General features: G+C 41.4%; 8 protein-coding genes across 12 annotated transcripts; 2 read left to right on the top strand and 6 right to left on the bottom strand.

The window, feature by feature from the left end:
* Nucleotides 1–1,773: 1,773 nt before the first annotated feature.
* On the bottom strand, nt 1,774–16,229 carry fam131c (family with sequence similarity 131 member C). Of its 4 annotated transcripts, XM_044038624.1 has the most exons (8): nt 16,210–16,229; nt 11,801–12,037; nt 11,637–11,685; nt 10,415–10,479; nt 8,495–8,579; nt 4,212–4,451; nt 3,851–3,940; nt 1,774–2,318 (listed from the first exon to the last, which is right to left on the bottom strand). In XM_044038624.1, exons 3-8 carry the CDS (start codon nt 11,641–11,643, stop codon nt 2,047–2,049), a joined length of 759 nt encoding a protein of 252 aa, XP_043894559.1. In that variant the 5' UTR covers nt 11,644–11,685; nt 11,801–12,037; nt 16,210–16,229; the 3' UTR covers nt 1,774–2,046. The 4 variants fall into 4 exon arrangements, with proteins under 4 accessions (XP_043894559.1, XP_043894557.1, XP_043894558.1 ...); XM_044038622.1 differs by lacking the exon at nt 11,637–11,685 and having other exon boundaries at nt 1,774–2,315; XM_044038623.1 differs by lacking the exon at nt 11,637–11,685 and having other exon boundaries at nt 10,415–10,458.
* A 7,596-nt stretch (nt 16,230–23,825) lies between these two features.
* epha2b (eph receptor A2 b) lies at nt 23,826–46,139 on the bottom strand. 2 transcript variants are annotated; one of them, XM_044038599.1, is made up of 17 exons: nt 45,976–46,139; nt 45,240–45,319; nt 43,036–43,684; nt 32,770–32,925; nt 31,938–32,297; nt 31,628–31,758; nt 31,305–31,476; nt 31,103–31,202; nt 30,430–30,485; nt 30,210–30,335; nt 29,359–29,556; nt 29,193–29,254; nt 28,787–28,996; nt 28,535–28,684; nt 28,237–28,430; nt 27,186–27,341; nt 23,826–25,781 (listed from the first exon to the last, which is right to left on the bottom strand). In XM_044038599.1, exons 1-17 carry the CDS (start codon nt 46,058–46,060, stop codon nt 25,673–25,675), a joined length of 2,994 nt encoding a protein of 997 aa, XP_043894534.1. In that variant the 5' UTR covers nt 46,061–46,139; the 3' UTR covers nt 23,826–25,672. The 2 variants fall into 2 exon arrangements, with proteins under 2 accessions (XP_043894534.1, XP_043894535.1); XM_044038600.1 differs by having other exon boundaries at nt 29,371–29,556.
* Nucleotides 46,140–65,589: 19,450 nt separating this feature from the next.
* Nucleotides 65,590–93,868, bottom strand: spen (spen family transcriptional repressor). The gene is made up of 15 exons (XM_044038595.1): nt 93,449–93,868; nt 89,469–89,789; nt 82,749–83,363; nt 79,310–79,467; nt 78,950–79,150; nt 78,703–78,854; nt 78,490–78,615; nt 78,266–78,379; nt 78,066–78,179; nt 77,869–77,969; nt 69,947–77,747; nt 69,458–69,802; nt 69,177–69,371; nt 67,716–67,874; nt 65,590–67,599 (listed from the first exon to the last, which is right to left on the bottom strand). The coding sequence occupies exons 1-15, from the start codon at nt 93,529–93,531 to the stop codon at nt 67,468–67,470; spliced, it is 10,617 nt and encodes a 3,538-aa protein (XP_043894530.1). The 5' UTR covers nt 93,532–93,868; the 3' UTR covers nt 65,590–67,467.
* Nucleotides 93,869–98,006: 4,138 nt separating this feature from the next.
* tmem82 (transmembrane protein 82) lies at nt 98,007–100,932 on the bottom strand. Its single transcript, XM_044038620.1, has 6 exons — nt 100,628–100,932; nt 100,446–100,518; nt 100,159–100,351; nt 99,531–99,945; nt 99,154–99,341; nt 98,007–98,661 (listed from the first exon to the last, which is right to left on the bottom strand). The coding sequence occupies exons 1-6, from the start codon at nt 100,716–100,718 to the stop codon at nt 98,584–98,586; spliced, it is 1,038 nt and encodes a 345-aa protein (XP_043894555.1). The 5' UTR covers nt 100,719–100,932; the 3' UTR covers nt 98,007–98,583.
* A 2,971-nt stretch (nt 100,933–103,903) lies between these two features.
* On the bottom strand, nt 103,904–107,937 carry mad2l2 (mitotic arrest deficient 2 like 2). Its single transcript, XM_044038625.1, has 8 exons — nt 107,623–107,937; nt 107,221–107,339; nt 106,765–106,836; nt 106,583–106,683; nt 106,333–106,427; nt 106,014–106,087; nt 105,471–105,563; nt 103,904–105,127 (listed from the first exon to the last, which is right to left on the bottom strand). Exons 1-8 carry the CDS (start codon nt 107,660–107,662, stop codon nt 105,089–105,091), a joined length of 633 nt encoding a protein of 210 aa, XP_043894560.1. The 5' UTR covers nt 107,663–107,937; the 3' UTR covers nt 103,904–105,088.
* A 1,252-nt stretch (nt 107,938–109,189) lies between these two features.
* slc35e2b (solute carrier family 35 member E2B) lies at nt 109,190–119,144 on the bottom strand. The gene is made up of 9 exons (XM_044038619.1): nt 118,702–119,144; nt 117,422–117,885; nt 116,480–116,615; nt 115,210–115,337; nt 113,541–113,661; nt 113,409–113,462; nt 113,241–113,313; nt 112,254–112,399; nt 109,190–111,265 (listed from the first exon to the last, which is right to left on the bottom strand). Exons 2-9 carry the CDS (start codon nt 117,699–117,701, stop codon nt 111,037–111,039), a joined length of 1,167 nt encoding a protein of 388 aa, XP_043894554.1. The 5' UTR covers nt 117,702–117,885; nt 118,702–119,144; the 3' UTR covers nt 109,190–111,036.
* Nucleotides 119,145–123,579: 4,435 nt separating this feature from the next.
* Nucleotides 123,580–127,291, top strand: LOC122776845 (transcription factor 7-like). Its single transcript, XM_044037592.1, has 7 exons — nt 123,580–123,861; nt 124,125–124,190; nt 125,160–125,218; nt 125,480–125,560; nt 126,206–126,383; nt 126,986–127,093; nt 127,217–127,291. Exons 1-7 carry the CDS (start codon nt 123,580–123,582, stop codon nt 127,289–127,291), a joined length of 849 nt encoding a protein of 282 aa, XP_043893527.1.
* A 735-nt stretch (nt 127,292–128,026) lies between these two features.
* Nucleotides 128,027–136,288, top strand: LOC122776844. The gene is made up of 8 exons (XM_044037591.1): nt 128,027–128,210; nt 129,655–129,751; nt 130,762–130,936; nt 131,720–131,865; nt 132,885–133,061; nt 133,373–133,489; nt 133,592–133,678; nt 136,076–136,288. Exons 1-8 carry the CDS (start codon nt 128,197–128,199, stop codon nt 136,286–136,288), a joined length of 1,026 nt encoding a protein of 341 aa, XP_043893526.1. The 5' UTR covers nt 128,027–128,196.
* The last annotated feature ends 1,796 nt before the right edge of the window (nt 136,289–138,084 follow it).

Genomic DNA, 138,084 nt, shown 5'->3' with positions numbered 1-138,084 from the left:
AAAAGGAGAAAAGATCTGGTCAGCAGCAACTATCAGAGGTCAGAGAATGGACTGACAGACTGCTTCAAAATGACAGTGACTCAAAAAATAACCACGTGTACAGATGTGAGCTACAGCAGCACAAGACCACACTGGATGCCACTCCTGCCACTTAATTATGCATCATGTGTACTTCATAAAGTGGCCAATTAGTGTTTTTTGTGACTTGCAGCTGTGTGACAGTGACTGCTGATGTTCCAGCTTCTAACTGTGTTGTTAACAATAAATTCATCGGGTAATTCTAACCTGAAGTTGGTTTCAGAGCAGCAGCAGCACAGGCCTGAACACCGGAACCTTTAACCTCACATTAAATCTTTGCCGGGGGGGTCTTCACACTTTTAAAGACTTCACTCTAAAATGCTTAACGTTTGAAATTGAGTGATTTCTCACAGGAATATGAGGCTGGAGTTGCCTTGGTAACGAGGATCCCATGTGAGGCAAAATCAAACCTTGATTGCGGTCCAAATTATTGTTAGTGCCTTTCTGGTGGGATTATTAAAACCAAATTAAGTAGTACATCCTAAATAATCACAGAATTATCCTTTAAGAATACTTTTAGTATCATTAACCTGCCAATAATGCTTATTTATCAAAGGTTCTCCATGATTGAAACATAAATGTTTCCTGTGTGCTGCATGATATGTTGGTGGAGACATTTGTTAAACGATGACTTGTGCTATCATGACATCCATGACGGTAAACGGTGTTTTGTTACTGGTTTTCTTGTTGTTTTGAGGCTTCAGATACCGTTTATTGCTGCAGCCTCGTACTTTGTGGGGATGATGATGTTTGTTCGATTTTATGACCCATTTCATTTATTGCACATTCCTGCTCAGGGACTGCAGGCGGAAAACAGCAATTCTGCTGAAACCTGGTTGGACGCATCACTCCTTGTTTTACATAAAGATAATGTTTTATTGAGCACCATCTCTGTCGAAAAATAAATTACACCCACGAGTGTGATCAAACAGTTATTTTGACTTTTATGCGTTTCTCTAAAACTATGAACCTATGCTGTAGACCAACGAGACACAACACTAGAATAACAACCAACTCGTCAGAAGGTAACGGTGTCCAACATGATGCAGTCATTTATCACCTTCTTTTTTTTTTTTAACTGTGCAGCTTTATCTGCTGACAGCACAGCACGTCCATATGTTATTCCTGCAGCGGCACTATAGTTAGATCCCAAATTACTTTTACATTCTGCGTTTGTTTAATCAGTGTGACGGTGGAATTGTTTTCAGTTTTGTTTCACCTTCATCAGATCAACACCAGAGATGCAACAGGGGAATAAACCACAGTTCACTCCACACGTCACCTTATCCTGTAGCTTCACATTGTGTAAACCTGTGCAAAAAAAACAACACGGTGGCAACATTAACACCTTCAAACTACACACACACACACACACACACACACACACACACACACACACACTCTCTCACTCTCTCTCTCACACGCTCATGTCAACATATGTGCAGAAAAATACAGCAAACATACGCACACTGCTCCCTCCTCCGTTTTCCACTCATCTTCTCTCTGCATCCATCGCCCTAAGACAAGAGGAGTGTGAATAATAGCTCATCATGGATGGGATCACGTGGTAAACTTTTTATGTTGTTGTTGTTGTTTGTTTTACAACTCCGTGGAATCCAAATAAAAATGTCTGTCTGTCTGGACTTTTCTGTTCAATCCGTCAACAAGAAGGGATCAAAAGTGTTACGCAGGACATAATAAAATGAGTGTTTTATAAGAAGATATTTACACTGTGATATTCTGACTCTTGTCCACTGAATAACAAAATTCAAATGTAACAGTAAACACATGAACAAAAGTCTCAGCCATGGAGAAAATACTCTTAGAGTCTTTGAATCTGATGGCCAGGCTCTTAAAATCCCTCCAAACATTTAGTTTTTTTTAAATCCGTCACTGCTGGTGTTTCAGCCGCCTCAAGTTGTCTCAGTGAGTTCTTAAATTGGCAGTCAGGTTTGTTCTCCTGCGAATCTAGTTATAAAAAACATCATCCTCAGAGAGCGAGCTGCTGTCCACGTGTCGGACAGTAGCGTCTGCCATCACAGTGCTTCTGTCCACAAAGAGATGATCTTTGTCTTGCTGAGAGGCCGATGTTGGGGAGACAGAGTCCACCAGTGGCACAGGGACCAGGTTGGTCATCCTGCTGTTGCCATAAGTCTGGCTGTGGATGTTGTACAGGTGCTGAGGAATGCCGATGCTGCCACCGTCCAGCAGGAACTGAGACAAGAAGTGGCCATGTGCTGCTGAGGAGAGATAAGAATAATAATAAGAATAATAACAACAACGTCATTCAGATGGTTGCTTCCTGTCAATTGAAGTGTTGAAAAATGATTTGACGCACAAAGAAGCAAACAATGACACCTGGGGTTTCTCAGGTTGTGGAGATTTTCAAAGGTGTCGCTTTTCACACTGGTGTATCACAGAAAACGGTACAGCTGCACTCGATGATGAAATTAAACTGAGACATCTACTACACATCATGTAGCTTTTATATTATATCATATACTGTACTATTAATGTATACAATGCACTCACCAGCCACTTTATTAGGTACAACTTTTAGTTAATGCAAATATCTTATCAGCAAACCATATGACAGCAACACAATACTGGAGTGTTTAAGTTTATATATAGTATATTATACACTAAAGCATGTGTGTGCACGTGTGTGTGTATACATGTCTCTAGTAGGCTGTGAAAACCAATTTTCATGCAAATGTATCTTTGTGACATTCAAACCTCGTGAGGACATTTTTGGATGATTCTCAGAACTTTAAAGAGCTTTTTGAGATTCAAAACTTGGTTTTAAGGTTAGGTTCAGTTGTGATGGTTAAGGTTAGGGTAAGGGGCTAGGGAATGCATTATGTCTATGAGTTCCCACACAAAGACTGCAAAACAGCATGTGTGTGTTCAGATCCTTCAGTGGACACGCCCCCAGTGCTTTAATTTATTTACTACACTGATTTAAATATATACACATTTATATATACATTTATTTCAGTTTATTTTCTCCATGTATTGTCAATAATTTTGGTTGTTGAGACTTTGGACTTCGCTGAGTGATGGAGGACATACCTGTACAGTGGTTGATGTGAAGTTAAGCCTCCTATCTTTTTTTCCTGTGCAGAAACAAATACTGCACTGCAATATTCAATGAACTAAAGTATAAAAAGGTACTTCCACTTAACTGTAAACACAAACTCTTTCTACATTTGAGTAAATTATAATGGTAACATGATTAATTAGCATTCAGCTCAAAGTAGAAACAAAGGCCTTTTGGAAAATAGGTCATCATTTTAAAGACATCCTGCCATGTGGATCGAAACATTGCATGTGTGAATTTGACCTGTTGATTTTTGAAAAGTCATGTCATCGTCAAGGTCAACAGAGTTCATCATCTCGAGACCATGAACATTTGTAAACTACTTAAATGGACTTAATTACATAATCACGTCATTCACATTAACCACAACACACTCAGATGTTTAAGGACGGCTGCCATCTTAAGTGCTCAGCTATTTGATTTCAGGATGCTAAACCATCTCTGGAAGAAAAACTGTGAAAAACTTTCTTGATTGCAATCACAATTAAAGCAAATGGTTTCTAGGTTAAAGAGAGAATTTAGATTAGATTAGATTAGAATAAGTGAAAACTCAAGACAATGACTGCAGGTTTTTAATTAAAAACAAAAAAATAAAAAAATGTGACTCACACACCAGGACAAATTTAGCAATAGAAAAAACAAACCCTGACGACATACAGTACAGTGACCAACCTTGTATGCTGGTGGATGGCTGCTCTAAGTTGTCACCCAGTGACCACATGTTCATGGACGCCTCAGCGAGGGCGAACTGCTCGGCCACACCTGAGAAACAAAAGGCCCATAAAACACATTTGATGGTGCTTTTCTTGGAAGACCTCCTGCTGTTTTTCACCACCATCACAAACAAAAGGAAATTGAATGAGTGCAGTGGATTTGAGTCACTGTGATGTTCTTAAGGGATATTGATTTTTGTCGACGCTCCCTCTGCAGAAGCCAATCGAATGAAAACATTGCTCAGAGGGATTTAAGCACCACTTTATCCCCAGTGACCACATCTTGTTTTTCTTGAATTACATCTGTCCATGTGTCTCACCTGCGGCAAAGCGAGCCTCCTTGATTTCATCCGTCATTTGAGAGTAGAATTGTTCATCCTCCTGCAGCTCGGCGCCCATCCCCCCCCAGCCTCCTCCTCCTTTACCGCCGCCCCAACCGCCCACATGTCCCCCAGCTTCGCCGCCTCCGCCCCAACCCTTCCACTCAATCAGGTGAGCAACTCGCCCCTGGGCCATTGCTGTCGGCTTTGTGATATGCTCCTTTATCGTGGCCACCAGACCTAAATAAAGAGAGGAGAGAGGCGATAAATCTTGATAAAGTGGATCAGATAAAAGGTAGCTCGGCTGAAAAGATGTGGGATCTACATTTAAGGTGCTAGTTGAGAAAGGAGGGAGATAAGTTAAGGAAAAGGTAAAGTGACAGGCTGCAGGAAAGAGTGCACAGTCAAAAGAGGGAGGAAAAAATGCCACAGCAAGGGGCATGGATAATGAAATGGACAAGATTACATAGGGGAGAAGAATCAAAAGATAGTTATACATAAAATTAAATTCTTTGCTGTCTTAATTTGCATAACCTGATAACTTGAAACATGAAAAGAAGCAGTCTGCTGCCTTCACCAGATGTGGAGCTTCACAGAAAACTAGAAAAACAGCATCTGAGATGATTTTTCTGGTGAAAATGTTCATTTTGTATGAAGCCCAGATGTATAAAACTAATTTTAAAATGCAATCACTGACGCAGAGAGACAAGCCTTTGTCGGATTTTGACAAATCAATGTTGGCTCCGTCAGGTTTGATTCACACAGTGGTGTGCCAGCAGTACAGACATAAACAGATCCTGCAGATATCACGTGTCGGAGTCCATCTGTGTGTGTTTGTGTTCATCTTCAACCTCAACTCGTCTCTGTTTCTACATCTTATTTCCCTCCAGTCTCTCTCCATTGTCCCGATCTCAGTTCCTTGATGAAACCGATGACTATTATATCAAAATACAATATATCAAGACATTTTCAACTTGCATGAGGGAATTCAAGGCCTCGGTTCATGTCAGGGCAAAGTGATATGGTCAAATGACAAAATCTAATCTTTCCTAGCAGTTTGTGGTTATTAAAGGCCTAGTAGGTAAGAACTGGTGATGTCTAATCTTGAGTCTGCAGAATGTAACAAATAGAAAAATCTATTATAATAATAATAATATTAATAATATTATATATATATAAATATATATGTATATATATATATACATAATATATATATATATATATATAATATATAATATATAGTGACTTCACAAACAGGGATCAGATCTTCCACTGCTTTTTTGTCCTCCACATGAGGTTCACAGACCCTGGACAGATCATCCATTGCAGGGATAACATATATAGACACTATCACACTCACACCTACAGTCATTTTAAAATGTTCAATTGTCCTTATTCTTCTGCTAACGTTTGCTTCACCTACGTCTGAATGTGCACTCCGACTATGAACAACTTCTCAGCACTGTATTCAGCCTCTGTTGTTCAACATGACTGTGGCCAGTGAGGCATGACCAAAACTACATCCACTATTAGATAAACTATCAGGACCTTTATTTATTTATATTTATTCTGGGACTTTGCCAAGTCAGACCTTGAAACATCAAGGTAATATAATTTATTCATGACTCACAGACTCACTACATCACTGGAGAAAACTACAGTCATTTAGTTTAATCAAAAGATTAGAAAGGTCTTAGGAAATGAAGTTGGAAACCTGGGTGACACTGCAGAATAGGAAGCACGCTAAAAAAGGACAAGGAAGGAAGGTTGAAAAGGCAAAGATTTGAAATGAGAAGAAAAGACCAAGATACAAATATATGAAGGAAAAAGTCAGAAAATGCCAAGCAGTGAGGAGAACAGGGAAACAAGCTTAGAGTGGAGAAAAACAAGGAAAAGAAGTGGGGAGGAAGAATGTTTCAAAGTGAGAAATTGATTCATTTATATACAGGAAGGAAGCGAAGGAAGAGTTAGCAGCCGGCGTTAATTGAAAATGAGAAAAAAATTGTGACGTGTTTTAAATTTTAAATTTAAGCTCAACAGACAGTGTTTTGTCATACATGGCGACACCCACTGCTGTCTCACCTTGGTGATAACTCTGTTCTGAGGCCCTGTTCTCTCTCTGCTTGTTGATGGTGAGGAGGCTGTGTTGCATCTATTTAGATCATATGAAAACAGCAGGAAAATCTCATTTGTTTTTCAACTATTGTCCACATTGCAGCATGAAAGGGACCAAATTAAATTAGGTTGGCATGACACCCCTCACAATAATGTGTTCAATGTATTCTCACAGTGCAGTGGACAAAGCAAGATGTTTCCTTCCTTGATGTTTCCTTCCTTGTTCATAGGTATAGTGCAGCTAATGAACAGTCATCTATTTTAGACCTGCTCCTGAGGAGATGATGCTGTTTGGGATTAGATTTGCATAACCTGAGTGAATGAAATAAAAACAACAACACAGCTACTGGTTTTGAGCTGAAACACACCAAAATACTAAGAGATTTTTTTTACCATTTAGGAGCATGAGAAATGAGAAAATCTCTTTTGTAACTAAGCAGCATCGATATGGAAAGCAATAGAATCAGAAATTGAATCGAATGGAATTGATTTAGGAAATCCATAAACCCAGTCATAGTCAGGTGATCATGAAAGTCAATATAGCCATTGTCTTGGCACCATTGTCTGTTCCTCCAGACATTTCAGTTTGAACTGGTGCTGGACAGATTGACTATGTGACTCACTCAGTGCATACTCAGTCCCACTAAGATTAACAAAACTGTCACGACCCAAACCTCATTTGTTTGGTTCAACACGATTGCATTTGTGCATTTGTGGAATCTTAAAAACATTTCACTTTCCAGGAGCCACTATCAGGATTTAAGCCATTCACAATTCATAAAATCTCATTAGCATTCATTATGTTTCACACAGCATCATACAAGAAGAAATTACTTTGCAATGAGCGCTATATAAATTTGAAATATATACCCAGTGCTGGTCAGTTGGTAACACATAGGCTACAAACGAATTGTATGAAGTGTTCTGTATAGTAGGGATGGGAATCACAGGTGACCTCACTATACGATACGATACACATTGCAAGAATATCACGATACAACGATTCTGCGATAATCAATATACTGCAAAAGAATCATACAGCATAGGGATACATCATGATAACTAACTGAAGAAAACAAAATGTCTATGAAAAGTTAAAAATGCAGGATTTCTGCATAAGGGAAGAACTAATTGGGACCCAATAAATAACAAGTGAACAAACATATTATTTAAATATGATGATAACGTTAAGTTTATATAATCTGATTTCAGCAGTTGGGTTATTAACATCACTTTGTCTTTCAATGTGTCTCTTTGTCTTTGTCTCTACTTGTTAACATTTAAGTCAGAGTTGGGTTAGGCCTGTATTTTTCTAACATATTCATGAGGTTTTCATGGGCTTCATAATTATACTGTCGGGCTAATAAAGGACCTTTCTCTAGGAAAAGTTCAGCAAGGCATACCACATTAACTCAGATAATTAACCTCCAGCAGAGAGATGGAAGCGGTTGAGATGAGGCAGACAGACACAGGATGAGGAAGAGAGGATGGAAAAAAAAAAAGAAAAAAGTAGGAGGCGCTGACATGAAGAGAGGAGGAAGCTGGAGTCAAAGTTTGAGAAGAAAATCAAACAGTAGAAGGAAATGTGTGTGTACCTATCCACTGATGTCTGGGCATGCTTGCTTTGTGTGTGCGTGTGTGAGAGAGTGGAGGCATAAGGGAAATTGCATTACTAACCTCCCATGGTTACTAATTCATAGTCTCTCCTTGCTTTTTCCAGTCTCATATATATATATATATATATATATATATATATATACACACACACACACACACACACACACACACACACACACACACACACACACACACACACACACACACACACACACACACACACACACACACACACACACACACATATACACTCACACATGAGTCATGATGAAACACAACTAAACACAACACACACTAAATGTGTCAGAGTGTGTGTGTGTGTTTGTGTGACACTAACCATGTCACGACCAGTAGACCTCATGGAGACCAAAACCTGGCCCTAATGAGGCTGAACCTTATTTTTGAGGAACTGGTTAGTCATGATCTGGTTACGTTTAGGGATAACACTTTGCTTAGACTGTCCAAATGAATGGACGTCAATGCAGTATCCTAAGAACAGCTGTGCAAACCTGTGTGTGTGTGTGCATGCATGCATGTGTGTCCAGTCTCACCCATCAAAGAGGACGTGGCAAGCTCGCCGATATCGTAGGGGTTGTTTTTATCCAGGACGTTGCCATTGGAGGGATTCTGACCATCCTGTACAATATGATCCACAAGAGGAAAAGTCACTGATCTGAGGTGAACTATCCATATAGCTGGTTGAAACAGACACATTCACTTACCGGCCACTTTATTAGGTACACAGGATAAAATGCTTATTTGTAAATATCTGATCAGCCAATCACATGATAGTAACCTAATGCCTTTAGACATGTGATTACTTCAGAAACTTTACAAACATAACCATTAGTGTTGTGTGTTTACAGAGAATAGTCTAAAAAATAGAACACATACTTGTTGATGCCAAATGGCAAGACTGGCTCTAAATTATAGAAAGTCAATAATAACTCAAATAACCACTTGTCATAACCAGTGTGTGTAGAGTTGCATCTTTGAAGGGGCAACATGTCAAACATTGAAGCAGATCATGGCTTTCATTAGCAGCAGATGATCTCACTGCCCATTTTATTATTTGTCCTGTGTACCTAATTAAGTGGCCAGTAGGTTTACAGCTACATATTTTAATGGTTTTTGACTTGACAAGAAGAATCAAGCAGTTTTGAACCAGAAGCAGAATTATGAGGTTGTGACAATCACACACAAACACACACATCCCTATTTTCTATGGAAAATGGTGATAAGGATGTCTGGCAACATGCACACCCTAATGACCTGCGATAAAAGGAATTATTTTAAACTGTAGTCCGTGTGTTTGAAAGTGTTTAAAATCAAGTGACTGCAGTCAGTATGGAGAGAGAAACAGAACTTCAAATAGATTTCTTGGATTAGTATTGTTGTGTTGGCCTGGGAAATTGAAACCTTGAAGCAATTTTGTCGAGTAAAAGCAAATTGTTGGTAAGAACAGACATACACACCAGTTTAAAATTAACTTTTACAGACAATATAAATCTGCATAAATGTTACTTGAGTGTAAAATGAACAAAGTGAGAAACCAAACATCCTCTCGGTTAAATTAATGTTGTTCCTGTTTTTCACATCAACAAACTATGGTTTCAAAGCCAGGTCGTGCAGTCACCACAAAAACAAAGAGATCCAATTCCTTGGCCTTTGCATTTCTTTACCAAAAAAAAGAGAATAAACAAGAAATGAATAACTTTAACACAATAGTCATTCAGTGTGTTTGAATTAAACCGTCATTACTACACTTGTTTGGCCTATTTTACATGTACTTTCATTTCTAATGCCATAAAAAATGATTCCATGTAAATAAGATAGAGACAGTCCTTTATGTATCTTATAAATAAAGGACTGAATGTACAGTACATAAAGAGTTTCCTTTGACATCCAAGCATTTAATGTTGTTTAAATTGAAATATTCCATTTTCCAGAGGCAGTAATTCTTTGTTTTTATAATGTCGTATTAGCTACCAAATTAAGCTACAGTTAGCTGTCTTTTTTGTATGATTTATTTTTCAATACTTTTCAAATCTGTATCCAGTCACTGAGAGCTTTCACCTCAGACATGGAGCTGAAATGATATTGAGTTTCATTCCTGATGAGAAGACATTTAATGTCACAATGCATGTTGTTTACGTGAGTTGTAACAGCAAATGCTCACTCAAATCACAAATATCTTTCATACTTACAGAACCTCTAATAGTATTGAAAATCAATAGGCCTAATGTTTAGATTTTATTTCTCCAGATGTACCTTTAATTTAAAAAATAATCAACGCGATACACCCTCCATGTTACTCTAGATCACAACACACACCACCAATAGGGACATCAACACACTTTTTTGCTAGAAAGTAGTTCAAGTGCTATTTTCTGGGGAATTATAATGTATAATATTACACATGGTATTTGAGGTAATTGAGCTGAAAAGGCCAATATGGGGCTTTCACCGACCTTGACAGTGGATGTCTGACCCTCCTCAGTCTGGTCCTGCAGTGCTGTCATGGGAAGGTGGAGATCTGTCAGTAATAAACACACAAACCAACACTGTTTTGAGATGAATGTTTGATGTGTGTGGAGGAGGCGGGTCTCATGGTCTTTACAGCCAGACTCCAGTTCTTCATGATGACCATGAGGCAAATTTAAATATGCTATCTCTCACTCCTGGTCTAGACTCTGTCTGTTTGCTTTGTAATTGACAGTGATGAGACTCAAAAATGACAAGAGTAAATAAAGTGTGGGTAAGTGCAATGGAGAATTAACATTATTACAAAGGTCAGCAGACACACACACACACATTTATACAAACACAGGCCTAAGGGGATCCCTCGGGAGGTGTCTCAAGACAATCGGCTGTCGCTATGGAAACTCTACAGCAACAGGAGGCAAGTGATACCCTTCCATTTATTAAAGTCCACACACACACATACATGATGTTATTAGCATATAAAAACCCTGTAATGATCCCTGAGCCACCCGTCTGTTCTACTGGGCTTAAATCTTCACCCTGACTCGCATATAAACATTATCCACATTTTTTTCCACTGCACAAAGCACTGCTGTCAGTGTCCTGCACCTTGTCAATAGGCCCCCACCTCAACAAAAGACTGTTTCCTGGAAAATTATTTTTAGTCTCCATCACAAAAATGTGTGAAAATAACATGTGATCCGGTGTTAAATGTCATGTAGAAAAAGAAGGTGCCACAGAACAATAATGAAATTAGCTAACTTTAATTTCTTTTACTGAGACAGCACAGTTTAGTGCTTTTTTTGTTCTTCATGAACAAGGCCCTGCAGCTAAGCTGTGGTAATTTGATTCCGACAGCTTTTTAAAATGCAAAAAAAAAAAAAAAAACTCTGACAGTTATCAAATTGGCAGGTAGCAAATATGAAAGAAAATGACAATCCAAGTCACTAAGTCATAACATGTTGGGGATGAGATTTAGATGAAACTGTCATATCCTTAAGCTACTGTTGTCCCCTGCTGATCCTCACAATCCCTCTTATCAACCCTCCACCTTCTGAGGCTCGTCTCTGATGCAGTCTCTACGGACTCTCTCAAACAAGTTTTATAGCGACTGCTCTCACGGCAGGATTTGTGTTGTGTTATTCCTTTGTCGCATGCACATGAAAAACACACTTCTTTGGGCTAAAAATGTGACTCAGGTGGTTTTACCCTCCATCTCTGCTGCTGATGATATCTGGAGGATGTCTGTCCGTCCTGCCTACATTCAGTTACAGGATGAGATGATCAAATAACCTTCAATTAGTCACACACACACACACACACGCGCACACACACATATATGGATGCACAAACAGGTGGACTATGACACTGACCTTTGTGACCTTTGCAAAAGCAGGCACCCATGGTCTTGACCGGGAGGTTATCTGTTTACCATGGTGGTTTGGAGATGAGGATGATGATCAGCTGGAGGTATAGAGGGGAGGAAGGAGCGGGAGATAAAAAGAGTAGAGGCAGCGCTGTCAGTCAGCAGAGGAGCAGAGAGAAGTGAGGAGGGGAAAAGTAAGAGTGGATGCCCGATGAGCTGAGGGATGATGCAAAGCCTGACTTCTCTGTATTGGAGGAGAGAGGTGAGAGAGCGACAATGAATAAGTGGGGAGGGGGCAGAGAGAGAGAGAGAGAGGCAGAGAGACAGCAAGTAGGGAGAAAGCAGGACTGTTTACAGACGTTTTTGAATCCCCTCCCCTCCATTTCTTCTGTTCTCCTCCCACTATATTCTTCGTCTCCACACCACTGTACAAAGGGAACCCATTGCCAATAAAGAGCTTAGTGTTGAACCTTTACAATCTATGCAAACAAGAACTTGATCTACAACACATAATAACGTTCACCTGCCATTGCTAGTGTACATTGCTGACCACTATCACTGCGGTGTAAATTAAACACTAATTAAATGCTATCTATCTTTGAATTTTCTGATTTTTACTGAATTTATGCGACAACCCATGGCTCGACATGCATCTTTAGGCGGCTCTGTCTATCCCACAAACACACACTCATATTTCTATGAATTTTAAGACTTGCATTGACTTCCATTTATTTGGACAGCCTACCATAGGCCTTATCCTGAATCTTAACCATAACCAGTTAATGCCTTACCCTACCACAATTCAAATCTTAGTCCTAAACTGAACCTCAGTTCCTAAGAAATGAGGTTCCGCCATATTAGGACTAGGTTTTGGTCTCCACTAGGGCTACTGGTCCTGACAACAGGCAACAAATAGAGAAGAAAGAACACACACACACAGCTATTCTTCAGATTTTGCATTGACTTCCATTCAAACAAAACAGTTCATACCTAACCCTACAATCTTACCCTAATCACAATTTAAGTTTTAATCTTATATGACTAAGTATAACCACAGAGAATAGGAATTAGGTTATGTACGAGGACTACTGGTCCTGACAAGGTCAAGAGTTTCAAAAGGCTCAAAGGAGCAACACACACCTCCTGGGTTAAATACTGGGTTAATATAAATGGCACTTCGCTGATATCACCATCGTCAACATTGGGGAAAATCCTGTTGCCACAGCAACCAAGCTCTCTCTCTCTCTCTCTCTCTCTTTGCTTATGGAGTTTTTATATCAACTAATTGGCACAAGGAAGGAGGCAAAAAAAACACACGGTTTGATGGACAAAGGAAGATGGTGATGGTAAAGTTACCAAAAATACCAGCCACTGATGTTAACTGTACAAGACATCTCTGCTCAGTTAGAACGAGCTGCAGTTCTCTGTTAAATAAGATGTTTCTGACATCAGGACAAAAAAGTTCATATCTAATTTAAACTCAACACACAGAATATTAATACACAGCTACATAAAATATGGGCTGTTAATCATTTACTATTAATCTTAGTGGTTCTTTTCCATTACTATCCAAATAAAGCTTAATAATCAGGTTGCACTGATGAAGGGCTTTCAACCCTGGGAGTACATGCACTCATTCACACACCAGGAGAAAGCCCTCGCAATCAGTGCCAACCATCTTTCTTTTCACTACAAAATGCAAAAGGATTTGATGACTTACAGATGTAAAAAAAGAGGAAAACTTGAAATGACAGACTCCACAACAAAGTTGTTGTATTTAGGGATCCAAAGGTTTGTGAGGATGGTCTCTTGAGGGTGTGGAATTTCTAAGCAGTGACTTCCTTAAAAAACACTGTAAAACAAAAAGAAACCTTAAACAGCACCCTGAACTTTAAAAGGGTCTACACATTGATAGAACCACTGGAAAAAAAAGTCTAACCCTGGTAAACCTTTACTGTTTCAGGATATATAATAACATATGTAACCTAATTTTAAGTTTAACTTGAGGAACTCCTGAAGGAAACGTCAGGTCCCTATAAAGATGTCCTGACACAGGGCAGGACCAGTCTGACCTCTTGTGGCAAAAAAGCAAAACTGCAACAGTATTATTATCATCATATACCTTGCTAATGATATGACCTTCTTTTCCACGTGTGTGTTTTTTCCCAGAGGGCCTTCCTGTGGTCCCATGTTAACACATGTTTCAACCAAAGGATGAAACCTGGACAGTCTGTGCTACACAGAGAAAGTGATTCAGAAAGTGCTCCATCAATAATTCAGCAAAGCACGATTAGGTCTTCACTAATCTCCCATGGGTCGGATCCTGCCTCTCACCTTGCACATTGCAGAAAGGTTGATTCTCTTTCTGTGGAGTGAACCTGATTCTTTCCGCTGTCTCATTACCTGGATTTCCTCTATATTTCTTATCAATGACTGAATCTCTGCTCCGCTTTGAACTTCCATTTAAACAGATAAATCTTGAATTTGATTCGAAGGGTGTTTTCTTCCCCCAGGCGAGCAGGAGGAATAACATCCACATGCACACAGACCCTGACGCTCAGCCACAGTCATTTCTGTGGTACCCGGAGGCAAAGCAGGAGTTGGATGCCTTTCAGTAGTGGATGTTTTTCAAATACTGCCATTTAAATGTACATCAAACAGTGCTTTTGTTTTATGCAGGCACATTATGATGAAATAGTGTGATTGCTTTTATCCTCGATTGGAATTTTTTCCATTTTACTCTTCTTGTTGTTGTGGTCGGAATTAATGAGGGAACTTCCCACCCTGATATGAGCGAAAAATGATGACGGGGGTTTCTTGGAGGTATATTTAAATCTTTAAGGTCAAACTGACAGACCGCCATGCTTTTTATAGACCCACCCTTCTTCACATACACACACACACACACACACACACACATACACAAAACCCCATTTCACACTAAGAGCTGCCCAGTGAAGCCCTCTACTGTTAGCCAATGAAATCTGAGAAAAAAATCAAGTCACAGGTTTTATGTGAAATCTCAGCATGTTTTGGCAGGTTATGAGACTAGGTGCAATGACAAAATTAGGCCTGATGCCACTCTGGTGAAGACTTGTTTGGTAAATGACATAATTCTTGATTCAATAAAATGGGAAAGTGACCACTTCAGAGTGGAAAGAATTGTTGTGATACAGTGATTTAAATTTTCAAACTAAAATTATATATATCATATTCAAGTGTCTTCAAATTGATGCAATAACATTTGTTGAACATTTGTTGTCCAGGGTCTGACCCTGCCTTTCGCCCAATGTCAGCTAAGATTGTGATGTGGAGGATAAAACGGTAGAAGATGGATGGATGCAGATGGAAATACAATGTTACATTTTAAAAGTAAAAAATTGTCTACATTGCTTTGTCTCTTGTTCTTCAAGAGTTGTTGGGATCATGACTGACAGACCCTGATAAGACAAAGGTCTGAACAATTCCAGATCGGTCTCACTGCCGGCATTTTGGCATTTCATCAATGAAAAACCCAGGTGAGATTGATGATTCATTCCACTGCAGTGAGCTTTAGGCCTGGGCTCCGGGTATGTGAGGCTGCTTCACTATCTTGGTTTTAATTTGACAGAACTGAATCATAGCTGACAAAATTTATTTGGTCTGCTTTATCTGCTTTTATTAGTAGGGGAAAAACTTTCTTTAAAAAAAAAAATTATAAAGTTATTGGATTTACTTAAAAAAGGGACACACTAAAGTTAAAACATAAATATTACTATCTGATGCACTGCAGTCCCCTGACTGGTCAAAACAACAAAAAAACAGTGCATCATACAGTAACATTAACATTTAATTTACATACAAATCATACAAACAATAATACACAATAACCAGACAAATTTGCTCAGGTAACAATTTGTTATACTCTTTGATGAAAACCAGCCATCTTTCATTTACATTCACATTTGTATAATATAACCTACACCTGGCATTAATGCACTGTTAAAAGTTAAATAATTTCAGCTCCCTCGGATAACCACTTTATTACTTTATGTAAAATACAATAAATCTATATTGACCATTGAAACATGCTAACAACTTCAGATTTGCATGACGCGGGCGAATCTCTGGTTCTGGTACCAAAGTGGATCACAACAAACATTTCACCATGAAAAAACCAACGTACACCAGAACCGACACCAAACAACTACATTAGAATGTGGTGGAAACTCTCACACCATGATGACCATGTTTTCTTCATGCTAACAAAACAAGCTACCAAGCAGCTAAACGCCTAGAGTCCACAGAGTTTAACATATATATCTTCTCTTCTTTTGACCGACACTCGCTGAACAAACAGCCAAAGTAAAGCAAACACAACATGACACAAAACTAACATGACACGACGATGTACATGAGACATGAGTCATTTCTTACCTCATTGTTTTTCTTTCATTAACTCTACTAACAATTTTAAAAAAAAACACTGTGTTACCTTCAAATTATTCCGGACTGTTTTCACGGTTCCAGGTTAAACTCTTCAGTTACAATTCAGTATAAAAAGCTTCTCAACTGAACTCAAGAACATTTTTAATCGAAGAGTTATCAATATTTATGATAACATACACATTTTGGCACAAATTAAAAATAAAATTAAATAAAAAAGATTAAATAAAATAAAATAAAATAAAATAATATACAATTAAATTAAATTAAATTAAATTAAATTAAATTAAATTAAACAAAAACTCAAACTTTGCCTTTGTTTATTAGATTTACATTTGGTTATGTATTTTAATGTTCAGATTCTAAGTTGTAGATTGTTCCTAAATACATTCACAATAAAAGTGTGAATGTGTAACAAAAAAAAAAAAACACCACCTTATTTGAGTTTAACCTTTATTTTACTGAGATTAGAATCTCTTTTGCAAGTGAGACCTAGTCATTTGCATGTCTTCACGACTGAGTCAATGACTAGTAAGAAGTAAAATCTATCATTTTCTTACACCACTGTTGAAAGTATAGATACCAAAATTATTTATATAGAATTTGCACTCTCCACTCATTTTCAATAAGTTCATGGGACAGGGAAATTGTTAGCTGTTTAAAAGAAATATAGTTTGATTTTCTTAAGTGGATCTTCAACAGATGGACTCATTCTCTGCTTCTGTTCATGTCTTTGACTAAAGTGCTGGTTGCTCCACACAGCTGATTGTAGTGAGATCAGGCACATTGTTAGACAATTGCCTTTTGTTCATAATACACTGATAATACTCACTGACACATAAAAAAATGTTTAAAAAAAATTGTGAATGAATTTAAGACTCAGCAAACAGTCTGCAAGCTTTAAAGGTGTTTGTACTTTCTCCTTGTTTACATCTATAAGCTAAGTGAGACGTTTGCCTCCGAGCTCCAGCTCTGTACTCAATATATAAACATGGGAGTGGTGTTAATCTTTAAAACCAACTTTGGAGAGCTGTATTTCACAAAATTCTGAAAGGCGCCATTGCAAATGAGGTGGGATTTAAGTTCCCTCATTCCTGTGTCATTCGTTGTTTACATTATTTGATCCACATTTTGTAACTTCTCAGTTTCCAGCACCCGTGAAAGTGCACGCCATTAATACACTCTGTGGAAAAGTGTTGGCTGGAGGGCTTCTTCGGACAGAAACATGTTGCCATGATCTTATCTTCAACCTGCAGGCTTTGGTGTGCCTTTCTTTGTTTATTTACTCGAGAGTGATTACAAGATCTACATTTCGCTCTTAGATGTCATTCATAAGTCAGCAGGGACAACGTGTATGGACGTTCTTGTCTTTTGCTGGCTTTCACGTCCGCATGCAGACTCACAAGCCAAGCACAACATGAAGACTGCTGGGAAATACCTTGCTGAAACAAGGGAGGACAGTCTGGACAGTCCAACATGACTAACCATTTGAGGGTGAGCTGAGCAAGTGTGAGGGACATTGTGTGGTTTGTCTGCACATGTGGACGGTGACTGGAAGTCTCACTTTCAATTCCCCCAATAACCAAGCGATCACGATAGTGATGTATTGTGTGTTGGGGCCTCTGTGTGCCAGAACTCCCACTGTGCATGACACCATAATATTAGCTCAAGAATCATATGATAAACTGGATATGTTGAAAACCACTGTCTGCAGATTGACCACTCTCCCCTCCCCTTCCTGCCACTTCTGATCTCATTTTCTGTGTTTTGCCACAAAAGCACCAAAATAGCCGTCTCTTAGCTTTGCGGAAAGCATATTTTGATGACACCAACGCAAATGTCTGCTTCACCCTTCAAAAAGAGGGATGTCAAGCCGGGACTTTTGCTGGCTAATGGGCCTGGCTACTTGGCCGGCAGCAAAGTTGGCCAAGTCTCTCAAGGCTACACCAACAGGAAATTGCAATAATCTTGAGTTGGGCTGAAGTAATTCACTCCCTTCTTTATTTAAGGCTTTGCCAGAGTTTTCAGCAGACCACCTCAGCTGTACTGGAAGAAGAGAACAGGAGTGTGAGGCCTCGGGGCCTGACTGAAACCTCCCCTCCATGTGCTCCCTAATTGGTTTAATGACCGTGATTATCTGCTGGGTGCATGTTGAGCAGGGGACGATTAATGGCCTCTAAAACATATGCAGACAAACGGAAATAAAGAGAGAGGGGGGTGATGTGTGTGTGTGTGTGTGAGCTAAAACAAAGAAAAAGCCATGAAGTTGCAGGGACAGACACATCCTGCTAAGTTTTTGTTTCTTTGTTTCTTCTTCTTCTTTATGGGGACATGTGTAGCAGTTTAAATGTTACAATAATATCTGGGATTTGGTTCTTCTTTTGAGGAAAAGAAAGCTTTTAATGAGGTGTTTTATACGGCACATACACGTACATGGATGTATGCCACCCAAGAGGTAAAAGTGAAACACTTTATTGATGTTCCTGCAAACATCTGCATACATAGCAACCACCGCAGCTTCTGGAAGATAGACAAATTAAACGAAATTAGGCTACTTCTAACACCACATGTGCCTCAGAAGATATATGATATCATACTTTAAATTAATAGAAGATCACATGTGAAAATGTGAAGATTTCTAATTCAACATTTTTGTTCAACCAACAGTTAAAAAAAACAAAGAAGAATAGCAAAGTGAGAGACGGTTTTTATTTTATCACTAAAATTCTTACGATTAAAACGGTAGTGAACCAAAATATAATAATAATGTCCATTTTTATATAATTGTCAAATGACTTCTTACAATGCTGAATAAGACTCACTCCGTGCTTCTCAGTACACCAGTGTTAAGATCTCATGTCAACCGGAGACATTCCAGCGCTGCACACAGGAAGTGATTCGTCTTATGTCAAGTCAAATGGAGACAAAAGCCACGTTGAGTGAAGAGACTGCAGCAAACAAGTTGGAGTGTGAGTGAAAACACAAACTATATACCCTATAGTATATAGTGTAGTATATACACTAAAATGCTGCCTCAGTCAGGTGTCAGGTCTGATAGTTTTGCTTGACAGAGCCTGTTTACAGATGCAGGACCCAGAATAATAACATCAACAACAGAAATCACCAAAAGTGGTTGCATTAATTACTCCTGTTGTGCTATACTTCACTCTGTATTAATATTGTTTGTATCGGCAGCACAGTACGTACAATAAACTCTATTCAGTTAATAATAGGACAGCAGTCACCAGATGGCAGCCCCTGTTTATATGCAGCAACAATGGGACCTTTTGTACTGTATATTATGCTGTAAAGTTTGTTTTTCCTACTGCTGTTGAACTTACATACCTACATTCCTCTAAAACTACATGTTTGTATTTGATTGTCAACAGTGAGTATTACATACTACAACTATTGACACATTTTTATTAGAAATGTCATCATTTTAAGACAGAATAAACTCATTTTTAAACACTTTGTTTTATGCAAATTTGCAAATGTTTCCAGTGACTTATATTGTCCTCTTGTCTTGAGTAACTGCAGCTGCAAAAGAGCACATTCTCTTTCTTGTTATAAAGCCTGTACATATTGTTAAGACTGACATTATATGTGTACAGAACAGGTTTTTAGGGGTAAAAAGCTTAAAATGTGAACCATATGACCTTCATCATGCTGTAGCCTTTAATCCTGTCACCTCGGTTTTGGACCCGAGACTTTAAACAAACATCTTGGGGAAGATTTTAGGTCTGTTGTGGCCAAACAATCAGGTACAGATGTTTTGTTTGAAACAGTTGCTCTAAATGTGGAGCTGGATGATTCACTCTTCTTTGAAAGTGGTCTGAAATGGCTCCTTTGTAACAGCAGTGGTGACATGCATGCTTTTAAAAGACAGACCTGTGAGAATTTTAATGTGTTGAGTGACATCAGGGTTGCCATTAGCAGGAATATGGATTGAATTAGGCTGCCACTGCAAAATATACAGAGGGTCTGCAGAGAGACGAGGCTTGTGTCAACAGGGGCTTGTGTTTCTGCTTTGCTCTCCCCCTCATGTCGCCTCGTGCTGACATCAAACAGATCTCTGCAGTAGTTTGGGGGATGTAAGATGCTGGAAACAATTATTTGCTCCTCACTATCTTATTAAGCAAGTTTATTACAGCATTTAGGTCCTGCAGCTTACTTTGTTTCTACATGGAGTAAACCTGGAGAAGAGCTCTGGCAGCACTCAGGGTGTAATCTTGGATATGAAATCCTTTAGTTGAGAATGTAGAGGAAAATTGAGGGGCTTGAAGGAGACTTAGGGAGAAGAACAATCTGCGAAAAGCCCTGGAGTGCTGCAGGGTAAGAGAAAGAGCAGCGGAAAGACGCAAGAAGACCAATATAGACAGAAATTGGAGGATGTGTTTTCTGGTCAGGAACCCATTGCTAAAATTAGTGAGGATGTAAATTCCTCAGCGTAGCCGGTTTTCAAATCCGCACATGACACTGAGAGTTGCCAGGAGAACATTAAACAAAAAGAAGACATAAAGAAAGAAATGGGAGGGCAGCGGTATAGGGAGAGGTCATACATGAATAGAGCCCTGGTTTTGTTTACTTTGTTCCTTATTTCTTTTTAAACTGACCTTCGCCCTGAGAACAAAGGCAACTAACAAGCCACAAGAAGGAGGAGAGAAGCTCTCGAAGCAAACGGCCCCCGCACAAGAGTCCACAGGGGGAGGCTGGAGGCCTGGACGCCAAGCCTTCAACACAATCACCACACATGATATTGTGGCCTCACAGTAAAGCCCTGGTATGGCTCAAATCTCCAGTTTACCCCCTCCAGCAGCACCACCACCACCACCAGGCCTCCCTCTGCCCCCCCGGTCTCTCTCTGCCTCTGCATGCATCCCTGTCATTTACAGTCCAAAAGACAAGACTCAAACTTGCACACATTCATCCCCCGCAGAGCACAGATAATCTTGTTACAGCCGCCGACGGGGACACAAACCAAATTCCTGCAGCAGTCACTTTGGATGCACTCAGACGTGGATTTGCATAAATTCAAACACTACAATCAGCAGCTCCACTGTGTGGCTCTGCTCCTCTTTTTCCATCATGGATAAAAGAGAGAGGGGAAAAAAAAAGCTCCACCACGCTGTGAAACACTGAAGGAATGGATGGATGGAGATGGAAAATAGTAGAAGGCTCTCTTGGTTTACAGTTGCCACACAAAGCCAGGACTATTTCTAGGGTATCCATTGGTTTAAGAGGCGAGAACACACAGCCAGCTGGAAGTCAAGGACAAAGAGCCATGAGGGAGTTGGTGGCAGGTCCAAGTTCCCATGCTTTGTCCACAGTGTGTGTGTGCACACTTTTCTTGCCGCTTCTCTGTTTACCTGCAGATTAATTCAATACCTAAATATTGACATTCTACCTCCTTGTGTGCTGCTCTTATCTGAGGAATGCATTTACAGCTTTGTCACTTTGCATCAATCAACCAAAGCTGATCGTTTTCAAAAATGCAAGGCGCCAGTGACCTCCTCGCCACCGCGAGGTTAGAGTGAGCCAGATAAGGCAGAGTGGATCATTCCGGATGAAGTACAGAGTGTGTTTGCACGGGCCATGTTTGAATGAAGTCTCTCATTTGTACTGCAAAAAAAAAAAATGTTTATCCTCAGCAGGTGCGAGCTATGAAACCTGAGAATGTAACCGATGCAACGCGCCAACGCAACATTTGCCGCTGACATTTAGCCACTCTGCTTCCTGCCCGCCTGCTGCTACGCTGATGCTGACCTCACATAAAAATATGAGCCCACAGGTCGTTTGTGAAAGCGGCTCATTACAATCTGCGAGACAACATCAGTCTTTTCGGCAAATGCTACAACAACATGTCGACATTTATGGCCGTGCTCAGACTTCGCTCAGACTGCACACGTGTAATTGCAAGTGACCATGTAGGATTTGTGCGTCCAGACACAACCATTCTGCCCCACGTTGGTGACACTCATGCAGGAAAATGGAGATACATCTTTTTTTACTCCTCCTGTCCTGTCAAGTCACGGTGCACAACCTTCGCAGAATTCGGTACTGTAGTCACAGCCAGAGTGAATATTTGCGGCATGTGTGTCAATTTGAAACCCAATTGTATTCCAAGGTTTTTCCAAATGTGGCTTAGGTCTGATTTCCTGTGGGTGGTTTCTTTGTGTTTGCTTGCTTGTTTGTTTTGTTTTGTGGATAAAATCTGGATACTTAAATAAAATTCCGATTTTTAGTTTTCTGGCAGTCTGAACCCTTTAGTAAGCCAGCTGTGACAGGAGCAAAGGTGAACATCAGGTATCACAGTGACAAATATGTAGCGAGTAGATCAGTTTGGGCAAATGGGTCAGGAGACGTCTCTTTCACCCTTAGAGCACATCAGGAGACAACTACTACACATGTAAATGTACAGCAGAGCACTAATGACATCTTACTCTTTGTGTGTTATCATAAGAGCACCATTTAGAAACACTACTTATAAATAATAAGCTGTTTTTGAAATGGGTTTGTCTCCCGTATTCGTGAGACAAGCTTGTTCCAATGATCCTACTTTTCTCAAAGTTTTGAGTCCAGGACTTCGTTTACGTCCCATGTTGCATTCACAGGCTCAAAGGTTGAATAGTCAGTGAGTAACAGGCCGCATGGTAGAGGCACAGTGTATTCCCATCTGAAGACGACTCTCCAGATTCACTTCCAAAGAAAGCCCCTTTCCTCCTGGACTCGCAAAAGTAACTCGACGCATACGTAATGTGACAGGTCTGTTTTCATGGTCGATTGTGCTCGTTATATTTTGAAATGCTGCTGCACACTCTGCATTTGGCACCGCCGACATCGGAGTCCACCGTTTGTCTCCCGTTTCAAACCAGTGGTCACGATTGCTTCTCGACCACAGGTTTATTATTGTAACCATCACATCAAGTGACCTCAATTTGAGTAAATACTAATTCTAACCAAAACACGATTTGGTTTGGCTCAAACCTAACAGAGCTGTCTTTGTGCCTGAACCTGACCACACCTTTCCCACAACACCGTCAGACTACAAGAGACGAAGATATTTGTTTTTAACAGTTAATCTGTGGCCTGTCTTCTTCTGCTCTGAAGGATTTATGCTCATGCAATGCTAAAATGATATGAAGGCACTGAGGATTACAGAGCAGTTGGAGAGCATGAACGCTGAAGCTCGGTATATGATACCATATAGAAGTGACGTCTCTGGCTTGTCATGTCTTATTTTCCTCCTCGTAAGTCCAGTGTTACGGTACATTGCACGCTGCATTGGTCTTTATGACGCAAGTAGAAAAGTTCATGGGAGTGGCACATCTGATATCCGAGGGCGCGAGTAATCAAAGGGCAGATCACAGTGTGAGCTCCATCTAAAAACAACAGAAACATCAAAGCCCGCGTTAGAGATTGCCAATTTAACTTTTATCTCACAGTTTAATATCTGCTCCATTTGATTAGAGACTTGAAAAAAGTATAAATGAATAGTTGGGAGTAGGGAGAGAAGTGTACGGAACAGCACGTACAGTTTGTGCCTGCACTTTGGCTTCCCTCCTGCACGGAAGAATAAACATCCCAACAAAAAAACGACATGTAGCTCAATCATACAAACACATTTAATTCAAGGCTAAATCGCCCCACAAATGCAAGGACAGTAAACACAGGTTTGAATAATTCAGGAACAAAAGAGACATTAAAGCTTTTTTTATTATTATTATTGTCATCATTATTATTATTAAGAATGAGAGAGAGCAAACTTCAGTTATAATCCCAGCTCAGTGTTTCTCAGGATAAATAAATAAAAGTAAAAAATAAATAGACTATTAAATACAGTATAAAACAACAAGAGAAGGGGGAGGAGTTTGCTCTTTGATGAGGGAACTCTCAAAATGTCTGGAAAGTAGGAGACACCACTTTGGAGGAAAGTGATGTTAGCTTTCAAAAGAAAAATCATGGTGGTAATAGGGCAGAAAGTGAAATCATACAAAAATGTACAAAGTGTAATTGCAACCAACAAAACCAGCGTAATAACAAAAGAAAATCCCTTTTTCAAAGATCCATCAGCTGAAACAGAATTACAGACACATTTGAAAATAGAGTTAAAATTCAAGTAAAGGAAGGTGCACATCAGTAACACAATGATTTGCAGTCATCAATGAAGAGAAGATCCACTACATGATCCCCAATATTGGAGACACACTCCTGCTCCCACAAAACAAACATTTCAATGTTTTTAAACTGTCAAAGCTTGTAGTTTAATTTACAGTTTATTTTCATCAGAAACTCAACGGGACTCAAACTGAATGGATATTTCGTTCAGCCTAGTTTCTTCCAAACAAACTGGGACACTGAAATTGCAAACCAAACTATTATTAAGTATGAAATCATTTCAACCACAATGAAACACAGTGATCTTTTTCTTTCTCATGGTGGGGCAAATTTCCCCATCTCCCTCTTCATTACCGGCATGCTACAAACAGATGTACTGCACTCTAATTGAAACTTTCATTTTAATTTAATCTATACAGTTACGTCACTTTGATACCGTTCCTTTAGCTCGGCTAGCTTGCGTGTGGTCACAAATCAGAGACAAACCAAGAAAGACCGTGTGATTCTTGGTCCAAGTGCTACATTTAAGTTTGCAATATTTTTGGCAATCAAACCAAATGTGAAGAGAAATGAAGACGAAAAACTGTACACAAAGAGTACCGCAAAAAAAAACGTTCTAACATGAGTATGAGTTTAGTTTGACTATAGCTTAAATTTCAGCGTGGCACCAGCAGACAAACGCTCTGTCACAGCACCAGGTCAGTTTGTGTTTACACACCTAAGCAGCACCATCTCTTTGGCTCCAGGCCAGCTCAAGCTCATTTTTAGCTCCATCCTCATTGGTCCGACAAGAAAAGGCACCAAGTGCCAATTAAAGGAAGACGCTATGACATCAGCACCAACCACAAACTGAGCCGGGCCTGGATTCCACTGCAGCCATACTAACTATCACGCTTACTGTGCTTCTCTTGTTTGTTTGACACAGGAGGAAACAAGCTCAGGGACGCACTGGAGCTGTTCCTAGAACTGGATTGATTGTTGTTTTTTTATGGAGCCGGAATGCGAAATGAAGAAGAAAAAAAGAAAAACAATAAAAGCACTGGCGCTGAATTGTATCTGTACAGAAGACATGGGTAATAAAAATAGATATCTAAATATACAGAGTCTAATGGAGTCATCTACTGCTGAATGTTTTGCTCCATTCCTGTGTGGATAGAGTGAAGAAATACAATGTACAGTGAGTGAATGTGTTTCAGTCGGCCCCCAAAAGATGGCAGGATATTTCTCCTGGTTTTGGCCGATCCGACGCCGTCCCTGCAGTTTTGCTCCAGCTCAGCTTTGAGTTCAAAGGGCTTCCTGCTTCAGTGCGTGATTATAATGTCCACCGTTGCCAGGATCACACTGCAAACACACTCAGGGTGCTGGTCTGGTCCTTTAAGCCCAAAATGCTGTAGGCAATTCTTTTCAAATGGCCAGGGAGCCTCACCCCGATGTTCTTAATATCCCTGTGAAAGAGAGACATGACAGTGTATAAGTGGAGCTGCACGTGAATCTCAAATTTGGACTCGCTCCAACACTTTTCACGCACATCCTTCCTGCCTCTGAAGCCTTGAGATAATCACAGACTCATCCAATGAGCCGAAATGTTAGCCTCAAGCTCACGCCATTCATGTCTGCCTCGAACAGTTCATTTGGGTGGAGCATCTTTGCAATTAAATGTTAATACTGGGGATTTCAATCTTCACAAGCATACAATGTAAACCTGCAGAAGCTCTGCGACACAGTAAAGACCTAAGCCTTAATTAGAGCCTTAATTACTTAACGAGGATTCTCCCTGTTGGCCATGAATCACTTGTCTGGCAACCAGAGGGTGGGCTGTAAATAACTGCTGGTTTTTCAAGAGTGCTACCAGATGCCCTGCCATGGAAACATGGGGCCATGAAATCACACCATTCCGTACGACAAATACTTCAAAAGAGTCTGTCGTCTGCTTCACAGTCTGCCCATCTTCCCGAGTCTACTGACATACGTTTACCATGGCAGAGCAGGAGGAGGATGGAGGCGGGGGGGTCATGTGGTTAGGAAAAGCTCTGGTGCTCATTATTGCCCCAAAACAACCTTATATCATGTGCTTCAATAAACCTTTTTTCTAAATGGTTGAGCCCATTTGATTAAATCAGCCACTCATAGCTACACTTCTGAGACGATCCAGTTGCCCTAAACTTGCCTTAAGTTCGGGGGCACGTACACTCCGAGTGCACCTCTTCAATCTTTCTACATGTACAAATACGCCGACAGTAGGGCTTCAAATCTCATCCATCTATTTCAATTCCTTAATCTCCTCTATTTGCTCGAGCTCCACGAGTTATTCTCTCCTCCTCCTTCCCTCCTTTAATGTTGAAGAAACCACAGAAGGCCTTTGCCCTAAACAGGCAAAACCCGTGGTTTCTGGGGGCTCAAGCAAAAGTGCTGCCCAGGGCAGCTCGTGTGTGTGAGTGAAAGGAGGGAGGGATGAGAGAAAGAATGAAGAGAGGATAGAAGAATAAGAACTGCAGCGACCACAAGCCACCACCACCAGCCGACCACAAATGAGCCCACTCCTTCTCCTTCCATCTATTGCTTTTTCCATCTCAAAACATTTTTCAAGTTGCAAAGTGAGGGCAGAGATCATATTATGCACAAACTATTCTGCTTGCTGTTTAAAACGCACCATTTTTTGGAAAACAAATACATAAACTATGAGGAGGAAGTTCACAAAAGACTTTTTGTCGGCGGAAAGCAGCATATTTCATGGCGTGCAGTCATTTGACAAGAAAATATCCCTGGTGTTTGCCAAAAAAACACACAGCAACACAAAGTAAACACAGTAGATATCGTGTCACCAAATTCAAAGTCGTCGTCCTACTTACTCGTTCTTCATCTGGAGAATCTGGTCCATGGTCACGATCCCAGCGCAGGTGAAGTTCTCGCTGTACTGGCTCATCTTGATGGACTCGAGCCACTCGGACACTGACCTGAAGGGGGAGCCGTCTGAGCCGCTGGTGCTGGGCAGGCGAATGGAAACGCTGCAAGCAAATATATAAAAAAAAAAAGAGTAGAATCCTAATAGTAGATCAAAATGATAATAATAAACAGGCTTTCCCACAGCAAAGGCGGATAGCTGAGGACTATAATTACTGTGTAGGAAACAAGATGGTGGAAAAAGAAGAACCAGTTGGAGCAGTCAGGGTAAGAGGCGATTAAGACACAAGCGGCAGATCTATTGTCCCTTCTCACCGTTTCTGGCTTTAATGCTCCCTCACAAAACTATGCATTTGTGCTTTTCAGCTTCAAACAAAGGGGTTTTAGTGTTCTTCCAAGAGTTTGCACACATTGCTTTCATTATCCTGGCAGGCAAGGTGTCAGTATGTCTTTTTAATGGTTTAAGTAGACCTTCCTCGAGCCATTCCCCATTTTCCGCCCGAAACCTAGACCTTGATACACCCTGTTCTTTTCCTTTAAGTTAAGGTAAATAGGAGAGCTCTGGCAGAGCTGTTATATGTCAGTTTGAGCAAGTCCAGGTCAAGTCTCCACTGAGTTATTCAGGCTACAGTAAATTTAAGTTGCACGTTAGGTAAGACGAGTCCAAATCAAAATAATTTAATCAAGGCAAGTCAGAATCAAATTTAAACAAGACGAGACCAAGCCGAGTCAGCTTAATCCCAAAGTGTTACATGAGACAAGTGCAAATCAAATTTCAAGCCAGGAGGAGACAAAGAGCCGAGTCTCAGTGTTTTTGCACTATTGTCCAGAGGAGTTAGCACAAGGGAGATTAAAAATGAAATATAGTGTATGTAATACTTGTACTGTGGGGAAACACCTGTTTCCAAGAGCTGGCAGCTGATAGCGGCAGCTACTGTAGACTCAGCACTGTAAAAATATGATCTCAAGCCCTTAGTCTGGTATGTAAATAAATCTCACCGTGGGTCAAAGTCTGCGATTGTCTTCAGGGAGTCCGGGCTCCGCAGCAGCTTGTCCAGCAGACTGACGATGTCTCCAAAACGTGGCCTCTTGGAACGATCCTGAAGCCAACACTGCAGCATCAGCTGGTAAACGGCTGACGGGCAGTCCATAGGTGCTGGCAGCCTGAAAGCCTCGTTGATGGCTTTCATCACCTGTGAGCAGATTATTAAGCGAATAATTCAAAGAAAATCGTCTCTCACTGATAAAAACTTGTCAGTGTTCACTTAAGCAAAACCTCAGAGGAACTAAAACTCACCTCGTGGTTACTCATGTCCCAGTAAGGTCTTTCGCCAAAAGCCATCACCTCCCACATGACGATACCGAAGCTCCACACATCGCTAGCTGAGGTGAACTTCCTGTATGCTATTGCCTCTGGAGCCGTCCAGCGAATGGGTATCTTGCCTCCCTGTTGAATCAACGTTAGTTAGAAACAAAGACGAAAACGAACTCCTGCTCTTTACACCATGGTGTGCCCTCGTGCTTTGAGCGGGGTGTTGGATCTACTCACACTTGTGGTGTAAGTCCCTTCGGGGTCGTCCTCCAGCACCCGAGACAGGCCGAAGTCTGACACTTTACACTCCAGTGTGTTGTTGACGAGGACATTGCGGGCGGCCAAGTCGCGGTGGACGTAGTTCATGTCAGAGAGGTACTTCATTCCTGCAGCAATGCCGCGCATCATGCCCACGAGCTGGAACGAGGAGAACTCGCCGTCGTGGTCCTTATGGGAGAAAACACAAATACAGAATCATGAGAGAGAAGGAACAACATTCCAGTTTGCAGGGACCTCATTTGTATCATCATTGTGTAAAATGATACCTCATTTCCACCAAGTGGTAAAGTGAGTTTTAGTGTTTTGATTGTCAAAAATAGTAAATGCTATCAAAATAATAAATCTATGGTCTAGGTGGACTCACCCTGAGGTATCTGTCCAGCGCTCCATTCTCCATATATTCAGTCACAATCATGGCGTGCTTAACTGTGCACAAACAAAAAACAAATTATCATCCGAGTGAAAAGGCTGCGAGAACAAAAATGTTAGAATGTGATAAAAGAGTAAAAAAAGGGGGGGGGATAACTCACAGAAATCCTTACATTTGGTGACCACCCCCTCTAAGTGAATGATGTTCTGGTGGGAGAACTGGCCCATGATGGAGGCTTCACTCAGAAAATCCTGCCTCTGTTTCTCTGTGTAGCCAGGCTTCAGTGTCTTGATCGCCACCGTCACCTCTTTCCTCCCTGGCACCTTCAGGTTACCACGGTACACCTCTCCAAATTCTCCTGCAGAAAAAAAACCCCACAATGAACATGATATCAGGTGCCTGTGTGTGTTTCTTGTTATGCTTCCAGCTGAGTGATAGGGGGGAAGTTTTGCCTCGGGCTGTCCTGCAGAGGTGTGTTCTCGCTGCGTGTTGAGAGACACAGCCAATGTTGCTTAATTGGTGGATGGCCTGTGGTGTGGGAGCATGGGAATCAGCTGTCACATGAGGATAAAGGAGGTGGGGTCACGTCGTGGGAATTAAGGAGGTGGGTGTGGAAAAACAGAATCCTGGTTCAAAGGGTAAAGGTGGTCACGGCTGAATAATTGAATCATGTTGGAAAGATGTGGGCAGGGCCGAGCAAGGTGCTCTGATATGTGTCCAAAATACTGTTTCTGCAACAATTTCTTTTGTGTAAGTGTTAGTCAACCTGAGCCAAAACACACAGGTACAGCAGCCAAGAGTTGCGACACAACAAAAATGCCTCAACTTGTTTTGTGAGAAATGAGACGGCAGCCAGATAGATGTTAATCTCGCTAGAGTAACCACTGTCAGTCAGCGTCGTAAGCTGTGAAAAAGGGTTCAACATAAACAGCAAAGTTGGGGATTGAAAAATCTGTCAACATCTCACAGTTAAGCCCCACAGCAGATTGTCTCAACAGGTTTGTCACTCACCAACTCCAATGACTTTCTGTTTGGTTATATGGCTGGGGTGGATTTCAGAGGCAAACTTCAGCACAGCTATGTTGGGGTCCTCGTAAGTGTGTGGATCCACGTAGGTCTTCAGAGGCTTCAATTGATCTGAGAGTAAAAGAGGACCGATTGTTTACGGTCATCAAATTAAACAAACAAACAAACAAAAAAAGAATAAAATAAGTGAGTTTTTTTTGTCTACCTGAGCTGGAGAAATAGGTGTCCTCTGGTCCCTGTCTGGCATGGGAGTTTCTTTTCCTAAATAAAGAACAAACACACACATATACATTAATATTCCACTTTCAAACAACAAACAAACTTGTTCCTAAATGATCTTTATTATCTTTAACTTTAACAAAAAAAAAATAGTGAATAGCAACTTTCTAACTATTTTTCTTGTCTTGACAGAACTGCTGTGCGTCCATTCAGAGTGAAGCAGCCCTTTGAGAAAGGCTGAGGATTACAGACTGTTTGCCAAGCTGATCCAACAACCGAAAGACAGACAAGCAGGCGGGACAGACTGTCCACAGGCTGTTAATGCGTACATTCGGGTCACCTTCACAAAGTGCCTGCAGTCTGGTGCAGAAAGAAACGCCTCTTATCGCAGACAATGCACCACAGTTTCCTTTCAAAAGCCTCAACGCTCACTAGAATATAATTAGGTGCATTCGAGACAGCGTCTCCTCCCGCGACTGCCAGGACACAGATACAGATAAAGAGAAAGGTAGCTAAAGGAAGAGAGACAACGAGAGGTGAGGAGAGAGCGAATGCACAGGTCACTTGAAGGCCTCACAAAGGAAGAGCAGAAGAATTAGAGAGGAAGCCAATAAAAGAGGGTGTAAATGGACAGAGAGACAGGGAGAGCGGATACTGACCGTCTGCGAAGGAACAGGACCACGAACACTATGAACAACATGGCTGCTGCTCCAACTGCTGCGATGAAGATGATTGCGGTGTTGTTTTGAGTAAGGTGTCCTAGGAAGGGGAAAAGAAAGAACATAGATGTATATGAGTTAAAGCCCACTCTTGAACAAAGCTACAAGTGGAGCTTTTAGCAGAGTTGTTTCCCCTCTGTACCTTCAGAGGAAGTCTCAAACTGCTCCTCCATGCTGGAGCCTCCAGGGCTGCCATCACTGCCCAGGGCCTGCACCCTAAACAAGTAGGCTGTGCCCGAGGTCAGATCATTGATCTGGACAGAGTTTTTCTCAAATCTGTGCACGACGTAGGTCGTCCCGTCCAGGTTGTCGTCCTGGGAGACGGAGAAAGAAAAACAACAGAGGAATGAATTCATAAGAGTTCCTGCTGAAAATAAAAGCCTCAGTTCTGGCACAGACAGTTGTCATATAGCTTTAAATCAACTCAAATTAACAAACAGCACATGAGTAAAAAGACTGGGGCACCTTCTTGCGATAGGTAATTTCATAGCGGATGGCTCGATGCTGGGCCCGTGGTTGAGGTGATATGTCCCAGGACAGGGACAGACTGGTGGAAGTCCTCTCTACCAGTCGTATAGATGTGATTTTGGGAGGATCTGTGAACAGAGGACAGTGAATGTTTCAGTGTCAATGGGGACCGACAGAGGTGATGCAATGTGTGCACTTCTCAATCCTGCAGCATGATTCTACTTGCTGCCGCTGCCTTTCAGATAACATCTGTCATTACTGCAGCACAGATATTATCACTCCACTGCCTGATATCAGCAGCACTCACCTGTGTAGTGCAGATATGTAGTCAGAGCACTGGTGGAGGGCGGTTTATGAGCCCGCGGCGTTGCCTGACTCGCGAACACCGACACTCCACTGTGTGCCTCCACAGTGAAGGTGTAGTTGAGGTGAGCGTCCAGCTCGCTCACTGAAACCTTGGTGTCAGTCAGGCCCACACTGGCGGGCTCGTAGCGAATTTTTTCTCCACACGGCTGACACGTGGTGCCCTCACAGCGCTGGCATTCAACGCTGTAGGTGATGTCGGTTCGACCACCGGTGTCTTCAGGTGGGCTCCAGGAGAGGAGGAGCTTTCCTGCAGAGAGCTGGGTGGTCGTGGCCATGAGATCTTGTGGGGCAGAGGGAAGACCTGGTGAACACAGATTTGGAAAAGAATGTGAGATAAGGAGAAAAAGCCCAGGCGGCAACACGTCAGGTGTACATTTCCCATATGACACTGAAATTAGAAAAGCTAAAGTGATTGTGAATGTCACACCATCCATCATGAAATCACAACCTTTACACAGTTTAATCTGGGCAGGCAAACAAAAGTCACTTCCTGTGTCACATTCTGATTCACATTAAGAAGCAGGTGTGACATTACTCAATAGTACATGAACGTCATATCAGTCCAATACAGTTGTTTTATATCTTGTAACTCCTAAACTGTAGAAGTTTCGAATCATATCAGATTTTACACTTTTCTTTTTCTGATATCTGAGCTAGTGATTTAGACCTGTACCAATAAAGAGAATTATACTGGCTCATCCCTGCTAATGGCAAGTACTTTCACATATTCTAAATGAACTGTTCTTCTTCTTCTTATCAAGGGGAGTCATCACCTGAGCAGGCTCCAGTAGGGGGATCAGTTGGGGCCCTGTAGAAGCCATCCATGCAGGGACAAAACAGAGCCCCGGTGTTAAGCCTCTGGGTGTTGGCAGGACACGGCTCACACTTGTCACTGACAGCATGAGCTTTGAAGAAGCCAGGCTGACATTCTGCAAACACAAAACATTTATTTACATGACCAGGAGAACAAAGACAACCGTGACTGCAGGCAACATCACATATGACACAGCATATCGCCACTTCATTCTAGCGAGAAAGATCTGTCATGGTGTGAGTGAACTTTTCACCTTTCCAGCAAGGCAACAAGGTTGAGAGGACGTGTTATTGTGTCAAGGCTAAAGGTCAGATTTGGACAAGTGACAGAGATATGGGAGGAAAAACAGAGGCACGGCTCTGCACAGTGTTGACCTTACTCATTAAAACGCTGTCCACTCCAGTGAAGACACAGGAGTGCAGCCCTTAAACAAAAACATGGCCGGCACTCCTACTCTTTACTTCTTCAGCCAACAACGCCTCACTGCTGTTGCTCTCTCACTGTCTCAACAAACAAAACCAGTCGTCCCACATTCCCCTACAGCAGCTTACAGCAGTCTTCAGTGCTGCAAAACGATTGAAATAAAAGCAACGAGAGTCCAAAAGCTCCAACATTTGGAAGTCAAACTCCTTTTACGCGTAGCTTCCGTTCACACTCAACAGTCCATTATATTTTTTTTTTCCGTCACAGACCCACATGTGGACTTTTGAAACTGTATCGCAGAGATAAGATGACACCTAATTTCACACGTCCAGCACGGGTTGACGGAATGCAGGTAGAGGCTCCAGCTGCGTGTAACGGTGGTGAAATATGAACTTAATACAGTGTGAAATTTCTGAGGGGGCACACTATAAAGGAGACTGAAAATGAGACAGCCCAGACCCCCCCAACCCCCCAGCCCAACTCTGCAAGAGCATTCCAGCGGCTGCTGCTCATGTCCTCACACCATTGCACATTCATCCACACGTGTACACACGCAGCCACATGCACATGTATTCACAAAATACACATACATGTATGCAAAGCACAGCCATGGACACATGGGTCTGACATCACAAGACGGATTATGTGCACTGCCTGTCACCTGTTCTCATTTCTCTTCTGAGTGTCACACACACACACACACACACACATATATATTTATCATGTTGTGTAAAGCACTTTGTTTACTATAATTTACATTATTTGTAAATATACTATACAGGAACGACGGAACATGCTCAGAGAACCTTTCGCTAGTTTGAGTCCGACTGAACATGCAATAGTAATTCAACTCCAAAGCCTATTGTCTGGGTGTGTTTGACCAATTTTGAGAAAGTCCAGTTGGTAACATTTCAGTCAGACTAACACAATTCTCTGCCTAACATCACGTAAACATATCGAGTGTGAGATTGGATGATAGCGGCATGACGGTGATCGAGCAACACGGAAAGAGAACATGATAACCAATTTGAACGGTGCTCGCACAGTGAGGGATTGAAGTTGATGCCAGTGACCAGGGAGAAGCAACAACACTGAGTTAAAAGGCAAACACACAGATTTAATACCAAACTCCTGCTGAGACTGCAACGAGAGACTGGGGAGATTTTAGAGGCAGCATCAAGGACATAGATAATTTACTTTGATACTGTCTTGGCCGGTGACTGCATTTCAAATGCAGCTCAGTTGAGTGAAGTTCCTTTAGGAAGCCACAAATGACCACACACAAGACAGAAAACACGCGGCTCCTTCTCCATTTAAGTCGTTTCAAGGGGATTTACTCAACTGACCATGAGGTTCACTTCGACGGCAGTTGGGTTCGTTCTATCATTGTGGTTGACCGTTGTGGCAGAGCTGCTGTGAAGAGTTGTGCATTAACTGAAGAGCATGACAACAATGGTTGAGGGAAACACACTCTGCTTGAAAAGAATTTGTAAGTCTGTCCAATCGCCTTGCATGCTACTCAATCCTCCCCTAACGACAACATCTTCTCTTGGCCAGCTGTTTCACTGACAACTACTGCTACTCATTAACAGATTTGAGGCAGAAGATGGGCGAGGCAGAGCAGCGGAGGTATGAGGGGACAGAAGGTTCAAGAAAGAGAGACTGCAATACTGTATCCTGCTGAGGACTGAAGAAAGGGGGGAGAAAGAAAGGAGACAGGCCAGGGTGAACTCCTCTATTGAGAAGGGGGAACAGCTGCTACCTCCAACCCAGAGCACCCAGATTCATACCCCTACCTCTCCTCCTCGTAATCCCCAAATTCCATCCTCCCCTCCTTTCTCCCCTCCCAGTCCTCTGTAAAAAGGCTCCCAGCTAACCCATTAACATTGCTATTCACCACTGACCAGCAGGCAAGGAGAATGCCATGCCATTCAAGTGCTGAAAGAAAAAAACATACACACACAAGCACTGCAGATAGGAATAACCAAGATGCCACATGGCAACTGAATAGAGGAGGACTAGCCTCTTTTTGGCGTTACAGTGCCGGCTGCAGTGCACCGTGGTCAGGCCTGTGGAGACGATGGCCTTACACTGTGAGCTGCCTCTATAATCAAGAAGCATTCCAGCGCACACCACCCAACAGGAGGCCTGTAGCAGTGCAGCTCCACTGTAGCTTCATTTTCAGACCCACTTCTCTATTGTAAAGGTGAATGGGTTTGTGTACCATGAAAACATGAGTCACTGGGACAGTAAACTGAATTCGATGACTCTCCGCCGAGGTATTTAACAAGGGGATTCTTCGACAAAAGGGCAAAGACCAGTGAAAGGAAAACTTCCTTGTTTTCATGGGCAAAGTGTGGGGGGAATTTGAGTTGTTGCTGGACACAACAGGAAGCAGGAAGCGTGAAGCTGACGCAGCCTTCCTTCCTAAAACAGCCAATCAAAGCATGGAAACATGAAGGAGCGTGACCAACAGAAGAGCCAGCACAGAAACTATCAGAGTCCTGAGACAGAATAATAACCTGAAAGGAAGCTAGAACGTGTTGACTTTATACCCAGGAGGAGGGGGGGGTGGGGGGCATTCTGTGTCAAACTCTTTCCTTCTCATAAACAAAAGTCTCTCAGCAGCCTCTTCTAAGTTGAAACATCTGACAAACTTCGAGCGGCCAGTTGTTCCCTCCCTACTGCCACAAAGCAAGGAACTGTTTGTCATTTGAGAGGCCCCGTGCACCTTGAGTGGCTCCGTGTTTGTTTATTGAGAGTGTGTGCAGGGGCCTGTTACATTCTGGGAGCCTGAGTGGCTCTGGAGACAGAACGCCCAAGGGCCCCCCGGTTTGCCGGCAGGAGTTAAGATGGATGAGATGGCGACAGTGATGAATGTATGGTAGGATGGATGGATGAATGGGTAACATGGTGGCTTGACAACGGCAATCACCCTCAGGACTGGAGGACTAAGTGGTTGGGGGCGCTCCCACAATCCCCACAATCAAGTCCGGCGCTGAGCTTCTAAAAGACAGAAGGGTCATGTCTGCCTCGGGGTAGCTGTGAGTTAAACTGTGCATGGTTTACAGGGAGTCAGTGGCCAAGTAAAACAAACACATGCTCACACTGAGGAGGAGGAAGAGAGAGAAAGAGTTGTAGCAGCAGTCTCAGTAAATTGTCTCAGTGGGAAAGGAGTTTGAATTCATAAATATGACTGCATATATAGTAATAAAACCATCTTGGGAAAATAAATCTATAAGAAATAAAGGCAATATTTTGGAACTTATCAGTGAAAACCCTACATTTATTTGGAGGCAAGCCAGTTTTTTTTTCTTTGTCTGGAGCCTCACCTTCTTCACTTATCCACCCCATCCCCCGAGTTTCTTCCGCGACCTGGTCAAACCCGTAATTGCAATATGTCATGTCATTTTGTTTGTATGCAGGGTGACAACATGTCATTAGCATTTTGGGGGAGTTGGATTGGTGGTGGAACAAAGGGGGTCTGTGATGGGGGAGGTGAACCGGTAACATGAGCCAAGGGTCACTGAGGTAGAGGAGGGGAGGGGTGGAGGAGTCAACAGTAAAGGTGTAGGGACTGATGAAAGTGTGTGCATGTGGGAGCGGGGGGGAGAGTGGGGGCATTAGTCAAAAGGATTAGCTGACCGATGGAGCAGCTGTAAGGGCATTACATCTGTTTTACAATTGCACTCAGGCTTTCATCTGGGTTGTTAACAAACATAATAAATTCCCTGAAACCCCTTCTCCTTTCACTTGGTCTGTCCACTCAGACAGAGCTGGGACACTGAGAGTGAAAGGAGAGTCAAGCAGGCACAAAACATCCTCAACATGTACTAGAGTAATGTGAAATAAAGCAGATGCACTTAAGGGGGGGGGGAAACTTGCCGTCAAAAGTTTCCACAGGCCTCAGCTGGACCACAGTCATGGTCATCCGGTCACGTTTCTCCGTGTTGCCAGTCAAATACAGACAGCCAGGTGGGAAATACAGCACCATTTCACTAGACCACACTGAGCCAACAGGTCACAGACTGGAAGCCAGTCCACTTCCTGGTAAGAGGAAGGGGCCAAAATGGGACCAAATGCACCAATAAATGTAATGACTTATCTTAGCAGGGCAACAGAATGGAAAGTGGCTGAGTGTTGCCGCTCAGCGTAGAGCGACAATAGAAAACCCTGAGCCAACGGGCTGCGGAGTCACCAAGGGATTAGGTGACCTCCGGTTTCCGCTGCATGCTTGTCCTGTTAGCAGTGAAGGGTGGGTGGGTTGGTGGAATGGGCGGTGGAGGCGGCTGACTGACACAGTGGAAGGAAAGTGCTGACCTCACACACCAGCAATACAATACAATGCGCTTAACACTGGCCTGGACCCCCCCACCAACACAACACGCACTCACACATGTAGCCTCCAGACTCAGGAATGTCACCAAGAGGAAATATGTCCCAACTTCCCCACCACAACTAACACTCGTGCTAAACAGCCGAGAACTGCTGAGCCTCAGATATGTGACCAATGGCAAATATTTACCACATTAGGAAGCTGCATTTAAACACACACAGACAATAAACTAATACTTGCTGATGAAGTTGGTCAAACAATCTCAATGAATGGAGCTTTAAATATATTTTGTGTTTAGACTGAAAGTGTATGGACTCTCAAAAACACCATGTGAGGGTTGATATTAACATGTCTCCACCGTTAATGATCCAGATTCCGATTCAGTGTGAGGTGCATCCAAGGTCCATTTCATTCGACAGTGGTTTTCGTGCACTCATGTCAAAGGCTCAACCATTAGACCCATCACACTTTTTAAACCACAACAGCACGATTGCTTACATCGAACAACCATGGGGGCCCTCCACATCTCATCTTTGCTACATTTCCCGTCATCCTACTCGCAATAATTGCCAGTGTTCTGTTCACTAAAACGTGACCCAACATGACGGAGCACGACACTGCAAGAAAGTACATTCAGCGTCCACCCATTATCTAACCAACTCCCTCAAGTTCAGCCTGTTAAGCAGACGTAACCCTGGCACAAGATCAGACAAATCCACAGACTCCAAGTGATCACAGTAGCTTTACAGAGCAAAAAGAAAGGTTATATCCAGCCTGTGCATGTAAGTGAAAATGAGAAATGGAGCACCGTCCAATAAATGAGTTGGTGTTTTATGCCTTAATTTCACATTTCTGAGAGATCACAAGCTCAGGGAACTCAAGCAGAAAATTTCAATGTGGGGATTAACCCTGCCGGAGTGAGATGATTCCATTATGTGAAATCCACCCTAAGCCAACTTAATCAAATCCCTGAGATGCTGAGGTGTGGTGCTATGTTCATGTTTCTTTGTATACTTCTCATCAGATAAGCTAAAATTGCACAAATCCTTGGTCTTAAAGGTTCTGGGGTGATTAGGATGAACCAGCCGACTCCAGGTACAAACACACTTTAGGGTCCATGAAACACTTGAGCTCTGTTTTTGTAACATGAGCGGCAATCGAAATCAATTCAAAAACATTCAGCAGCAAAAAGAAAAATGTAAACCTTACATTTCCTCTTTAAGTGTATATGCATTAACCACTATGTACACAAAGCCAGCTGTTTTTCCTCGTCCCTCTCCATTAAGAACTCTCAGACAGACTGAACGGTTCATATATAGCTTCCATTATAGCTTCCACGTGTACTCATCGGTATCCCTGTATACAGTCTAAATAGATCCACCAGGACCGTGTGAAACGGGATGTTTAACTGTATTAGTATCATATTCATGACCTGTTCCAGAAATACAGCCAAACATTACAACAGCTCTGTGATTTCACAAACAAAAAGAACACGACACGAGAGGGAAAAAAAAATGGTTTGTTTGTACTTGGCACAGCTTGCGCAACAGTGCATGCCTCTTGAGTGAATTGCATTTAGGACTGTAAAATGGTCATGTGAGTTATGTGTTGAGATAAGAAACTATCAAATAAATACTGGACAAGAGGCAGAAAACTAAGGCCGAAAGAGAAGGACTCTTCAGGGACGGAGAGGATGTGGGGGAAGACGAGGGAACGGCAAAGGAGAGAGATTGCACAAAGGCAAAAAAGCAAGCAGAACCAGTAGTTACTTTGCTTGAAAAGCACAAACACACCCAAGTCAATTACTACCCATACAAATCACTCACCACAGTACGCAGTCACACAGCTACAACTTAGTCCCCAACTGTTTGTTACATCAGCTGAGGATGAGTATGGAGACACGGGCAGTGAGGGAAGGAGGGGAGACTGAAAATAGTTTACTGGAACCTCTTTGGCAAAAGGAATAATAACTTTACTGGAACTGAGTGGACAGTTGTTCCACCAAGATGCCATTTTCTCCGAGACTGCCCTCAGCAGTTGAAATATTCCACACTCATGTCTTCTTTTTAAATACAGCCTAGTGGAAACTAATGTGGGATTAAGCTCTGTTTGTTGAGGCTTCAGAGCGACTGATGAGGTGTGGACCTGGACGGTTAAACACAATCCCGAGGACCAGCCAGGGCAGCCAGCAGTCTTTTGTGGGGTGACACACAGAATGCTGTGCTTTTGTGGCAGGGAGGATTATGGGTAAGGAAGGGCGTGATAGGCATTGGAGGAAGACTTTGTCAGTATCAACACTGAGTCACAAGTGGAAACCCACAGCGCGGCTGCCAGACTTAAGAGCCAACAACCTAATTGTAAATACAAAGAGATTTATTTTTTCCAGAATCCAAAAAAAGATTATTAAAATCCCTAAATCCTAATATCACTTGTTTATTACAGTAACTACTTAAGTTACATCCTGTGTTGTTTGGAGGTCTACTGTAAGTTATTTCAGTATTGAATTATTGCATTTAAAATAGTGAATCTATTTATAAAAAATATATAAATATGACGCATTGAGAGAAGTTCAAAATGATCTACACCACAACAAGCTGCTCAAAATGCTGCTTATATGGTAAATAATCAATATCAAATCGTCAAAGTATGATTTGTCTTTTTTTTTTTTTACATTTTAGGATAATACATTTGTACTAGCACTAAAGCAGAACTTAAAATGAAAAATGCATGGGGTTTTTACCTTTAACGTAGTGAATTTAATTAAGTTTAAGATCTGAATACTTTCGCTGGAGAAAGATGGTTATCATCTGTATTTCAGCAGAGTCTAAAAACAAAGAAAGATTTATTGCTAATTAAGCGGGTGAGGTATGAAAGCGGGAGGGTGAGGAAAAGAAAGTAAATACACATGAAAAAGGAGTACAAACATAAAAATGATTCACTCGAGGCCAGACAAACACAAAGACAGCATTCATCAGCCTGATGAGGATCACGGTAATAAATGTAAATTTTACAGAGCGCTTTTCCAGGTGCTTTTTTTTACTTTTCAGGTTAATTTTGCAGTTGAGGCTAATGTATTATGAGAGCAAAGATAATTCTCTTTTACAGTAGTCTGTAATGGCCGCTTTGGGGGCTTTGCTTCTGCTGACTTATATGATTAACAACCAGTGCATAAAAGCTTTTAGACTTGCTGCTCTAAACACTCGTGCAGGTCTATAAAAAGTAGGAAGTAAATGTTTTATCCGTAGAATTTGTTTGTCTGAAAGGGGGACGGCCTTTGAGAGAAGAGCGCCACATGCCACCTTCAGAAACCTCAACAGGGACTTTATGGAAATATGGAGCCTAAAAACACAGCTTGACGGACGAGTGATCTCAAAGCCAAAAACACCAGAGCGGTGAGCGCTGATGACTCGACGGGAGACGAAAGCCAGATAAAGTCACAGATTTCTACTTTAACGGGTCCTGTGGGGCAGAGGAGCCATAAAACTGAGCGATCACATCACTGAACATGGAAACTTTCGACCCAAGTCAGAAAAAAAACACCACAATTGAAGTTTTGTGGTAATTCCCTCAACAGCACACAGCGCAGGAAAGAAGTGGGGGAGAATGATTAACTGTGTGTCTGCATTAGATTCCATTTAAAGCCCTTCGAGCAATACACTTCGACCCTGCACTGCAACCCTATGATTCATCTCCTCCTGCCTCATGCGCCTCAGACCTGTCATGTGACTTCATCTTGATAGTATTTTCGCTTGGTTGGGGGCTTTGTTCAGTAAATTTAATGTGAAGGCTTAATCTGAAGCTACTCTTCCTCCCATGGGAATTCCACAGGTCTGGAGTAATGTTGGGAGGCTCCTCCTGGGCAAACTCATCAGGAATGTACCAACCAAATGGGAGAGGTGGTGGAGGTGGAGGAGGAGGAGGAGGAGGTTGAGGTGGGCTCGTCCATCCTTGCAGGAAAACACAGCTCCTCATTGTTCCCCCTACCTTTACATTCCATTCCTCACCTCTCTCTGTTTTAAAAAAAAAAAAATCACACCCCTCCACTAAACACAACCTCGCAGTCGCTTTTGCATGACTGTTCTCTCATTCCTTCCTGCCTCTGCTCCTCCTTCACCTCCCCCCTAATCATCTTACCTGGCACTTTCCCGCAGGTTAAAATGATGTACTGACAGAAAACTTCATCGCCTTTATGCGTCTGCTACCAATCGCAAACAAAGTGGGAAAGCGAATGCACAGTAGGCACACTGCATGTGGTTTAACGACTGTATTCTAAGGCATGTGTCTGAAGCGTGTATTTCAGGTAGCGTGTGCAATGTGCATGTGTGTGTACATACAAGAGTGCCAAAAGAGTAGAGGAGAAGGAGGAGGAGTTTGCACTGATGGAAGTCTTTAGATGTTCTGTCATGAAGCAGATCTCAACAGGTCCTTGCATGCCAGCCTGTGTCGTATGTTCAAATATGCTTCTTGAGTCACACAATCCACCCCAGAGCCTGGGCTCAGCAGATTTGTGAAATCACAGGGGAACAGGGAGAGATGGACGGGCGAACATGCAGTCTGCATGTCCCATCAAACAAACACGGCCTCTGCCTTCTGTGATGCTTCCTATGAACAAAGTCAGTGAGGCTCAATTCTTCCTCTTGTCACCCACCCCCCCCCACTCCCCCCCAACACAGCCACATGCAGGCCAGTATTTAAGATGCTAATCCATCACAGAACAGTAGCCTCCCGACTTCTTTCATCACTTTCAGCCACTCTGACAGGCCCTGCCACAACAATAAGAGCCTCCTTTGAGGGGCTTAAAAATACAACTACGCCACAACTACAAAGTAAAAAAGACGAGGTGATGGTTCGACGCTGCAGCACACGCACACCCACACCAGGTTAGGGAACAGGAGTTAATGAGAGAGAGCAGGAAGTCACCTGATGCAACACGGTGCAAGTTATGAGTGTTGTAATAGGTGAAGTGTTTGAACCAGATTCGTGAAACAACTTAAATATAAAGTTTTAAAGTCAGTCGTGAAAAAATAAAACCCTGTCATTACATTCTGTAAGAAAAAAACTTTTTTCTCAAGAGCAACGGCATCACATTTTACAGCATAAGCTCATTTGTTTGTGCTTGTACACAATTTTCCACTGAGTTGACGATCTGCAGCTGAAACTAAGAAGCATATTTCCTAATTTTATAGGTATCGGTTCAAGGTCAGGGATGATGCCGGGACTTGTACAAGTAGGCCTAAGCATTCCTTCCATCGCAGAGGGGCTATGTCAGCCAAGGGCAGAATTCCACTGAACAATGATAATAACACCTATGATAAATATCCGCAACTGCCATACAGGCTTGTTTTACAACCTACGACAATTAGATTAAAGGTAAAAAATGTGACCGATGCCAAATAATCTATTTAAAAGAAGACGGTGTACTGGCAGTTAAAGAGAGCTTACAAATACTGTCGGGCACACTCTTACCATGACAGGCGTCTTGGACTTCTTCATAGCCTGGTCTGCACTGGCACTGTCCGACCTGCACCACCCACTCCCCATCCACAGAGCAGTAGATGCGAGGCAACTCCTCACTCACTGCGTTGTCCACGCACACCCCACTCACTTCCCTGAGGGCATGGTTTTCACCTCCGGCCACAGTCTCAGGAAATGATGCGAGGCTCTTCACTGTGGCCGGACAGGTTTTGTAGTAGACCTTCACAGAGAGGAGCGCAACGCAGGCCCCGATGTCTTGAAAAGCCAAGTAGAAGCCTTTACGGGACAGGTTCTCCACCACTCGTGTCTCTGTGTTGATGCGCATTTCATTTTTGCCGGTGATCTCATCAGGCGCTATGGTGGCCACTTTCTTAAACTGGCCCTTGCGGAAGGTAGTGCCCACGTCTGCGTCCGACTCCGACGTGAAGAGGTTGAAGGTTTCTTTGCAGGTCAGCGAGGCACCATCGAAAGAGTTGCAGTCGCGTACAATAAACTGGAGTTCAACAAAAACCCGCGAAGCCGATGAGTGCCGCTGGATGAAGGTGGTGCGCAGCCAGTTGTCCTGCTCACGTTCGCCAACATTGCAGACAGAGTAGGTATAGAGCTGAGAGCCATTCACAGTCCTCTGGACAACCTCCCACTGAAACAAAACCACACAAAGCAACAAGTTTAGAGGTACAAACACTGATCCCTGGGGAGCGCCGAAGCATGCCGGGCTGAGCCAAAGCTATAACAGAGGCAAAAATAAAAGGAACATCACAGCACTTCACATGAGGTTTCAACCACTGTAATCTGAACCTGGAAATGAAAACAGTCTACGTGAGGGGACACCCATGGCTCTACACAAAGGATAATTATTCCAGTTGAACATTTTTACAGTCCTTCAATGCAATCACACATTCCGACGACAGAGAACTTCACTTTATCAGCGTTTACAGCACAATAACACAGCAAGGACTTTGTATGACAAAGCATTTCTGACACTGCAAAGATACTAAATTATTTCCAAGTCTTTCACATGACATTGCTTCTGTTTGGCATCTTCCCCCAAAGAGCGCTGCAGCTCACACACTAAATTATGCCACAAATATTTGGGAATAAAAGTGACGGTATGTTTTAACGTAGCCTTGGCTCTTGCAGAACAACTGGCCCTGACAGGGGCAGAGTCTGTGGTTTGCTCTGTACATGCAGCCACAGTGCTATTCATTTAAAAAGAAAAAAAAAAAGTACTCTGTAGGCTGAGTGTGTGGCTCTGCGTAAAAAAAGTTGATGGACAACAACAGAACCAACACTTCTATTAAACAGCTGGTGAACATTTTTATGAGGGGCCAGTAAAACTTGAAATAATAATTGTCATAAGTGGTGCTAGTTACACGACTTTACATCACTATAAAGAATGTTTGTGTCCACAGCAAACTTGAGCATGACAACACATGATGCTGAAGTGAAACTTGAGTTTCAGTGTGATTATTTATGCAGTGAAACCTCTTTTGGGAAAGTTGGGCCACAGTAAACAGCACATCTGCACAAGCCTTGGAGTCATAAGCACATTAAATGAAGCTAAAAACAGTGCATGTGCACGAGTCTCACCGCTTAGTTTCTTTGAAACCACAAAATGGACAATGACACACAAGCCTCTATTCTGGCAAAGAGATAACCAGCGCACGCGGCCGCATTAACATTGCTGTTTGTTCTGTAAATGCGTCTTTGACATGATTTAAGAAAAAAGGAGCTCTGGCTGATTCACGCCATCTTAAACCCCTCCCCCTCTAAAAAGAGGTACCACATGCTGCAGACTTTAAAAGTTAATTGCCCTCTAACATACAATTCTAAAGCTGAAGCCTTAAAACCACAAGAAGCCACAAGTATTTCCAGTTCAGTGCTAGCAGCTATTCTGTCTGCCTAAGGTTTGGTGTAGCCCAGACATGCTCTGAAGTCAACTCCTGAAAGGATCCTACAACTGCTTCTCATATCCATACATCCAAGCAAGCATTAGTATTTAACTGCCAGGTTTTATGGAAACCTGATGTGTGTTCACACTGCAGCGGCGAAACGCACAACTCTCAATTGGTCAAATAAATTTCCCTGGAGTTTATCCCAGGTTTTCCCTCAAAGTGTTCACTGTGCACATTTATCCCAAGGCAAATTCCAGGTGGAAACATGGGAGCTGGAGGAGGGGATGGAGGAATACTCACCCCGGGCTTGTCTCCCTGATCCAACGGCCATGTCAACCAGCCCAGTTCACTTCCAGTTGCCATCATATCCAAAAGAACCTCTGTGGGGACGAGAACACGGTCAGTGCATGAGAATGAATCTTTAAACACGTGGAAACAAAACAGGAGTTTACATGTTTACTAATTGAACTATGCAGCATTTAAATGACTGGGTTAAGGATTGCTGCTGCATTATACCTGACATCCTGTAATTACCAATCTAATTTACTGCTATGGCTTACTAAAATTATCACTACTATTATTATTATTTTAGAGATTAAAAAAGTTAGACATATTAATGTCTAACTTTTTTCTAAAGTTAGACATATTCATGTCTAACTTTTTTCCGAATTCATTTCGTTATTTCATATTTTGTTGAGAGTGTAAAAGTGAATTTAAAGAGAAATGAAAAGAAAAAGAATCACAGTTTGATGTAGAACTTTCAGAAACGTGTTAAACTCCATAATTCACCTGCTCGCAGAGCAGCGCACACGCAGTCTACTCTACACACAAGCAAATCACTTCTTTATCGAGCACAGACATTTCTAGAATGTTACCGCGTTTAAAAAAAGACTTTGACACAATGTGTGACTGTCAGCGAAGGAAGACGGAATGTTTCCTGGTTGCAAAGTTTCTTACAGGAGTTTCGCCCCCATGGCACCGCTGCCTTACATTAATTTAAAGGTATTCATTTAAAAAAGAAGAAGAAGAAACTCACCTTCTTTACTCTGTAATGTGATAAGTATGCCGTTAATGAGGACATAGGAAAACAATAAAGGTCTGACTCCACCAGAGAAATCCATTTGGCGAACTTTTCCTCCCTCTCTCGTGGTCTCTGGTGCTGGGCTTGTCTCCGGGACTCTGCTCTCTGAAGTGAAAGCTGCTGCTGCTGTTGCTGCGACACTCACTCATTCACAAACGGGCGGCGTCACGGACTCCGCCTGCAGGAATGTGTGTGTGTGTGGGGGGGGGCGGCACACACATGAGAAACTTTTATAACCTTTAGGGAAACTCGCCCCTTCGCTCTTTACCTACATGTATCCACCAATATAAGCGCATTCTGAACAAGATGAAAAAAGTCTTTATGGAGAACTTTAACTTTTGATCCTCCATTAACCACCAAACCTTCACTGTTTTGTAAATGTCTGACCGTTCAATACAGTTTCATACACAGATGAGTCATCTTCACAAATTTTATTGAATAAAGTGGGTCTGTTTGACAGTGGCGTGCACAGGTGGGGGACGGAGGAGGGCAATGGCCCCCCTGGTGCCCTAATGGACAAAAACACTGCTTGCTAAAGTGTCCAAGTGATTGGTAAGAACATGAGGACGTGATCGACTGGCTGCCATTCAGTTGTGTTTCCACCGGGTAGTACAGTTTGGTACGGTACATATTTTATTTTCCATTAGGAAGAGTACCAAATTAATCGTCCCCAACCGTTCCACTTTTCTGTACCCTTCCCTTTGGGTATCAGAGTAATAGCACGGTACGGTATGGGTGGAGCTAGACCCATGACAGTCCGCCCACAGTCTATTCTCACACAAAACTCGACGTCTCGTCGAGACAAACAGCCACAAACCGAGCAGTTGTTGTGTCGCGTTGATGTCATTGTTCTTTATCGGGCACACCGCGCTACGTATCTCGCTGACGTGGCCATCTGGCACAGCGCACGCCCCGCCCACCAAGTAAAGTACTGTTCTCAGTCGAAACACAAGCCTGACTGACTTAACTGTTCCAAACCGTGCCATACTGGACCGTGATGGACACCATAAAGCCATAACACAGTGCCCTAATCACAGGGAAAACTCAAAACCAGTGAATAAACCAGTGAGTCAACTGATGATTTCAGCAGTGACATCCTCCTGCCATCGAGGTCAAAGTGAAATTGTGGCATATTCAAATTAGCATTAGCATTCAATCTAACATTTGGGGGAGAGTGAACGGCCATGAACCAGGCCACAGCTGGTCGCCATTTTAATTGTTGTCGTACAATCACACTGTATGTCATGACATCTTTAACGTGTGTTGCACCTGTAACAAGCAGTACACAATATTGATTAATATACACACTCATTTCAAATTGTTCAGTGTCTCAAATCCACTCAGAGTGAACCATCGTATCAAACTAAACGCAATCGACGACCTCTGGAAGTCTTTCCCCTCAGTTCCCATTTTCAAAAAAAGTGAAATTATTTATTTATTTGTTTGTTTAAGGAAAGGGACAATGCATACTAATGACCATTAAAATGTAAATATGCCAGGTTGTAGCCTGAGGCTAATTTCCGCCTGTAGTCCCTTGGCAGGTTGATGTTATAAGTGATAAAAATGAAAATACATTCAGGTACACAAACACATAGGAACATGAGGGCTGTTAATAAAGTGCCAGTGACAGTGGATGATAGTAAAGCGCTAATGTTAAAGACGGGTCAATTACAGTACATGTTCTAGAAATTATGAAGAACATTTTTGCATAATTGCTTGATGGCACACAGCCCCTGAGAACATTGCACTCATCATTACACAACTTCATGTATGGTCAAATGTTTGGTTTCCCCCTCAACCACAGTTTCAGCTGCTTTTTAAACGTCGCAGTGCTTGAGCACTCATCCCACTGATGGTGGGACACAAAAAGCACAACCTTTGAATGAGAGGACATTCGGAGAAAACAATGTCCGTTTAAAGGAGAGCTCACAGTCACCACTACCAGTGGCTCGGGTTACACGTGAAGTAGAGCAATTGTTTAATGGACTCCTTTAACCATGTAAACCTTTATAGATAAGGCAAGCATATATAAATGTCTAAAGTTAGTCGAATTTAAAGGATTGTACCTCACAATGTTAACAAACAAACATGATGTGGTTCCCCTGTCAGCTGCGGTTTTCAGGAGGGACTCACCTGTCATGTCCACCTGCAGTCTGATGGACAGGTGTGAGTGGGTGAAGGAACCATCTGTACTCATCTGTTACTGCACTTAGTGGAGCTGCAGCTCTTGTTCGGAGTGTGAACTTCAGTTTAACTCGTTCACTTCAGGCTTGAAACCTGGAAGGAAGTTGTTTTTCTGAGTCATTCGGTTTAGTAAGTGTTTAAATTAATAGAGAATTTAATAAATCTGCCCAGAGGACATTTTTATTGAGCACCGCACGAAAAGGATTACTCAGTTGGATGATTGATAGAAAAATAATCATCAGCTGTAATTTACTATTTAATTCCATCTATTAGGCAAAAATGTCAGACATTTACTGGTCTGGTAAGGAGTCAAGACATAACATTAGTTGAATGTGATGGGCGTGGTTTTTTTACAGTGTCTTATTAGGCACAACCCCAATTACCCTATAGAGTAGACTTCCTTAATAATCTTAAATATGGAATTCCTTAAATCCAAAGGAAAGTTTAGAGCGAGCACTTGAATGCACCAGGGGTTCGTTTTGCTCACCTGGCGTTTAAGCTGCCTGCAGGGCACAAGAATCATTTGCATGGGGATATTTATTTTGAATTGTTTGTCACACTGAATGGGACAATGAGACGTGGCTTTGTTCACGGCATCCACACATACAGGGACGGAATCATTGTGACAGGCGGAGAGAGATGTATTCATATCGGCATAATAGCAATCCTGAATACCAGAATTCAAGTGTACAGCAGGCCTACTGATAACCCGTCAAAATTTATGGGAAATATCTAAAAAATGTTGCACCCTGGCAACCGTGCAAATAGACAGTGGTCATATCATGAACAAAAATGCTTAATCTGGGTTTTCACTTTCAATAGGGTGTGTGGGAGTGGGAGTGGGCATGGGGGGAGTTCTGTGTGAATATAGGGAATTAAAAAAGTCTTTCACCTAGCAACTAGTGCCGAGTGGAATTCACCGCTTTATCGTACTCATTTTCATTGTGAGTCGCTCAGTGTTACTATGGTAAAATAATGGGCATCGGACGATGGAAATGATGCTGTGGTTTACATCACAAACCAGAGGCTTGTACCTGGAGTTTATTCCCACTGGTGTTTACCTTTGAGAAGCGTCCTTGTCGCCACAATAGGCGATTACAATACAGTGTGTCACTGATTTGACACGCCCCCTCCCCCTCATCTCTCACACACATGCATTGTCACTCACACACCTGTGATGCTGACACTGCGGGAAAAGAAGTGGCCTTCTGCTTGTTGAGACTGCGTCCTGTGCAGACCACCCCCCCCAACCTCCCACACCTCTAACTAACTCCCCCTCCGTGCTTTCTGGGGGTCTCCTGTTTCACAAAGGCTAACCGCAGAAGAACGCCACGGCTCTGTGTGAGTTTTTGAACCCCTTAAAATCCAACCACTCACCCGCCCACTTTCGCCTCTACAGCCGCCCTAAAGCCTCAATTATACTCTTTGTGAACGCACACATGGACAGCTGTGGACACCATGGACACATAGTTGTTCTTATTATACTTTCTAGTGCGCTTGATGCCCAACAAATTGGTGGCCACGCATGCACCCTGTGACGAGTGTAAACTTGTATTATTATGACACAGATTCATTTTTAATACATAGAACAAGATGTTTAATGTCCCTACATCAGGTTGCATGAAGGCTGCCAAGCATTAGTGGGTAACAGTGTTAATACCATAGACTTTATTTCAAAATGCATGTATTTCCTGTTGTGAAGCTTTGAGTTTTACAACTTGGACCCACGTCATGTCAGCTTTTATAACCAGACAGAAGTTCACAAACATCACCTGCAGTCAGTCCCCTATTGGACCATACCAGCTGTCAGTCACAACAGTGTCCACTCACAGGAGCCATGCTTTTCTGTCTTTTCATCTGAAGGAGAACCTACTGTACTTCATCATCATGTTCTATTAAAGAAGACCTGAAATTCGCAATTAAAGAGACATTAAAGAAAATGTTTACTGGCATTAAGAATTAAATGAGAACTCCCATAGACTTCCATTTAAGCATTGCTCTATGTGAAACCAGCAGAGGCGCCCCCTGGGGGCTAGCTGCTACTTCTGTCCGTCTTATAAACTGTAATCTGTTCTATTTACCAGTTTATCTGCTCATTTAAGTGTTCAATAATTGCATGACTATTCTCTGACTCTCTACTACAGTAGTTTATTTGATTTCATGTTTTATTAATTAATATAAATCTAATTATGTGAATTTCACAGACACAGGGTCAAGATCTTTGGACATTTCAGCTGTGTACACACTCACCTGAGGAAAGAACCTTATCAAACCCTGGTGTTTTAGGTTAAGTTAGGTTACTTGGTTTTTGTAGCTGCTTTATATGTGTACTTTAGGAGTCGGACATGTTTCTACAGGCTCCACCCACACAAATCAGATCCATAAACCAACAAAGAAGAAGGAGGAAATTGTTTATATCCTTCCCTGACATGTGTGGGAAAGGGAGGGATACATGGAGGACTCTAGTGTTTGCAATGTGCAAACTCCCCATTAGATGTCACTAATTCTTTCACACCGGACCTTCAAAAATGTGACCGATCACCTGACCATGAAGTGTAACAATAGCCTAACAGTCCTCTCATCAGGCTTTTTGTACAGTAGCACTTTATGGACGCACGTAGAAGGACCGCTGTGGACGCCACAGATGTACGTATTTCTTGGATGAGCAGATGTGCAGTTTGAGGGTAAACAGACACTCCTTATAATCCCTTGCATACGTAATCAGATGAGGAAATTTCAACTCGTATTAACCTTAGCAGATCGTCAACAACTCATGAATGTGGAACGTCGAAACACTCACTTCCCTCTTTGTCCTGAGCAGGAGTCATGTGGGCTAAAGTATAGGATGAGTGGAATTAGGAGAAGGTGAGTAGAGTAGGGGAAAGAAGAAGCCCTTGATATCACTCTTATCCCATGCTGATATGAAAAGATAAGATGTCCCCGAGGGGCCACGTGTGCATTATCTGAGCAGGTAAGCCTGTTGAATATGCATTGTTCTCTGTAGTGCACCACTAAAAGCTAATGCAGGATGTAAACCGAGAACAAGAGTGGATTGGGGTGTGTGTGTGTGTGTGTGTGTGTGTGTGTGTGTGTGTGTGTGTGTGTGTGTGTGTGTGTGTGTGTGTGTGTGTGTGTGTGTGTGTGTTTGGGGTAGGGGCCAGGGACTGCTGGGAGGGCTGCCAGGCACAGGTGTAAGACAACCACAGCAGCTATGGCGGACGGGCAAACAGCAGCACCATTGTTCCAGCACACACGCTCTCACACACACACACACACACAAAAAGCACAGCAAGTGTGGCCGGGCCAACATGTGTGAGAACAGGATATAGACTCATCTGTTTGTCTGATTAGCTGCCACTTCCATCTCCTCCAAATAACTCCCCCCTCACACACACACACACACACACATGCCATTCCACCACCTAAACAAAACCTGATCCCATTGACAGCAGCTATTATCAGTCCTGAGAAAGTAGTTCCATGTGCCTTGTCAGATTTACTGCTACCTGATGAGGGTGGAGTGGAACTAAGACGGAGGTTCAAGGCGCGCCGGGCTGATGAATCACGAGGCTGTAAAGCTGCGTCCACCAGTCATCAGTTAGAAAAGGAAAGATAACGATCGTAATCAGTAGGATTTTTTTTTTTTTGCTCGTTCTACTTTAAGCGGCCTAAAACCACTAAATTCTCCAGGTTTTCATTAGTCACCGCTGTGACTTCACACATGGGGGCTGTTTTTTTTCACAAATCAACATAGAGGGCCCTGTGTGAGTTGTATATATATTATGCATCCGGACGTGTATGTGGTAATGAGCAAATGTCGGTGGTGAAGTGGCACTGGTGTGTGTGTGTGTGTGTTGAGGTGAGAGGCTTGAGGGCATGTGTGACCTATGTGTTGAGTTGTAATGTAAATGATCCATGTGTGGTTGGCTGCAGTGTGGTCATTTGTATTTCAAACAATGAGCGAGAGAGCAGAGCTGAGGGGAAACATTCAGTGACAGCTGACCCTGAAATTAATCTGCTGCACTTTTAATGTTTAGCCTGTGATTCTTTTGTACGGTCAAAGGTTTTGTAACTTAGCAACAGAGCAGTTGACGTTCAAAATAGTAACACTTCACATTTGAAAGTGTTTTTTTTTTAAACACTTGCCACAATATAGGATACACATTTTTTGATGAAATGATCAAAATACTCTACTTGTTAAACTACCCAAATAAGGGAAACATAATAGACATTTGCAGTAATAGTTATATCACAAAGTGATAGAGGATATGAAATCCTGCCTTTTACTCCACAGTATCCAAAGGTTAACCTCCAAAAATGGGCTGGGTGCTTCAGTCTCAGGTTTTAAATAAAAGCAGCTCTGCGAAAACAATCATGTGAATAGTGTTAAAACACCTTTTTTAGCTCCTCGCCAACGTTTGAAGAAAAAAACCCAGGTATATCCACAAGTTTTAGTGTGAAAGAGGCTTTAAAAGTACATCCAGTAGTTTCTTCATGTCACACTCACTTCTCCACAGTGCCTTTCTAACTTTACACACTTAGTCTAAATCCACACAAGACCTTTTTCACAGTTTCACAGTATAATCAAGTGAACTGTGTGTGGAAATATGGTCTTATGATAACTTTGGTTGGGGCCCCTAAAGAAAATATCTTCAGAGGTTTTGAATTTAACATAGATTGTTTTGAAAATGTCAAGTATGCAAGTGTGATGATGTGTATGATTAAGTAAAATGCTAATGCACTGCTGACCTGTGTGAAAAAACGTAGTTCACAGATGTAAAACTATGCACATGTTCTCTATAATATCTATGAAATGGAACGCTTGCAAGTTGAAATGTCTTAACCTTTAATCTTCTGTGAATCAGGCAGTTATTAAATGTTATGATTATTTCACGAGACAGCAGGAAACTAATGTGTTGTATATGTTTTATGCAGTAAATAAAGCTGGTCTTAATTTGTAACAGAAAGAGGTCATGGCTCATAAACTCCTAAATTTACACTAGGGCTTGACATAAACCCTCTGGCCCTTCATACCAAGCAGTGTTGTATTTAAAACACTTTGATCATCAAGAAATGTTCATTCTCAAAAGTATCCGTGAGCAGTATGTCAGCCTGAACTTTAAAATAATGTCATTTTAAATCAGCATGCTGTATTATAATTCATATTTCGTGAATGTAAGCTCCTCCCCATGTTTTGTTTTGTGTACATTGAGGAAACAAGTCAAACAGGAGTGGCAGATGTTCCCATTTGCTGACCCATGGAGAATGACCTGCTCCTCAAGGCACATTCTTCCTCTCCTCATTCCATATCGAGTGACCGCCAACCTAAAGACCATTGTAGATGTTTAAGGAAGCGCAAAGGGAAGAGTGCAATGAGACAGAGCTTAGAATAAAGTTGCGGTGGATTCCCGAAGGGCAGAGGAGGGAGGTCATCCTCCAGGATCTGAGGAGAGCCCACATACAACCCCCCCCAAAGGCTTCTCAGTGCCTCCATTGAAAGCCACCTGTTGATTCAGTTCCAGATGACCCTACTGGGCTCACTGATATCAGATGAGATGGAGAGAGGCGGGAAATGGAGACGAGTGTTTGGGAGAGGAGTGTGTGAAAATGAGAGTTTATGTTAATCCGTGCATGCCTTAAGGTTTCTTTGTTTCTTTGTCTGGGGCCTGTATTTGATCCTGTTTGTCAAAATCAGACGCCAAAGGCAGAGAGAGCAAAGAGTTCAAGTAAATAATATAATATGAAAGAGAACAAAAGTTCATATGAAGATGTGCTTGCATCATCATCCTACGTGCAATACTTAGGATGCGCAATACCAACAAAACTCCAACTGCAGCTAGAATACACTGTGTTACATACAATTACAAACACTGACCACATTTTTTTTTACATGCAAAGTCAATGCAGAGGCAGGTAAGCACATGAAAATGCCACAACGCAAAGACATAACTTTCTTGGTGTGTGCTTCAGTCTCAAGTCTTCAAGTCAGTGTATCAAAAATGGAGGAGTGCTAACATTTGTGCTCACAGTGAAACCGGGCAAAGGAGAAAGGGGCGGGAAACAAAGTGAGTGAGGATGTTGGACTACTTAAAAACATGTGTGTGTGTCACTCGATTGGTTGTTGGTTAGTTCTAGCTTTACCCCCAGACGAGTATAGTCTAATAATCAAATGATCCCGTGACATGGATCACATGATTAATGCCAAACGCCTTGTTTTGCACGAATGCACCTTTACAGATGTAAAACATGAGAGCTGTCGTGTTTATTTGAGTTTAATTTATATATACTGATGGTGTGCAAAAGTATGAGAAGGTCAAATCTGTGACACATGTACTGTATGTGAGAAAAAGAAAATGTGGCCTTTATAGTTTGACAGTGGTTGAGGAAAAATAAATCAATGATAATAATTTAAATAGGCAATCCAAACATGTTCCCATCATATAGAATATCACTCCAGCACATTCTGGTTTTAGTTTGCTCCCAGACGGACATGCCTGAGGTACCTCCAGAGAGAGGCGTCCGAGAAGCATGCTAATGCCCAAACCACTTCAAATGGCATCCATCAGTGAGACGGAGAGGGAGTTCAGCTCCAACCCCCACTCCAAATATCTGAGGTCCTCGCCCGCCTTCACCCAGACACCCTGTAAAGAAAACTTATGTTGGCCACTTGTAACCACGACATCATACTTTCTTTCGGTCATGACCCAAAGCTCACAACCACAGGTTGGATTGTAAATCAGCTGGTAATTTGAGAGTCTTCAACCTTGTGCACCATCACACCCTCCCTTCAGCAGATCATGGACAAAACGACTTCACTCCGCAGCTACTGCTCCACTTCCAGTGAAAGCCCCAGTACACTGAGTCTGTGTGCTTTCAGTTGGATTTTGAAGAATTTCCAATGGCTCAGTGACACACAATGAAATTGCTTTTCCTGTTCCAGCTGTCTGAATATAATTTGCAGTCAGTCTGTGAGGAACCGGCCTTAAAACGCTGCCTCAATTGTTAGAGCGGTGGTCGGTAAGTTTAAAGATCAACAGAAAGATAAACATTTCTAGTTTATGTTCCCCTCCACCAACCTGCCACTGGCAATTAGTTAGCAGGTGATTGACAGCACAGAGCAGCTTTCATGCTACACTGATCCTCTCTATGAAATCAAACAGAGAACTAAAGCTTATGCCAGAAGTCTGACATATTAAAGTACTTTAATATAGTTCAACATAGGACTAACAATAGCTGAGCTTACACAAAAATATGAACTTGTAAAACCGCACTGGAGGAACTTTAACTCTTTCACAAAGGGTTTGATCGTTGATTATTTTAACAGTTGCTCAACTATTATGAACTAAATGTTCTTAAAGTTAATGTTTTGAGGATGACTCACTTCTTGTCTTTGTGATCCCATTAAAGTCCTCTTACTCATAAATCTCGTGTCACAGCGTCAGTGTATCACCTCTGTTGCCTGATGTCGTGCTCGCACTTGCATAGCTGGCCACACTCTCTTTATTATTATTATTATTATAATAATAATAATATCGGCATTATCTCACAGTTGTAGCTGTCATCACTGCTCGGCGCAGGACACGTGAGAACCTTTTTGGAGCAGCGACGTCCCACATTAGGAACTGATGTCACCTCGTCAGCACCACCTGTCCTGCTGGTTAGAGCCCACCTCCCCACTGTGGTCTGTGGTTTGCTGAGGTATAAGTATGTGAAGCATTTCTAACTCTGACTCCAAGTAACGAAGGACTGTTACGCCAATGAAAGTGTTGGGACAGCTGTGTGTGTGTGTGTCTATAAGGAAGCCAGGTGACGTAATCTCCTTGATATTTAAGAATTTATAGAATTGTTCATATGTACAATTGTTCATATTGATCAACCAGTCAACTGACCCGACAGTCAAACACCCAAACAACAGACAATCAATAAAACACTCAACCAATCGAACAAACAACCGACTAACTGATGAACTGACCAATCAATCAACCAGTCAACTAACCAACCGATCAATGAAGCAACCAATAAACTGACCGACTGACCGTCCAACCAATCACTTACACAACCAACTGATCGACCAATCAACCAACCAACCAACCAACTGATGAATGGACCGGTCAACCAAAAAACCAACCAGTATTATTTGATGTTATCTGCATTTATGCACTAAATGACATGAATACATGTATGATCAGTTGTCTTGTTTTAGATTTAAAGCCAGATATAAAATCATATTTAAACATTAACATCATGTCGAAGGCGTCACTTTACCTTAGGGATACAATTATGATTCTCTTACATTAATGAGTGTGGCATTTGTTCCTTCATTGTGAAAGATTTTCAGTAAACTCTATTTGCAAAGGGATTTTCTTGATCCACCAGTTATTGTAGCCAGTGAAACAGCAGGTCTGTGCAACACTTACAGAATAGCATGTAGTGAAACAGGGAGAAATCAAATCCTGCCAGTACCATTATGACATTATGCCAGTGAAATAACGTGACAGCACAAACATTGGCACGTTCACACGTTAAGCAACACTCATTAGTCATCAAGATAAGTGGACTCCTCATTATCACTCTTGACAGTACCAGTTTTTAAATGCCACTGGCTGACATTTCTAATTAATTGTGTATATTGTAGACTTTGAATCCTCTTCAAATGCATCTCAGAGAGGTAAGGCCACAGTACAAGACACATAAACATAAAACCTATCTATAAAAAGATGTAACAGGTGACAGGGTCACATACTGTAGAGGAGGCCTGTACACAAATAGGCCTTTACCTCTGCCGTCTCAGGCTGCGAGTGATATTACCTTCAGAGCAGACACTTCTCACGTTTTCAAGACTTCTACATCCCGGACGATTGATAATTACGCAGCGACTGAGGAACTCGTCAGGTTTACAGACGACCTGAACAGCTGTGATCACATTTCACATGCATGTGGACTATAATAGCAGTTGTAACAGAGTTGTAGCTGTGGTAGTGGTTATAAAAGTATCCACTGAAGGGATCTGTCGTCGGATTGTGTAAGCCCAGTTTCAGTTTCCACATCGCAAGCACAGAATTCCTGAGGTAAACGCGAGATAGTTTGCGATGTTTCTCACTTTTATTTCGGACATGGAAATGGTAGGAAAACCAGAGCCCAGTGAATCCTCACAGGCTGCCACACCTTGGTATGCCAATGACAGAGAGAGAGAGAGAGAGAGAGAGAGAGAGAGAGAGAGAGAGAGAGAGGCTGTAGTTGCAGATCAGGTGATATTGCAAGGTGAGGCTTGTATGTGTGTGTGTGGGCAGATCTGGAATGCCAGCATAACAGAGGGTGTCCTTTACTTTCTGTTGTACAGCTGATCTCAGGTGCTGCCATGTAACTGCCATCTTTGCCACAAAGATAAAAAACAAAAACACTTCCGTTATGGTGTTCAACTTTGTGCCACAGTGAATAGACTTAAAATGACCTGCCAGATGGCAAAAGACTATAAACACACACGTTCACTTTCACTTGTGGCATTGTCACAGGAGGCTGCTGCATTTCTGTGTTTAGACAGCCTTCCTGCAGCTGTCACCTCCATTCTTTCAAGTGTGGGAATGCAGGGCGTGTGTGTGTGTGTACTTCTTTCCTACCTCTTTCATTCCCTGGTCCTCATGGAGACCAAAACCTGGTCCTTTTTGTTTTGATATTATTTGAATTGTGGTTAGATTAAGGTTAAAGTTAGGGTTAACTGGTTAATGCTTTGGTTAGGCTGGTCAAATCAATGGATGTCAGTGTAGTGTCTTAACAAGAATCACAAACCTGTGTGTGTGTGTGTTCTTGTATGGGTATCTTTGTGAGGACCAAGATACTTATAAACCTTAAGGGTGTGAGGACATTTTGGGAAAGTGAGGACAGTTTGGCCGGTCCTCGTGTTCTGTCACCACTAAAAAGGGATTTTTGAGGGTTAAGGCCTGGTTTTAGGGTGTGTGTGTGTGTGTGGGTGTAAACCTGTGAATCAAAGGATTCACATTTTGTAAGAGTGAGGCCTTTTTTCTTTTTTTTGGCTGGTCCTCACAACTGTTAAGGTCTTTTTGGTTTTGTGGAATTAGGATTAGGTTCAAGGTTAGGGTGAGGCATTAACTGGTTATAGTCAAAGTTAGTGTTTATTAAGTGGTGACGGTTATGGCTAGGAATATGGTTTTGGTTTTGACTGGAAGTCATAACAAGAATATGTGTGTGTGTGTGTGTGTGTGTGTGTGCATGTTGATGACGGGCAGGTGCCTTCATGTACCAGCCTGCGTCTTTGCCATATTACACAGAGTCACAGGTTGTGAGTGTCCAGGGTGCAGCTGCAAGTGCTGGTGAATGCGGTAAAGATGGTTGAGAGGAACCATGTGTATGACAGCTGTTTTTGGAATGGCAGTTCATTTCAAGGCCCGTCTGTAACGATGGCTTCGCTGAGAGCCTGTTCCTGCTTGTTGTTCTCTTTCAGCAAACAGCAAACACTCCAGCGAGTCCCTCTTTGCACCTGTGAGGCTGATGAGGTCTGTGTGCTGCTGCCACATGGCTGTGAGACAGGAATGAAAGAGAAAATATTCCTCCTTAAAGATGAGATTTGCTGCAGATGCATATTTTCGTTTTCTCTAACTCCGGCCCACACATTCTCCCACAAAGTGAACAGAGCTTTGACATGTCACTAATTACTCTTTGACACAAGGTCTCTGGAGTCTAGCCTTTTGAGTTTCCATATTTGCCCCAAAGACTATAGAGCAGGGATCTGTAAAATATTGTGTGTGGGGGGGAGGGGGGATTTATGGAGGAAAAGTAAGGAAAATTCATCAAAATGACTAAAATGTCTCCTCTGGTGACTATAAAACCACAAACTCTGCTAATGTGATAATAACATGTATTCAGCTCCACTTCAGTCCCCCCACAGGCAGTGGTAAGATGTAAGTAAGTACAGCAACTCATTTATGGTATAACTTCACTGGAAATGAGTCCTGAAAACTTTAAGTACACACAAGAAATATACTGTAATGCAGAATACAGTCTCATGTCGCGTTAATTACCAGCAACAACATTAAAGTGACTGTTACTGATGGGAAATCACTTTCTATTCATTATTTCCTTGTCGCGATGTGATACTGATGCTGTTTTTTGGTCGTATGTGATTGTAAATCTTTGGTTTGACGAATATTGGCGTGGGAATACACTTAAGAATTTCCAATAAAAGGAATTTAGTAAGTAAGTGACAGTAAGTTGGCCTTTACCTTGTTAACCAGTTTTGATATCCTCAGATACACGCTGAAACTGGTTAACAAGGTAAAGGAAAGGAAAACTTACTCTTTATTCCTAAATTCATAAGTGTGAGTACATTTTGCAATTACAAATGTGTTCTTTTATTGAAGTGGAATTACGTCTGTTGGCCTTTTACACACTGTGACACCATTCCTATACTCTGCTGCTTCACTTAAAAAAAAAAAGATGACCTCACATACCCTCATGGGATAATGTTGTCTTATCTGATATAAACTTCTACCATTGACAAAATACAATGGAGGTTAATTGTAGTATATTCTCGACGATCAGAACACCAAGAACCTTGTTGAGATAAAATCAGCAACAACGTCTTTTAAAAATAAAAACTGAATTAAAATCATCGGGCGACAGATTGTTTTTGTACAGATGAAGTCATGTGAGCTTAAACAGGTTGAGGAAATGGAAACATCTTGTGAGTGAAACACGACGCGGTTCAGGCTGAACTTTGCGCTGTAAAAAACAACGGCGATAAGAATAATTGGAACGTTTCAAAAGAGGTTTGAACAGTGACAAACGTTTTTGGAGCCGACCATCTGTGAACCATTAGAGGGACTGCACCTTTAGGCAGCTTTGCACTGACTTTGAATTTTGGCCGCGATGGTGGCAGCATGATTGGCCCAGAGGTAATTGTGATGTCAGGTATGATCAGCTCCCCTCTGTTCTGCACACGTTTAGAAGCGAGATCTTTAACTTCTCGCTTTCTTTCAGCTGGTAAACATAATGCACGTCTGTGTGCAGTTCACCGACGTCACCTGCAGCGTTTAAGCGTTTAAGGTTCCAACTTCTGAAACAAGTTACGTCCTGATGGCAGGTTTCATGACCGTAAAGATTCCTGGCATCTGAGAAAACCAATGAAATCCACTGTGCATGGCTGCCTTTGTCCTGGTCACTTCAAGCTGAAGTAGAAAGAAAAAAAAAACACACATTTACAAGCAACTTCACGAGAGGGTAATAAGCCGAGTCTGGGAACGACGGGTAACTTGAAACAACCTCCTCAAAGAATGCAAAATGACCAAATATTACTATTGTCAGAAGCACGGCGTTCCGGTTTACGCAACTTAAAAGGCTCCACAGTCTCTCAACAAGACATAAATCTATGTGAAACTAGACTTTGGTAATTGCCTAAATCTCTGGTGAGACCAGTTTTCCATAAATCATAACATGGCTGAGGTTTGAGGGCGGCAGCGATATTCTTGTAAACAGCTTATAGCTGTTAGTGCCTTGGCTGCTTGAACAGAGACGATTCCGAAACCAGCAAAGCATAAAGAACAATTAGCTTTCCAGCAAACACAAACTCGCACACAACCCTGGAGAAGAGCCCTGACTGTCCTGAGTAAATGGCAACCTTTGTTTTGTTGCTTCTTTTAGTTCCACGTGATCGTTTTCCAGTATTACAAAATTCCAACACCATAATTGTCCCCACAAGTGTGCTCACCACTGATGGGCCAAAGCGAGCCGAACAATCAACACATCCTGATGGGAAGAATAGGTCTTTGTTCTCTCTCTCACACACACACACACACACACACACACACACACACACCACGTCTGGAAAACCTTTTCAGAGTGAGTCAGGCACATGCTCACTGTTTTCAAACCTGCACCCAATTCAGGAGAACTGAATCTAGTTTTGCCATGTGAGCGCTCAAGGCCCAGTCTCAAGTCTCTCACACTTATTCACACTCGCTGACAGACATGGCTTCTGGAGGCAGAGAGTGGTTAAACCTAAAATAGAGCGAGAATGACAAACGAAAGAAAACAACACGCAAGCATGCCTTTTATTTTCTCTCAAATGTGACACACAACCACAAATCAACTTCGCATCTCCCTGGAGCCAGATCACGACACTAAACCCTGACGCTCCGAGGACAGAGACAGTCGCGCTGCGATATATACAACTGATGCTGAGTTAACATGTTCATGTGGACTCGTTTTAGTTTCAAATAAAAGCACTTTTTTGGGGGGTTGGTGAAAAGTGAAAAATTGTATACTATGCCCATACATTACGCTCTCTGGCCACTTTATTAGGTACACATTCCACCTCACAACGTGGCAGGAGTGGCTGCTGTAGCTTCGAGAATAGACTGTATTGTTGAAATAGAAGAATAGACTGCACATAGTGTCATGCTTTGAAAATAGAAGCCTCAGAATTAGGACAAAAGTAGCAGTTAGCCACCAGGGGGCAACTGCACTCAGTTTGAATGGAAGTTGATGAGAAAATGAGCCTAAATCTCACTTGATATATTATACAATATCAGTAAACACGTTTTCCAGAAGAGTTTAAGCTCTCAATCATTAGTTTCAAATCTTCTTCAATAGACCATGATCTCAGGAAACAGATGATAAAGCTTCCAAGGTCTTGAGGTTTCTCAAGTTTTACAAACAGAAGACCACGTCCATGATGGGACTTGCAGCTTAGTCCAACCACGTATTTGAAGTTTTATATTTTGTCGTGTTTTACATTTCGTTGTGTCTTATTTAAGTGTTTTGTTAAATCTTTCGTTATTTTACTGTGTGCCTTTAAGCCGGGAGTCGCTGCAAAATTTGGTTATGTCCTCATAGTGACAATAAAAACTCTTGATTCTTGATGATTATTTACAGTCTGTGACTTCACGCTTTGTAGTGTTGTACGTTTGCATGGTCTTCTTCTTACCTTGGCTGTAGCAATCAGGTTATGTGAGGTACTGTCGTCCGTCTATCATCTTGAACCATTGTCCAAACTTTCTTCAGAAGACTCTCTGCAAACCCCTGGAGATGTTTGTGTGGGAAGTCTCTTAAAACACTCAGACAAGCACCGACAGCCTTTCTCCTCCATTGCCGATGCTCAGTATGAACTTGTGGTTGGCTAATTAGAAGTTGAACAGGTGAACCTAATTAGAGTAGATTGCTGATGTCAGACAGCAGGCCATGACGTCACCTCTGTGCACTGTGACCTGCCATCAGTCACATGATCTACTTCCACCCGGAAACATGAAACAATCACACGCGATGTTTGCTCGACACTGACCTTTCATCACATTCATCCTTGGGAAGCATGTGTGTTTAAGTCAGCTCTGTGTCGCGTCGTTTGTTCGGCAGCTTATTACAGGATGGATTTAAAGTTGAAGGTGCATTAAGGTGTGTTTGAGTTTGAATTCAAAGACCAACGGAAATTTTGCAGAAAAAGCACATTGTAAACATTTTCTCAGTGACTTAATACATCCTGTGTATTTATCTACGTGACCTTTGTCTCTTTTCCTTCCAGGCTGTAAAAATTAATTTCTTTGCACAGCCTGTGTAAATCTCTCAGATTAAAGCTTTTACAATCTGGCTCCAGCCAGTGTTTATCTCCCACACATTCCCCTCATCAGTTATTTTACCACGGGTAAACAGTAATGAGAGAACAAATACAGGCACAGTGTGTATTACAGCGCTTACACGGTACACGCACATGAAGATTAGACGTGTCTGTTTGAGTTGTTCTTTTATTAATGCTGCAGTTTGCACTTCTGTGATCATGAGGATCTTTATTGTCATTATACAACCGATTGCACAACGAAATTGCGATGTCAGATGGAGGGTTGATCAGAGCCGTGTCACTAGTGGGCACATAAAGAAAAGAATGAAGATATTTCTCAACTCAGGGGAAACTGAGGTTGGGAAGCACAATTTTTCAAAAAATACATCCCCTATTCTAGTAATACAAAGTTAAATGCAAATCAGTGAAGAATTCCTTTAAGTAGTTTGAGCAGCAAAGTTCTTCAATGATGATTACTGGGTGAGCTCACACTTATTAGAATTAGTGACAATGAGTCGAGCATGAGCATCAAAAACATTCATAGAAAGTATCTTTCTATTATCTATTTTATTATGATCAGAACCTTTTTGTTGGGTTTGGTCTGCGCTGCTTCCATCTCCAGACAAATTGTCCAAATAGCAGCATGAAATGTGAGCGTTCAGTGCCAAGAGCACAGCAAGCACTTATCAATGCAAAACCAACCTCTGCATTTTCAGCATTCTTGTCATTTTCTAACTCAACTGGGCCTTTCAGAATGTCATCTTGTGGCAGCAAATTTAAGGGGAGAATAGCTCAGCAGCATGAATGAGGTCTACTTTAAGGACAAGGGCACACGACTCCTCCTCGACTCGTCTTCAGCGCTTCAGCCTGTAATCTTAGAGGAGCAGTGAATGTGGAGAAGAGAGGGCGAACGACAGGGAAGTATCTTTCATTGCTTATAAAGTCCTCTGCTTCTTCCCACACTTTGTGCGTCACTGTACATTTCTTTCCTAGCCATAAATCATTTGTGCCTCACCTTTCCCGCGTGGTCAGACTCCTTTCTCTCTACTGTAGACATAATGAGAGGGCAGAGAACATGAGTAAATCAAGGGTGTGACCCTCTTCACCCTCACACAACTGCAGCTGCTATTTCTTAGTGTCGTCCCTGCGACTGGCCTTGATCTATCTGCCTCCGACTTGTAATGAGGAAAAAGAAGTGCACATAATACATTACAGCTGCTGGTTCGGCTACACAAACAGCAGCATGACTTCACGGCAGAGACGTTCTCTGAAGACTAAAAGTCGTACAGTAGGTTGGCGTCTCTTCGCTGGCCGTCTGTATCTGATTGTAATTAATTGCACTCTAAGGAGTAGGTCCAAAAATAAAGTAGGATGCTGCAACTTTGACCACCAAACTTCCCCCAAATACTGTTCTGATTGCCACTAAATCCCTACTGGCCTCTTCTTGAGGAATCTGTCAGCTCGTGTTCACATGAATTTGATGGGTGCAGCCGGAAACCCTAATGTTCAGGCCACAGACTTCAAATTTCTCAAACCATGGAGCAGCTTGCCTCAGGGATGAGTCCATAACTGCAGCTTTGACAGCACAGCCCCGCTGCTCATTTGCCTCCATCCGTGTCCATTTCAACACTGTTGTGAAGGAAAAACCTGAGCCACAGACATAGTTTTACAATGTGTCAGTGACATGGACGTTCATGTGCGCGACAGACTATAAACAGGACATTAAATAACAGATAGTGAAATAATAAAAAGGAGAATATATGAGGCAAAAGAAGCGTGCTCCCACACAGTAATATGAAACAGATAGAGCATGCAGACCTATGCATAGAATTCTTCCTCACCAAGACAGACATGTCCAAGACAAGATCTCCCACAATCCCCTCTGTGGTATACCACAATTAAAAAGGATAAGTGGGGTTGTATAAGATATTTATGCAAAGTCAGCATGCTACATGTACAGAAGACAGCATTCGCGGCGCTGCTGCTGCTGCCTGTTTAAAGAGGACGAAAGGAGAACCTGAGAACATGATTTAGGTGCTGTTGTTTTCTGTGAATGTCAACCAAATCAAATCTGCTTCATTTGTAGAGACCAAAATGCACAAATCAGTGTAAAAGTGGAAGACACCTCAGGAGGAGCCACAGACGAGGAGGAGGAGGAGGATCCTTCTTCCTGGACGGACAGATGTGCATTAGATGTCATGATTACAAAGCAGATCAACAAGGTAATAGATTAAAAAGAAAACATTTACTTCAAGGTCCAACTGTAAAATACAATGAATCCATCCATGTTCTTACTGATATGCTGCCTTTTAAAACACACTGTTGCACTGAGGAAATATTGTCCCTTAGAAAAGGACTTTGTGACAACATAGTAAAGCTCAAATGTTTGAAATATAGCATTCATTTGTCATTCATTTTTATGCGCTTATGAATCAAATCTTATTCCCTCTCCTAACAGACAGTGTGCTGAATACTGTACTGTGTGTAACACACTTACTCTTCATAAGGTCTTCTTCTATCACTATCATCAAATAAAGAAAATAAAAAAAGTCAATCAAGGACAAAAGCTCATGGTTGCTGAGGTACATTTTACATAGATAAAAAACACATTTTTAAAAACTTTTCTCTGAACAACAATGAGCTGAAAACATAGGCGCTCGGTCTGAGTGACACAGCTGTCGTTCAGTCATTTACTGACATCTTCTGACTGCAGCACGAACTGCAGCACGGACTCAGGAAAACACTGTAGGGAGTTTTCACTGTGGCTGCAACTCTCAGACACATGTGGCACATGCATGAAGTAAATAAATAAAACACCAAACCAGAGTGACTGACCATTTAATGATCTTCAGAAGTAAGTTAAACAACAATTTATTTTACAGTTTAAAATGTCCTCATGGAGGAACAGCAAAATACACTGAAAATGAAGATTGATCAAAGGACAGTTTTCATGTTAATCACTGTTGTTGTTGTTGTTGTGTGTGTGTGTTTTTTTTTTTGTATTTTCTTTCCATTTGTTTATCAAAAAATTATAAGTGCCTTCAACACAACCATGAGAGGATTCAGCTTGCAGTCATAGAAATATTTACACCACAAAACTGACAAGCATGGTTTTTACTTTCAACATCGGTTTCACACGCCTCGCCTCCCGTCTCTTTCAGACTGCACAAAACAAAAACAAACATAAGGACCCTGAAGAAAGACAATTATAACGGGGAAGATACACAAGAGCACAGATTAAGGACAATAGTATTTACAGCTCGGCTCAAGGAGACATTTAAGGGATGGAGGCAGATGATCAACACATCCATTAGCGGCATTATGTCAAGTTCAAGTCACATTCATTGCCTTTTATGATTTTACTTGATTTAAAAAATAAAGCATGCTACAGTAAAGACGTCATGAAGTCATGGCTTAATGACCTCAAGATGCACAGGATGATTTCCAGACAGCAGGGGGCAGTAGAGGACCACACTACAGGGACAGAAAGTCGAAATAAACATGAACATTGACAATACAATGGTTTCTTGAAAACGTGGACACAAAATGTAAAGCACTGTAGTAACAGAGTTGGGCTGATGAACAATACCAAAAAAGGAATCAAGTCTGCCCTCTGAGGCAAAATACAAAGTCACATATGAAAATAGGTTCTGAACAAATTTTGTTTTAGATACATAGTGAGTGTTTGCAAAAGATGTTTTGGCACAGAACTTTAAAAAATATGTTTTTCATGAATAGCACTCCTGGATCCTGAAAAGATCCTTTCCATCATTCCCCTCCATGCCCTCGCTTAACTAACAAACATCAAACAAACAAAACAAAACAAAACAAAACATTGAAATTTTCATGATCTTGTAAAATAATTCACTTGGTCTCTTGACATTGCTTCAGTCTTTAAATATTTATAATATTTACAGTTTCACAATTGTCCACAGTACCCTTAGGCTTAAAGAAGATGCAAACAAAAATAGACAAATTAAATATTTTTTATATAGTCCCCTGTTGAGGCATTGAGTGTAAACTGTACATCTCTTAACGTCCCCTCATGAGTTCCTGGGGCAAGGAACTCATTGGGATGGAGCCTGGAAATGAAGTAGAAGTTGGCTGATGGTGAGGGAGTAAATGCAGTTTGACTGATCAGGCTGAAGAGATTCTTGATCAATTTCCAGGCAATGGTTCCTCATATATCTTCTGCAAGCATGGCTGATTACAAGATTCATTCTATAACATGGATCATATTATACTCAAACCTGTACAGAGTTCACAACGTTTTCCCCTAACATAGTGCAATGACGTCTCACATTGTTTTTTTCTATAAAAAAAAAAAAAAATCACTTTTATGAAGGTAAAAAATATCCCATAGGAAGGTCTCAATCCATAGCTTTATGGATGCTATGAATTAGAAAAGGCATTGCACAACACCTCCAAAAATGGCATAAAATGAAATGAGTAAACAGAAATGATCAAAAATCCTCCTTTGACCCTTCATGTCCTTTCCACACAAGTATAGTTTTTTGGAATTCAACGTCTCTGGGCGATTTAAGGACTTGGTGAATTGAAGATAGAAATGGTCGAGTGCATGCGAAATAAGATTTTTTTTTTTTTTTCAATTCAAACTCAGAAAATATGAGGCAATCCCAGTTTACTGGAGTCCAAAAGGGCTGGTGTTGGCTTTGTTCAAGAAAAAAAAATGGAGGTAATTAAACAGAGGCAATGACAATCATGAGGTGAGGGGAAATGCTGGAGATGCTGTTGAGAAGATCTGGTGCCAGGCGAGAAAGGTGGCTCTCAGAGAATTCACATGGCGGGAAAATCTGCACCACATAGGCTGGCTGTGAGTCGAAACAGAGAAAATAATCTGTTATGATGCAGAATATCATTTTTTTTTTGTAATTCTGGTAAACAAAAAAAGAAGAAAGAAGAGCAGGAAAAGCTCCGGTGGCCTGACCTGATTAGAGCCAGGGTTGGGTACGTTGATGATTCCAGCTGCCTGTTTGGCTTGCAGGTAAGTGATAAAACCACTTTTCAAGGCTTGGGTTTGACTGAGGACATCTTCTTGATCTCGACCACAGGGTAGCGCCAGCAGCAAACAGTAGTCATTCTCCACCTGTCATCAGTGATCAGTCTTAATTATTAAGGTAAACATAAAACACACCCCTAAAACTAAGCTGCTGAGTAGTACTCTGTGTAAGCATTCGCTATTGGAAACTGGGCGTAAACATGTCGCTGCTAATGCAGACCTAACATTCCACAAAGCTGCAGATTCGCAAGGAAATCATTTAAAAGAATACTTCACCGATTTGCATTTAGCTTTGTATTACTGGAATAGTAATCTGGAGGCGTACAGCTGCTCATCAGCAGTTTTACCTTTAGTTTGAGCTTTACCATTCCATGACACATCAGCTGTCAATAATGCCAAAAGATAGTTTTAGTTTGTACATGCATATTCTATGAATAATAGCAGTGACTGCTAACCTCCATGACAAAGTATTGCTTTGCTAGTTAAAGGAATACTTGACTGATTTGCTTTTAGCTTTGTATAACTAGAATAGTAGTATTTTGGAAAAATTGTACTTCCCAACCTCAGTGTCCCCTGAGTTGGGAAATATCTTTTCTTTGTTACCCACCTGTGACACTTGGTCCTGTTAGCATAGCTGTTAGCAAAGATGGCGGACACTGTTTACATTCAGGGAATGAGGTCCCGTCCCCCCTAAAAAGTGCAGAATTAGCGTTGCAGTCTCAAGCCTCAGGTTGGGAAGCACACTTTTTCAAAAATACTACCCCTATTCTAGTAATACAAAGCTAAATGCAAATCGGTGAAGTATTCTTTTAACTGGCAAAGCAATACTTTGTCAGTGAGGTTAGCAGTCACTGCTATTATTCATCAAAACATTTTTGGCATTTACTGACAGCTGATGTGTCATGGAACGGTAAAGCTCAAACTAAAGGTAATGAACTGCTGATGAGCAGCTGTACGCCTCCAGATCATCAGCAAGCCAACAACTCCTGTCTGTTTGCCTCTGCCTTTCACAGGCTTATGATACATGTGGCCAAAAACAGATGAGTTGCTCACAGACTGGTGCCACACTTGCTTGACTTCTTCATTAAAATGACAATAGTTTGTTTTGCTGCCTAGAAACCTGTAACCTATAGTATTAAAAACCTTTACCATCAGCAGCTACAGGTGTCAACCAGGAATGAAATCTTAGCCATTTAAATTTTAGGACCTAATGCTCAAAGGCGGATTAGGCAAATTGGACACTCTAAATTGACCGTGGGTGTGGATGGTTGTTGTGTCCCTGTGTCTCTGTGATGAACTGGCGACATGTCCAGGGTGTGACCCCTGGATAAAGCAGTAGAAGATGAGTGAGTGAGTGAGTGAATGCTCAAAGGCAATTAATGCACTCACAGTCATTCTGCGTGCCACACTGTCCAACTGGGAAGCCTCAAGTCTCATTCTCTGGACAATACGGAGGAGAGGACCCCCCTCTGGCGGTGGCAGAGAGCGCTGGGCCAGCATGGTGTTGCCAGACACAAAGTGCAACTGTACAGCAGCCTGGTCGTTTTTCAGTGCCAACAGGCCTTGCCATACAATAGGATATTTCTGGAAAGACAAAAAAAATATGATTGATATAATTAATGTCTTTAAAAATGTGAATGCTGACACTGCTGGTCTGTTTGTCCTCCTACCGTCAAGAGTTGCACCGTGTCAACAGAACGGTGTCCTGAATGTTCCAGCTTAGCGTTAGGCCGTGACTGCAGTGAACTTGATGGAGGTACTGCTGGCTGAGGTGTTGATAGAAAGGCTGGTGGACCTTTCTGTAGAGACAGATCTGCCTTGTGAGTAAGACTCATGGGGGAAGTCATGGGAGACTGGTACGAAGGTGAGACTGTATCCCCTTGTATTCTAGAAATGTGGGAGATGTCAGTCGAGGTAGCATGGTGAAGGTGAGAATTCTCGGGTTTCAAATCACTTCCTCCTCCATGTGCCTGAGACATTTTGCCCCTGTGACCCAGGTCAGGCTCTGGAAGGACCTGAATTAAAAAAAAAAGTACATAACAAATTAAGAGAGCTATATTTTGTATGAATATTACTAATGATGCTAGTAAAATGAATGCTAATATACAATAGTTGCACAAAGGTAGATAATAAAAGACAGCAAAAGTATATCAAGTGACCTGTGATGGTGCAATCCCCTTGTTAGCAAGACTGTGTCCCTGTGAAGGATGTCCTGGAAATTGAGATGGGAAGCCTCGCATGTCCCGATACACTGGAAAGGAGCCGGCACCTCCTGGATGCATCAGCTGAACTCCATGAGGCAGAGGAGACCCCATGACTGGACTAGAAGAATGGACTCCCCGGATTCTACTTTCATTGGCAGGTGGATGTATCAGCTTTCCTTCTAGTGGTTTGAGTGACTCTTTTGTGGAAAGTTCAATTGCCTTCCCGACAATAGGACTCTTAGAAGGTCCAGAGATGTTGCCTGTAGATATTCCAGACTCTGATGAGCGTGACTGTCTTGCATCTACACTGGCCTGCTCTCCCAGTTGCTGGTGCATGAGGATGCGCTGGTGCATATCTCTGTACTGGTCCATTCGTATGCTTGAGTGTAGCCCTCTGTGATCACTGTGAATCATCATTACATCGGACTGATGTTGGGGCACAGATGGTCTAAGGGTTTGATTAAAGTGTCGGCCGTCTTCTTCTGTTACACCACTGCAGCTACTACCTGACAATGACCGTTGTGGACTTGAATGAGACTGTAATACCATTTCACGGATAACATTAGGCTGCGGTGTGTTTGAGCGCTGTGCAGGTCCTGTGTGTGGGGAGGAAAGCGTGTCTCCTCTCCTTCCATAGTTCATTCCAGAAATTGGAGGGGTGTTCATCCTGGCTTCATGACTCATTGACTGTGTGACACTGTGAGGTTGAATTATAACAGAGGACTGTTCTGAGTGTGGATGGTGCATGCTAGAATGATATGTAGATATTGGTTGCATGCCATGACCCAGAACAACAGAAGTTCCAATAGGAGAACCACTCGGAGGACAGGCTTTGGCAAAAGGGGAAGGAGAGTGAACAGCTGTTCGAGGAGACTGGGGTTCTTGCTTAAGATGCAGAGCTGACCGGTCAGATTGGACACCTGGGCTGGGGCTCATGCGAGTTCCAGACAGCGATGGATGATGTGGACTCATTACTGGACTGAGGTTAGACTGCTGAACAGCTTTGCCAATATCCATTTTTTTTGGTAGAGGTTCTGTCCCCAGTCCTCTCTTGCTGTGTTGCTGTTGTATCACTGCTTGGTTGTACATTAAAACTTGAGGAGAACTAACTGGCTGCTGGAACATTTTCACCACACCACCCTGGGTTGATGTGTGGTATGGAGATTCAGATTTGTCATAGCCAAAACTCTCCTGTTTAGCACTAGAAATAACAGGCTGAGCATTGTAGGACTTGCCAGTCAAGAGGACTCCTGTGTGCCCATATGCTGATGCAATTGGAGCTACTTTTGGAGTAGGAGACTGGGATGATGTGATGACTGGCTCTTGTTTTATCTGAGATTTGGACACAGATTGCTGAAACTCTATATCGCCAGCACTAGCTTGAGGGATTTGACTAATTTTGGCTCTCATCCTGTGGGGCCCCTCAGTTTTCTGACCTGAATAACTCAGAACAACAACACCCTCTGATGTATTCATCCTTAGGCCTGGACTGGAGCCTGTATTGTAGGGTGTGGGCTCAACAACAGAGCGCCCTCTGGTTCCATCCTCTACTATATCCATGCCATGGTAGCGATTATTCTCATTGGAATTTGATCTAAATTTCTGCTTGGGAATAGTTAGGCCAATACTTCTGTTGCTTAGAGAAATTCGTGGGGTTTCCTCTGTATCATAGGGCATTGGAATTCGACTTATTACTGAGGTAGCAGGAGAAATTACTGTATGCTGTGTCTTCTCCGCACAGTTCTGCTGGGACTCTGTTAGAGGAGACGGTTTGCGGTGTATGGACTGGATGGGGAAAGGTGGTCTCTCTTCTGAACGTAACTGTCTTGAATTCACTGTATCAGAGCGTATTTCAGTCTCTGACATCCGTAAAGGATCTGACAGTACAGATGTCACGATCGTTGTAGGTATAGAATTGCTATTTGATGCAGACACATATTTGGGTTCCATTAAAATTTTCCTTAAAGTACTTGAACTTGGGTCAATATCTGACGCCTTGGTGTCGGGGGGCATTGGAGGATTTGTTGAAGGGTTTCCTCCAAGTGTAGTCGATGTTGGTACAGTGGAAGTAACCACTGTAACATGACATGAAGGTGCAACATAGATTCTACTTTCTTCAGATCTCTGAGGCCAATCAGGTGTAAGTGGCATTTTGGCTGGCCGCAGCAGAGGTACACTGAATTGGGATACAGCATGTGGGCGCGCAGGAGTGGGGGTAGATGGTTCTGCTGCTCGAGGATGGTTTTTACAACTAAAGAGGTTGCTTGTGCCTGAATGGAAGGCAGATTCTTTGGGTACAGGTTGTTCAACGTCTGGCTGTTCTGCCTCTTTCGGTGTGTCTACGGTTATAGCACTTGTAACATCACGACGACACGTTGCAACAGCAGTGACGACAGAGGCTGCTACAGATACCCCAGCTGCAACCGTGACTGCTTTTGAATTAATGGTTTCTGGGTCTTCTGGAATTGACTCGGGCAGCTTGACTGGAGAGGGCTCTGGTTGGGAAATTTCTTCAGTAATATCACCTTTCTTGTTAGGTCCACCTTTACGACTTCTCGACTTCTTTGGGGTCTTTGCTCTAACTTTTCCTGTTTTCTTGGGTGTTTCAAGAGGGGGGTCTTCAGTTTCTTTAGCCTCTGTTGCTTTTGGGCTGGGTGTTAGGGGACCATCATCTGAATCTGCTGCAAGGATATTGTTGATCACCATGTGTGTTTCAGGTTCCATAATCTCATTAGATGAAGATGATATCAAAGATTCAGGAGTAGGAACAATAGCAGTGTATGTAGGAGGAGCTGTGAACCCATCAGTATCTCCGCAAAGTTCTTCTGCTGTAATGGAATCAATAGCAGCTGCAAGTTCAGTTTCACTTGCAGGATTAGCTCGTTTTTCCTCCTCAACCTCAACGTCTGGCTCCACAATAACAGGAGGCAATATAGGGGGTTGATCTGGAGGTGGTTCCTTATATGGCCGAGGAGGTTGCTCAACTGTAAGTTTGGCAATATTTTCCACTGCCTGCTCTAATTCCATCTGTTGTGCTAAGAGAGTAGCTGGATCAGCAGGAGGTTCAGGTTCTAATAGAGTGTCATCCTTTTCCTCTGTATCATGCTCTTGTGATTCTTTTGTGAAGTCAATTACCTTTGTTTCCTCATTCTCTTGTACCGCTGTCTTGGTTTTTGTGATAGCAGGAGCTTCAAATGACTCACACGCATTGTCCTCCGCACGAAGTAAACCTTTTACATCATCAACGCTAACACGGATCTCAAGATTCTTTAAATTGTGTGACATATCTTCGGTGACCTGCTTGATATTTCTTTTCAACCTTGGTGTTTTTATTTTAATACTCTTTTCGGGCCGTCTTTTCTCAGAGGAGCTGGTGTCTATCTTTTCATCATCAGTAGATTTCTTTCCATCAGAATCTTTTAAATCTTTTTCCTTCCTGTGCACTGGTGGACTTGCGTTTTCTGTTAATTCAGGTAATGTTATGAACAGTTCTGGTTCAGCTTTAGGCTGGAGGTCTGAGTCATCATGACTTGCCACATCGGCTTGGTCGGCCAACACTGTAGTGCTACCAGGCTGTTTATCTATCCTGCTTCCTTTCTTATTAGCTGGAGTGGATGAAGTTATGTGTGATGATTGCATTTTCTGAGTGCGTGGTGAACGCCATCCTTCAGAAGCTTTAACCACCTCTATAACACTTGAGGTGTCTTTAACCTCTGCATCATCTTCCATCATTTTCTGCTGATCCCCTTTTGCTGGTGATGAATCCTCACCTCGTTTGATGCCTCTCTTTGGCGGACGCCCTCGTCTAGCGTTGGTGGTTGGAACTTGAACATCTTGCTGTGTTGGTTCTTTGTCAGTTCCACGTTTGCGCATGGACCGTGATGACTCAACTACCTCTTTTCCTGCTTGTTCATCTTCGTGTAATGTGGCATACACTGATCTTACATTCCTACGACGTGTCCTCCCATGAATCAAACTAGACTCAAGGTTTTGTTCAGAGTCTGAAGCATGAATTGGTGATTTGGATGTGGTTTTAGACTCAAACGATGTCTTTGGAGCTTCTGCACGAGGAGATGAGGCCCTTTTGAGTTTCTCTCGATCAATCCGTTCACTCTTGCGTGTTGCAGGTTTCTCAGTGGCAACATTTTGGGGAGGCTGTGTGCTTCGCAATACTGATAGTGGTTTTGCCCTTTTACTCTTGGGCTGTCTGCGGTTTGGTATTGGTTTCATTTCAGCCTCTAGTTCTGGCATACATGCCTCACTATCTGTCTCAGTCTTCTGAGATTCCTCAAAGTGTTTGGTTTCCTCATTTTCTATTTTAGGTTGTGTCTCGATTTCAGATATGACTTCAATCTTTGGATAGTCAGAGTAATTTAACTGTCCACTTTCTCTTTCAAACACACTCAGGGAACCACCAGGAGTAGGGGGCTTCACTCCCACAGGGGGATTATGTTCCATCGTCAAACTGTCACAAATTTTTACTTTAGGTTCATTTAACTCCAATTTGATTTCCTTTTCGGGTTCTGAAACAGTAAGTGGAGAGATTACTGTTAGCTTAGGAGCAATTAATTTGATGTCTTCCATGGGAAGAGGACGAGGTGGCGAGACATCAAGAACTGGCTCTGTTTTTTCTTCTTTGACAATTATCACAGGTTGATCAGAGGATGGAGAAATTAAATCCCTATTTTCTTGTGACATTTCTTTGGGGGAAGGAACAAAAGGTGAAACAGACAACATTAGAGGTGTGCTGTCTGATATGTCATCAACCTTTAGAACTGGTTCAGATTCCTTATCAGACGGCTCACCATCACAATTCTGTCCAGGATCTATTTTAAGCTCTGCCACTACTGAATCATTCTCATAATCAGGGTTGGGATGGTCCTTGTCCTTTTGTTGTTGAAGCTCCAAAAAACGACTGTGGAAAAGCACAGTGGGTTCTTGTGGAATGTCACCTCCCCCAGATTCAGTCGGTGGCTCAGTAGCCCCTGGCTTACCAAAAGGTCTAACAATTCGAGTCTCTAAATCTTGGTCTTTACGTTCGAGATGCTGCAAACGCCGAGAATCTTGCTCAAAGATTGAACTGTGCAGGAAGCGAGAGGCAAACAGTTCCTGGCGCTCTTGGTCTTGTGGTTTAAGTTCCTCCTTTTTATCATGCAGCTTTTCCACAGAATCAGTGCGAATCTTCTTCTTTTTCATATACCAAGAAGGAATAGGCCGAGGTGCTAACTCTACTTTGTCTTTATCTGAACAGCTGTGGGAGGCGGGAAAGCGTGAGGGAAGAAATGACCAATTATCTTCCCTGGAAGAATACAGCGTCTTGGCTCTCTCAAGGAGTGCTTTTGTATCAGGAGTTATAGTTTTGTCCAACGCAAAAGAATAAAACTTGTTCTTTTCCAAGGAGCCTGACAGTTTCAGGTCTGTCATTCTCTCATCACGTTCCCTGAGGATGTAAGACAAGGAGCTATTGGACCTGTGTTTGTTTTCTACATCATCATCTGAATCAGACTGCACTTCACCAGGTTCTAAGTCTTGTCCAGGGCGTTTGCGGATACTTTCTCGTTTTACAATGTCACTTGGAAAAGTCATTTCCATTCTTAATGTATCCGACTTGATTCTTCTTTCCCAACGATGCATAAACTCCTCATCACATCCAAGCAAGGTTGCCTTAAGTTTTGGGAGCTCAGTGTCAGAGGACTGAAAACGCCTGCCTGTCAAGCCCAAGCTGTTTTTTATTGATTCTGTGTGTGAACATTTTTCATCTGCTGTTGGGGAGGATTTTCTTTCTTTCTTATTCAGTGACACCGAATTTGGGGCGGCTTCATCAGGCTCATTTGCAAGTAAGTGCCCAGTCCCAATTGAGGATGTCATACTTTGATAAATAACTTCATTCAACTTTTGCACACTTGAAAAATTCCGCTCACTTTTTGCAGTCATAATTTCAACATCAAAATTCTCCATTTTCTTTCGTATACAGGAAGAGAGGTCGTGGGACAAGTCCTGAGTTGGTTTTCCAACATCATGTATGACATAATCCTTTTCAAAGTCATGAGTGTCATTACTTGGGGGGGTTTCGAACTTGACTTCATCAGGTTCGCCAAGCTTGGGTCGAAGCCACTGACTCTGTTCAATTGGATTTGTACAAATATCAGTCTGGTCAATGTGCACAAAGTGTTCATCTCCATCATCAGAGTCTCTGCACTTCCTTCTCCCTGGTTCATTTTCAAACAAACCTTGATTCTGTTGTTCTCTGAACTGATCCAAATCCAGACTGCTGCCATCTGATGTCTTTGTGAGACTTAAGCTGTTTTCACTTTTTGAGCCCACTAAATCCATTTTTGGACAGGCAGACTCTAATAATTGGTCTGCAGAATCTTCAGACATCTCACCTAACCTTGACTGCCGCTCCACAGAAAGGCCTCCAGAGTTGCTTTCACAGTCTTGTCCATCTTTAGGGCTGTTAACTGTGACCACCCGTATACATTTATCCTTGTGGTTCTCCTTTTTATGCATCCCTTTTATCAGAAGGTTCTTATCCATATCTGGCTCCTTGGCATTGTTCCACAATTTATGATATCCAGGTCTGCCAAAGTCATCGTCACTAGTTCTCTTTTGTCGATCAGTTTTACCAGAATCTTCAAAGCGCCTTTTCCTTGCAGCTAAACGGTCAATATCCACGGAAATACTGTTGTCAGATCCCATTTCAGATTTCCCATGTTTTCTAGATTTTATTTTAGGATCCTTGTCAATAACTTCCACTAAGCTGTGCATAATTTTGTCTCTGGGCACCTTCCCATGTTTAGAGGTGTCACCTTTTGATGGCTCTGAGCGGAATGGAGGACTCCTCTGGTCAGCTGAAGGTGATGCCAATCTAGGACTGTCATTGCCACTCCTCTGATTTAGTTTTTCTTGGACAGCATGACCAATTAATTTTCCTTCTTTTTCTTTGACACGTGTTAACTGCACAACACAAGGCAGAAGGTCTAACCTTCCTTTACTTGAGCTTTCCTTTGGAATCTTACTGGCTTTACTTCGTAGGACAGACTCAGGGCTAACATCTCTTTCAGTCTCAGGTTCAGTCTCACATACTTGGATAATAGGTGATGCAACTTTGAGCTTCTTAACCCTCTGTTTTTCACTTTTGTCCTTGTCCCCTCGATCCTTACATCCAGCCCGCTTCTCCTTATCAACCAAATTCCCTCTTTCAAAATCAAAAAGTCGATCCTTCTCAAGTTTATCAGATTTATTATACCTTTCAGAGCGAGATTTTTCAAGTTTTTCAAATCTGGGTGGAGAGATTGAACTGCAGCTACCACTCCTATCAGAAGATCGACAATGAACACGCCGGTCTGAATCACTTAGTATCCTCTCCGAGAGTGAAGGAGATGCAGTGGGGCTAGCAGGACGACGAGTGGCAATGTGAGACGGGCTTTGGCTTCGCTCGATGGTCCTTCTACCATGATCACGCCCACGATCTGTTTCAAAGCGCTCCCTTTCTCTTTCCCGTTCCCGTTGCAGATAGCTGTATTTGCGAATGTCCTGCTCATAAGGGTCAGCTCTGTATTCCCGATACTCCCGTGGATCTTCAAAGTATTGTGGATCATAGTAATCTCCCTGATATGGGTCCCATTCAGCGTAGAACTCTCGACTTCTAGCAGTGTACTTTCGACGTGGATCTTCAGTATATGTTCCTGGTGTTCGTACGTTTTCATAATATTGTCTTTCTGCTTGAAATTCGTATTGAGTTTGTCGGTCTTCCCTGAAAAGTAAAATAAAACCAAAAAAGCAAGGTATGAATTTATCATACTTCAGAATCAGTATATTTGTTTTCATATTAAGGCAGGTTTAAGGTGAAATATGATTAAGCAATCTACACAAACCTTCTTTCCGAGAGAATGTCGTAAAAGTCTCGAATATCCTGGCCAGATGACTGCATTGAACGGTAGAAAGCCATCTGACTTTCCTGATTGGCAAAGTCCACCTAAAAACAAATAAAAGAATGACAAGATGCTCTCTTTACAGCATTTCAGGCAAAGAACAAATAGTACAGAGCACTGTTAAGCAATGTCTCCCTTGCCTTGATTTTACTGCCGCCTATCTTCCAGCCCTTTGTGTCTTTGACAGCTGCTTGGGCACATTCAATGTTATTATACAAGATGAGGGCCATTCCTTTCATTCTGTCAAATACAACCTATGGAGGACAGAAAAAAAACAGCGTTACCAGATGCCAGAAATTAATCAATGGGCAATTATAAGGAAGGAAATAAGCAGACTTACCTTGACAACATGTCCGTAGCGGCAGAAATGTCGGGTAAGGAACTGCTCAGTTGTATTCGATGCTAATCCATCCAACCAAACACATGTCGTGGGCATACTCTTTCCAAAGCCCAGCTAAAAAAAATGGAAGGATAAAATAAGAGCCAACCACTCAAAAAAATGTCAACAATTGAAGCTAATTGCACTGAAGTATAGTAAGTAGTTTAAAATGAACTTATTCTAACCTTTAGTCTGTTGTTACCAAGGTACTCGCCATCCATCTTCTTTATGGCCTTGCAGACACTGGCAATGTCACAGTATTGTAGAAATGCATACTGCGGGGCTCCGTTTACTTTCTTGATGTCAATATCCTGTGGAGAAAATGAAAACACAAATATGTATGTGTGCAGCATGGAAACAATTCTCTGATTCTCAACCACTTCACAATATCAACATACCACTATTTCTCCAAAGCGCTGGAAGATGTTAAGCAGGTCATGGTATGTGGTGGTCTTCTCCAGATTTCCAATGAATAATGTCCGTGTGGCCTTTGGATGAAACTCGTCTATCCTCTCATCCAAGGGTCGAAACTCATTCTCACTTTCTGTCTCTGAAAAAGAATTTCTACGTGTGACCTCGTGCACTTTGCCAATCGTCACATTTTTCTGCTGCAGTAACATATAGTTTGAGATTGAGTGAACTTACCTGGTCCATTCCAGGCCGTGACATCAATTTGCATGCCAAAAAAAAGCTTCCCCTTTGATGCTCCAAGAGCTTTCTCTTGGTCTTCTTGCTGGCGGAAAAATACAAGCCCATAGCGGTCCTCTGAAGCTCCGTGGATTTGAACAGATGTGACTTTTCCATGTTTCTTGAATTCATGGAACAAACCATCCTTCAGGCTCGTATCTATTGTAAATAACAAACGTTTAATAAAGTGTCTGTATTAAGAAAAGGAACAAACTATCGGCAATGGCTTTTATTCATTGGTATTTCATGGTGATATACAGTAGAATTGCAATGCACCCAGTGTTCCTGCAAACACCACAGGAGCGCATGATAACTAACCTGTGGAGCGTACGGGAAGATTTTGGACCTTTATACCAAAGCTTTTACGCGGTTCATCCTTGTCAAGGGAGGATAGAGGAAGTGCTGAGGGTGCGGGAACAGCAGCAGACTGCACTGAACGTGCCGGAGAGTCATCGCTCGAACTACTGCTGGAATCACTGTGGTGAAAGAGAAACAAGAGACACAACCGTGAGGTTAGCGATTTTTTTTTTTACGTGGCTGTTATACCGATGCAATGCTTATGAACAAAGTCATTCTATGACATAATATTACTATACTGCAAACAAACTGAACCCAACTTAATATTTTCTCATAATATTTTGATATTTTTCCTTTTTTTTCCCCAAACTATTCACTCCAATTTCACTTTATCATCAAGTCCACATGTAGATTCAATGAGAAAGACACATTCAACAGTCTTTATATGGTCTCTCACCTAACGAAACATATGAGAGTATATGACATGATGGAGCTGCAGAGCTCAGAGGCAGGTTGTGGTTCGGCATGGATCTGAGGGAAGCTATAATAATACCTCCATACTTCGTAAATGGAAGAAATGTAGAGAAAAAAGACCCAACACAGGATTCTTTCTAAAGCCGTCTGCCCGAATTGAGCAATCATGGCAGAAGGGGGTTAAAGTGACCAAGAACCCATTGGTCAGTCTGGCTGAGCTCCAGAGATGCTGTGTAGATGTGGAAGAAACTTCAAGGAGAAACAACCATCGCTGCAGCACTGCAGATCTGAGTGAGTTGAGGCAGATTGACCAAACAGAAAGTGACCAAAGACACGTGAAATCACCCAACAGGCAGAGAGAAAGAGAATTCTCTGGTCTGATGAAGAAAAAACACATTGAGCTGATGAGCATCAGTGAAGCGTGGTGTCTGCACCATCATGCTGTCACGGTGTTTGGTCTGAGTAAAGGTAAAGCTTAACGGGGTAAAAACAGATTTCCTCGATGATAACCTGGACAACAGCTCTCAGGACTTGAGACTGGACAAAAGGTTCACCTCCCAACAAGACAATGTCCACGGCACACGCCCAAGATAACAGCAGCTATGTTTGGACACACACTTTTGTGGATGTCCTTGAGTCTTGAACCAAATCTAATTTGGTTCAGGTTTTTCCTTTTTTTAATACATTTGTAAAATGCATTAAATATTAAATATTATCAGGCATTAGTGGCATTCTAAATGTTTTCTGAAAGCTCTGTAATGTATATAGCGATGCATTAGCAACAAATCTCATATAATCATCATGTGTCATTCTTCCATTTGAAAACAGTGATACATTTCATCTACAGAGATGAACGCAGCCCATTTTCTCCTTTTCACTTCATCTGCATCTGGCCTTCAGCTTAAAAAGATGGATCCGTCAGTGGAAAATCCGTTTGCTGTCGCGTGCACCATTCCCAAGCCTGTCTGAGATTTCTAGGCCCTCTGCTGTTTGTTTCCCTCTCACTTTCTCCTCCTGCGCTCAGACGCTCCCGGAAGTGCTGCTGACGGAGCCTGGCCTATGGGAGTGGGCAGGCAGCCAGCACTGGCCAGAAATTTCCAGTTCCAACTGGATCTCACGGAGGGGGGGAGCCATTACCCACACAGAGAGGTAGGCAGTGAGAAAAATGAAGCAGCCGTCTATTGAAACCCCGCAGCACTACCTCACAAAGCCACATGTGTCGCTGCGTGTCGACCACAGCTGTGGACTTTGTCCAAAGGTGAGGCTGTAAAACAAAATACAAACAAGTGCACACGGTGCTAAATTTATCCCAGGGAGAAAAATAGCTATGTTTTTATGTATGTTATGCATATATTTGTTTTTCCCAAACTGGTAACTGTTGATTTGACTGCAGCACGTGTGCCAACAACCATTCAAATACTCACATCATACCTACTAAATAAAATAATAAACAAATAAATCATCATAATAATACAACAGTGCACAAAACGCCCATAAAACAACTGCCATCAGATTGTCTTGTATAAAAATGTCATTTGGTGCTAAGACCAGAAATAAAACACACTCCACAGCCATCATAATTATTTCCATGGCTTGTGGAGAGCATGTGTGTGTGTGTGTGTGTGTGTGCAACAGTAATAAAATAATTGAGATCAAATCCTGATAAGACCAAATGTGTTTCATTACAGCAGCTGCACAAGTGAATACAAACGTGTGTTTAGACAAGTTCACTGACGATCGTGACCACGTTCAGCACTTCTACGACGACACATTTACATCTGAATATGACACAACAGAGCAAACTCGTGTTCCATGACGTCATTCTTTAAGGAGGTGCCTCTGCCCATATATGGCTTGCTTTAAATTCTCAAGATTCATGCAGGCAAAGAAAGAGATGAAAGGCAGGGTGTTAGATTTCCCCCGTCATGGTGCGTCTCTCACAGCATGAACGTGCAGATACTAGCATGCAATTGGCGTTGCCTGCGGGGCGGAGCGTGGAAGTATGTTCAAATCTTGAAACCGGAAAACCAAGCCCTGTCATTGCGTACACACTTACGCGAAAATGCAATGGTTCAAAAAGCATTTAAATGTCAATTCCATGAAACATGATCAAGTCTTTGTGATATTTGCCTCCCACAAACCATTGCTTGTGCAAAGAGGAACGTTGTGCAACAAAGTGTCGAGAGTCCACTAACCAGGAATGGATATTAAACTGGTAAAGCTTGTTGATGAACTGGTGTGCTGTACAGCTGCAGAATTCCCAAGAGTCAGTATAGCATTCATATACAATACATAGGGGAAATTGCATAATTGTGTATTGTACACTGGATAGATGACAGGAACACAATGTTACCTCAGCCACAGCTTTTTAGATGGTCAGCAAGTGTTCCCATTGCAGTTTCTGTTGAGTTGAGTTGTCAGAAACATTTGTTTACAGTCTCCTGCGCAAAGTCATTTACACATATTTAGCAAATATAGAAAGGTTAATTAAAATGATCTAAGAATATACCGTGTTATTAAGAGAACAATAGCTATTAAGAATGTAGTGTGTAAATCCCAGATGACATAGGGCAAACGTTATAGAACACCCCAGACTGGACACCTGTCCATCACAGGGTCAACACACAGAGACTAACAATCCTTTACTCTCACATTCACACCTACAGTCAAGTGAGAGTCTTCAAGTGACCTCGGCGAGTAACCAGCAAACTGCGCACAGTAAAGCCCTCGGTCAAACCGGGATTCAAATCTGTGACCATCTCGCTTGGAGGCAACAGTGCAACGAGAATACACCTAAACCATAAAATGTACCTAATGAAAGAAGTTCCCATCATGCTCCACTGAGTCCTGGACTCAGACAGGAAGCAGAATGACATCATTCATGTTCTGAACTGGTTCAGTGAACACATGTAGCATTCAGTGTTCAGACTTACTCACAAAGCTCAACAACATTCACGCACATGACGGCGAGATCAGCTCCACTCACCTGCCACTTGTACTGCTGCTGGTGCTGCTGACCGAGTCTGAACTCGAGGAGCGGCTCCGAGAGCCAGACCCGCTGTGGGAGCGTGGAGGACGAGTAGCCTGACTTGCAAGTCTCTGAGGAGAGGGATTTCGAGAATGTGTCGAGTGCGGGGACCGGCTGCGACTGTGGCGGTACGAGCGCTCCCCACGCCGGCCCCTGTCCTCCCGGTAAAGATCCCTGTGAACCACACTGGCCAAAGTAAAGGGTTCCCTGGTGCGAGACTCATAGCGAGACTCGGGTGTCTCAAAGCGACACGGGCTCCTGCTGTGGGACCGGTAGAAGCCAACCCCACTGGATGATGATCCTCCACTTCCTCCCGTTGTGGCCCCTGTTGAACCACTTGCTCCTGTGTTGCCAGCAACAGCACTAACGATAGTTCCAGCGACTCCTGACGACACTGTTGTACCACTTCCACTGGAGGTGCCAGACCCGCTCCCTGCTGTGCTTAGAGTCCTCTCTCTTGCGTCGCGATAATAGTCTGTCTCGTAGTGCCGCTGGCGCTCGAAACTGCTACCAGGGCGCTCGTGGTGTCCGTAAGCGCTGTGATCATACGTCCGTTCCCGGCTTTCGGCGGTCCTGCCGAACAGGAAGAGAGGACAACCGCACATTACACTTACATTTAGGACACTCGATAAAGCTGCTAGCATAAGACAGAAGACAAAATAAAAAATGTTAAGGTGTCTCTGGTGGGATTGTCTTAATGAGATACATGGGAAGACGGGGCAATAGTTTTTTTTGGAGAGGAATCATTTTAAGTAAAAAAAAGACCCTATAAGCCTACAAACAAGAGGATTTGAAATGATTGAACCATTTGAGCTAAGGGTTTCTTTGGAGAGTAATTGAACCCGATTTTTTCTGCCACCAAACCAAACCCTGATTTCTACAAAGGACTGCTGACTTCAGGCATTTCTATTAGATTTGAGGAAATAAAATGAAGCAGATTCTGTTTGAACGTCTCATCCTCGGACGAGTTGAATGTGTGAGAAGCATTTTTTTCAACAGATTGCCAGGTTTGGGCATGTCATGCAACATGCTTTATAAAAGCAAGGTACAAGTAAGTAAGTGAGGTGTAAAAGTAGAGAAAACACAGCTCATTTAGAGTTTGACTGCAGATACAACAGGCTTGCACAAGGGCAACTTCAAATAAAATCAACTCAATGGAAAACAAAAACACTTAATAAACTGTCAAGTGATTCTCTTCATGTGTGTTCATCTGGCAACTACGACAAAAGGACACTTTTTGAGGCATTTCGTCGGTGAGGCTTTGTTGAGCAGGTTTTTTGGAGTTGACTTGTGACGAGCTTTTTGTTTGTGATGTTACACAACTTGACACCACTTGTTCTCCTGAAAAAAGGATTAAAAAAAAAAAGGGAACACAACAAAGCTTCTCAAAGCATCTTTTATGAAGACGCACGTTGTAAAAACTGTGGGCATGAGGACATTCTGTTCAGACTGATACAAAATAATCATTATTTAATATGGGTTTATAACGACTGTGACATTAAAGCACTCGTGTTACTAAACTCCACGTAACGAGCAGGACAGGACGGTAATTGCCTTTGTTTGAATTCATATCAAATTATCACCGGCAAATTGGCCACCATGTTTGAACCCACAGATTTAACACAACCAGGGTTACAAATAATATCTAAATATTTGATTCTCTGTCAGGTTAAAAGTTCGGGGGAATTCAAATATTATCTGTCAAAAATATTGAAGCTACTACAAATATTACACCTGTGTTTAATTAATACATTTTCATTAATAATTCATCCTTTTATGCAGGTAAAGACACAGCATCTTGGATGTAGGTCAGGTTGTAAGCAGTCTAATTAATAGAATAATGGTTGATGAAACCAATCAGCATCAGCCGACATCTATGTAATGTTCATATCATGAAAGTGTGACATTCTTGGTTTGAATCTGGGCAGGGATTAAAGTCCAATCTCAGGTCGTCATCGCCTCCTCAAACACTTCCTCCACATGTTCCAGTTTAAACGAAAAAGGGTGAAAGAATGTCTCAAAGACAAGGAGAATGTCTGCGATCCAACTTTCAGCTTGGTTATGATCATCGAATGCGAGAAAAAGACGCCTGAAATTCATCAGAAATCATCTTAACGGATTCCTTGAGATATTACTCACAAGCGTCCCTCGCTGATAAGTAACAGAAGGAGTCAAATCGCCGATCTGTGAAGTTCGCTTAGCCTTCATTTGTGTAAGGATGTTTTTGGGGGTTTTTTTTTTCGTGAACTGTGCTCGGCGCGCTGCTAAACTGTCTACGCCAACAAAGATCAGTGAGGACAAATCAAAGACATTTGCAACAAGAAGACATGTCTGAAACAGTTTATGTCACTGCAGAGACCTGGCAGCAGCTCTGGGTTAGTATTTTATTAATAAAAGTGCAAATGAGGGCACAATGTGTTGTGCTCTGAGTCACGAGGGAATGTTTGTAATTAGTTATTTTAACAGCACATTTTATACCGACTCTCTTTTCCGACCTGTTTGTGCTTTGCGTGTTTTCTCGACAACATCTACAACATCTATAAGGAGTTGTGGTTCAAACGTCTGGTCTCGCTGTGATTCAAAGCAAACTGAGGGTCCCAATGTGCGAGAACCAAAACAGTAAGTGAAATCAGCAGCGTGCATTTTAATCAGCGCTGTGGAAGCCGCCGACATGTGCCAGACCAGGTGCTGCTGACAAAGGGCTGCTGCCATTTCTCCCGAGATATACGACACAAGCCTCCTCCTCCGCATCACTGATGCCCTGTGCTACGCTGAGAGGTGATAAATTACCTATGAAACTAATCCTGAAAATTCACTCGGCTGACCTTTTAAGGAAAAATGTTGCATGCGTTCACGCTGACATTTTACAGCTAATCCACACTCTGCACTCATCGTGAAGCTTTAGTCTCCTTTAAAGCAAACATAAAAGGATTTTTTACCTTTCACCAACAACGACAACACATGCCATTTTAACCTGGCTAAAATAGGTCTAGATTTAATGACAGTTACTGACAGGATTTAATTGCAGGATCAATCGCTGACAAAAGAAAACTGCCTGCGACAGAAACACAAAAACTGCAGTGGATTTTAGGATAAACGGGTTTAGGAGACTGGAACTATGTCTTTGTTTCCCTATACTGAAATTACAGCAAGTCAGGTCAGGTACAAATTCTGTTTCGGCTTATTAGATGTAATCATCTGTCTGCAGGACTCATGAATAACATCTATGGCACTGCGACGTCTGCTGTGAAATTGATGGATTACCTTGACCCCTAGATGCTCTCGAAAATGCTAATTTGGTGGTGCAAGCTCACTGCTCAATAGATAGCCTTCAATTTCTCTTAAGACAAAACAGCTTCTACATTATTCATAGGGCTTAAAAAATAATTCAGTTGGACTTTTTTTGGCAAAATTTCCATCAGTGTTTCATTATTAGTCTGCTCCGGTGCATGCTAAGCACATCAATGCATTTTGGGATTACGTGAACAGCATAATTATAAGGATGCATTCCAGCAGCATGCCAAGAAGTCGTCTTATGTGGAAACTCAGTCATGTGGGAACAAAACATGTGTTTCAATTTAATTCAAAATTTCCCTGAGTGTTATGTGTGGTTTATTGTTGAAAATCCTTCCTCCATGCAAACGAAACAGGCAGCTTAGCGGTGCAGCTGTGCAGCACCCTGTTGTCTTTGCAGCTGAAGCACAAAGCATGAAGCTCGGGCAGCGCCGTGAATAAAAAGACCTCTCTCACACGCCGTGGCGCTTAACTCTGATTATTAAAATGGACTGTGGCATTTTGTTTTTCTGATAAAAATCTGGAACGCAAAATGCTTGTGTGAATCCGGTAAATTGAACACCCGGCAAATCAAGGAAATCCATCAAACGGATGCAGCAATCCTGTAAGCCCAGTGCTGGGATTAATCAGTTCTGCTCATTGATTTGTAACAGAAATTAAAATGGAAAGCCTCCAAAGTATAAATCATTAGGAAAAATCTCCGACATCTGACAAATTTCTACTGTCTCATGGTAATTATCGTTTTATTGACCAACCCTAAAGGCAGCTGCGACATCCCGAGTACCAAGAATCCAATGGTGGATGTTAAACATCTCTCTGCAGAGATATTCTCTGCCACCTACTCTGCTCCAATCTCTAAGACGGACATGTTTGGAGTCTGCACCCTGTGTCTGCTGTCACAGTATTTGAGCTACACTATCCTCCAATGGAAAGTGAAATTTTCACAGCGACTGTGAAGCTGAAACAAAGAAAACTGGTGCTGGAACTAATATTTATTTTTTAAGTATTAATGAATGAATCTACTTTTGAAATCACTCAGTTATTATTTTATAGCTTTCTGAGTTTTTTGAAAAGATGAAAAGGGGAAACAAACACCCTGCATTAATGTAAGCTTTTGTCTTTTAATTTCTTATGTTTCTAATTTTATTTTTAACAATATTTTTACTATAATTATATAATTTTCCCACATTTGTACAAATGTATGCACGTTAATGAATCCTGATATTATGGTCTGCCAATGTTGCATATCCAAAATACATTTCTTCTCTTTTTAAATCACTCAACAACTGCAAAATGAATCTATTCATCAGGAGAAAAGGGGACAGAAGCTTGAAGGTTGAGAGGAAGAGAGAGGAAAAACAAGAGGAAGAGAAAGGAAAATGATACAAGGTGAGGTAAAGATTTCTGCATTTAGACACACAGGCAGTAATAACAGCTTGTATTCCAGCTATGTTGGTTAGTGGGGGAAATGGAGAGAGACAGGGGTTCAAACTAGGGGGTTAGAGAGGACAGCTAATATACGCAGGGCAGGACATACCAACCTTTTGAGAGAGTGGTAACTTGACCTATAATTCCAAATACAATCTAGGGAGACAGAACTTTGTGAGCAGAAAAACTGGGCAAAAATGTTGAGTGGATGGGGTAAAAAAAAAACGAAGCCAAATGGTTCAAGAGAGAAAACGTAATCCTCATGTTCCGGGGCAGAGGACCGTGTTTAACAGATGAGCTGGAGCGTCTGTTGTAATGAAAATTAACAAATGGGGGAAAAAAACTTGGGTCTTGTACGGATCCAGGTCAGGAAAAAAGTCTACTTCAGTCCTTACATCCATCCAAAAGAAGTGGGATTAAAAAAAATGTATTCAAGAAAATCACAGTAATGTTTTAGTCCAGTACGATAAATGTGTGATATCCAAGTGTCCTCCTCGTTCTGCAGGTGTGATTTCCCAACAGCAATAATGGAAGTGATGGAAAGATTAAGTCTTGGATCTTTATTTGTGTAGTTCTGCACATTCCAGTTTGGCTACACTTTGCACAGCAGAAAAACAGTCCAATCCTTTTAGTAGAAGGCGGCAGCCATAACAGATTAGGAATAAAGGTGATGCATCTTAATGGTAATCCAGTTGTTGTTGATTTTTCACAGTAGCACTGTAATCATTCCCAGGATGGAGAAGATTCAGTTTTGAAGCTCTTGGACGCTCGTGTCTCCAGTATGCACTTCAAACTTGTGAATGTAGCTCATGGATGCAACTTGGTTCTCTAATTCTGTTGTATCCAAGGTTTACTTATAGTTCCACATTCAGAAAAGAAGAGATAATCCACAGTTGTTGAGGTTATCTCCCAACTGAGAGGATGACACTTTGAAGTCACAGTTTCCTTGCATTCTTTTTCCCAACTGTATGATCCAAAGATAGTCCATATCTTTTTGTCCGCAGCAGACCTCAGTCTCAGTTGTTGAAAAATAAAAATAATAACTTCCACAAAAATAAAGCAGGAAGAAAAAGAGTCCTTTGCTCACTTTTGTGTTTTGTGGACTCTGACTGACTTGGATCACCAGCAGAGGTCTCCCAGCACTCACATTGTAAAGCCCTGCTCTCAGACATCCCAAATAAAACAAAAAGGAACAAAGTAACCCATACCTTTGTCTTGACAGCGTATCCTTGAGGTGTCTTGTCTGTGTTAATCCAACAGTGGGTAATAAAAATCCTGAGTAGGTTATCCACATGACTCCAGCCCACGAGAGAGGGAACACCTCAGTGAGGTGAGCATGATAAGTGAAAACCAAATTGGACCAATCCAAACAATGGTGTCTGATACATGTAATTTGTGCTCTGGGTTGTTTTATCATAAGAGGAAAAAGGGTGATTTTAATCCATCAAGCAGGGCATGTAACTCCAGATTAGGGGAATCCCAAGGATGGCAGTTGGACCACTCTCTCTTTTTCTCTCTCTCCCTCTCTTTTCTCTCTCTCTCCAGTTTTCTCCAACAATCCCGAGAATTATATTTTTTTTACGATATCCAATCTCTGCCCCGCATTTTCCACAAATGATACATCCACCTCACAAAGACGTTTACGCTCACAAAGATAATCAACAACAGCCGTTTGGACTATTGACTATTTGTTTCAGTAATGGATACATGTAGCATAAGTAAGAACTCATCTCTTTTATGGAATATCTGGGGGTCTACCTACACGTGTGAATCCAGGAGCACTGGCCACACTCCAAGGACTTCAGAGGGGATCCCTATGAGATTTAACTCTTGAGAATGAACTCCTCTTTAACCCCCAAACAAGTAAATGAATAGATGGTGGTAAGATGCTTGGAGGTAAGGTGTTTACCAGAAACCATGGTTCTCTCTGCCTTCAGAGAAACTTTGTCCACTTACCCGTCTAGTCTGCGTTCATAGCGTCCCTCTCTGCTGTGGAGCGACGTGGGGGGGACATATATGGCCCCCCCTGCCGCCCTTGTGAACCCTGATACATCCCGGGCACGAGAGCCTAAGGACAGGCTATCGTCCAGCCCCCTTGCGGCACTAGGTATTGTGCCTGGTTCATTGTAATCAGTGCGCAGGTCTCTGTCCCCCATCTTGTTGATAGCATTGTGAGCCTTCTGAGCACTTTTGATGTCCACAAAATCCACAAAGGCTGCGACTCCACCCTCTGAACCCCGCTTGGGCAGGACCTTGACACTCTCCACACGTCCATATCTGAAGAGAGTGAAATGGAAAAACAGTGATCAGCAGAGTTTCAACTATATCTGTAGGACGGGGTGATCACTTTTTATTTCTGTAACGGAAATCATGTCATTTCCGAAATCATGACACATTTTTAACCTGATTTGTACAGAATTCTGTGTGTGTGTGTGTGTGTGTGTGTGTGTCAGAGAAAGAGGAGGGGTGGGATGTAAGGTGGTGCCGCTGCTCCTATTTTCTGCTCTATGGTGTTTTCTTTCAAGGCAAGGTAACCCAGCAACTGGACTTGAATCCTCTGCATATGTTAATATATTTCCCAGTATTAACATGTTTTGTGGAGGAGGGTGCTCACATATGCACATATGCTTTTGGCTCAAGAAAAAGCAAACATGAGATTTGAATATAATTTATCAGGCCATACTGTCTTAATTTGAGGTCCCTGCATGTTTCTGTGGCTCTTTCAGTTTGAATATAAGAAAATAAAAAGACATTTTGTGCAGCAGACAGTTCCACCAAAACACTGATGATGGACACAGTTGTTGAAGTAACCTTAGCGAGGATGAAAATGAAAGAAATTTTTCTTGGAAAATTGCGTAACATCTTTGGACTTTAGGGAGGTGGAAAACGTCCATCGATAAGGGATGTGCAAAAACATGGAAACAGATTCAGCGAATAAAGGATGACTTTTAGAAGAGCATGAATCGCCCACATTTTACTGCACAGAGGAAATGGGGGAAACAGCAGATGAGAGGAGGCATGCGAGGTCTGACGGACAAACCACATTCCTTGAATCAGTACACCGAGTAAATATTAATCGATAGGAAGCGACCGTGAAACTTGAATCAACAGCTACAGCACACTTTCGGTTATGTCGTCACTGTGCCTTCTTATCTTTCTTCTGTGGTGACCCGGACTTTGAACTTAGCCCCAACTGCTACTTGTCTTGGGGAACTAACTACCAATATTTGCATTAAGGACCAGTGTGTAAGAATTAGTGACATCTAGTGGTGAGACTGCAGATTGTGACAAACAGACTTCTCCGCTCAGCGATCCATTATGCCAGTGTGCTATCAAACTACTCTGTGTTCTCTGCACACCAGAGAGGACGTCATTCTTATTCTTTTGAGTATTAGGCTCCCACTTAAAATGCGTGAAACCCACACTCGGACTGGTTTTATCTGCTGTAGAAACATGGTAGCGCAAGATTGTGCGGGCGTGATGCGAATTTTTCCCACGGCTAGTTTACATCCAGAGTCAATGTGCCGATGCGGGTAGATTTGAATTTAGCGTCGGCCACAATTTCAGCGTTAAGATTCTCCAGATGACTTGACGTACTTGCCGGCAGACAGACTTAGCGAGTTTCACCGCTAAATTCGGAAGCTCCATATGGATGAGGACTGTTTCCAGCGATACTTTCACATGATGAGCAGCTAATTTGACGACTTGCTCTCTCGTATCAATGCTAGGCCAGGGGTTTAGTCTGCGCGTCACGCAAAAGAATCGGACACAACTTGGCGAGTTGTGTCCAGGTACGGATGGTGTTGTGAATCCACACACGAAGACGGTTTCCTCTCTAAATACGTTTCCACAAGAGAGTGCGAACATGCGTCCAATATTAGCCATGGTTGGACGGTGAAAAAAAAAGACTGTTTCTTATAAAAAAACAATTATACACTTGTGTTCAATTTCTGGTAATAAATATTACTACACACTGGACCTTTAACAGCAGTAAGGGACATAAATGCACATTTTATTTTACTGACCTGGTTAAAAGTTGCCATACATTTTCACGTAAACCATGCTAATATGACTAAAACCGCATTTATCCTTTTTCTACTGCACAACTTTGAAGATAAAGTGATGAAGCTACAGGTTTTAAATAGATTTTCTTTTAATAAAATAACTAAGTGATGGGGAAAGCCTGTTGGGGATTATTAGTGAGCCTGCTGTCCTCTTCATGCTCTCACGGTTCCCTCTCCAAAGAGAAGGGAGTATTTTGCGTCCCACAGAGACAGCATATAAGGTGCCCATCATTTTATTTTCATGCCAGTTCCCAACACTGAACAGCCTCCGACGCCATTTTAGAAAAGCTGTTCACACACTGCTTACTCATTGTGCCGTCCCCCATCTTCAATGACTTCTATCACACGTCGGGGGGCTGTCATGCACCTGCAGACTCCATCCACCTCTGGAGCTCAGACAGCGGGCTGAAAGCCACGGCTCCTCCGCTGTGTCCGTCACCATCCTCTGCTCTGTCTCCCCACGACATAACGCTATTGTTCGCCTACGTGATTTAAACACGAACCAAATGTGGACGCCAGTTTCGCCGTCTCACCATAAATAAAAAGCATTCACACGTTCGTGTCTTGTGAGAGGGTGATGCCTCCGTCGTTAACCGCTCTGTTAAACGGACATTTTTGATTCATGTCGGTCATTTTGCAGCTTTTCACCCCGATATGTCGACGCCTGCTTAGCTTTCTTTTTAACGCAACGTTGCTCTCATGCTCACATGTAAAGGTGCATTAGTGTTTTTCAGCTGTCTCGTCTCCCACACACACACACACACACGGATGAATAAAGAGAAACGGGCTGCTATTTCCTTGACAGCCGCGACGAGACGCGTGTGAGCGGGGACGTGAATTTCATTTTTATTATTCATTTAGTCTCTCAGTGTGAGGTGAAAGACAATAAAACATGATGTGTACACTTTGTCCTCGGTGTGTCTCAGCAGCCAAATGCACAAATACATTAAGCGTATGTGTGAGCTCGTGAGGGAGAATGCAGCGTGCATTTCATTTTCTGTGTGTGTGTGTGTGTGTCACAAACAGCTCGTCAGTGCTGCATTATGAGTGGGGACACACAGCATCCACACAGACAGTCCTGCACAATCACAGCCCAGTCTGCTTGTGTCCTGCTTGTGCGCGGACGGTGGTGTGGTGTCTCACACTGTCCACGCACTTGTGAGCACATTTTTTGAAAAGAAATGAAAAATAACTGTAACAACTGCAACAGTGCATCCGCACACATACACACAGACGGACAGAGACGTGCTGATCACCACACTGTGACCTGGAGAAACACCGGGTCGCTGGTTCCTGCTCAGACACAAGAAACACAGTCGTGTGTGTGCGTGTGTGTGTGCGTGCGTGCGTGCGTGCGCCAAACAGATGCATGCTGATCAGGAGTTTGTTTACACTGCTTTCTGCTTCTTCAGCTGCACAGAAACAATGTTATCCTTGAGCCTCGCCAGGTGGGAAAAAGGCTGAAAAGTTCGCCTTGTGTTTGGGGGGGGGACAAATCAAATAAAGTAGGTAAAGGTGAAGTTATCGCGGAGCCTACAAGTTACAGGAATAGTGTCGAAATGGCCAAAGCATATGTGCGCTGTGCTGGCGGGGTTACAGCGTGCTGCCTGCCTTTTTGCTCACTGCTTTTCTCCAGGCTCTTTTTAATGAATGTGAGCTCAAATGCAGCACAGTGTTGTTGCGTGTGACAGATCACAGATCACACACATCACAGCTGCCAAACGGGACTTTGTTACGGGGGGAACCTCCTGCTTCCTTCATCCACACTTCACTAAAAATGTGACACAACAGAGATGAGATGCTGCACACACACACACACACTAACACATACACTCACTCACTCACTCTCCTTCATTATGAGTGTTTACTCACCGCTTGAAGTGCTCAATGATTTTCTCCTCTCGTACATTTTCGGGTAAATTTCCCACCCATAAATGTCTGGTTTCCCGGACCATACTGTGAGCTCCTGCTGCCCGATCATACAGATGAGTTTGCTATGTCAGTTTCCTCCCGTGCAAAATAGACAAGGGTTGCAAAGCAAAAGCCCGAGCGACGAGGTAAAAAAAAAACCCCACACATACACACACATTGACTGCTTGTTGTGACCCAATGTAAACCATTGGGCTGAATCCCCGCACGCTCTTTGATACTGTTCACTGTTGAAGCGCGATCCTGCAGCTCATGAACGCGCCCCGGATTGTTCCCGTGACTAGGCGCGTCCCTGACACCATGCGACCTTTGGATGTCGAAAGAAAGCATGTAGCCTTCCAAAAAGATGCAGCAACTTCGCTTGTAATGAGAGGCGCACGGCGCAGGCGTGGCTTTGTGTGTGAACTTACTCTCTCTCTCTCTCTCTCTCTCTCTCTCTCTCACCGATGAGCTAGTCCACAGTCACTGCGCACGCGCAAGAAAACCCCTGCTTGAATGTTGATGCCTTGACATGTGAGATGCTTTGACTCACAGGAGGATCCATCAGTCCTGTAGTTGTATAAGACAAGGTGAGACACTTTGCATAATCTTAATGTTTTTACTCTCTCTTATAAATAGAAACGATGCACATTAATGAGTAATGTTTTTTTATTTCTAGTCCATAGATAGTTTGACGGTACACATAAATTCACTGTAATATATCTACTCACCTGCTACTGTGGTCTTCTGCCCGGCCACTCTCCTCTGACCCCTGGCATCGACAGGACATTTTTGCTCAGATATGATCTCTCTCTTTGGACCATTCTCAAAATGACTTCTCTCATGTCACTGAAATCACCTTTCTACGCCCTTCCAACGCTCTGTTTGAAATCCAGCAGGTCGCACTGACCATGTCTACAGACCATGTGATTGGCTGATCTGATATTTGACGGAGGCAACACAGTACAGCCACTGAAAAACATCATATACAAATGTAAAATGTGTTAAATGCAGTGTAAATTGTGCTGCTCATTGTCTGTTTAAACTGAATACTTCATGTATATTGCAGATATAAAGTGCATGGTGGTAAGACATGTCCTCAGACCTGGTTTGGCATCTTTAGATGTTTTAAAAGTACAAAACCATAGGTCCGCGTTTTACAGAAAGTAACAGAGAAGCATTGAAAATGTCTCCATCTCTGCCGATATTCTGATGAGGTGTATTAATCACTAATCACTAACAATTACAGAGTGTAATTGGAGTAATGGCTCCCGCGAACCTGAACTGAATAGCTTGTTTGAGGATGGATGTAGTGATTACTGATGACCCTCACTAACAGCTTTATTCATCTGCAGAACACAGGTGAACCTTTTTACACAGCAAAAGCAACACTACATGCAGAGGTTTGGTCATGTGCAGGAAACAGGAAACTAAGGGTCTGCTGTCGGTGTCTGAATGTTAATGGTGAGAACATTTGTGCTTGTGCTGAGCTTCAGTAATGCTGTAACAAGAGCGAGAGTCTGCAGAGACTTTATTAAATATGACTCTGACAGTTATTTTTAACAGATTCATTACCTGGTATTGATATAGTAGCTTTGCAGTTCTGTATTTCCTAATATCACAGTCTGAACTTCTCCATTTCTGCGTTTTTTTTGGAAATTAAGTTACAGGACAGGTGTGGGGGAGGTAAAGAACAATAACATGGACAGAAAACAGAATATAGAGGTGCTCCATTTTTATCCCTAAATGGCCTCTTGGCTCACAACATTATCAGACATGATGATGACAAGGAAAAAGGTAATAAAATAAATAATAAATATAAATGCTTCCACGCATGGATGAGTATGGGTTGGCTCACAGTCATCAGATCTCAACTTACCACTTGATACCACGTGATATTCTGGTGTTCAACAAAGCTCTCTATCATCGTCATCATCATGGAAAAAGGAAATAAGGAAATGTATTTTTGGAAAAGTGTTGCTCATCCATTCATACATGTGGAATTGTTTTGTGAGTGTCTCTATACTAGTAGACTGCTATGTTTTGGGGGAAGTGTGAAAAAGAATAGTCTGAAAAAGCAAGAAGTAAATGAAATAAGTTCCCTGCTAAATGTCAGTGACTTGATTTTATATTAACAGTTTGGAAGACGAAGCCGTGGAACTGTAGAAACCACACAAAATGAAGGACATGACGACACAGTCTCACAGCTGAACACAGGTCTGAGCAGGAGAGAAATGGAACAGACACAAAACCCATTCAAAACAATAAAATAATAATAAATATCTGTACAGAGCCATTGTCATATCCGTTGTATGATTCTATTTATCGCTTTGTCTTTATCTGCCATCTGCAATATGCTTGTAAATGTGTTGGTCTTTCGGGGCAAATAAAGATTAGACTTATTTACTTCTGCAACTACTAGTGGACGGCATAAAAGCCTGGAGGCTATTTAGTGAAGAACTTTGACCTGATCTGAGCTCTGTTTTAAGCTAATCAGTAACATGAGGCAATCAGGCCCATGTCCTTGGGTCCAAAAGAGCAGCGGTGATAAGAACTGCCCACATAAAACCTGCACTTTTATAAATGTGTTTACTATGACACACTGTCCCTTCACAGTTGTATGATATTTGCCTGAAATAAAGTTGAAATATCGTGCCTGAACTACCTTTTATTTCAAGGTCCAGTGTGTGAGAATTAGTGACATCATCAAACTGGGTCTTTTCTTATTGTCTCGAATGAGAGAGCCCTTTTGTCAGAAACTACATACGGTGCATTTGACTTTGTAAGCAACAGGTATACATGTCAAATATCAAGTAAAAATGTAAGTTAAAGGTCCAGTGTGTAAGAATTAGTGACACCTGATGGTGAGACTGCAGACTGTAACAACCCTCACTTTCCCAAGCGCATCAGGGAACTATGGTGGCCCTGGCATACCAAAAAGGATGTATTTCATTTTTGTTATTTTCTGCTTCAAAACATGTGGAAATGAGGCTGTTTATGTTGTGTGACCTGTGTCTGTCACTCGTTTTCTTTTAATTACTGATTGTTTTGTTTTTAAAAAATGTGCTTTTAATATTTTGATACACTTTTATTTTGAAATTCTATCTAATTTTATTTGTAAAGCACTTTAAAACAAACACAGTGTATCAAAGTGATAATAGATAAATGACATAAAAGCTCACATGGGGCAATGAAATGCGTGGATAAAAAAGGAATACAAATCATTTTAAGTTTGAATCACCAGATATATTAAATATATTATATATGTTTATATTGTTATATTTATGGGTGGGGGCTTTATTTGCTCCTCTGTACATTATGTCCATATCTGAATTCAACACGTCGCCCATAGGAAACAATAACGGAATTAAAGTTGAGTTTAAAAAAAGCTCTGTTACTATACAACTCTGCTTTTGTTACTATATTAAGAACGTCACATTGTACAGAGAGCATGCGCGATAATGCGGGACACGCAAACCCGAGGAGCGCATGCGCGGAGCGCGCCAATCAGACGAGGGCAGAGAAGTCTGGGATCGTCCGTAAAGAGCTCAGTCACTTCACCACCACACCCGGGTGCTCGTGGAGAACGTCCGTATGTGGGATTTTATTCAGTCACTAATACAATAAACCCCGTGGGAGTACAATTTTCACATTTTGGTGGATTGACAAGACACCAAATCTAAGTGTCCTCTTCAGAGATGCCCAAACCTGGATTATTTTGGAAAACTGGACCGCCAGACCAATGTGTCCACTTTAATTTCACAAGCCTTTTTTGTCACTGGAAGACGGAACTGATATCACAAAAAAAAAACTCTCGTGGAATATGTTACTGTGATTAAAGACAAAAATACCGGCGTCAGTGTGTGGATATAATCTTGACGTGGGTGTTCACAAAGTCTCTCTAAATTGTCACAAGAAGCTGAAAATGTTAACGTAACTGACACAGATATTCCCTCACTACATTATAAACGTGTGGTTTGCGTAAATACGAGTCGAATGTTTGCGGTTTGTTGTTTTGAGTGGAGTACGCGTTGGACGGAGCAAAGTTCAGACGACAGTCATTAAAGTCACCCAGCCTTTCTTTGTCTAACGCCATTTTGTGTGACTTTACAGCACAAACGCTGTCGTCAGCCATTTTGCCTTTTCTTCTCAACGAGCTCAAACACGAATGTGGTTCATTAACGCGGAAACAATCTCTGAACGCTAATAAAAATGAACATAAACAAGCTAAACCACTGCGTTAATTGTTAGTGGTTCAACGAATGTCTTGTTACGTTAAAGAGAACAAGTTACTTTTGTTCGGTTACAACTGAAACATGCATTTATTGCGCTGATTATCTGTCGTTACAGTGACGTACCTTGCAGTGTAAATGTAGAAAATAGGTCATTCAATAAAGAGTGTTGGTGCTATACGTGTTAATGGTTATACGTGTTAATGGTTAAACAGGGTGTGTTTTGTTTTAGGTAGAATGTTTCCACCTTTATTAGTAACCTTTGAAAATAAAGCCAATTAATGACATTCTGAAGCAGATTGGGTTTTTTTTTTCTTCGTCCTTAATTGACGTCATTTAGTGATAAAACATAATTACCTCATACAGCTGATTATAGCAGTGTAAGCCTCGTTATAACTTAGTTGTTTTATATTCGTCTGTCCGTCAGTTATGGAACGGTCAAAGCTCCCTATATTATTATTGGACCCACAGAAAGAAAACATGGACAAGTGAATCTTGTCAAGAGGTGTAAAGCATGAACTCATCCAAGACATCATACAAATGTACAAATGCAGGTCTGTCACCTGAGACCGTGTCAGAAAATGACAAAACTCTGGAATAATGTTAGTCTAATGTTAGTGTAATGCTCTACACCGAGGAAACAGTTGTTACCTTTCTGCAAATAAACAAAACATGTTCTTTTTCACCTTTATCCAATATTGAGATTATGATTTAAAATCACTCACTGGCTCACCGGTCATAATATGCTTTTTTATGGAAAAACATTACACAATCTCAATACAAAAGCAGTCAGTCATTGCTGGTGTTGTCCTAATAGGACTTACATTAGATAACTAGATTAAAAAGAAGTGCCTCAAGTTTAAAATTTCACTTGTGCTCCTTCTCCTTTTCCCGTGGCCTTTGTCGATGATCCTTCTTTGCATAGTCTGTGTAATCCTCTTCATCCTGTATGCACACAACAAACACGACAGATGAAGCACATGACAAAATATGATGAGAGAGTGTAGCTGTGGAAAGTCAGGACATCTGCTCCTGTTTTGTAATAATAGCATCAGAAAACTGAACGCTTGTCCGGGTTTATTATGTACCATTTTACTTTTCTTCAGAGTGAATCTGACATAAATTCATTTTATCCTTGCTAAATGTATCTGCAGAGTAAATTAAACCTCTGTTTTGTGAAGCCACACGTTTAGTGCTTCATGTCTTTCACCTGAAAGTACAGTCACCAGGGAGCTCAGTGAGATTAAAAGTAGACCCTGTGGTCTGAATCAGAGAATATTTTGACCTAAATCTGTCGTGGCGTTAAACCTTCTCCACCTGGGATACAAGTTTGAGAAGTTCAGTCTCATCTTGGGAACAGGAGTAATAAAAGCTTTGGTATTCTGCCCCACTTTTGGAGTCTCAGAAGTCCTGTTGCCTCCAGGGTGACTGATTTACCTGATATAATGCTGCATCCAGCAGATCCATGGTGGGAATCAGGCAGCTGGCCTCACCCAAGAAACAAATTAGGATGTGGATCACGTCAGCCCAGCGTCCAACAGTCAACATCAGGACCATCAGCCCCCCGAGGCGCACCACCACTGTGTTGAGGACAGCCTGGCTGCTCGGCAGACGGTGCTGCTCCTCTGCAGAACCACAGTGCATCATTACAGGGAAATATTACAGCACTTCCAACTTCAGCATGCTTAGATTAATGACAGATGCATTCTGATTGAAACAGTTTATCAGATTTATCATTGATCTCTTCAGTTGGGTCCATACTGGCTGCACTATTATTGAACGTGTTGCCCACAGACTTTTTGTATGATGCTCACCCTGCATGTACACCACCAACAGTGTGTAACAGATGGTCAGTGGTGTCCAGAACTTAAGGGCCTCTGATGCAGAGAGGAAGTGTTGATTAATGATTGACACAGCAGCGACCACAGCCACAGAGAAGGTGATGATGGTCGTCCTGCACAGTGTGGGCAGCAGGCGACCCCCCGATGCCAGGAGGCCGATGCAGACGCCACAGTAGTGCTGTGAGCTGTGGAGTTTGTAAAGAGCTGTGACATGATGCAGCAGGCGTGTGGCCTGCTGAGCCAGGAACCAGCTGAGAGCTGCGGCCAAGAGCAGGGATAGCCAGCGCTGGGACGCCCCCTCGTGGAGAAAGTGTAGACTGCAGCTGAGGGCACAACCCAGAGAGAACTGGCCTTGCACTAACAGCTGCTGTACAAATTTCCTGGAATCCTGGGGGAATAAAGTGGCACATGGAGAGAAATAATGAATGAATCAAAAGCAGATGATGGCTGTTTTTAAACAGACATCATGCGTCATCATCGTGATCAAATCCAGATAGTAACTCGGCAAAAAGAGTAGGTGCAGCAAACAAATCAAGTGATTCCCTTTCATATCAGACAATTGTATTATTTTCTTTTCTAAATCAGATAATTGTTTTCTTACTGGTCCAGCTGTGACCCATCCAGAGACAGCCCGAAGACAGAATTCTAGTACCACCAAAGAAGCCACACGGGATCCCACTACAGCCAGTAACAAAGTCACAATGAAAAAGTGGATCCTCCCACTAAGTCCAGATTTACTTCTCCTGAGATGAGTGGATCTGCTATGGTTTGATGATTCTTTTTCATCCCTGCAACTGTGGGTTGTTGGGAAAAGGACAAATGGAAACAACTTTGATGAGACTGTGGTCAGAACAATAAGTCACCTTCAAGTATGAACATTTTCCTCACCTTTCGTCTTCTAAAAATAAGTGCACTCTCATCAAGGAGCACAGAACAGCGATCCCACACGAACCTACGAGTCCTGCAGGTCACACAACATGGTTTGAGTAGTAATAACACAGTGCAGCCACATGTGCAGTTTAGAAACAGTCTGTAACAATGATGATGTCAGAGAAAATGTATGAGCTCACCTTGAAGTAAACTAATCAGTGGATTTGCATCTAAAATCAACCAACCAGGCAGGAAGGAAGTGGGAAAAAGCGAGGCGATGAAGGATAACATTGTTGTCTTTCACTCGGAAGAAGAAGATTTACACGTGGCAGAAAAATCCATGAAGCTAAATCCAACTCATCCGATCGCACAGTCAGGAGCCATTCTTTGCTGTTATTCCAGATCAGGTCATGAACATGTGGAGGATCAGCTCAGCTCCTCTGTTTATTTCCGTGGCCTCAGTTTGAGTCTGTTCTGTGTCCTGTACCAAAGGTCATCCGAGCGTCAGTGGAGCAGAGGCCCTCCACAGAGTCATAACACGGTCACCGCTGTCATTGCACCACAGGAAGAAAAAGGCATTCGTTTTATACTGTCTTATGTTCCACGATGCTCATGTTACGGATTTTTACTTGTTTTTTACCAATAGAAACATTTTCAAAGTCAAGCTTACTTACAAAGCTGATAGGATAAACATGTGTGTAATAGTTACATTGTTGATTAAATTGTTTATTAATGTAAAGATTTGCAAGCAAAGGTTAAAGGTCTGAAGGGTGGTGATGTTTTTATTGACATCAAGTTTACATACAAACTGTGTTAGAGAAGGTGGAGCTCAAATACATCACATCTTGTATTTGATTTTTTTAAAGGTGTATATCAGAGAGGCAAAGCAGAAAAGATGTAGCAGGTGTTTATGTGCCTCCACAGGGCGGCAGCACTGGACAACATTGTCTTCAGCTGCTTGGTAACAAAATAATCTTATCAGTCAATCACTTTACAGCAGCTCAGTGGACTTAGACATATGGTGAAGACGACCTGCTAATAAAAAGGAAAGGCAATTTAAGTGTTGGAGTTGGAGTGAGTTTGAAAGTGAACTGGTTTTTGGTACCAGACAGCCTGGTCTGAAAATGCTGACCAACTCAGGTTTTCATGCACAATCATCTCTGGAGTTTCCAGAGAATGGTCGAGTTCAGAGGTCAGAGAGAGAATAAGAACACACCACATGTGTGTATCAGTGTCTTGCAGATTCTCTGTGTAATCTTAAACTCTGGATTATATTAATATTGATGTAACAGGTTATGTGTTTTCTTGTGACAGAACAGAGGTGATTTGGATCGCAATGTATTCTGAAGGCATGTTCCACAGGGACTCAGTTTTCCTCACTGAAAACACGCTGTATGTGACTTTTTATGATGGACTGAATCTTCACCTCATGCGACATTAGCATATTTACAGTAATAACTGTAAATGAGTGAGTGAGCTAAGTGTGCTTGATTTCTTTACATCTACAAACACAGGCAACTGTCAGTCTAGTTCAGCAGAAAATGAGCTTCACAGTCCACGCTCTGCACAGGTGTGATGATTAATGAAACAGGAAAAGTGCTGCACACGTTGCTCTTTATCACAGAGTAGGAGTCATTTAAAGAGGTGAAAGACAACAGCCCGATCCTTTATGACAGGGTGACTTGAACAGAGAACACATGAACTATGACCAAGCAGGAGGAACAGTTCACCCAGTCTCAGTTGTGTCTTTTAATGTCCTGGAAACCAGAGCGCTAACTATTTCTGACTAAGGTGCGTATACAAGTATACAATGATCTCATTTCATCTGAATTCTTCCCTGAATGACGATCGTTAACGCACGGCTTTGATCATTGATTAAACAGTTTATTTAAAGTGCAGCCTTAATCCCAGTCTTTTCAATGTTTCGTCCTGGCTTTTCTCCAATGTCAGCAAGTGTTTGCACATTGTGGGAGCTGTTTGTTATCTCTGTATTGCTGTGATTATACATTAAAGGGCCTTGACATGATGCATGTTGTGATATGGCACCAGTTAGTTTTAAATGTCGCATATCGATAGCACTTTAAATGGTGAAATGGAGGTCGAAAATGCTGTGACAATGTGTATCAAACTATTTTTATGCAGTGACTATCCCATGACACCACATGAAATGTCACAATGCCTCATTAATAAATATGCTCACCAGAGTTGTAGACATTCTCGTTGCAAACTCTGAACCTGAACCCGATTCCAGGCAGCAGATAAACCTGTGAGAGGAAAGTCTTCCCTCATGGACTCCATCAAAGCCGGCAGTGTGCAGTATGATCGCTGGAACGAGGACGACATCAACATGAACGTGGAGACATCACAGTCTGCTGTGATGAGGTGAGACACGCTCGCTCCAAATACTAAATATAACATTTTTACTGAGCATTGTCAGTCAGGGTATGGATTACTCTGATAATACTGCTCGAGTACGGCTTGGGTTAGATGATTAAATAAATATTGTTTGGTTTCTGTAGCCTTCGGTATGTAATTTAGGCAAGGGTCTTGCTTTACAGAGGCTGCCATTTTGAGTCATTTTGTGTTTCTACAGCAGCCTGAATGGACAAACCAGCCCAAGCATGCAGAAGCTAACACTGTAAACAAAGAGCGAGGCCACCGTAGTTACCCGACATGCTGCGAGGAGTGAACGCAGGAGTCCTAGTCTGCATTCTCACCATTAAATGTCACTAATTCTTGCACACTTAACCTTCATCATATTTTTAGATCACATTTGCCAGCATTGCCATCACTAACTGGATACATGACATTTTCATAATGGGGTTAATTAAGCGCATGTTTGTGCGTTTCACACGACTCACACCAAAATATGCAATTCACGAAATATAAATGTTCTCCCCATGTGTGCGTGGGTTTTCTCCAGGTTCTACGGATTTGAAACATGCAGATTTGGTGGTGAGGCAAATGGGACAGTCTAAATTGACTGTAGGTGTGTTTGTCTGTATGTGTCCCTGTGACGGGCTGTCGATCAGTCCAGAGTGTGACCCTGCCTTTTGCCCCATGTCAGCTGGGACTGGCATAGCACCCCCCGCGACCCTCATGTGGAGGATAAAGTAGAAAATGGATGGACGATGGATAAATTCCGTGTCAGTACATGTTGTTAGACCTGACCACCTCATGTTCTCTTACATTCACAGACTCTACGTTAGGATTTGTGCCGGCAGCCACGGAACAGCAGTGAAGACAGCAGGGTCTCTAGCTGCGCTGGTTTCCATCTACATTATAGGATACGTAACAGGATACTACATCCACAGATGCTCATGAGAGGAGCCAAGCCAGGGAAGAGTAGAACTTGCACATTGTGGATACATTTTGAATAATTTATATTTTTTAAACTACAATGAAGCATCCCTTAATACTGAAGGGAAATCAAAGGAGCCATATATATTGTCATAAGAACTGACAATATTTCAATGTCAATATAGATTTTGTTTAATGCACAAATGTTATATTAAACATTATCTTCATGCAACTGTCATTGGTTTTAGGTTCGGGTAAAATCCTGTTGACCAGTCTGGTGTGAGCTTTTCAATATTACAAGCCAACACTGAGACCCAACCTCCTCACAATTGGTAAAGGTGTTCCACAGGGGTCAATCTTAGGTCCACCACTGTTCAAGCTCTACATAAACAACATTGTATCACACCTGCAGACTGTATTTGATCAATTCCAACAGTCTGAAGCCCATCTTAAATTCTAATAAGACTAAATAGAAGCTCTCATTCCAATAACTGTCCCAGTATGCACCCTACGACATAACAATTGAAATGGTCAATTCCTATAAATATCTGTGAATCTGGTTCCAAAATCACCTGCCAGACCCGTGTGGAACACCTTACCAAAACATTGCAGAGAAAAGTTTCTTAGCTTTTATAATATTTTTTAACAGAATTACACAAAAAAATACTGAACTAGTTTTCTGAAAGAAATAGCATATATATTTCGAGAGGCTAAGGTAAAACAGGATTTGCACCTATAAGATTGAATAAAAGAGATTTGTAGAGCAGATGCTTTAAAGACATTTTTTTCTAAAAGTTTAATAATGTTTTTACATGATATCAGACTAAAATGGAGGAAACATTAATGATGTTTGCAAAAGTATACATGAAAACAAATAGGGATCCTTGTTTTCCACAGGAACTCTATGTAAACATAACACATCACAGCTTTGACACTTGTGTCAATGTTGTCATTTATGAAACCACACCTCAAACAGAGCGAGATGGTTTAAGGCGTTGAGAACAACAGTTACTGTATGAGTATTTTTTTCCATAGGTGTGCAACACAACTGAGTCGGGGTTCAACTGATACAAGTGGGTACCACAGGATGTTTACTTCCTCTGGATGTTTTGTTGACATTTAGATGATTTAGTAAATCTACATTCAAATGCAATATGTGCTTAAATAATGGTTAGACAACAAATGTAACAGTCCAACCCAACTACAATTTGCATTTTATGAAATTCAAACTGTGTTTGAGTAGCAACAGTTCACTCTCACCCATCACACACACAAACACACACACTCATCTTTCTCTCTGACGGTTGACTGGCTACATTATGGACACTGTTCATGGTTCACTGTTGCTGCAGATGTAACACCTATGTTTTCTGGGCTCTCTCCTCAACGTAGAGCTGCATCTGTGACAGACAAAGAACAAGCAAATATCACCAAGTGTGGGAGCATTTCAATGATGATGGCATTTTCAATGCAACAAAACAGAGTCACAGAACCAGGCAACATAGTGTGTGACCTCAGAGGCTGCAGAAATAGTCTACGTCCATACCTTAAATGGCCCATTTGTTGACCAGATAGTTACAATAGTAACTTAAACGTTTCCTATCAATTATCTTTGCCCATAATCACATAAATTATTAATCATTCATTTTAATGGCCTCTCCTGGCTCACCAGCAGCACCTTCCACCTGCTGAGTGTTAAAACTATTTAACTTAACTAATCTATAGTAGGTAATTTGTGCTCACTTTTACGATGTCAGATGTCATGGTCTTCAGTGGGATGAGTCTTGGCTCCTGCATGTGAACTTCCTGCTCATCAGCAACTATCCATGGAAAATCCTGGGGAAGACAATGCACACATTTGTTACACAGCACATGCATGTACAGCAATTATTCTGTGCTTGGATTAGGGTTGTTCCAACTGTGAAATGTAATTGTCTTCCATTCATTTTATACCATAATTATAAGCCTAAACTATTGGTTTATTTATTTTTATTTTCTACAGTATATATCATTACTGAAGACATCCAAACTATGAAAGAGCACATAGAATTATGTAGTACACAAAAACAGAATATGTTTTATATTTTAGATTCTTCAAAGTCACCAGCCTTTGCTTTGCTGACAGCTTTGCACACTCTTGGCATTCTCTCAATCAGCTTCATGCTAAATAATTGCAGTAAGAAAAATAATCACTATAAGCAGTTATGTAATATACAAAGAAACCTCTGGTAGTGATAACGATGCACAACATACTGCTGTGTTAGTGCAGTGCTTTATAAACCTCACCTTGATGACTTGAACTTTCTCCATGTTGCGGGTGGCAGAATCTCTGGTATGTACAAGTACTGTGAAGGAACACCCTGTAACCAAACAAGAAAAAAAAGGTCAAACAAATAGATCTATGAGCTGATCTATGATCTCATGCTTATCATTCACGGTTCATAGTAATTCCTTAAAGTGACTGAACTTAAGCATTTGCTGACTGACGTGCCAAATCCTGACTAGGAGGATTGTGAAGTGTGTTGATTTAAAAAATAAATAATAGAAAGTATGTTGTGCGTTTGTTTATTCCACTGTAATTATATTTAATCACTGTTGATGTTACCTGGTGGGTTATTATTTAAAACAGCGTCACACACACTGATTTTCAGGATGAATGCCCTCAGCAGCTGCTCTACATGTGAGAGTAAAGTGTCTGAGCTGGAAAACAAAAGGCACAAGTCAGGACCATGGTCAAGCTGACAACATAAACACAAAACAACAAGCATGTTCATTTGGCAGCAGTACAAGAAAGATATTTGTTCAATATGATAATAATAATAATAATAATAATGATAAATGAATCAGGAGAAAACCTGATGGACAGTAGCGGAGGTTGGGAAATCTCAAACACAAATCTCTCCACTGGATGATGCTCTTTGTCCATGATGACAACTACCACCTTCTCTGCATCATTCTGGAAGGTAAGAGGGGGAAGACATCAGCACAGATGACACGTTACCTGATATCCATCTGTACCCTCCAGTGCATGTCTTACCTTTTCAATGAGTGGCTTCACACAGTGTAGTGTGTCTTGAATATACTGATTTAGCTCTGGGTGGCATGACATCTAGAAATAAACACACCACAGAGACAGGTAGGTATGAGAGGTAAAAGTAACAGTAGATGTCACTTCTGTGAGCATGTTATAAAAATACAACGTACACCAACTTGGCACTTTATTACTTATTCAGCGGATAATTAACACATGTAATCAGTCAATCATACGGCAGCAGCTCAATACATTTAAGCATGTAGACATGGTCATGTCGACCTGCTTAATTTCTAATAACGAAATTAAGATAAAAAAAAGGTGGTATGTCTCAGACAATTTACTGAGATCTCCAAACACAACTATCCCCAGAGGACCATACTGGGTATCTCACCTGCCACATTATTAGGCATCGTCAAGTGTACCTAATAAAATTGCTGGTGGGTGTAAATGTATGTGTACCTGCACAGGTACGTTGTATTTCTTTCTCTTCTGGAATATTCCAGAGGGATAAACTTCGCGGACATACAGGATAAGATGAATAGCGACCTCAAGGAATTCACAGAGGATGTCAGCAACCACTGAAAAGAGACAAATCCACAGGGTGATGTAGGACTAACTCACACTAAACCAAATACAAATGTCAACAAGTTAGTGTTTACTGATATTCTTTCACATACGACAACAGGGCGAAGATTTTATAGAAAATATACATTTGCTGATTGTATTTGGCAAATGTACATTTTTGGCCGGTAAAAGATTAAATATTTTGAGAAAAAACATTGTGTATAAAAGCAGAAAGTGAGGGGAAAATCGTCCCGTGTACAACTGCTTGATCATTTCATGCTGGTTTGGTTTTCTTACCTTGTCCAAAATTAAGGTCTTGTCTTGTTAGAGTTGTCATATTTTATTCCAAATACAAACTGTCAAACGAATCAAGGAGTTAATTGTGTATTTGCTAACGTTAGCAAAGCAACAGAGAGTCAAACCTTCATTATCTTTCTACCGTTCGAGAACCGACTTTATTCGTATGAGAACACAAGAAAAAGCAGAGGTAAAATTCCAGTTCTAAAAAATATTCGACGAACGAATGATTGAAAACATTAAACGAGCCGATACGCCGCTTTTCAGTCCTTCGTGTCGCATTTCACCGACGTCACTTCTTGTTTACGAGCAGATTGCAGTCCATTTATGATGACGTTATCTTTTGTTTGTTTTTCTTCTGCTACTCGTCTCCTAATGGCGTATTGCTGCCTCCTATAGGTTCGCTCCAGAACTACACACTGACCTCGTCACAACATGTACAATACATCAGTGAAGAAAATGAACATGTTCACTCTAGATCGTTTTTAAATTATGATCCAGAGACTCAAGAAGATACACCAGAGATGTTTTTATTTAGTATTTCAGTAAATAAAGGTCTTCTCTATATAGAAGAATATAGCAATAACATTTAGTACTGTGCTAAACTTTACATACAGCCTATAATCCACTTAGTGCATATATTTTGCCTTTTACCTTTTCTGAGGCTATTCTATGGTTAAAAACATAAATACCACTCTTTTGTTATTTCTCCCATTATCCTTGAATTTGAGTAAAGCAAATTAAGATTTCCTATATGCAAACAAAGGGCACATTTCTCTTAAACATCTGTATTTGTATGTGAGCGCTACACCATTACTATAACAATCCATCCACCTAGCAGGTGAGACATATCCAGATGTTGATTAAAGAGCATGATTATTGTAAAGGTGTGGACTTGAAGTGGTCACAATAAAAGGACATTCTGACATGTGCAGTTCTATCAAGGAACACATATGCCACAAGTTTTGAGGTGGCATGCAGTTGTCATGCCAACTGCAGGAATGTCCACCAGAGCTGTTGTTTGTGAACTGAATCCTCATTTCAGAGAATTACACTTGTTCAGAACTTCAGACCAAGTGTAAGCACACCAGCGCAGGAGTCAGGTGTCTTCACCTGAGACACTGTCTGAGATCAGCCACCCACACAGATGAGCAAACGGTTAAATGCATGGATGGAGAAATTCCGCAATGAGACCAGCTCAGGGAGGTTCAGCTTGTCTGCCTCATGCTACTGACAATGATAATGCACATGCAGCAAATATGAAGCATTACTAAAATGATTGAAAACATGTAGCAACTAGACAATTTAAAGACTTTGTCTGGACATGTGCAGAGTCGGAGAACTAAAGCTGTGATTGAGGCTCAGGATCAGGTTAACATGATTGTTAACCCAATGCCTAATGCTCATTGTTAAATGGATGCTCTAAATTGAGTAAGAGCACATCTCCTCCTGGAATAGGGAAAATAATAACAGCAGCTATTATCTTGATGTATGTTGTGTTTCAAAGTGAGCCACAAAGTAGAAATGTCATACTTTATATCCAGCAATAAGAAAAATACACAAGCCATTTTTAATAACGTCATGAAGTTTTTTTGTTTAATTAAAGTGGTCAACTTCAACAGGATTTCATATTTGTTAATGACACAGCAATCGCCTGAGAGAATGGAACATGGTGACATTGGCCCCATCAATACATCTGTTGACTCCTTCACAAACAATTCAATTCAATTCATTTGTGGATAAAAACAAAACATGAATTAATCACAGTAAGCAAATGCAAAATGTTTAGTGAACAGAGTAGTTCAAAAATATTCATTAAAAAATCAACACTCAAACTTTCACTGGACTCTCTGTCCTGGCCCCACACTGTTTGCATCAAGTTTCAAGTTATTTCTCTGTAGAAAGTTTGAGAAAATTAAAGTAAAATATAGCTCAATTTTCCATAAAAGATATCTGGACATTCCACAGTAAAATAATAATTAAATAAGTTGAATGGATTCCTACTCCCAACCATCCGCACTGTCTTTTCACAGTCCAAATTTAGAGAATATTTAAGGAAACAACAAATCTCTGATAATGCTAAGTGCAATTTCCTACCGTACAATATTTATAAAAACAACCTTTTACTGTATTCGTCTTGTGTGTATTTATTTCATCATTAATATTAGTTTTGGGAACTTGGGGTTTGTCTAAAACTTCTTTGATTGTCTGGTTGTCAGTCATAACTGATTCAAGCAAAAAGCTCCCAAAAACAAACAACTACAAAAGCCCCATTATTATTATTATTATGGATAAACAGCAACTTATAAATCCTTTCTAAGCCTGTTTAACTAATCATGGATGCCATCCCAACATGCAGTATAGAGCATATATCAGTTTACAAAAAGAATAGGCACATAAATGCCTAAATATGCGCAACAGTTCATGATAGATGAAAAGCATTCCTAGAATGCAGTATGTGGTTAAAAAGTGTGGAACAGCCAGTCGAAGGCTCCTAAAACCTCATACCCCTGGCACTTGTGCCCTCTTTGCGAGACGTTTTAGGTTTGTACGACACATCACATCAGGTTTTTTCACGAACGCATACATTCAGTGGCTGCTGTACCACAGATGAGAGACAAAATGAGCAAACACTGTAAAAGTAAGACAAAAACCTTACAGAAGTCACTTCCTTCAGAGAACGGAAGGACACCCTGAGCTTTCCCGTTCACTAACTAACCAGCTAACAACATAGCACAGGATCAAGAGTGTATTTGAGGTCCTCATCACAGGGACCGATGAACATTTCCACAGGACAGTGTGACGGCTTTGGAAGGCCAGTCAGACCAGTGACTTTTGCCAAGCCAGTCACAACAGAATGACACAGAATAGAACCCGGGGGTGGGGGGGGGGTTTAAAACGCCAAACTGTAGAAATGTTTCAAACGTCGCAAAGTCTGTCTTTAGAAGTCAGTAAAACCCAGACACAGTCCTGATGTTTTACTGTACAAACCAGATTTGTATGATGCCATGTTTATTACAGCGACAGCACTTCCAGTCCGGAGACAATGCTGGGACTGTGTATTCAGCGCTGATGAAGGGACTGTTTTTTAAAGGATAAATCTCTAATGTGAAGCATTTAGGAGAAATCTATTGACAGAAATAGAATAAAAAATATACCACTGCATTTATTTTCATTTTCTCTATAAATAAATCAGAATGAAGGACTTAAAACCCAGAATTGTTCCAAATCAACGCGTTTCCTTTACTCCCAGGTGCAGGTCCTATGCACTGAACCTCTACATGGCTTGTGATTAGAGTCCCGTTGTTGCTTGTCAAAGTTTGCATTGAGCTGCTTTAACTGCGGTGTGTAAATATCCAACCTAAAATCAAATAGTTTTGTTTTCACTTGATCCCTTTAAAAGCAGCTTTGTCGTCAGTGAGATGGAGAGGGATGGAATTTCTGGTCCTCCGGCAGTGGTTTATGGTTCTGCTCAGCAGCCAGTGCCTGTAAGTTTTCCCTCTGGATCTGTCTGGCCTTGTTGTACAAGAAGACGCCGATAAACACCAGGACAGTGCCAGTGGCGCTGAGGATGGTGATGTGGTTACTGAACACGATGATGCTCAGCCATACTGATAGAGCGTGCTTGACAGTACTGGCAACACTGATGAAAGGACAAGGTGTTAACATCACATTCAGCCGCTTTGAGAAACATGTGATTTGGTGATTTGGTGTTTGTTGTTGATGTTATTATTCTGCCTCTGCTTGGTCTTTGTGAACATTGCAACGTCAACGTCAGTTTTATGCTGCGTCGTTCATCGGACAGACGGAGCGTTTGTGTTTACTGCAGCAGCAGCACAGGCGGGCGGGGACAAACTGTGTCAAAAACTGCTGAATTACTTTTTTTTTGGGTGCTTCTTTGTGTATTCACTCATACTCCAACCTCTCTGTAATTGTCTGGCTTTACTAGCACAATGCCATCTGCCTCCACATAAAACAAATCACTTCCAACAGATCTCAACACCAGTATATTTAGAAATACAGAGAGTAGTACGGAGCTGATAACCAATGATATGACATCCAATGACATCCGTTTATATGTAAAAGTTTAAAGGTAAGACTCACTCCCACTTAAAACTAGTCAATCAGTAACACTTGCCATAAAGATTATTATATAAGTATTGTTTCCTTATTACAACATTTTTACCATTGTTATTAAGAATTAATACTTGATATTGAATTAAATAAGACAGTACACATCTCTATATCAAAATTATTACAGATTGGTTGGAGATATAGGTGTGCTATGCTAACAGATGTCTGGTCCCACCCCTGGTTTGTCACTGCATTTTCAGTTCCCAATAATCCCCATAATCTGTAAACACACTTAATGTGAAACATCAGTGCAATGCCCCTTTAAGATAAATTGAAAGTGGGAGCAAATATGCATGGCTGGAAAACATCTGTACTGTAATAAATACAGGTTACTTCAAGCATATTTGCAAAGCTCACCAGGAACTCTGTTGTACAGGAGACTAAGGTTAATACAGTGTAATAATCAGCCTCATCGGAAAACAAGGACTGGGTTGTAATGTATTCATCGAGTCGATTCCAGAGTCAATGTTATAGAAGGGTTTGTGTCTGTCTCTTACCTGAAGGTAACAGGGGAAATCCGTCCCATGAGAGCGTAGGCTGTGACACTCTGCAGGTGGAACAGGAAGCCGTCAAAAAGCAGCAACAGGATAATGTCTTGACTGAAGATGAAGCTCCGCCTGCTCTTCCCAATCACCGGAATGTCCTGGAAACATAGACACGCAGTGCAACATTAACTCTGGTGCATCAGCATCTTTAATGTGTTGCTACTCATCTGTCTCCAATGATAGTCCTGTCCATGTAAACATAGTTTGGGTCAATAAATATTCTTTAGCCCCACTTCAACAAAGCGGTACAGTTCAGTGTGTAAGAATTTGAGTTTCCATATTAAGAGCAAGCACGGAGGTCTGGCTCCTACAGGGTGGAGATAGACTCACTGCAGTCCGTTGAACTGACGACAGAGAATCACCACTTCAGTGTGATGGTTTTTTCGCACAGCCTTCTTTCATACCAGACTCGTCTTATTCTTGTAATAAACAGCTGCATGCCAAGAAGACGGAAGATGGAATGCTGGATGTCCTCCATTGTTACCCTTTGTTAAACGTGTCTTGTTCTTCTCCTTAATGCCATTTATTAGCAAGCTATGCTGTGTCACGCTTCTATGACGCCACACTGTTTCTTTAGCCGACACATCTGCATCAATCGCTCATAATTTACGCTAAACTGTAGTGAAACCAGGAGCCAGATCAGGGTTTATCTTTCCAAACGGCTCTGTGTGATGAGCTGAACTGCACTGCACTGCCTGGTGGAAACAAGTCCTTAAGTAGGTAAACTTCCTGGACTCACATTTGGCTGATTAGAGGTGCTCTTTGGATGGAAAACACACTTTGAAATGCCTTCAATGTAATGCCATGGTCATGTTTGAGGCAATGCATTTTGGCCTTGAGGAAATTAATCTAACAAATAACTCTCCTTAATTTTGTGTAATTATTCTCATTATATAACAGATCTAATTAAATGTTGCAGCAACTTCTGTTTGTACCTACCATGAGGAACACCCAAGCAGGAATAAGCATGATGACTGCTGCTGCACTGGTATAGAACTGCAGCTCAGGAGGGCTGAAATAAGATGATTAGATAATTGAACAATGAGTTTTTAATAGCACAGGAATGTTAATTTGTACAGCTACCAACATAGAATCTCAGGCCGGTACCTGAACTTGTATCTGTCTCCACTGAGCAGCTTTTTGGAGAACACATTCTGCAAACTGAAATCAGAGATGCAGGTTGCAAAGTTAAGTCAAAGCACTGTGCTGTGGAAAAGCTGTGTTTGAGCGCTGCAGTACCAGTCCATGATGTTGGTGGAGAGAGCAGCGCAGAAACCAAGCATGTTGAAGCTACTCTCTGTGGCTGTGCAGAGGGCCAGGCCGGCCATGACAGGGAACAAGGACAGGTTTACCCAAAGTCCTGCAGCGTGGAAAACAGAACAGCACACGTATGTATGTATGTTTACATGATGAGATAATCAAACTATTGTGTAAGTCCAACTAAAACTAGGCTTTTAAAATAAATGAAACTGTCATAAATAACCTCAATCCTCACAGAAGCTCAGCTTCTAGTGAATGTTTATTCGGGTTGTCCCGATACAACTTTTTTACTTCCGATACGATACTGATATTGCAACTTTGAGTATTGGCCGATACCGATCCGATAACAGCACGAATCATACATACTTTAATTACTTATTTTGTGGTGTGGAATGTTAGAATAGGCTTGATCAAGTGATATTACTTAAACAGAGAACAATAGTCAGCAACAGTAGGTATGAGAAAAACTGACCCAATGGGTATAACCAATGGGTTACATAAATTTTAACCTTTCAACATAAAATATTAGATTTTTTGCCATGTTAATTTAATATAGTCTATGGTTAATTTCATCAAATGGGGGTGTTTTCACAGCACCCGTGTTTCACAGGTAACAGCGTGGTAACACCCCCCTTGTTTTCACTATTGTGGATTAGCCCAACCCACACATGGTGAGTGACTCGTCCCGCAGGTACATCCAGAGCCCTGAGGCCGGCCGCAGACGTACTTAGCTCTGTGTGGAGCTCCAGGACACATTTAAAACACAGAAAGCTCTTGGCATGGCTGGTTTTTGGGGTATAATTAACAAATGGAGGCTGTCAGGTGGTGCTGGTTTATGAAATAATGTTGTTTTAGCAGCTCGCCTCAGGATGAGCTAGTGTGGTGATAACGGCCAGCTCACAATTGCTGTGCGGCTTCGTAGCCTCTGATTTCAGAGGTTAAAGAAACCTCTGAAATAGCAGTAGCACACACACGCTGTTGTTGTGATTATGTGGGCTCTACATACATCTAACACGCAGAGCCCACGTGATCACAACGGGCACTGCTGTATAGAAGTGCTGGAGCGGAATGGACCGCTTGTATTGGAGCGCCTTTTGCCCCATGTCAGCTAGGATTGGCTCCAGGCCCCTGCACTCCTCATGTGGAGGATACAGAGGTAGACAATGAATGATTGAATGAACACTGCAGGCCATTTAGACCTGGTATGAGGATGCATTCAGGACAGATTGGGTGTCTTCAGACCTAAAACCCACTTTAGCGCATGTGTGAATGGACACTGCCCAAACTAGTGCCACTGGAGTTTCACAAACTGGAATTTCTAGCACATAAACAGACACACCCAGCGCACCTCAGCATAGTCACACTATGTTCTTTGTGACAAGAGCTCCACTTATTTTATCTCATCACACTTTTGTGTGTCACCAAACCCACACAGTTCCCTCACACACTGGATAAAGACAGATGTGAATGGAGGAAGACCTTTATTTGTAACAAACTGCAGTCTCACCATTAGATGTCCCTAATTTAACCTTTAAAGGATAAGCCCGAATTTTATAAATTCTGTGACAAGAGAAAAAACAGAAGGCAATTTGCATCATAAAAGAAAGAATGCCCACTTGAGCCCCTCTTACAGTGTTACAGTGTTTACCTGTGTACTCGCCAAGAATCAGCCTGGACATGATGACAGTGAAGATGGGTGCTGAGCTCTTCACCGTCTCTGCAAACGACACTGCCACATTCTTCAAGCTCACCAAGCCCAGAACCACTGTGGTGAACCTGCCAAAGAAGATGTCAAAGCAGGAAGTTAACACATGTTTTATTTTTGGAACATTCAATAACTACTACTACTTCCTTAGGATATTTGCATATCAACAGTGAAACAAAAAAAAGAACGAGCAGGTGAAATACGACACACACTTTTATTGTGTAGCAATTCTTGTCACGCAATAGGAAACAGGTGGTGTCAGTGTCTAGCAATGGTGAGCTAGTGCTCAGTAAATTTATTTAAAAATTAAAAACCACACCTATACAAGATCAACACTTGTTGAGAGATGAGAGCTAGGAGCATAAGGATGTTTGTCTTTTAGCTTACTGTTGACTGGTTAAGCCTCACCCATACTAAAGGATAACTGGCCAGATTTTGGTCCCAATTTGGTCCTTCCAGCAATTGGCCAAATTATTCTGTAGTGTGAGGGGTTTAGAGACGCAATTTTAACATCAGAGTCTTCCCGATTTCAAATCGTAAGTATTAAACATGTTTGGGGCGTGAGCAGAACCCCGCAACAACCAATGAGAGCGAGTTTTTTTTTTGCATTTCTGAGCACAACACATCACGCACACACAACAGCTACTAACCGATGATGCTGACAGTCTGCCACCATGTCTGTTTTACATTAAATCACAGAAGTTTCTGTGTGATCCCAAATGTCATCATTTGATTAAAGGCCGAGTGTGTGGTCCTGCTTCTTTACTGTGTCTGTGCTTTCTCAGGATTAAAACATTGAAAACCGATTACAAAGATCATTGTGTCTGTGGTCTCCCATGTTTTTAAAATAAAGTCAGTTTTGAAAATCCTCTAGTGTGGGGCAGGCTTTAGACATGTGCAAGACAAAATTTGACCAATGATGGTCATGAAAATGAAAGCGACAATGCCGCACAGTGAATTTCAGTCGCTGATGTGAAGGCCTACATTAGAAAATGATGTAAATAAAGAGCATCAATAGCTGTAGCAAACTTTTCCACCTCTCTCAAGCATAAAAACGTATCTCGGTGTTTCCATTCAGGTGTTTGTATGTGCAAATTGAGAAAACGATGCTGATGGAAACCCACATATTGGCTGGATACAGATTTGAAAAATATTAATGTGCAAGTCAACACCTGAGGGCCTTTAGAAGCAACTATTGACCCTTAGAACCCACCTCATGAGTCCAACAAACAGCATGATCATGATGAAGTTGGAGGGATACTCAGTTCTAGTCTTGTGCTGGTACAGGCAACAGGGAATGTACATCTTTAGGCAGCCAATGACTGTGGTGGACACCATCTGAACAGCACCTACAGAAACATGGGATGATACATGTTGTATATTTATATTAGTGCTATTTGAATTTGGATGATCGCTTAAAGCACTTTTAGTACAGTTTTTCACCCATTCGCACACAGTAATGAAGCAGATGTACATGCTGATTCAAATGAACTAAAAAGTGTGTGTTTTAAGGCTAGAGAAGCCCTTATTTGCTGTATTTTATGTTCGCACATGATCTACTTCACACTTAAGACAGTGAGCCTACAAACTGCTGCATGATTGTGTTTTTGAACTGTGTTCGAAAGTCTGATGCAGAATAAAAATAGAAAATGTGCTCACTGTGAATAAGAGGTCATGTTAATAAAGTTGTTTCTTACACAGGTGTTGCATGTCTCTGCATTTTATTTTACATGGCTGGAAGGTGGAGAAATTCTCAAAGGTGTACTTTTACTTACAAGGTACATATTCAGTTGAATTGCTAAAATATACAGATACACATATACAGTATTTATAATATATAGTAAATAATACGTTCAACATCTGTAGTGTAAAAGTTTCTGTTGTTCTATAACAACAACAACAACAACAATAAAAATAATAACGGTAATAATAATAATAATAATAATAGTAGCGATACATTATTTGGTGTGTTGTCCTGTGTGCAGAGATATGAGACATAAACACAGCTGAAGTGACAAACACAGAGGGAGTCACGTGGAGCTGATAGGCTTTATCAACATAGTGTGAACTTATTTGACGATGGTTTGAATATAAAATATAAAATTTGTATAATCAAACCTTACAAACACAAGTTGTTCATATGACTTTTCCTTACCCAGCATGCTGGGCTCCCCCTCCAACAGTGACAAGATGTACTTGTTGAGGAAAAGGGTGCAGAAGCTGAAGAAGTACCAGAAGCTCAAGTAGATCAAAGAACGCCAGTTCCACACCCCGGACTCAGCCTCCAGCACTATGGTCTCTGTGATTGTGACCTTCAGTACCTGCTCTCCTGGCAGGCTCTCACTGCGGGCCAGCACCACGTGCTCCTGACGGGTGCGGAATGGTGACAGGAGGTGCAACAGCATGTGCCTGGTAGGAGGCCTGTTCCCGGACATCACAGCCGCTTACCTCGTGGCCCTCAGGGGCCCGATAGGTGGGTGAGAAAAGTGAAGGTAAGGAGCTGATGGCGTGTTTAAAGGCTAGTCTATCTTCTGATTGGTCCTAACATTGATAAGCGTGTCTCTCGGTTGTGCAGAGGTCGGTAGGAATGCTCCGAGGACTGGTCCCTTGCTGCAGCAGCTGGAAAGAATAAAAACCATGTGGTGTCAAGTGATAAAAACAGAAGGATAATGATGATCGAATAAGTGGTTTTGTCTCGTACTGGTCTGATAATTCACATGCGATCACAATTACATACATATATTCACCAATCAGCCAAAACATTGAAACCATTAATCTTAATGTTGTACCTGATCATCCTCACAAATTAGGTCATTATCTACATTTTCAATTTCATTTTTTTAAATACAATTGTCTACATAGAATAATTTATAGACACATGAAGATGAAAACATAAATCAAGATTTTAAATGCATCAGCAACTTGGTTTTATCTCCATAATAGATAATAATACAATAACACCTTTGAATCCTTGTATGTCCAACTCTGTCGCAACAAAACTCAACCAAATGTATAAAATGTGGCTGCCATTTGTCTGTGATACTGATAAATGAATAACATTTAATTTACCCCAATTTATAAAGTGACTGTAATTGTTAATATTACTAATAGTTTTTATATATATATAAATATATATATATATATATATAAATATATATATATATATATATATATATATATATATATATATGTATATACATATATAAAATCGCAATATATGTAAAAAAACAAACAAACACCACAGTTACATTAACACACGCTGCAGTGGTGTGTCTTTAAGAAATGAATCACAGCAGAAAGAGCTGGTGATGTGGCTCCCACTGGAGATAAGTGAACACAAGCTTAACAAATGCTCACATACAATAAACTTGTTTGACTTCAACAGAGACTTTGTGTGTTTGTGTTTATATTGACATTATCAACTAAGAACGTTACCTTAAAGCACGAGATCAGTGTGCAGTAGTTAGCTTCTTCTCACAGTGTCTTCACATGGAGCCAGGTACACTTATTTTTCCTTGAAGCGAGACACTTCAGTTTGGACCGATAAAACAATAAACAGCAAACTGTTTTATCGGTCGCTCGACAAAGTGACTGCACCACCACGACAGTCAGCGCCAGACAGCGACAGTCAGCAGCAGCAACAAGAGCTTCGACGGAGTTACACACACTGTTTGCTAGCTGCCGTTTGTTAGCACAAGCGGAGGCGCCGTCAAGGGAATACTACTGTCGGCCATTGCCCGCGGCCACCGAATAGTAAAAGACTACAGCACGAGAGAACACAGACAGCTAACATGACTCCCTCTCTATACTGCTACTGTACCTGCTAACCATTCTTGTACGCAGACGTTGCATTGGCCCCTGAAATCATACGTCAACGTCGTCGCCATATTGGTCCGGTCAATGCGGTAAAATATAACATTTTATATATATATATATATATATATATACATATACATATATACATAGGAGATAACAACATCCAAACCAACGATAATAAAAAATAATGACAATGGAAATTATAATATAATTGTATGTTTTAGTGTTGTTGCTATACTATACCTATACAGTTAATCATACACTTTTAATGTTACAGTGGTACACCATACTATGTAGGTCTACATAGAAAAAAATTAGAAGGTATTGCGTTTTTTAAAAAATAAAGTTTTATTACCTACTACACGCAGATCATACACAACAGTTTGTGAAGCGGAAACATTGTTGTTTTCTTTCAAACACTGTTAATTGATCGTCTTGCCCGGAGAAATATGGCGGCGAACCCGAAACCATAGCCGGATGTGGACTATATTTCAAATTAAAATTCCTATACAAATTAAAATAAACCAAACTCACCTAGTGATGAGTATGGTTTATTTTACGGTAATGTCGTGCTGTTGACGTTAACATATTTGTTAAAAAAAATCTTAATTATAAAAAATTAAGTCAAATCAAGACATAGAGAGTATTTTTTAAACACACGTATGCTTTTTTTTTATTTTAAGGCAGATTCACCATGTTTCCGGGGAGACACAATTCAACTAGATGCAGGTGCCACGAGACAAAATAAGTTCTACAATTCAAAGTCAGATTCTTAAGACAAAGTCAGTCTTAAGAATAATGTGTCCTATTTATTCAGATTATGTTGGTGTTACTTGCCTGTAATGAGATAAGTAAGTAGATTGTAGATAATAAGTATGATTTGACCTGTCATCCAGGTCATGGATGAGAGAATCTACATTTGACATTCAGCTTCAAAGTGCTGTCAGTGACAACAGATATCATCATGGGAAAAATCACACCAACATAATCTAGATGGATACAAAGCACACTGAATAAGGAGAGGTTTTATTCCAGTTATCATTCTGCATATAGTAGAATTCTGAATTATTAACATTGAAAAGGTTGGAGATTGACACTGTTATTTTGTTAACTGTGTTCTTAATAATAAAACAACAAAATAAAGATGCATACCATATTTACATATATACAATATTACCTCTGTCTGAGAGATTACAGACATCTCTACATAACAACTGAGAAAACGCTAGTTTTCTCTCACCTCGAACACTGTATATTTATTGTGTTAGTGTGTCTTCTTCAACTAAGACAACAAAATCACACCAATTAATTCCACTTCCACTAATTCCAGCATCTGTCCTTGTCAACAGGAAGGACGTGTTTGCTTTAGCTCCAATTTGCCTCTTCCTCCATTTCCAGCCACCTCTACATAGCTGGTGTCTGATAAATCCCCTGCAATATTAAGTCAGCAAGACTTTCAAAGCTCACTCATGCGGGACAGATCTCCCAGAAATGGAATGTCAGTCTAGGCCTCCTCACCTGAAGCCATTCAGTACTTGAACTCTGTGCCCTGGTGGCATATTCAAATTTGTGTGTCACATCCCAGGAAACCTCAAGTCTTTTATGGTGCAGCTGTTGTAGTCCGCTACATGTGAAAAGCACACCTTGATGGACTAAAAAAAACTAAATTAAAACTAGGACTGCACGCAGATGTGAAAGGGCACTCGCATCCCCACTCAAGTCAGGGGTTGCACTGACCTCACTGTCTCCCTCACTCAGCAGTCTTCACTTTTATTTGTTAATCCCCTCAAAAATTATTGCAAAGCCTCGGAATAGTCTGTTGTGTCACAAATGAAGATTAGTCAATGTATGCCGAAGTTATAGGCATACATTGAAATATAGCCGATGGTTGTCAAGGCCATGCCCTTTTGCATCCACAAAACCTTTTGCCATTTTTTTGCCTTTGATGTGTGGTGGTCCGCGAGCGACCCCTCGTGGTCCGCGAAGTGACAAGCAAGTAACATATCATGTTTTAAATTTTAAAATGTCAGTGTTTTAATTTCAGTGTTTCTCAAACTGCCTGCAACTTATGTGTGTTGTTTTCAATGTATTAAAAAATATTTGTTTTATGGCACTGTCTGACTTGAGAGCAGTGGACCAGTTTGTGACACCGTCGATCGCTACCTATTTAGAGTTCGGTGGTCTGTGACTGTTTTTTTATGGGTTAAGTGGTCTTTAGTCTGAAAGAGTTTGGAAACACTGGTCTAGTCCAACTTGTTTTTTTATGTTGGTATGACAAACTGCTCAGACCAATTCACAATGTAGCAAAATTGAATTTAAAATGGCCGACTATCTGTTGAGTTGAGGCCATGGTTACGGTCACTTTTTTGTTTTGGTCCATAACATCTTCCCACCAAGTTTCGGGAATTCGGTGGAAATCAATTTTGTCCGTTTTCACCTTAGGGGGTGCCATAGAGCCCTTGAGCAACTCTAGGGTCGATGCCAATATCGCATTACCGCCCTAATAATATTTCGCCAAGTATTGAGTTCTTGTCTAAATATCGATGGTGAAAACATGTAGAACCTGCCGAAATGTAAGTCAACGCAGCGGAGGAATTAGAATTACGTCACTGTACTGCTGCGACAGCAGGTGGCTTTGTGACGTAGGCCTCTCGTAGAATGGCGCAGGTATACATTCGCGTTGGTTAACGGTCCCTGCAGTGAAGTCCTCACACAACCGAGAATCAGAGGGTATCAACGAATAGCCACCAAGAAATCAACAGAGCGCGAAAGGAGACGACTTTTACGCAGCAAGTATGTTTTAATGCTTTTAAATGAAGAAAGCAACTATTTTAAATCACAGCGTACACCCTCGACAAAAACACACAACTCTTTGGACCGTTAGTTGAAAATATTAGTGCATTTTACCTCCGAATTAGCTCATGAAGATAAAGAAATGCAGTTATTGCCTGATGTTTTACTACATTTGCAATCATGGCCCCTAAACAAGTATTAGACACACAGTAAGTCACATAATGTTACATAATGTAATGTAATGTAATTTTGAAAAATATGATGCTGTTTGGAAACTGACGTCAGTTGCATAATTTAAACGGTCCAGTTTGTAACATTTAGGAGGATTTATTTATTAAAAAAAATTAACATATTATGTATAGTTTGTGTGCGAATTGGTTTCCATTAACTTAGTGTTGAATTTTCAGACTTAATGCCTAGTTTGACTTTAGATTTTCAAGAAAAAAACTCGTCTGCGGGTAAAGTAGAGGCAGAGGCGGGCATATTGTACATATTGTAAAGTTATGTATTATTATTGTTATTATTATTATTATTATTTATGTTATTTTTTTAGCTAACTGCTCCCATGGTGAGTAAACTATTTTGTCCAGTTATTTTACAGGCTTGTCGAGGACGTCTATGCTCGAATTGGTTTCCGTTGCCATAGTGTTGAATTTTCAGACTTTATGCATAGTTTTACATTAGATTTTTCAAGAAAAAAACTCGTCTGTGGTTAAAGGAAAGACGGAGTCGGGCATATTGTACATATTGTAATAGTTATGTATTATTATTGTTATTATTATTATTATCATTTATGTTATTTTTTTATAACATAAAAAACTGCTCCCACGGTGAGAAAGCGATTTCCATGGAATTTTGTTTGCCTTTAATCTGTTTCGCGCTGATCAAAGGCATCGACATTCACACAGTATATTATATATCCAGAAGGAACTTCTCAAGCAAACCTTGTTAATGCGAAAAAACATAGACTTTATAGCAATTACGAGTTGAACCGTTAGCCCGAGGAAGCTTTGCTGAGCATACACGTACGTATGATTTGAGTTGAGTGTGGGGAACGTGGGTTTATAAATCCTTGTCCTTCTTATGAGAAGGTTTTGTGTAATTTTCCTCAACATGGTTAATCAAAAGGCTCAGAAAAGTCATAGTACACTTTTCCCTGTCAAACCACACATTGTGATGTATGATTTGGAGTTTTTTAAAGATGCCATCCTTTGCAGTGCTTCAAAGCAGGCACCAAAGGCAAACCTTGTTTATGAAAATATTTATCAGCAACATTACTAACATTTAAAATGACTTTAGTGATGACAATAATATTGGATCATAAATACTTAATTACATCAGCATAGCTCTATTTAAATGCTGCATGCATGCTGATGTACTACTACTACATATTGTTGAGGCTTCGTTAAAGAGCAAACTATAATTTAATATTAAACAATCCATCATATTTTACAAGCTGGTCATATGTTGAACTCTTTATCTGCAAAGTATCTTTATGTGTCAGGTAAATGTAGTGTTTTGTCAGTGATGCTTTTCTCTATGAATGTATCTTTAAAAGCTATCTTCCCACCCATGTCACAGGATTCCAGACAATAAGATCAGGAGAAGATCAGCAATCAGCTCAGGAAAGACGATAGGGATAGAGCAGCAAATACCTGCCACATCATGGATCTCAATACAGTATTTCAGTGCCTTATTGACCAGATGGACCCAGAGGACATGCTGCACACAGCCAATGAAGTCCTCAGTGAAATGTTGGGACCCAAACCTCCTTCTGCTGTCCCTGCAGGAGAGAATTTTGAATTTGACACTACTTCTCAGCCAGTGGAAGACTTTAATGGAGTTTATGACGCCTACCTTCCTCTGGAGGCAGCTCCACTTGGCTTTCAGCATCCTGCAGCTGCAGCAACACTAAATGTTGAGCTGCCTGCTCCCAGCAGCTATTACCTAAACCCTGTATCAGATGACCTGTACAGCCAGGGCCAGGTAAGATTAAAGTGTAGGGTACAGATAGAGTCATATCAACATATATTAATGACTCTAATGCTAGAAGCTTTAGGTCAACTTGAGCACACCAAAATATTGATTTTATCCCTTTGTATTTTTAGGAGTTGAATTTAATTAATCGAGCTGTTCAATGAATTTGTGAAACAACTGACTTTTCATACATGAAATGATGAATCCAGTGTATTTTTTTGAAATAAATGTTGTTGGGTGTGTATCATGGCTGATTTTCTTTTTCTTGACAGTACTTTCCATATCAGTGGCCTGAATATGATGCTTCCACAGCAGCCATCGGAGCTCTTCCACACCTGGTAAGACCCTGTTTACACATCATATATACATATGATATTTAATATATACATCACACATGCAGATACATTCTTGTACAGCATTGTTAGTAAGGACAGCTGTAGACAATGCGTTCCCTAGCCCCTTACCCTAACCTCAACCATCATAACTAAATGCTCTTAACCCTAAGACCAAGTCAACAATAAAATACCCCTTTAAAATTGTGAGAACCAGCCAAAATGTCTTCACAAAGATAGGTTTGAATCAGAATTTGTCCCCTCAGCCTACTACAGACACATAGAAAAAGCAACTTCACTGTTTGGTGTCAGAGGTGTTGTAGTAGACAGCATCAGCAGCATCACTGTAATATCACTGATAGCAAATCTACCATTAAAAACTGTCAAATGTTTGACCAATATTGAAAGCTTAGTTCCAGTTTGCTTCCTCAGGTTCAGGGTTCATGCTGGTTCATTAATGTGATCAGTGACACCTGTGTTTTCTGTGTTTTGGCTGCTGCACAAGTTCAATTTTAAATGAATTATAAGTTGCTAATAAGTTCAGCAAACAAGCAAAATGGGCAAGATTTACTTTTGGTGAAGTGACTGGATGTGAGACAGGTTTCACATTCAGACAGTCAGTCATCTGTGTTTCATTTGTAACAGAAACATCCACCACTGAAGGTTAGAAAAATGATGACACAATTTGTCTACATTATTGTATATATAAATATTTCCATTTGAAGTCATATTCCTGGTGGGAATAATATTGGGAGTGATTAAATGTTGCACTAATGAGGCTCCTGATGAATCGTTAATACTGTGAGGTGATCTTCACATGAAAACATGCTTCACACACTGCTTTGTAATGGTTGTTGACCTGTGAGTCTCCGCATCACTCACACAGCAGAGAGAGGAAACACTGACACCTAGTGGACAGATGACACAGATGATGCAGTTTGTCTAATCACCTGTTTTGTGTGGTTGTGTTTTCAGAATCTGCCGGTGGAGATGCCACAAGGTTTGGAACAGAACCTTGAGCCTGTTGTGTTGTTGTAAGTGTTTAAGTGTTGTTGTATTTTTCAGTTAATTTGTGAAGGAGTCTTGAGGAGTTAATGTTCTTGAAAGATCTTCAATAGAATGTGATGTAAAATTAGTAGATTGTGTTGTATATTATGTTATTATGTTGTATGGAAATTTAAAGGCGTCACCTTTAAACTTCCAGTTGCAAAACATCAACATGATGGTGGCCAAATTGCGATTTTGGTTGCCTTTTGGTCTAATGTGAGTGTCTTATTTCCTTGATGTATGCACAGAGGGATGGTGTATGGGAACCCAGGAGTAACGTCATTCCCACCCATTGGACCTGCTTCTCCACAGTTCTCCTCCCCACCACAGTAAGTCAGCTTTATCGGCTCCTAATCTGCAGCTCACTGATAACGACCGGTGATCCATTCACATTTAGGTCATTTTTACACCTAATAGTCCGCTAGACTTGGTACGATTGAGGACTCGGTTTAATTGGGGGTTGCAACATTCAGCCGCTCCGAGTGTGCTTTCACACTTTCGCACTTTAGTGAAATGAACCGAACCTAACGTATTACCCCTCCCCGCTGCATCGAGAATTACTGAAGTTGGTTAATGCAGGGCAACTTCTGTTTCCTCCACATAAGAGCAAAACATGGCGCTGCATCAAATCCTTTCGTTTTATGTGAACATACAACACATATATACGCTGCAACAATGGGCTCAGCCATTTCTCATGGCTATCGTTCTACACGTGCTTATGTTTGGGTTGTGTCTATCCACAATGCTTGCGTTATAGTCTGCTGTCTGCATTTTGTTCACTTGTAGCGAACCGAGACCTACATTTCTAGGCGGACCAGCGGACTTTCCGAGCAAACGAACGAGGATTCTACTAAGAAGGGCTGGTGTGAATACACCCTTAACACTAAAGACATGTTTCAAAACTAAAACATGTCTTTCAAGTCGTACACACCAGTAACTTATGACTTATGTGCGGTTGTTGTTTTTTCTCATAGAAAAAGAGAGCGCAACTACCACCAGTATAAACGCCAGCCCTGTGCCAAGAACAAACAGCCCTACGTGAAGAAGCCTCCGAATGCTTTTATGCTGTTTCTGAAGGAGCAGAGGCCAAATGTCACCAGGGACCTTGAATGCAGAGATAATGCTCTTGTAAACAAAGTCCTTGGCCAGAGGGTGAGTGTCTTAGGCTGCATCTATACTACCAAGTTTTATTTTTAAAAGCAGAAATGCTTCAGATATGCCTGTCGTCCAAGTTTAAAAATGCTGCTGGCTACATTTTCTCCATGTTTATAAACTCACTGTGAACAAAGACCCTCAGTTCGTGTCTCACCTCACCAAAATCCTTTTTCTTTTCACCATTGTTTCTTGTTTGTAATACTCTCTGAAACTCACCAAACGCCTGCAGAGGGGAGAATCAACTTCCTGTTCACAGATGCCCAGTTTAGTTGAATGGTCACATGATGTATGTTTGTACTCGTCTTTTTATCTGAAAACACTTTTTTTTAAAAGAAAACCCACTGTGACAAAGACTTCATCGCCATTTGGAAAAAGACTTCTTCAGACATGCACTAAGCAGTGTCAAAGAAAAATATTCTTCACCTCTTCACATTATTTTTTTGTTCTTACCTTAAAAACTTTTAAATCAGAATAATTTTTTTTTATTGTTATGTGACCTGAGAAGAAATCCAAACGTAAAAAGAGGATTCCCAAATATTTGTGTGCGCAACTCACTGTGTAGTTGCATACAGTTGTCGCTGTGTGTTGTGTGTCCACAGTGGAAGGCAATGTCAAACAGACAACAGGCCAAATACTTCAAGGAGGCAGAAGGTCTGAGGAAACTTCATGCAGAGAAATATCCATGGTGGTCACCCCGAGACAATTACGTATGTTACACGATGCTTACATGCAACTTACCTGTGTTTGCATCATTACAGCAATGCAGCCACTGCAGGTAGATTTAATCAGCTGACATCAGATGTGAAGTTTGTGTTTGTGTTTTTGTTCAGGGCCAAAAGAGAAAAAGAATCAGGAGGAGGTGTCCCACCATGTCCAATGATGACGACGAGGACTGGGAACCGTGATTTTGAACAGTTAACACATTTTCATTATGGATTTGTTTTGTGTATGAAAAGTAAAAAAAAATCACTGGTTTGGTTTGTACGTATCAATTGTCAACCTTTAAGTCATGTCTTTACTCATTTTGTCCAAACATCAGTGAAGGGAGATGCAGCAACTCCTCACTTTTTAAAAACTGAAACTGTGAAATGCTTTTTTTATGCTTGTAAGATTTTGTATTTTGCCAGTAAATGTCTTCATTTTCATTTAAACTCTACTTCTCCTGTGCATTATTTGGTGGTTAAATGTATGTTTGTTATGCATGTGTATAAGCAGAAACATGGAGATATTTAAATAGCCAACCAGGTTTGAAAACTACAGAGAAAAAAATCTGATTTTAATCTTGCTGTATATTTAATATACTGCAAGATTATTAGCAATAAACGGAAAAGTCTTTAATGAATGCTCACAAATACTGGAAAGTGGTAAGCAAAAGCAAAGCAGATCCACTTCAATGACACACAAGAATTTTTCTATTCAAGTGTGGATAAACCACATAAAAACAAAATGGTTTCTTCCTCTCTAGTGGAACTGTGGACTCAGCATTCCAAAATAATTCACATTTAGGTACTGACAAAATTTCACTCAAAGCAAGCAGGACAGTATCTACCTGATCTTGTCATATCCACTCTTGTCCTCTGGGGGGCAGCAGTGCTTGTCCTGTGGGGGGCAGCAGCGCTTCCTTAAAACAAGAGAGTAGCAGTAGAAGAAGAGAAGCACTGAAGAAGCAGAAGAAGACGCTCACACTCTGTTCCTGTTTACATGCAGTATGTTGTCATAATGATACTGTAGAGAAGTGAGTGAACTAAATGAAAGAGGAGGAGGTCGCTGGGATGTGAGCTCCTGCGCCCACAGTCAAGTTCATACGGAAATGGACGAGATCAGGTCAGCACCTCCATTTTTCCCACACTTGTTTATAAGAGTGTTTTTTAATTGTTCTCTTTTTAAAGGGTCGTTCAAGTCCGTTTTAACTTTTTCAATTTATCAAACAACAGCTGTTTTGGATGTTAAAATCAACGCACGAACACACACACGCTGGTTTTGTATTCTTTGTTGGACACTCAGAACCTAACCTGAACCATCACCAACTGAATACCTAACCTAAACCTAACACAAACCCTAAAACCAGGTATTCATTCTCAGAAAGCCTGTTAAAGTTGTATGGACCAGCCAAAATGTCCTCACACACTGTATTGTGTGTGTGTGTGTGTGTGTGTGTGTGTTGACTGTCTTCTCTCACACTACTACATGCTGCCTGACAGGATGTCAAACGAATATAAATGTATAGTATGTTGTATAAATAAATATAGTATACTTAAATGGAAATACATAGATATACATATAAATACTAGTCTAGCACTCAAAATGTACAGAAACTGAGCAGCATGAGTAGATGACACGCGCGAATAACTATTGCAAGAATCATAAAATACAAAAATAAAAACACCACTTAAGCTTTCCAGTTGCGATGGATTGTGCTATGTTGAAGTTCTTTCCATGTCAAACAGAACCTGAATATTATTGCACACACTGATTGTGCCTTTGTTCCATGTTGTTGCCCACAGAGATTCAGTTTGGCTGTCACACAGACAACAGGGTCAGTGTCAGTGTAAACTGTTTCAACCTCAGTCCTTGAGCAGACTATTACTGAAATCTTGTGACTGTGTGTGTTGTGTTGGTTTGTCAGTGAATGAATGAGTTGCTTCTTACAGGTGCTATCGGGACTTGATGACTTTATTTACTACAAAATGATAAAGTTTGACTCACATTGTTTCAGATGATGTGGAAAGGAGATTTAATGATACAGGTTTGTCTAAGCCAATGCCAAGCTTTATAACTTTCATTTCAACTTTGTCCAATCACCTTTTTCACCAGTTTAAGTGATGTAGCAGCATTTATGTAGTTTCACATATGATAGGCTATAGTCTGCTCATAAATGAAATCACAGTTGGATGATGCTGATTATTTAAAAACACCTGAATGTATGTGTCATCTCTGGCTCACTCACACTTTCTGCATTTTCAGTTATTCATGGACATGCATGCATTCACCCATTCATACATTCAACCACAGTAAAAGTCTTCATTTAACCAAACCCAAGTATGCAGTCAAACACCTGGAGAACATGCAAACTCTACACAGAAAGTCAGAGAACCTTCTTGCTGTGCAGCACCAGTGCTACCCTTCTTTGGTAGCAACTCATTCTGAAAGTTGGTCCAGTGTTATTTTCTCTATGTCTGATTATATTCATCTCTTGATCTCTGAGTCCATCGTGTGTCACGTTAAAGAAACTTCAGTGTTTAATTTCTTTCACTTTATTGTTCACCAGTCCTTTGTTGGCCAACCAACCCCAAGAGACGCCGGACCTTCTGTCTCCAAACCTGAGGCCGAGACACCAGGAACTTATCCCAACACCATGTGGACCAGTGAGATGCTCTTCCCTTTATACTAGTGACGGAAGAAACTGAGCTAAAATTTTAGTGTCAAGCTCAGGGTCACTGTTATTTGCACAGAGTTACTGTTATGATAAAGCACAGTGAAAAAAGTGTGACCAAAAAGTTTGATTCTCCATAAAATTCTAATTGATTAATACCGCTCCAGGTATTAATCAATGATTGCGTTTTGCATGTGTGTCATCTCATGACAAAACAGAGTTTATGGAAAATTATCATAAATGTCCTGGGAATTTTCTGCCTGTTTGCAACCCTATAACCCAGGGATGTCAATTTTTTGTTTTTTGATAAAGATTCCCGAGGGTCAAAGGCCCCTTGACCCCCGGGTTACTTAAACACTGTTTCATAATAATTTTATTTTTATAGTCACAATTATCGTTTTGGAATGGCAATGTAACCACATCTAAGCCACGCAGGAGTCAACAAATGAAAAAAATCTGCCTTCCTTCCACATCTGGAGTCTTATGTCATGACATGAAACCGGGAACAACTCCTTACCAGCTGTGTTTATGGGGCTGACACATGACCTGCTGTAACCAGTTAAAGCTTAACCCTAACCTCCAGTCTGGTCCAGGTTTTGGTCTCCATTTCTGGTCATTGTTTATGCCAGAAAAGTCAAAAGAGTACAAGTACACTCATGTGTACACACACATGCACTGTTCATCTGTCTTTTACTTGTCCAGATTCATCCAGGAAGATTAACACAGACACATAGTCACATAGCTGTTAAGTGAGTGCTCGATTGCTGTTGGCAGAGCACACATTCTCAATGTCACTTGATAACATAAAGCTAAAATCATGACCAAGATAAAAAATATGATTGTGAACTCCACTGAACATCCAGGTCTACGTCTAGCAGTAGAATCCAGACTCTTCACGTGCACCTCTTGGTGTTTTCAGCTGTCGTGCTGCTATGTGAAGCTGTTTTAGTTTCCCCCACAGGTTTAACACAGTCCCTTTTAATTGTCATTGATGTCTTGCAGATAAAGCCCTGGTCAGAGCTGTCATGCCTGGTGAAGCTCTACTTCTGCTTCACCATCGCGTCTCTGCTGGCGCTGCTGGGCCTCACGCTGACCAGCATCTACAAGCAGCGCATGCACACAGACGAGTCTGAAGAGGACAACTTCACCGTGTCTCTCATCCAGCTGGTGGGAATACGTGAGTTCCTTCACATGCAGCAGGGCCAAAGGATTACACACGTTTCCTTGTGATGAAAACTGTGATGAAATGATCACAGTGTAAACACATGCAACGGACACTTCTGGTGATTCATGACTCAACTGCCTCATTTTCTACAAACATGAAGTAACTATCAGATAAAGACTAACGTTTCTGGACACATCTATTTTGTTTCCAGTTTTTCATTTCTATAGTTAAACCTATAGCTATCACTAGGATTTATAGATTATTTTGTAGATTCATCATTTGGTCTATAAAATGTTTCCAAAATAATAAAAGCAGCAGTACTTTAGTTCACAAAACAAGTTCCTAGAGTCTGAGCTGTTGTCCTTCTTCAGTTCAGATATACTGTAACTGTTCACATGTGAAAATGCATAGTCTGTATCAAGTCACATGACAGTTATGTGTATCCCAGCACATGTGGACAAGAAACATTATCATCAGGTTTAATCATAATTTGAAATGTACCCTCTTTTGCTGCAAAAGAAACATAAAGGAGAAGGGTTTAGATAAATATAATGGTGTTAAGATTTTGTGTAACTCAGACAAAGTTCCTGTGCTGCATAAAGGAAGTGATTCATAACCTGTCATAACACAGTGAAGCAACAACTTGCTTGCTGAACTTGCACCTCTTTCAACACATGTATGTGGTTATTACAGCTGGTTAGTACAGTTGGTTATTATAGCTGGTTGTTATCACGGCTGGTAGATTGAAATGATGAAAATGAACACATGATGATTGTGTGCGTCTGTCTCCTGCAGTGTTCTGCATCTACTACATCAGCCGTGGCGTCCTGCAGGAGAACAGACAGGAGCTGGTTGTTTTTGTGCTCACTGTGTCAGTCGTCATGATTCGATCAGTGGTCAACTTTGTCGTGCTGGGGTCAAAGAGCAAGCAGGAGCTGCTGGTAGGTTCATTTTAATTTTTCAACATTACTTGATATTTCAAGGACCAAACAAATAAATGATTAATAGAGAAAATAATAGACAAATGAATCACCCAAACCCTAGTTACAGTCCTAAACCTCACTGAAAGTTTTAAGATAAAAAAAAACAAACAAAAAAACTTTAACTTTAGTCATGTTTTGGCCTGATGAATTCTTCCTTTTATAGCAGGGTTTCTCCACCCTTGGTCCTGAGGACCCACTGGCTGCCCAGCATGTTTTAGATGTTTCCCTGCTCCAACACACCTGATTCACATGTCCGCTCGTCAGTGAGCTCTGCAGAAGCCTGATATCAAGCCATTCATTTCGAAGGAAACTTCTAAAACATGCAGGACAATGACTCTCAGGGACCAGGATTGAGGAAACCCTGCTTTACAAGAGCAGAATATGTGTTAAACAGTGACACAAATGAATCAATAACAGCTACGACGTTTAAAATAGGTAAACAAAAAAGACTGTGTCATTCTATTATTGATCCTCAAAGGTTGTGATGTGGACTTTGAACAGCAGCAGAAAACCACACCCAACACTTTTATGTCCATAAAAACAAGTTTGTACACTGAGATCACCTTATTTTTCTTTTCTTTTTTAGTTTTGTGTTTGATTCTAAAATGTTCACTTAAAGGGTTAGGGTTATATGTTATATGTATCCTATCTGTAATGTAAAGAAAAGGTACAGTACAGTGATGTCTGTGTGTTTTAGAGAATGTGAAGCAAAATTCTTCCATCCTGTTACAACCATTTCCACCACATGGTGTCACTCTTGGATGGTGGGAGGGAGCGAAAGATATTTGGATGGATGGAAACATATCTGGATGAACGAAGGAATGGATGGATGATGGAAATCATTTTTGGATGGATGGAAACATATTTGGATGGTTTGTTGGTTGTTTGGATGGATGGATGGAAATATATTTGGATGGATGGTTGGTTGGATGTTTGGTTGGATGAGTCAGCAGCAGTGATGTGTCTTTGTGCCGCAGGTGCGTTTTGCTTGCATCATGTGTTTGGGCGTGGTGCTCATGTTCTGCACAATGCTGCTCATCCTGAGGCCCAACATGATGGCGTTTCGTGTGGGCGGGGCCTTGGAGAGGCTTCAGGAGCAGTACTTCTTACTCAACCTGTGTTTCTCCATGGTGACCTTTGACCTGCAGGCTCAGGTACGTGTGCATTCCGTTTCGTCAAGAGATTTTGTTTCTTTGTTTTGTTTTGTTTTATCAGATGTCAAATTGAGTTTGTTTCTTTTCTTTTTGACACCAAGTGCTTTTCACTTCTGGTCCTAACTATTTACTTAGAGGGTTAGGTTAGGGTTTTGTGCAACAAAGTTCACTTTGTATGTATTTACTAAGTTGTGAGGATAAAATTGAAGAATTGAATCTTTTGCAAATATTAGTTTAAAATATTTGGGCCACATAAAAACCTCTGTGTGTCAGCTCAACCGCTGACTGACCCTGTTAATAATGTGTTTCAGTTGTGTCTGTGTATCCTGATCATGACGTCAGATTCAACCATGTCTGCTAACAACTCCATCATCCTGGGTGTGGGAGTCGTCTGGGCCTGTCTTACTGCCGCTGTAGGCGTCGTTGCAGTGAGTTCTCCACCGTTGCCCTAAATATTATGTAGGAGGAATAGTTAACAGCTCAGGGTGCAAGTAGCAACAGGCTAAAAACAGGCTGTTGTTGTTTTTCAGGTCTTGAAGGAAGCCAAGGTCCTGGTTTGGGTCTTCATGGTGCAGAACCTCCCTCAAGTAGCCTTCTTTGTGTATCTAATGTATACGGTGAGTGCAGAATATGATTTCTCTTCAGTGTGTGAGGACCGTGACAGTGCAGTGTCTACGATGAGAGGTTTCCAGGACCTTGTCCCCCCCATGCTGTGCACAGCTCTGCCCACATCAGTGACATCACAGGATCTACACACGCGCACCTTTATGTATTTATTTAGTAAGTGTACCTAATGAAGTTTTCACAAGATGACGGTTACTCTGTTTAGATTATCTGTTCTGCACCAATTCATGATGGTCGGAATTCCTCGCTGTTCTCACAAGAGTCTAGTGTTCATGTCTAGCGTCTAGAGTTTGTTTTTTTCTTGTTAAACAAGAACAATATATGTCAGGCAGATGATCCACTGTGGTGAAGAAGTAGAGGAAGAACAAGATCTATTAAAAGTGTTTCAAAGTTATATTCACTTACTCGTTGCTGCATTTGTGTCCTGGAGGAACAACATAACAACAGGACACCAAGTAAAATGTACTATATGTTAAAGATAATCTAAATATACAAGGGAAAAGTGTGAAACTTAAGTCCAGCTTTCAGATCTTTTAATATAGACTCAATATATTAAAAATAAATAGATAATCACTAACATCTTCTGCTTTCTTTTATTTACTAAATATTTTCATCATTTATTGTTTGATGATTTAGCAATACAGACGGACATATGAATAATGATCTGGGCTCTGTGTTTTCTACTCAGAGTAAACCGTTGATGATTGTTGAGTATAAACAGAAGAACTGTGTCTTCAATTATTAAAAGAAAACAATCCAATGTTCAGGTGAATGGCACAAACATATAAATACATAGGCGCCTCATTCGCTGTCTTGCAGTGGAGACTGGGTTAAAAAAAAACTGATAAAACTCAAACGTTTATATTCAACGGATTATGATGAGTCATTTTAGATTAAATTATTTACAGTGTATTCATAACTAATAATGGCACAATCACAATCATTTTATTCTACACAATATCATGTTGCCAGTACCTGTGCTATCTTTATACTAAATAAATAATAATAATTACTTAAGCATTAAACACTAAATTATGACATGTTTCAGTGAATAACAGACACTAGAAGATGTTGCTGATGTCCACAACATGTATTTATTTGAAGATTTAGTCCATATTGAAACGAACTAAAAACTTCTTACACATTTGCCAATGTCCAGCAATGATTTAAACGTCAAGCACATGGTCCATTTTATTTCATGTCCTGTGATTACCAGACAACTGTTCCTCACAACGTCGGTGAATATGACTTCACCTTAGTGACAGGTTTTAAACACACACACACAAAAAAGAAAATCTTGCAGTTGGGCGTCCTCTGTCATTCTGCCTTTGAATTCCAGAGTTCTGGTATATCTAAGGTTTTGGAGAAAAGTGGGGAGGGGAGAGACGTCAGGTCAAGATGTTTGCCGCCTTCCTCTGCTGATGCGTAGAGCTGACCTTGGGGAGGACTGCGTAGTTGTGTTATCAGTCCTCTGCTGCTAACTCGTTAGGTTTGGTTCAACAAAGATATAATGAGGAACACTCTGTAGACAAAGGATGGGTGCCAGGATTACACCGAGGCCTTTGTGATTTGCCACATTCAGTTGGTCTATACTGAGTTAGGTTTGTGCTAAGGAATGTAAGTTGCTAATTTAACCCTTTGAGCACAGAGTATTCTGAGCATTTTGGCTGCTTTTTTCCATCACTATGTTAAACATACAATATATACAGAGGTTATAAGAATGTGCAATATAGTGTGTCTAATATCCTTTTCAGCACAACCTAGACAATCTGATGAAAAAAAAAATTAATTTTCACCAACTAGATAAACGCACCTGAGCACTCAAAATGTTTTTTTTTTGGAAATACGTCGCAGTCCAAAGTTCACTTGTCTCATTTTTAGGAGCAAAAAGAAAAGAAAAAAGCTCAATTTGGTGACTTCTGCACAATTATTGCTACTGTATATCACTACTAAAAATATGTTCATGAATGAATCAACAACACATAAGAAGCCAAAAACTTGATGATCCCTTATTCTTTCAGCTTCTCCCTTTAGGGATCATCTTCCTTCATCTTGTCCTCTCCCTTGTCCTCCTTTCATGAACCATTATGCCGTTATTCTCCATCTCTACTTCAGCCTGCACATTAAGCCCAAATACCTGCCTTTATCATGTGATCAGTGTTTGGTACAGAACCTCAGAACTCTTCTGAATTCTGTTACTTTTCCACCGCGACACACTGGAAGGCAGCAGAAGCAGCATTTTTATAAATTCCACTTCACCTCGGATGAACTCCCATTCCTGTGTGTGTTTTGCATTAATTATGGGTGACTGACAGAGAAATGATTTCACTCTGAGTACATTGTGCTTGGCTGAATGTCTGCAGTAGAACAACACTGTGTTTTAATTACAGGTGATAACGCAGTGGTTTCAGGACAGCATCTACACACTGGAGGCAGCTGCTGTCACCGGTGCTTTGATTTCACTGGTGATTAAAGTGGTTTTACTCTGGGGCCTCATCAGACTTGTGCACAGCTTCGGTCAAGGCCTGAGGGATAGAAGTGAGTTGACGTCACCACTTCTTTCTTTCTTTCTTTCTTTTTTTGTTTCTGTCTTTCATAAGTAGTGTTGAAAAGACGCAGAACATTTCCACAAACTATTCTATGGGCACTTTGGTTTGGGGATTTTTACTTCACCCCAAGTGAAGTATTGTTTTTGGTGTGTCTGTGTGTGTGTTTATATCTGTGTTTCCGCATTTGCCTGCAATATGGCCAAGAATTTCAAGTATGTCATAGGTTAGTATTTCATCCAAAATGTGACAAAAAGTCAAAGGTTAGTATGTCGTCCAAAATGTGACAAAAATACATAATTTAGTATGCTGTCCAAAATTAGAGAAAAAAGACATACTTTAGTATGTTGTCCAAAATATGACAAAAAAGTCATACTTTAGTATGTCGTCCAAATGTGACACTCACTTTCTCACAGCAATTAGTGCTGGTGTCTTCCTGAAAATGAGAATGAGTCACCAGATGTCTCTTTGTTGTGTGTCTCCTTATCTTCTTCTTCTTCTTTTTTTTTCTTTTTTCTGTTGTTTGGTTTTCCCCTTTTCATTTCATGTGGATTATTCTATGCTATTTGTTGCAGTGCTGACCTTGAGAATATTATTCTCCAGGGAGATAGCATTCAGAATGTGCCATCAAAGATTTAACCACGGAGTTACTTAATGTTGAGGGCGGGGGCTGATCAGATTACATTGTATGTAAATGAAGCTGTAGTAGGTCAATAAGGCTTGAAACACAAATCATTTTAATGCTGTGAATATTTTGCCTCACATTTTGGGAAATGTAACTGTAGTTGTATGTCTATAAAGGACTATAATCACAATGAACTAGTTTCTTCAACATTCCTTCTGGAGCAAAACCAATTTTGAACCGTCTGAACACACACACACACACACACACAGACAGACATTTATACAAACAAGAAACTGCTGTTGCTGTGTGTCCTTGGACTGGGTGGATGAACAAGTATGTGAAGAGAACCCTAAATATGGGCTACAGTCTAACGGGAAATGAAACTGCAAACTGTTTTCCTCCGTCTCTCTTTCATTTTCCATCATCTATGTCCCTGTCAGCTGTAAGTCTCTAATTCTACCTTCTTCCTCAGTTTCACACTCAAACGTTTTGTTGAATCACCCTTTTTTTCTTTGTAAAGCTCACACATGTACTCACATGAGATAAGATAGTCCTTTATTTGTCCTGCAGTGGAGACATTTACAATGTTACAGCAGCAAGGACAGTAAAGATAAAGATGATAAATAATAAACATGCATTACCAAAAAGGTACAATATATAAAGATATTAACACTAAGATTATTGAGGTCAAATAGAATGTGGAATGTACATTGTAGACAGTTTGCAGAATATTCACAGTATGGACTTGATATTTACAGTATAAATAGACAAAGGTTGAACATGGGAAATTGTATAAGAATGAGTATATTGCACTTATGCAAATTTACAGTATATTGCACATGGAAGGGAGGAATGAGGAGCCTGGTGATGTGTGGTCTACTGAGAGCAGTGTTTGTTGTACAGTCTAACAGCTGCAGGGAGGAACGACCTGCGATAACACTCCTTCAGACATTTAGGACACACAGCTGTGTTGCTCTTTGCAATTGTGTTTAAAGGGTGTGCAATATTTCATTGTGAGACAATAGAGATGGATTTAAAACTTGCTATTAGATCAAAAACATCACTCTGTCCTGCAAAAGCCACATTTTATCTTTTCAGGTTTCAAGTTTACCTGAACCTGAATCTGAAGTTTTACAATCATGTTAGGAGTGATGTAAAGCTTTTTTTATTCTGTCACTGTCAGTCACAACTCAGAGGGACTTTTCCTTGATTGGGGAAATTGTTGCTA

This window comes from Solea senegalensis, linkage group LG11 (assembly GCF_019176455.1).
Source record: "Solea senegalensis isolate Sse05_10M linkage group LG11, IFAPA_SoseM_1, whole genome shotgun sequence".
NCBI classification, from domain to species: Eukaryota; Metazoa; Chordata; class Actinopteri; order Pleuronectiformes; family Soleidae; genus Solea; species Solea senegalensis.
This window is presented reverse-complemented; position numbering and strand designations above follow the sequence as displayed.

Coding starts and splice junctions, on each gene's coding strand:
- fam131c (XM_044038621.1), bottom strand. CDS start 11,831: ATGGGTGCCTGCTTTTGCAAAGGTCACAAAG. Junction 8,580..10,414: donor GTCAGACATCCACTGTCAAG/GTCGGTGAAAGC, acceptor CATATTGTACAG/GATGGTCAGAATCCCTCCAA. Junction 3,941..4,211: donor GGAGGCTCGCTTTGCCGCAG/GTGAGACACATG, acceptor TTTGTTTCTCAG/GTGTGGCCGAGCAGTTCGCC.
- epha2b (XM_044038599.1), bottom strand. CDS start 46,060: ATGGATTTCTCTGGTGGAGTCAGACCTTTATTGTTTTCCTATGTCCTC. Junction 45,320..45,975: donor CACATTACAGAGTAAAGAAG/GTGAGTTTCTTC, acceptor TCGTCCCCACAG/AGGTTCTTTTGGATATGATG. Junction 43,685..45,239: donor ATCAGGGAGACAAGCCCGGG/GTGAGTATTCCT, acceptor GTTTTGTTTCAG/TGGGAGGTTGTCCAGAGGAC.
- spen (XM_044038595.1), bottom strand. CDS start 93,531: ATGGTCCGGGAAACCAGACATTTATGGGTGGGAAATTTACCCGAAAAT. Junction 79,151..79,309: donor TCTTCCCGTACGCTCCACAG/GTTAGTTATCAT, acceptor TATTTACAATAG/ATACGAGCCTGAAGGATGGT. Junction 67,600..67,715: donor CCAACCCTGGCTCTAATCAG/GTCAGGCCACCG, acceptor TTCGACTCACAG/CCAGCCTATGTGGTGCAGAT.
- tmem82 (XM_044038620.1), bottom strand. CDS start 100,718: ATGTTATCCTTCATCGCCTCGCTTTTTCCCACTTCCTTCCTGCCTGGT. Junction 100,352..100,445: donor TTATTTTTAGAAGACGAAAG/GTGAGGAAAATG, acceptor AACAACCCACAG/TTGCAGGGATGAAAAAGAAT. Junction 98,662..99,153: donor TGGATGCAGCATTATATCAG/GTAAATCAGTCA, acceptor GTGTGCATACAG/GATGAAGAGGATTACACAGA.
- mad2l2 (XM_044038625.1), bottom strand. CDS start 107,662: ATGACAACTCTAACAAGACAAGACCTTAATTTTGGACAAG. Junction 106,837..107,220: donor AATACAACGTACCTGTGCAG/GTACACATACAT, acceptor GTTTATTTCTAG/ATGTCATGCCACCCAGAGCT. Junction 106,088..106,332: donor TTTAAATAATAACCCACCAG/GTAACATCAACA, acceptor GTTTGGTTACAG/GGTGTTCCTTCACAGTACTT.
- slc35e2b (XM_044038619.1), bottom strand. CDS start 117,701: ATGTCCGGGAACAGGCCTCCTACCAGGCACATGCTGTTGCACCTCCTG. Junction 116,616..117,421: donor GGGGGAGCCCAGCATGCTGG/GTAAGGAAAAGT, acceptor ATGTTTCTGTAG/GTGCTGTTCAGATGGTGTCC. Junction 113,314..113,408: donor GGAGACAGATACAAGTTCAG/GTACCGGCCTGA, acceptor ATCTTATTTCAG/CCCTCCTGAGCTGCAGTTCT.
- LOC122776845 (XM_044037592.1), top strand. CDS start 123,580: ATGGACCCAGAGGACATGCTGCACACAGCCAATGAAGTCCTCAGTGAA. Junction 123,862..124,124: donor ACCTGTACAGCCAGGGCCAG/GTAAGATTAAAG, acceptor TTTTCTTGACAG/TACTTTCCATATCAGTGGCC. Junction 125,219..125,479: donor CTTGAGCCTGTTGTGTTGTT/GTAAGTGTTTAA, acceptor ATGTATGCACAG/AGGGATGGTGTATGGGAACC.
- LOC122776844 (XM_044037591.1), top strand. Junction 130,937..131,719: donor CATCCAGCTGGTGGGAATAC/GTGAGTTCCTTC, acceptor TGTCTCCTGCAG/TGTTCTGCATCTACTACATC. Junction 133,679..136,075: donor TTGTGTATCTAATGTATACG/GTGAGTGCAGAA, acceptor TTTTAATTACAG/GTGATAACGCAGTGGTTTCA.